We start from the raw sequence: 144,179 nt of genomic DNA, 5'->3' as shown, positions 1-144,179 counted from the left end.
TTCTTGTTAATTATTCCAGTTCAGGCCCATTCCTGATCATCTCCAATCTGCAGCCCTTAGCACAAAGCACAGAACTAGGTGAACAGTCTTTATATACCTACTAAATGCAATCACATTCTGAATGTCTAATTCTCAGGAATTGGGAATAACTACTCCCTGTGGTTATTAAGCTGTTTTAACTATTATCCAGATAGAATTGTGGGACAATTTTATTTGAGAACTTTAAACTGATTAAATAAGCAAGAAGTTTCAAAGTCTGCCTTGAAATATTTCGTATAGAGTGACCAACTTGTCCCCATTTGTCCAGGACACTCTCTTTTAAAACTGAAAATCCCATGTCCCAGGAACTGACTTCTTCTTGGGCAGATCTGTACATCTGATCACACATCTCTTGGTACACTATATTTTTAAAAGAATTTAAGATAAATTTATGCTCTGTATAGGAATTTCATGTAACTATTTTATCCACTATGGTGGTTGTTGTCATTTATTATAAAACCATTCAGTAAAACCAAATACAACGTAACATAGTCTTAAAAATTGGTCCCTTGTTGCTGGTGCCTTAAATTTCCCTAATTGGAATATTTGCAGTGATCTCAGGATTATCAATGGGACTGTCATGTCAGTATCTTTGCTGTGGTGAAATACTAGCTGCTTGCTTTTGAGAGCCAGGAAGACATATGGCTTGATCATAATGATGTCACTAACTTACATCTGTTCCATATTCTTACTAACCTTTATTTTTCTAAACGCATTTGTGTTCACATCAGTGCCTATCAAGTGAATTTGTGCCAACAAATGCAAGTTTACTTGTACATTTTCTTAAAAGAAGAATAAACCCCTTAACCTTGCTACCTATCTGACTCTTTTAAATCTATTGTTATTTTTAGTACATTAGACAATGTGCTGCATAAAGTCGTGTTTCTTAAAGTACAATACTCTTATCACCTGCTATAATATCAGCCAGCCTGTGTCTTGTTAATTCAGGTGCTTCCTGTAACAAATTCCAGTTAATTCCAATATTCCAGAAACATTTGCAAACTGAGAAATACAAGTGCAATGGTATTTGTAGCTAAATGAACCAGTTCTGAAATCAATCTTCTTAATATACTAACAATGTAATTTCGAGAAAACTGCCTAATTTCTCTGAAATTTAATTTTCTCCTCCCCTCCTCTTCCTTCGTCTTTTCCATTCCATCTTTAGTTTTGCTTTTCTTTTTTTTTTCAGTACTCATTTGAATCCAAGACCTTCACCTTGATTTACACACCTTAATCTTTTCTCTATTTCTTTGTTTTGTGGATTTTTCTCTGTAAATCTTTGAGCTACACAGGCCAGCCAATCTTTCGATCCTTCTGCATCAGCCTCCACAGGTACTGCTGCAGTTGTGTGTCTAGCTTGAATTTTAATTTTTATGGAAAAATATAATAGAAATCATAAAGCTGGTGGGAGTTCAAGTAAATGAGAAAGATATATATTTCATACTCTATGGATTTGAGAGCAATTGTTGACTGATGTCTTAACCACTATACTTGTCAAATTTCCTGGAAATAACAAAGAAAGTTACGGTGTTTGAATGTTGGTTACTTTAACTGCTTTTATTAAAATTTATAGATTTTAAAGTAAAATTGATCTGCTAATTCAAATCACTTTCATCTGTATTTTGTCTGAGTCCATCAGTCTTTTTGGTCAAATTGGTTGAACTAGTGTGTAAAAGTACAGGCAGCTTTGACTAAAAGAATTAGTGTTACCTGCAAACAAATTGAGCATAACTAAAATAATGGGCATCTTGGATTCCATAATGCTAATTAAAGCCATGCCATAAGATTGGCCAGGTACTGTCAGATCCCAGCTGCTCTAACAGATGCCTGCTACAAACTGGAACCAGGGCTTATAATTGCTTTTGAATCACTGTGTCCGCGAGCTTTTTTTGGAGTATTTTTAAGAAACAGCACATTTCCCCAAGACCTCAAGAGAGCTGCTACTCATAGCACTGTTAAAACTTTTATCTTTGGGAGATTTTCCATAATTAATCCAATTTTATGCTAAATTCTTTATTTCTTCAGTTTTAGAATCAAATCATTCTGTTCACATGAATTTGATAGTCAAATTTATGTATCTTTCCCCCTTTCACTTTCTTTCCCTGCTATAAATTATCACACTTAGTTTGAATGATATCAGAATATTGTTACAAGTATTCAGTAGATGCAAAAACAATGTTGAATTTCAAACAGTTGGATATCTTTGTTGTTGTCTATCAGCTTATAATCTACCTGAAGAAACAAAATACTCACCTTAATAAAAGCACACCAAAGGAGTGTTATTGTGGGCAAAATCCAAATTCAGATAATTATGTTTCAGCCTAACTCATTTACTTAACCGCATAACATTAGGAAAGCTTTTGGTCTAGTTGGATTCTTGCAAACAGAGCAGATCTGGAAACCGTAAACTAGAACAAACTGATGTGTCAGTTAGAGTTCTAGGGTAAGAACAACAACATGCACAAATTATTCCAAGAAGAGTATGATGAAAAATTTATGAAAAGGGTAAAAGGAAAAGACAAGGAAAGAATGCAACCAGCATGTACTACAGGCTATATTAAACTGAGATCTTCACATGTTTTATCCCACTTTATTATTGCAATAATTATGAGTTTTGTATTACCCTACACATAAGTGTAGGTTACTAGGTATCAAAATGGGCAGTTATGTGCGGCCCAAATACATTCTTCTCCTTATTGAGTACAACTTAGTCTCAGAGTTGTTAAAACAACTTGTTCAGAGTCACATAATTATATCTGACTGCCAATCTCCTACTGAATAATTGCTTGACATTTTCTTCATGCTCAATCCACCAGCCAGGTCTGGTAGAATGAGCCAGGTGCACTGACCTCTGGAGCCTCACTGCTGTCACCTTAGTATGCCCCACAACAGTCATTGCCAAACATTCAAATAGTCACCTTTGCTTCCTGAGAATCCATTCTCCATGCAGCTCCTGACTGAGCCTTTAAATATTCAAAGTCTGATTATCTCAGGCTTTGTTTTAAAAAGCAAAATTGGGTGTGGTGCTGTCCCTCATAATCCCAGAACTCTGAGAGGACGAGGTTGGAGGATTACAAATTCAAGCTCAGTCTGGAAAAACTGGGTCTTATCTCAAAATTTAGAAAATAAAAATTCAAAAGAGGTGGGAATGTAGCTCATAGTGAAAGTACAACATGCAACCCCTAATACTTCAGTGAAAGAGAAAAGGAAAGAAGGAATGAAAAAATAAAATTAAAATAAACACAATTAAAATTTAGAAAACCAAACATGTCTGATATCTTCTTACCACACATTGGAACAAACCCAGTTAGTTTTATCAAGGCTCCTACCTACAATTTAAACAGTGCCTGAGGGACAGTAGGTATCCAAAGATTATTGAATGAATGAAAACTGAGGTGTCTACTAAAACAGGTCTGGAAAATAAACACCAATAATAGTGCTTTTCCATCATCAAGTGAAAGATTTTTTGTGAACCAAGGAAAAAAATCACCACACTTTTGAGTGATCAAGGTATTTAGATGTAAGAATCAACAGCCAACAACAATGGTTTCTGAGCAGAAAGCATTTAACTTTATCTTCATGGTGACTGGAATCATCATGGCTATAGTAGGGAGGCATATCAGACTAAGATCAGTTTGAAAGTAGAGCATAAAATGGGAGAAAAATATGAGAAAGTGCAAGAAACAGTAGAAAATGATTTCAGTATGTTACCATGGTTAGAATGACTTAAGCAAAAGAGAGGTCAGCCTTGAAAAGAACAAGAAAAATACAGTTTTGAAGAATAATAGGAAGGGCAAAGGAAAGTGTAGACTAAAGATGACTGTATTTTTCTTTGAGTGACTAGGTAATAGTGATTATTGAAAAATGCAAAGCAGATTTTTTTCTTAAAAGATTTAGTTTCAAACACCTTGAGTATGTGGAAAAAGGAAAACAGGACACATTCATTGGAGGTGGTGAACAAATCTTGTATCTCTTAAAAGTCTTAAATACAGCTCATTCTCCTCTCAGTCCTTAACTGCTGGCATTGTAGGTCACAGTTTCATTATTTTGATTATTTTGCCTGGCCTAAGGAAATGATCTCTTCAATTGTGTCTGAATCTCTATTTGACATTCAGAGTACTTCCTTGAATGCAAAAACATCTCTGCCTTCTTAATTGAACTTCTGAAGTCCTTTCTTTGTGACTCTCTCCTCTGTAATCCTATTTTACAAAGCACAGCTTCCATAATCTTTAGTATGGCATACATGGCACTTTGTCTGTGGCTTCATTTTGTATCCTTCTCCTTCTTTCACTGCTCAATTCCTCCAGCCCAGCACATGGGAGCTGCTAGTGACAGGTCTACCCTGCCTGCTACTTCAGTCCTTTCTTCTCACGAGGTGGAGAACAGCATGATACTAACAAGGGCAGAGAGACCAAGACAAGTGTTTTTATATTAACCACGTGGAAGAAAATTCAGAAACGTTACACTCCTCAAATTTAAAAATATTACAATAGATCCTTCAGGCAAAAGCAAAAGTTCAAGGGTCAAGAGGTATAAAGGAAGTTAGACTATTTCATAAAACAAATGCTTTCTTCCCATCACAGGATCCATTTCTATCCACAAAGCAAATGATGCCAGAAATTTTTTTTGTTCACAGTACAGGGTAAGAGTGAGACAGTAAGACTTCAGCTATGCCAGAGTATTGACTTTCATAGTTGTTTTTATTTTTCTTTTTGTTGTTGTTGTTTACATTGACTAAGAGTAGAAAGGTTTTAGTCAGTTCTTCTGTTGCTGAAACATGATATCTAAAATTCACGACTTGAAAGGCGAGAGGTTTACTTTGGCTCCCAGTTTCAAAGGATTCCATCCATTGTGGGTTCGTTCCATGCAGGAGCATCATGGCAAAGGGTATGTACAGCAAAGTGGCTTAGTTCACAGTGGCAGGGAAACAGAACAGAGGAAAAGAGACAGAAAAGTAAGGGGGTAGGAACCAGATATACACCCAAAGTCCGCTTTCCATGACCCACCCAGGGGTCATGGAAACTTGGGAGCTACCTGGGGTTTAGTAAAGCATACACAGAAGTATGCTAAAGCATAGACAGAAGTATGCTTTACTAATCCCCAGGTAGCTCCCAAGTTAACCACATTGACACAGTTAAGCTTAGTGACCACAATGACCTCTCTTAATTACAATAACCAAACATTGTGTATGTACTATATACACACTTATGTATTTATAAATGCCTGTTATATACACACATGATGTAGTATGCAAAAGTAAAGTTTTACAAAATAACACTTCTTACTCTTTTGATATAATTTATTTTCTATTCACTTCTATTAGTTTCTTTTCTGTTTTAGTCACTTCTATTTAAAAAATTGCTATTGAATGGGTTGAGACCTGCATGCTAATAACGACTGGCTGACCAACAAATGACAAAGTCATTTGCTCCCTTTGGGCTGTGGAAACTGAATTAGCAATCTGCTTTCTTTTCAGCATCAATTTTATAAACACGTTTTCCTTAGGCAGCTGAAACAAAGAGTAAACACGAAGAAATTCTCTTGTCAGTTTGAGATTGCTTGTACTCACTTCACATGGTGGCATGTTATTTTATTTATAACAGGCCATTTTGCTTTGACAGTGTAGATGTGTAGCTTACTATGATGAACAGCCCAAGGTGGGTGATTTTTAACCTCGATGCCTCCCCTTACCCAGTTCTCTTTCTATTTTGGACCACATCCTCATTTCCTGTCATGCTGTAAGTGCAGTAGGACACCTAGAGGGTATTTCATCCAATCTATTATCCATCTTTTACAGATGTGGGAAAACAAGCATGAAAGATTTGGTAAGTTTTCTCAAAGTACAGATTCTTGGCATTAGGGACACTTCTGGAATCTAGGTCTTTGCTGCTTGGTACGCTGCATTTCCTGTGCGACGAGACTGCATGTCCCACAAGAGAGAGAGGAAAGAACAGTAAGAAATAATTCCACTCTCATTTATCATGTGTTTTGCTCTAAGGTTCCTGATGTACTCAATGAATGGGAGATTTTGCTTAAAATAGTCACCATTTTTATGACCAGAAGACATTTACCTTTTAAGTCTGCAGTGAAGATTTGATGTTCTGTTAGTTTCTCTGATTGCATCTTAGAGCACTCTACAACTGCTACACCTCATTTAAAGCTTAGGTTCCTGATTTTTTCCTGCTAGATTTTCACAATTCAGACCCCACAAACTGGCATCAAAAAGATCTGTGCAGGGCAAGGGTGTCATAAAAGATATGAGACATTTGCTGAACATTAGTGACTAATGTTCTTCCCAATATTCTCATGTGGATAAAATGGATCTTGCCCTTGGCACTCCGCCCCTACACCGTTGAACATAAACTCTGGGGAAAGAATATAAGCAATCATGATTTGCATTTCCTCCCCAGGCTTAGGACATGGTCACCCACCTGGGGCTACAAAAATGAATGAATCTGAGGAGACGGTTAACTGGTAGGAGGATAAGAGTGTCTATGATCAGCTTATCTAGGACACAGTGCTGAGTAGCAGAACTCCTGGTCACTTTTCTTCCATCGAAGAGCGAATTACTGGAACAAAGCAATGGGCCACTGAGACAGCTGCGGGTTGTCTCTTGGAAGCAATGGGCACAGTAAAGGAAAAGGTCACTGTGTCAGTCAAAAATGTGAGTCCAAGTGTCCATAGAGGACCATCAAAGTCACCCTAATGGTTGCAGAGCCACCGCTGGGATTTCAAGACTCCACAAAGAGCCCTTGCCTTTTCAGAGGGCTGGCCCAGATAAAGGGAAGGAAAATTTGTCACCACTGAGTTGTTACTTAGGGAAAGAAAAAATTTTCCAACATGGCCCTAGTACAAATATGGAGGGAGGGAGGAAAGTGAAGAGAGAGAGAGAGACAGACAGAGAGAGAGAGAGAGAGAGAGAGAGAGAGAAAGAGACAGAGAGAGACAGAGAGAACTAGTGAATGTAGCCATCATATCACTCAATTACATACGGGTTCTCACATACTTAGTGTAGTTATCGGCATGGCGTATGCCCCATCATTCCTATGTTGAAGTGCCTTACCCCTTATTCTATCCCCAATACTTCAAAATGTGACTGACTTTGAATGCAGAGCCTTTAGAGAGCTATGTTAAAGAGGCCATTAGGGTTATCCTAATGCAATATACCTGGTAACCTTGTAGGAAGGAAACATAAAGGAGAATATAATGGGAAATATGGCTGTGTACAAGCCAAAAGAGAAAGCAGCTATGCTGGCATCTTGATTTTGGACTTCCAGTTCCAGAATTGTGGGAAATTAAAGCTACCCATCCTTTGGTCCTATGTTACTACAGCCTGAGCAAACTAATAGGGGTGGAGCAATTGAAATGGGAGGTGATGGTTAATTGAAGTCAATATGGCCAGGCATTGTGTTTTATAGACATGAGGGAGAGCTCAGATGAGAGTACCTATGGTATTTTAGGGAGAAGCACTGGGTTTCATTAGCATATCCTTACCACAAGGTACAGGCAAGTGACCCTCAGGCCAACTCTCACTTGCTTCAAAGACCCAGCAGTAGAGCCGAAGAGCCTTGTAACCTTTCTTTGTGCCTCTCTCTGTCTCCAGAAACTCACTGCTCTTTCGCAGGGAGTCACCCAGGCAGACAGTGTGCTGGACACAGAGTCCTATTTGCCTAAAGGACACATCAGCCAGGCAGAACCCTTTGAATGCAGTCTATTTGTAAGTCAAACTCCATTTCCAGGAAGTGTAGTGAGAGGCTCATACAGTGTTACACTCTCTCACACAGACTCCATAAGACTACACTGTTTAGGCAAGATATTTACAGTACTAATTTCTCCAGCGGCCATATGTTGCTAAAAATAAAATAAATGAAAACTAAAAGAAATTTTCTCATGGGTCCACATTTACTGTATTCTCTCTGTGAACATCAGCCTTCCATTAGAAAATTCTGACTGCTTATAATGGGGGTTCTTATGCCATCACTGATTGAAAAATATCCTTGTACAACCACAGACATATTGCAGTGATGAATTTAGAACTGAGAAAGTAAGAGCAATTAGAATACGACAGTGATTTCTTTCTGTTTTGTCACCTGCACGCTTGCTTTAACACACTGATTTTCAATGTAATTTTGCAGGCTACCAATATGGAGGAATTTTACCAAAACTAATTTATTTTTTCTGATTGAGTCAATTCCAATTATATAATTGCTAATGTAACATGTGTAAATCATCATGTTGACTTGTTACTGTTTTTCCTTTTAATGTATTTTTAGATGAAAGCCTTCCTCATAACTTTTAATTATGTTATACTGGGTAATAGTGTGACAGGGGAAATAAATGGAACTCCCAATATGCTAAATATCAGATACGCAGAGTTCATGTTACCCAAAACTGAAGAATGAATTCTAAGGAAAAATGGAGGTTAGGAATGCGACATATTTCTTGAGAGAGATTGGAAGGGACCTGCAAAATGGATTGCTATGGACCCCACTTTACAGAGGAGTTTTATACAGCAGAATCATGAGATGGGTACGAAGTCACAGGGTGGTAGTGTGGGACAAAACTACCATCAGTCAATGAGATTACAAAGGTGGTGCTTAAGTAGTATTGATTCAATGGGGAAGCAAGTCACATAGCAACTGTATATGGAAAGAACCAGGACCTGTTTAGGAACAGGTGATTCGAGGAGTCTGGGTCACCCACTAGGATGACTGATGCTAATTTATTGTTTATCTCCCAGGAAGCCATGTAGGCCTGGTCATTTTGTCTTTATCATCAGGCTTTCTGCAAATGGATGTGCTTCTAACCACAGCTGTAATGTGTTTTTAGCCTTTGTACTGACTCCCCTGAGGGCCCAGCCCTATCCCATTGCCTATCACACTTTTACCTAGTGTGGCCGCAGGTCTGTAATAACAGCAAGAAGTAAATGATCCTTTAAGGTGAAGGTTTATGTTAATTTGGCTGGGAGTTGGAGTACACTCATTAATTGCCTTAGTTCTAGGGGCCAGCGGCTTTGAATTCCTCTGGTTTCCTTGCATTTATTTTTGCTTTTAGCTTTGGGCTCCCTAAGTAAGTGCCCTTCCTTAGGAAGTCTCAGCTTTGCAGATCTTTAGCTGAACTCCATTGAGGAGGAAGAGGAAGAGGAGGAGGAAGACGGCAAAGAGGAGGAGGGGGGGAGGAGAACTCTAATATGGCAATTCAATCTCAGTATTTTAGTAGACATGTATCCTTGCTCTGTGAGTTTCACAAATTTTTTTCAGTTGTATATTTTACTCTTGCCTCTTAAATCTTCATTTCCTGCTGCAGTATTTCCTTGGGGTCCTGACACTTGATGAATCTGTTTTTCTTCCCTGAGGTATGGCATGAAACAGTAAATGCTGGGTGGTGCAAATTTCCTCCTCTTAGTTGGGATTAGGTTTCAGAATTGAGTTCACACCTTTTGGAGAGGAGGCCTTTGTTATGGAGGATATTCTCAAAGAATTTCACTTTGGTTAATCTTGCCCTCCCTGCCACAGTGTCTTGGATCCTCACTGTGAAAACCTGATGAAATTCTTAACACAAAGCATAAATTGTGTGAGAACTCTGCTACTTAAGACAGGCTCCAGGAATTTCTTACTCCTGTGCTAGTTTATCCACTTTCAGTTTCCAAAAATTCATCAAACTGAGAACTTTCTAGCAGTTGGTCATTCCCATTCTTTCTGTGCCAACCTGCATGGGCATCTTCTGTATCTTTCTGGGTGCCTTTGTCTTTACAAATTTGGGGCTTGATAGTCGGCGCTGCATATTGTGTTCTTTGATGTGTCTAAGAAACGTCTTGGCTTTTCAGATTGCCTAAGTCTTTCTCATTGTTGGGATGGGAGTAAAATCTCTAAACTCTTTATGAGTGAGAGCTAAAACAAGTTCATGAGACTGGCCTTCAAGTAAGTTGGGGAAACTTGGGTAGAAATGTGAAACTGGTCAGGATGAAGACATCTAGCTATCATGTCACCATCTGACCTGAGATGTGGATAGCCATCCTCTACTACCCGATCAAGAATGTTCTCAAAGGAAAGAAGGGCTCTCTTTGTAAATATGTTTTGCATATAAATAGATATTAGTCACTGAAGAAAATTCCATAAAGAGGTCTGTAAACCTCTTAAACCTGGTTATTTTGTCCAAAGCCCACAGTGATGTGGTTTTAGTAAACAGTGATAAGCCATGGGAGTTAAAAATGCCACTTCATTAGTAGCTCTGTAAATACTGAGAACAAAGAATAGCCCTACTTTGAGTCGTTCTTATAACTGAAATGAAGTTTGGGCTTGGATACAAAAGGGCCTTGAAAACAGATGGCATAATTTAGATACAATGAAAGGGCAAAAACCAAGCATGCCGCTGGAGACTATTAAGAGGATGATGTAATATTGCTGCTGGGTTGGTAACAACTGAGACTGGGTGCATGGCAGGTTATATTGATGTCTTTGTTTGTAGGCTATGCAGCATAAAGGAGACCATGACTTTGAAGCCAGGCATTAAAGAGATTCAATTTTGGCTCTATTACTTCTTACCTGATCCATCTGGAAAATTTCTGTGCAAGCCATTTTCTAAATTACTTCTCTGGCCCATATTTTCCCATGTAAAATGAGGATAATATCTATTCAAAGAGTTTTGAAGATCATATTAGACAACAGTACAAAGACAGAGAAGGTGTATAATGACCGATAAGAACTTTCTTAATGTTAAAGTATTTTAGGTTTATTTTAACTTAAATGGTATTGGATAACAAGGAGCAGCTCTCTTGTCTTATGGAGTTGATAAAATAAACCTTAATCTGTTCAAATGATTTGAAAATAAGCCTCCATACTGGTGTGGGGAATGAAGGAGTGATAGAAGCTAAAGGGGCATGCACCTAAGGAAGGGAGGGGCTCCACTGCTGCATAATCAGGAGCGTAACAGTGAACTCAGCCTGGAGGGTGCAGGGGCTCTGGAGCTGAAAGTCAGAGCTTCCCGGAGTGATGGAATATTCTCTAACTGTGACTTGGGTTCAGCAAACAGAGACCCCAGGCAGGATTAACCACAAGAGGAGCAGAGCCTTTGCTAAGTAGGAAAGAGCCCTTGCACAGAACTGAATAAAGTAATTTATCATCTAATCAAAGTTGTATTTCTTTAAAGATGAAATTACACTATTGAGAGAACTTTATTCTTACATGTTAGGGTCACTATCAAGATGGAGAGGAAAACTCAGAGTGAGCAAGACAAGGCATAGAGAGGTGATATGGCTAAACAAGCATGGATTTCCTTTGCTAAGAGCATGGGAGACCTAGGGTAAGGCAACTCCTAAAGACAGAACCAGCACATTATAATGTATAGCTAAATTATTCCACATACAGACAAACAAACATTTCATCATGCTGGTAAACCATAATGAACAGAATTATCCTGTCAGATTCTGGAACTTAATAAAATCTTGAATTTTTAGACACTAACCAAAATTAGCATTATTCTTGATTTTTGCTGTGTTGATAATTCATATGAGATCAAGATCTTTAAAAACATGATAAGTATGAAAATATTTTTGTACTGTTAATATATTAGTGTAAGGTTTGTTATAATATGTTGCATTATTTTCGCAACTAGATACAACTAGATTGAGATGTAATTGATATATAATATATATATATATATATATATATATATATATATATTATTATGTTAGGACGAATCCTCCAAGCTATCATTCACTTAGAAGTTGAGCTTTTGGAAAGTGGTTGGATTATGGTAGTGCTATCCTCATGGGTGATGTTTGAAGATGAGGTTTGGTCACTGTGAGCATGACATGGATGAGTGTAGACCTGCTCCCTGTCTCTTCTCTTTCTTCTTCCTGGAAGCTTTGATGTGAGCAGCTTTTCCATATCCCTCTCTGCCCCCTGTTTCTGCCTTGCAGCCAGCCAACCATGCATTATCACAAAATAAACCCCTCCTCTAAGTTGTGTGTGTTGGGTATTGTGTCCAGAGAAAGTGACTAAGACAGATTTTGGTACCACGAGAGGAATCACTGCTATGAATATACCTGACCGTGTGGTTTAGAAGTCTTTGAAACTGATTCACAGGAGGACTTTAGAAAATGTGAAGCTGGCTAGAGAATCCTTAGAGTTTGGTGGAATATTCTGGTCAAATCTCGTGAGACCAGAATGTTGGTAAAAATGCAAATAGTGAAAGACAGGTCAAAAAAGTTTCAAGAAGGACTCCACTGGAATTTGTGCTAGAAACTGCATGCTATGCTCTAGCATAAAATTGTCTTTATTTTGCTCATATCTTGATTCTTTATGGGAGATTAAGGGTGGTAAACTAATTAATGTGACAGAGAAAATGTCACCATTAAGTAGGAAAGACATCAAATATATATTGGTGATTATTTACAGTTTTTAAAATTCACATAAAGCACTCTTGTGTGAGTTGATCCAGCAAGAAAAATAGCTTCCATCTTCCATCTTCTATTTCTAAAGAGCTTCCTGAATCCTCAGTTCTCAGTCTTTATGTAAAAATGTTTTATTTTAAAGAGAGTGAAAAAAAGCACAGAAAAGAAAAACAAAGAAAGAAAGAAACAATAACCACAGCAACAAGAAACCCAGAACAATAACAATTTAGGGTTTCTAAACAAGATGATAGAAATTTAACAATGGTTGTTAAATTGTATGCTGTTATCTTCCAAAGAGTTGCTTAGATGACCAGACATAGACGTGAAAAATTGATCAAACTGTACATCGATTTTAAGAGTTACTGCTTTAGAGACAGAGGGATAAATATAACATGGCTTCTTTTGTATGAGAAATTCATAGTATAAATAATTTAAAGAGCAAAAAAGATGATAAAAAACATGATAGAGTTTATGGGGATGGGAAGAGAATGTGGAATGGGGGGAGAGAGAAAGTCAGGGAGGGGAAGGAGTATCCAAGATGAATATAATTATTACATACTGCAAATACAAAGTTACACGTATGTGGCTTTTTTATGAGTCTGAAGTAGATAGAACAAATAAAGATAGGTAAGATAAGAGAGAAAGAGAGAGACAGAGAGGAGAGAAAAAGAGAGGGTGTGCCAGAGAGTGCTCCTTTGATCTTTAGTGTCTGGTAATGGTACCTGAAACCCTTGTTCTACTTTCTTAAATCCTTTTCATGAGGCTACTGAATGAAAACTGTTAGTCTAGTCTGATACTGAGGTGCTTTCAACTGCAGGAAATCCCAAGAATCTATATTTAGACTTCAAGAAACTGGATCCATGAAGTACTACTGTGCAAGCCGAACTGCTTATCTTAGTTTTCTCCTCCTAAACTAGCAACACTGGAGTTACAGTGAGGAATATTACTTTGATGAGATTTCCTTAATCAACGAGAGCACTGATTTGGAATTTCTCATAATGCGATGCCTTAAGCTGAAGTTAATTCTCCATCTCTCAAACACCTATACTCACGGTTCTGCCTGCATACCTACCTCTGTCATCACTGTCTCTAGGTACCTGAGAGGTATCATCATTGTACACTTTTTTGTATACAGGTCTGTACAATTAGTTCTTCATGTTATTTACAATTCTGGTGTTTGGAGACTGTGAGACTGTGACTGTGATCTGTCTTTTTATACTACAACATTTATAATTTCTGTTTTCCTGTAACAGTGGGAAGAGAAGAAGAAACAACTTGCTTTGAAGGTCTTAAGTATGCATAGCTGAGAGTGTATGTAAGGGATACAGGAACAGAGAGATAAAGGTTGCTTGGTGTCCTAATAAGGACTCCAAATACTTGAATTATGTTTATCTGCACATACAATCTGTGTACCTCTTGCAGTCACAAAGAGACTATGTGTCGAATATCCAAGGATCATGGAAACTGGTAAGTCTCTCAGTCACCAGTGGAGAGAATTCCTTGTTTCCATAACTCTGTTAACTCTATCTCAGACCCTCTCCAATGTCATTGTCATTGTCATTATTGGGCCAAGTGTGACAGCTTCCTAACTGCCCTCTCTGCTTTTACTTGAATCCACTAATTACAGCATCTAGAGATATTTTTAAAAACCATGAATCAGATATGTTATTTCTTTATGTGAAACTACTTTGGTTTGAAGTTGGAAAATGTTCAGATTCCAGATATATGAATATTCTTAGTTTCCTTTTAAAAAGTAGTATATGTATGCGACATGTAGTAATTACATTCATCCTGGGAGAACTGGGACATAGCTATTGCTCTTTAAGTATTTTTACTTTTGCGTCCCCTTCCCGCTCTTGTTGCCCCTCTTACCAGGTCCCCACAGTGACCTCCCTGTTTTCTATATCCATCGTTTATTTTGCCTTTTAAATTATTAATACTTAACGTTTTCTTATATAAGAGAAATCACGCAATGTTTAACATCCTGTGTTTGATTTATTCCCCTTAGCATTGTGGTCTCAAGATGCATCTATTTTTCAACAAATGACTCAAATTTATGCTTCTTTATGGCTGATTTTTTTTTTCTGTTGGAAGCTCTTAGGATTTTTCTTTTCTCTGAACCATGTTTTAACTCAGTGGTCCTTTTAAGAGCTTCTCTTCAGGAACTGTTTTAACATGCATACCCTTACAATTCAGTGATGAGCTATGTTTTAAGTTTTGATTTGTTTTTCTTTATCTCTTCTGTAGTTTCATAGGTCTCATCTTGAACTGATGGACTCACTAACAGTTTAAGTTAAAAATCACCCAGATATATGTTCACATCAATTTTTTCCCTCTTCAGAGTAGTGAAATAAATTTGACTGTTAGAAGTGAGGGTAAAGAGCAATGTAACATAAATTTAGAAAGTAGGTCAGGTCCTACTTCTGTGTCAGGAACAAAAAAATGAAAGGAATATTCAGTAATTGACACAAGGGAGAAGTCCCTGAAGTTAAAGTCATTTATCATTTGGGTATGGAATTTGGAAACTAATCAACAACATGAACCCCAGAGAAGTCTACTCATTGTAAAATTGCTAAGGTATAATAAGAATTTTGAAGTGTAGTCAGCAAGAGGTAAAAAAAAGAGGCAGACAGAGAGTCCGGATTGCATGAAATAATGGGGAAATCACTGGCTTACAAACTACATTTATCTCAAGCTCAGTACTGTGACCAAGGGCAAAGCAGAGACTGTGGGTGGCTCAGAATCTGTCATTAAATGTGAAACTATAATAAAATAGGCTCAGATATGTGACTTTCTTTGAGGAGTATACCTTGCCATAAACATTTACCAGTGATGGGTGATAAATTATTCCCATTTGTGATAATACCCCTGAAATAAAAATATAGTTACATTGTTTTCTTTATCTTTTTAAAGTTAGAAAATTGTCACTAAGTGAAAGTGAAAGATCTAGAAGCAGATAAAACAAAAGCTTGTGAATACTGGCTCGTTAAACACAACAACTGTCTCTATGAGAGTTTATGATGACCACATGCACAGAGATTGATGCCTGTCAGGGTTGCAGTGAAAGAATAGTTGGTAAAGTATCAATGGGTTCAACAAATCGAAGCATTTTCACATTGTCCTTTGTGTCTTCACTTGTGTGTGAAGAGACTGTGAAGTTTTATTCAACTGACTAATGACCCACTTGGCTGATATCATTAAAATACTACAAGCCAGATAACAGGTAGGTTGGCTTTACAGACTCTGGAGGAATCCTTCCTGCTCTAGGAATCACTAATAGAATATAGGTTAATGATTGCTTTCTAAATCATTCCCCAAGTACATTATGCCTCGAAAATTCAAACATTTGAGACCCACACCCCTTGCTCTCCCCACATGCTATTGCCTCTGAACAGGTGCTCTTTCTCCACTCACCCCACAATCTTTGCACATCCAAAGCTCAGATAAAACTTGGCCTGATAGTTTTTTTTTTTTTAATGCAGATCCTTTTCATTCGTACATCATCATCTGCACAGCACAGTACTAACCACATTGTGTGGAAATAATGACTCATGAGTCTGCTTCTTCCTTTTGACTACACGGCCATAAGAGCAGGACTTTATATGATCTGGTTTACTAACACTGTATCAGATATGCTAGTCATGTAGACTAAACCATTAGGCATACTGAAGAAAGCCGAGAATTTGTAATTGGGAGAACTGGGGTTAAGCGCTGGTCCAGTTACTTCTACCTGTCAAATTTGGGGAAATTGGTTATTCTCTCAGGCCATCGGTTTTCAAGTGACGGTAGTGATGATGACTTTGCTGAGACAAGAGGATCATCTGAGCATCTTAGTGAGATCCTGCCATACACAGAAAAGTATATACATTCAGAAGATCTGGAGATGTAGGGGCTGGGGATACGGCTCAGTGGCACAGCACCTGCCTGACAAGTGCAAGGTTTAAGTTTGATTCTTGGTAAAAAAAAAAAAAAAAAAAAAAAAAGAAAAAAAAAAAAGAAAAGAAAAGAAAAGAAAAGAAAAACAGAGCTGGAGATTTAGCTTAGTGGTACAGAATTTCTGGTTTTGATTGATCTCCATTACTGTAAAGTAAATAAGCAATAAAGTAAAATAATAATGATAACTTTGTTACATATATATTGAGATGCAAAATGTAAAACTACTGTGTAAACAGAAAATGTTGCATTATTTATTATTGTTTTTCTGTAGAAAAAGTTGGCAAATTTCTAAATTTATGTTTCATTAGGGGACACAAACGTTTCAAAGTTCCTTATGAATGACAAGGAGAAGAGAGTGTGGGATGTTTGGATTCAGATTTGGGGCAAGAGTATAGTTAACCAGTAATCACCAGTACTCTAGAGGTGGCAGGGGACAGAGACAGTATGTAAGATAGCTCGATTTTATCAATTATTTGGTGGATAATTAGAAAACACTTTCATAAATCATCAGTAAAGCATCTCCTATTCAGAAGTCCTAAATGTAGCTATCATGTTGAATTAAACTAAGACTTCCCCACCCCCGTAAGCAACCAGCTGATTCAAAGCCCAGGCTGAGTTGATCCAACTAAGGTACATAAAGCAACAAAATGCTTGCATTGTTTGGTTGATTCTACAGGTCTGAAGCCAGCAGTATGAGCATGTCTTGGAAGGATGACCATATGCAGTATAGAAAATATGGGGATTTCCTTCTATCTTGTCTTTGAAGTCCAATATTGTTCTCCTTGTTTTGCTTTGTTCTGATTAATTGTTTTGCTTTATTCAATATTCTGTTTTGGTTGGTTTTATTCTGCTTTTTTTTGTTTTGTTTTGTTATGCCTGATGAAATGGACAGCCATTGTGAAGATAACAAAATGTACTATGGTATCTATTGTTTTCTTAGTATCCAGCTCTGAAATTCTGTATCAATTTTGTTGCATTGTTTTGATTGGCTTGATCCTGTTTTGTTTCATTGGATTTTACTATCTTTAAAATAAAAAAAAGACTAAAATTTATAGAAAAATTGTTTTGATGGCTTCTCTTCCCTTTGGTTATAGACTAAAAATACCTAGAATCTTCTGGGAAAGAAAAATAAATCATGGGACACGGAAATAAAATTTTCTTTCCTTTGAAATAAAATATTTTTGTTAGTTTTTTTACTCAGGCAGCTATCATTTCAACTAATTTTTCCCTGCATAAGTTACATTCCACCTCTGTTTATTTGTTTTACATCAACTGTTTTTTGAAACTGTATATTTAGAATGTTGTATGGGACTTTGATATTTGTTTTTAATGTAATCTAATAAGCCATAATTACATTCTTTTACAAATCTGAGTTTATTTTATTTGTGAAAATGACCTATAGTTTTGTGCTACAATCTATAAAAATACTTATCATAAGTATATTAGATATAAGTTTTATATATCTCCAGAGCTCAGTGATTTTCCTTTACTATATAAAAAAGACTTGTATGAGGCACTGAGACTGACGAGGAAGGAAGTGGTAGAAGATCTGCCACAGAGAAACCTGAAAAGGGAGTAATGTTAGCCTATCACAGGGGAAAGGTCTGTGTTATGGAATGGAAAGACAAAAGAGACATCATCATATTGCCGACTATCAACATCTTCACTACTACGTGTAGTAGGCAGACATTTTATTTAAATTATACCATCCATGGGGGAAAAGAAGGTCAGCACAACAGTGTAAAGTGTGTTATTCAAACAAAGACAAAGATGCAAAAGGAATGCAGAGGGTAGATGAGGCTGCCCATTGTTATGTTGTGTATTGAATGTTTTAAAAATTATTGAATAAATGTGATAAAATTGTCATTTTATATTTCCTGTCATATTAGTCTAAAAATTAATGAAAATATGCATGCTTTGGTCATCCAGTATTTAAATAATTGAACTAGTAAGTGGTTAATAGCTTAACTGAAAACTTTTCAAAGTCAGAGCAGAAATTCCTGTGGTTTCTCATATTTTAGGAGACAAAGAGTTGAAATTATCTCAACAGAAATCTAAAACGGACATCCCCTAGGATCAGGTGTCAAAGAGAATTGAATTTTAACAAAAGTCCCGCGGTGTTGCACCAGAGAGACTGGATTAAAATGACCACCCTCTATATACACCATTTAGTAGAAGACAGCATAAATGACACCATCGTGATATATTTATTATCTTTAACACAGCATGATATTAAATAAAAATCTACTAGATGCATGGAAAGGATTATAATAACAAAACTGATGACATATAATATTGACACTATGCACAAATCAATAAATCATCCAGATATCAAAGTTAGGAGACAAGTTCTTTAAAACACTGTGATGAGGATGTCTACAAAAGTAGGGGAATAAAGAAGAAAAATAGAAAATTCAGAGTTGCAACATTACATGGGAAACCATGTAGAAAATCATTTGGCTTTACTGAAGTAAAAAGTAAAATCCAAAGTTGAAGAATTTAATAGAAAATTGCACATATCAGAAAATAGAATAATAAGTGGGAAAAAAGTCAATCTGAAATAGCCCAAATGAGGCACAGAAACAAAAATAAGTTTAAAAAAATAGTGACAAGATACACACCACTCATCTCTGTAGGTACTGCTATTTGAGAGAGAGAAGAGAGACCATGAGAAATAAGCATTTTTAAAGGAAACAATAGCTGAACTTTTTCCCCCAAAACTGACACAAAAAGCATGTGGCTTGTGACAGCTCAGTGAAAGCCGTGTTGATAAATATTCAACAATATTTTGGTATATCATAGTTAAATTGTTGAAAAATACAAAAAGCAGGGATGAGAGGGAGAGGGACAGAGAGACCTGAGTCATCAGAGGAAAATAATAACAGATTTTACCTTTATACACAACTAAGGGAAGTTAGAAGAAAGTGCAATGATGTCTTCAAACTACTGAGACAGAAATACCTACCACCCTAGAAAATATGTCCTTCAGTGATGAGGCTGAAAATAAAGACATAGTCTGAATATAACTTAGTAAGTTCACCATCAGCTGTTATTTAATAAGAGAGTTGTACAGACTTAAATCCAGCTCTTATTTGGATTTAAACAAACGTGTAGAATTAAAATGCATGATAAAAACCACAAGAATGGCATGAGGGTTAAGTACATCAAAATGCTGGGAGTTTCAGCATAATGGGAAGGAGTGTAAATATTATTTATGCAACACAAACTAACCAAAAATGCCTGCCATAAAGTCATTTTGTAACTACTAAAAAGGTAGTGAAATGGTGAATAACTATCAAGTGTATAGGGGGAAATAGAAATTATTTATTTTTTTCTTTTTTTTATTTAAGGAGAAAAAGGAAAAAAAATCAGAAAAAGGGTACAAGTTACACAGAATTAGAGAAAAAAATAAACAGTAGGAAATCACCAGTTAATGGATTACATATTGTCATCTTAGAAATATTTATTGAAGTTACAAGATTAAAGCATACAAAGTGGACATTCAAACAGTGAGACTGCAAACAGTTCTGTTCAATGATCCAACAAAACTCAGTGATATCATTGTCTATCTTATACACTTAAGTTTACATGCAGTTATACCATTTAGAGCACTTTCTTTTCCTCTCTTTTGTATAATGACTATTACACATTTTGGGTTTTATTGCTCCCACAGTTCTTATTGCTTTTTTTTGGAAGAGAGTAAAACCAAATGTGACTTAACAGACAGAATCGGTTAAATCAAAAGGATGGACATAATAGCTAATGTAAAAACATAATACAAGGTGATCAACAATGGTTACCATAATACCTCCCGCTATTTCAAATAGAATTGCCTATATCATTAGATATAATAAAATTGAACAAAACAGTAAAGAACGAAACCAACAAAACCAAAACATTGGAGACATTACAGGTCTTCAAAAGTAGATAATAGTCAACCAGTATGGGTGTCATAATGAATCCCACTATCTTCACAGCTGTTGCCTAAACTTTTGAACCTGGTACTATCAAGCAAAGCAGAATAGAGGAACATCAGTCAAAACAAAATGGTGAGAGCAATACAGGGCTTCAAATCAAGTTAATAGAATATCAAAGTGGGTTACTATAATATATCCTGCTTTTTAAAATTTATTTTTCCTTTAATTAAAAGGATGAAAATAAAAAAGTAAATAATAAAATGGATATTAAGATAAAAGAGGGCATAACAACTAAACAGTGCAGATCAATACCTAACCATTTAAGCAAATTAGTGTTTCACCACAAGATAATCCTGACATAAAAGTAGTTACCATATTGTCTCTTTCCTTGAGATCTTTGAGTATAACTTTGTATACTGTAGCATCAAATATACCAACACAATGTATGTCATTCAAGAGAATGACAGTATTACAGGGTATTTAGAATCAACTACCAGATAATGAACTATGGTTTCTGTATAATCTCCTTGTCTATAAAAGTTTTTGTTTATACTATCACATATAATAAAATCCAATAAAATAGAACATTTTAAGACCTATGGAGACAGAAGAACAAAAGCTTGATGGGACTTCAAAATAAGATGATACCAAATCAGCACTACCTATTATGACGTCATTTTCTCCAAGATAGCTGTTCCTATCATCCTTCTTCTCTGCCTCATTTCTCTTGAGCTCTTTTTCTTTCATTAGTTGTCAGCTTGTCTTCTTCATTTTGTTTTCTGCTCCATTCATTGTGGCCTCTCTGACACTATTTCTGGATTCTTCGTATTTTTCTTTTTTAGAATATCCTGCAGTATTCTCTGTAGAGTTGAATTGGTGGTTGCATATTCCCCTAGTTCCTCTTTATCCTGAAAGCACCTTATTTTTCCATCAATTTCCAATAGTTGTGCAGGATATCTCAATCTTGGCTGGAGGTTATTATCTTTCAAAGCTTGAATTATTTACCCCCACGCTCTTCGTGATTTGATGGTTTGTGCCGAGAAGTCTGCTGTAATTCTGATGGGTGTTCCCTTGTAAGTGATCCTTTTCTTGTCTCTTACAGCTTTTAATATTCTGTTCTTATATTGGATTTCTGGAATTTTGATCATTATATGCCTGGGTGTAGCTCTGTTTGGGTTGTAGGTAGCTGGAGTCCTGTATGCCTCATATATCTGAGTATATTTATCATCTGCTAAATGAGGGAAATTCTCTTGGATTATTTCTGTGAATAGCTTTTGTAGGCCATTTGTTTGTGTCCCCACTCCTTCTTTTATGTTCTTAATTCTTAAGTTATAGATCCTCTTATCATCTTCTAGTTTTTGTATTGTTGCTGTTTGTTTTTTTTTTGTTATTTTTAAGAAGTTTGTCATTTCATGCTCCCATATTACAAATCTGCCCTCCAGTTCAGATAATCTGTCCTTAGTTTCTTTCAAGCTGTTATGCCAGTTTTTGATAGAGTTTTTAGTTTCCTGGTAATCTCTTTGAACCTGCTTCACGTATTCTATGTGTTCTCTATTTTCTCCATCAAATAATTCTCCCCTCTTTTTCTGTTCTTCCATTCCACCATCTGCTTTTTCTTGGGTGGTGCTTAGCATTTCTCTGACTATTCTGCTTATGTCTTGCTTCAGGTCATTAATAACTTCATTCCTGAATTTGTCTATGAGGCTCTGGAGATAGCCTTTTATGTCTATTGGTGGTGTGTCTGTTATTGCCTGTTTCTCAGGATTGGGGGCCGAGGACCCTTTCTTGTTGTTCCCTCTTCCCATATTCTTTGTTCCTTATATATGCAAGTGTATATAAGAGGCCCAGCTTCCTTCCCTGTCAGCCACAGTCTGACTGAATTGTGCCAGCTAGGTGTTCCCGCCCACCACAGCGCACCAGGGAGTTAAGGACCAGGCAGTCTATGCAGGGCCCGCCCCTCTAGGTCAACCTACCAAAAGGCTTCACCGCTAGGGTGCACCTTCAGGCACTGGGATCTGGGTTGTGCTAGCCTACTGGGTCTCAGCCAGCAGTGTCACGTAGGCTAGGCACTGCTCACCAATCCTGCTTGAGAGGGGGATGTGTGACTGAAGTCACTACAGTGCCCTGTTCTGGCAAGTCTGCCCGGTCCCAGAATGTCCTCTGTTGGAGCCTCCTAGACCGTGGGAAAGTCCCAGTTTCCCTTACTCACTGGAGATTGATGCACGGCTCCCCACCCGCCCAGCTTTTAACTCCGTTCACTGATTCCTGTTCTCAGCACTTTCGCGCGTCTCTCTCCCTGCCAAGCTGATTCAGATGAAGCTGTGGCGGCAGGAAACCCAAATCGCGGCTTTCAATGGCGCAGGCTCCAGCTTCTACACTCAGGCTTTATCTGTTCCTGTTATAGCACCAGGATTGCATTCCCAGTTGCTATCTCTCAGTCCAGTTCATTCTTGGGTCAGCAGGGTATATCTCCTCTTGGTTAGGATTCCTCCCTCCGCACCATTCCTGGATTCTAAGCTGGGTCTCGGAGAGAGCCTTCATAGCTGCTGCTATCTGTCCGCCATGTTCCTAAATCGGAAAATAGAATTTAAAACTCATCTTAGATCAGCATAGTAGAAAATAATAAATGGGAAATTAAATATTAAGCCAAAAATAGACACACTTGCAGCAGAAATGAGTGAGGTAGACATATATACAACTGAAAAAAAAATCCAAAGATGTCCCTTAAAAAAAAACACTTGGAAAAATAACTAGAAAGGGTGATTGAAGAGGAAAAAATGAAGAATGGAAGGGAAAAAATGAAAGAAGTAAGAAGATACATAAAGTACCAATAAAAAACCAATGTTACCAAATAGCTGATACCCACTAGTGTGAGAAGAGAATAGTGAGAATATGTTTTTCTGGTAAATTTGATAATTTAGATGAAATAGGTAAATTCCTTTAGTATGCGAACTGAAAGTAGTAGAAAAATTGTATTTAAGTGTTTAGTACAGGGGTTGAATCAGTTTTTATATATCCTCCATGTGTATTTAAAAATAACAAAAGGTAGAACAGGCACATAAAATATTCCTTCTAAATTCTTCTAAAACTTAAAGGAAAAGAAGTCTCCCAGATTTAAAAAGTGACTCCAATACCTTCTTTCAAAGGATTGGAATAGAGGAGACAGTTCCCCATTTTGATATCCTTTCTTCCAAAAGTTCATAGAAACATTACAGGCCAGGATTTCTCTTAGACATAGATTTAAAAATTCAAATAAAACTTTAGCAGAGTGAATTTACAAAGTACATGAGAAGAGAGAATATATCTTGGCTACACTAGCCTTCTTCTAAGAATGCAAGAGTAAGCTAACATTTCAAAGTTAACACTGTCTCTTTCTCCATTTTAGCAAGAAGACAGAGAGGTGGGGATCACATTATCCAAATACACAGAAAATGAGAATCTTCAACTCCATTCAAGCTAAAACAAATAAAAGGCAGAAAAACAAAATACAAGAAAAAATGTTTTAGCCAGGTAGAAGTAGAAAGAGTACTACTAGAAAGTCAGCAATACACAATATATGGACTATTGCCACTGCTCTAACCTGTTTTGAAACTGGGCTTCACTGTTACACCAATTTTTTTTTTTTGCTCTTTTTCTTTATCTTAAAATAAAAGAAATCAGAACAGTGGATACATTTGCTGTAGTCTTCTTGGGAAATTTTAACAAAATCTAAATAGGGTGGCCTCAGAAGCAGGAATTTATTTGTCTTCATTTTGAAGACTGAAGACTGAGACTGAGAAGTCAAAGATCAAGGTGTCAGAGGGTGGGTTTCACTCTGAGTCCCCTCCTCTTGTCTTGGAGGTGGTTACCAGTTTGTTTTGCATTAACAAGGTTCTTTGTGGTGTGCGCGAGGGTAAGGGGGCTGGCTATTTTGTGCCTCATCATATAAAGGCACTAATCCCATCATGTGGACTTGTGACCCAGATTAATTCTCGAAAACCTCCTCCCAAATACCATTTTCTTGCTTGTGAAAGGCTTCAACATATGAACTTAGAAGTGCAGCAAAAACATTTATCCCATGGCATGTTCAGGAGAAAATACTAGCTTGAAGTGGTCCATTGAAGCTTCTGGAATGCTGCTGTATAAGTTTCGTTTCTCAAGTTGGTCACTGCTTCATGGATATCAACACTTTGTGAAAAATGCTTTGATTTGTACTCATAAGATGTGTGCACATATTGATGTGTATATGAAAATCAAATTACTCCAAAATCTCCACATGACCTCATCTGTACATGTATGTAGGTATCTATCTCTATCATTTATGTGTGTGTGTGTGTGTGTGTGTGTGTGTGTGTGTGTGTGTGTGGCTGGGCCTGTGGTCACCTATACGTCTGTATGTGTATGAGTATGTATCCATGTGTAAAATTATCCTGGAGTCAGGCAAACTACTCCCTTTTGCCTTGGAAAATTGTAAATAACTATATACTGCTTTTGTTTTCCTTTTGGGAGGAAATCCATGATTTTAATAAGCAGTCTTTGACTAATTTTCACAGGCATGTCAGATAGAAATTAAAAACAGCTCATTCTGAATCCACTAAAAAATGCAGTTTCAAATTGAAGTGCGTATCATCAGTTGGTAACCTTTTTCTCCTCCCTTGAAGTCATGAGGCATATTTTTAAAGCTTCCTCTATGGAAGCTCTGGGTACTGCTTTGGGCTGTAGAAATTTGTGGGTGCTGTTGTGTGAACTCATGCAGTGTGAGAGCAACACCGTGTTTATGTGACCCCATTTTTCAAACTGTGTTGATAAGCTTGGTAACAAAGGCTGTTAAATAAATCTTCCCATTTGAAGTTGAAATATAATGCATGACAAGAGGCAATTTTCTTCTTTCCTAATGACCCTGGCCCACAGGTTCAAGATAAGTTGGTCTATTAATCACTAATGAGATTTTCTACATCACAAAGTAAATATTTACAAAGCATAAATCCTGAGTAATCAAGATTCTCATCATATCTTAGGGGAATATAACAAAACAGAATGTCTTTAATATCTGCCTGAGTTCATTACTTTAACTCTTGGATTGCCTAAGATGGGCCACTAGAAATTCCCTTACATTTCTTCTAACTAACCAATTCCATTCTCTTCAGATGCCCTTGTCCTCTACCTCCAGAAACCCGCTAAAGTTTTCTAACTGGTTCTATTTTGCTTCCCTTTGCTAATACTTTCCTCCTTTCCTCTATTTGTATTTAGTCCGTTTCTTGGCAAAACTAGGATAGTGAGTTCTCAACCTCAGAAGTCTACTGTGAAGTTTGAATTAGGTTGTCAGAGAGCAGCTTTAGGCTAGTGTTCAGCGTGCAGCAAGTGGACACACGATGCTGACTCTGTTATTACTGAGGCTCGGGTCCCCTAGTGCTGAATTTCACAGGGTGGATTAACAGTGTCTCTTTCTCCCACGGCTGAATCCTGATATTCTATTTACCTGGTTAACTCCTCTGACCTTTACCTGACAGATGATCTCTAAAGAGTATGACGACCCTCTGTGCCTTTCCTTTGTCTTCCCTGTCTTTTTCTGCACCATTCCTGGTGTCTGCTGATTCTTCAGTGTGACAATTGAAGGGCACTGCCGTAAATGGGAGACAGACTCTTGCTTTAAATATCTGTGGATTCTGTGGTGGAAAGTTGGTATCAGGATTCTTCATTGTGTGGTTAGAAGCTTACTGTATTATTTTGCTTGAAGTCTATATTTTGTATTCTTCTTTGCACTTGACACTATTTTCTCCACAGCTCCGCAGTGATCAGCTCCCCTTTTGTTGCTCTGGGGAGCAGACACTGACAAGCACCCCAGAGAGGGGGTCGTGGTTCTGTCTGGATACTAATAGAGAGGAGAGGTGAGAGTGTTAACAGACTCTGGTTCTCATAAATGGCATGGCTGTGAATGGTGCCTCTGTATGGGAAGAAGGAGCTCTTTTCCCTCAAGTTTGCAGGTGAAAATTTGAAATGACCACAGCGGGGGGTTAAGCACATCTGAAAGTGTCCCCAGGCAACCTAACAGTGACAAGAAAAAACACCTTCAGTGAGGCCCAGAGAGCTTGGCATTTTTAAGTCACTGCTGCAAAGGAAAGCAAGTTTAATTACTGCGGATGGCATAAATCAGGAGGATCTCATCTCAAATGCAGGCATCGCAGACAGCTTAACTGCCGCAGTCTCCGCCGTCTGCCAATAAGAGCAGTTCATTTTAGCTCTGCAAGAACAGGCCATACAGTCTAAGGGGAGTCGCAACTTAAAGGTAGAGGTTCCAAATTTCCTTTAAGAAGGCCACCAAAGAAATGTCAGCGAGGTTAGAGAAAACGTAAAGTAACTGCATGACCCAAGTACCACTCTGACCCTCCTCATTTCCACGCACAGCCTAGTTTCCAGCTCCTGGATGTCTAAATCTTCACTGTCTCTTTAGCAGTGCTCATGGTAACTTTACACAAATGGTGGCGGACTCTATTTGTGGAATTGTGGAATATTTCTCCCCAACACGCAGGTACCACTCGTAGACTCCACCAGTGGGATTAGTAGTTCTGCCTATGCTGCACTGCTAGGACTGGCTTCCTTGCTAACCCAGAAGCTCCTTAACACACACTTATTTTTATATAGTCACATTTAGCCATGTCTTAAAATATGTTAAATTCTAGTCTCACACTTGGCACACAGCCTGACAGAAACATGTGGTGCATATTCAAAACTAATATTAACAAAAACAACTATTATTTTTGAGGTGTCTACTACCAAGGACGATTCTATCATCATGAGTTTTCTCAATGAAGTCTCCCAATATCCAAATAACACAGGTACTTTCATCAGCAAAATTGTGTAAAGTAGCTGAGTAACGTTCAGAAACATAAATGATCATGCATTAGAGTTTATAGTGACAGTTGAGGTCATTGACCCTAAATTGCATGTTTTCAGGATCCTAAAACATAACCATTGTGATACTGTTTTGTAAGTATGGAATCTTGGCTTATAATTTGTTATAGAACAATATGACTTTAAATAGCACAGTCATAAACATGTTATTATCCTTTAGTGCTATAACTTCATCTTTGGTAATATATCCTACGGGAATAACTATAAAAAAATTAGTGGCAATGTGAATACATAAGGACAAATCCTAAAGGTGAATATTCAAAACAAAGACAGTTAAGGAAACCTGGTAGCAGAAGGATTTATATCTCTATTATAATATTTTTGATGACTATGCCTTCCATTTTTCTATATTTATTTTAAAATGTTGCTTTAATGTATTCAAAGTATGTTGCAAGACTAAGCTAGCTTTATTAGTCACTGAGGAAATTTTCTTTTATAAATGTGTTAAATAGCTTCATCAATTCTGTGAAATTTTCCTTGGGCTTTTAGCCGTGGATCAATGTAATTCAGGTAATAATAATGACATGCATTTGATCAGCTAGTATCTCACGCTGTCTTGCTCTTACACATGCTAAGAGAACACTCACATGTCTCAGTGTGGTCTGCATGTTACAGGAGAGAGCACTAACGCTACTCAGAGGTGTTACTCTGCCCACGTGCAGAGAGTGAAGAGGCAAAAGGAGCAAATCTAATTATCTAGTTTGGAGCCGAACCTCACTTGAATCCCTGAACTCTACACCAGGCCTCCCTGGACTTTCCTGAGTTACCCATAGCTAGAGGAGATCTGTCTATCCTGTGGGTACAGTAGCTCTGGCACTCAGCTCCTATTGAGCAACAGACATAAAATCTAGGACTTGAGCGATTACTTTAGCTACATACCAGACTTTCTCAGTAGCCGCTTCCAAAGTGTCAGTAATTCCCTTAACATTAGCCGAGAATTTGCTGAAAGTTTTCAGAGTTTTCAGTTACCTTCAGCGAGCTCAAGCCCACCTTCAGGTTTGATGATTTACTACTAGAAAAACTCATAGAATTCAGAAAAACCATGATCTTCAGAGTTCATATTTATTACAATGAATGTTACAGGTGAAAATAAGCAAAGCAAAGAAGTACTACACAGGCTGTGGCCAAGGGTGTCAGGGTTTGGACCTTACATGTCTTCCAAAGGCCGCGTGCTAATAGCTTGGTCCCTAGCAGGGAGCATATTAGGAGGGAATGGGAAGAGATGGGGCCTAGGAAAGGGAAGTAGGCCACTGGGGGCATGGCCTTGAAGGGCATATTGACTCCCCAGGCCCATCTGTGTGTGTGTGTTGAGTAGTTTGTCCTACTGCAAGCTTTCTACCATAGTGTTTTACCTCCCCAAAGTGATACAACCAGACAACCATGGACTGAAACCTGTGCACCAAAATAAATGTTTCCTGCATGTAAGTTGTTTATCTCAGGAATTTTGTCACAGTGATGGAAAGATAACAGAAAATTTGTCCCCAGGAGTGGGGACTTTGCTTTGACTATCTCAAACAACATGAAACCTTTGGACCTGATTAATGGAAGTTTGGAAAAGTTAAGAGGGCAAACTAGAGAAGCCTCACAATGTTGTAAACAGAGTTTAATGGGAAGTTCTGGTGGGAGATCAAAAACCAGAATGCTGACAGGAATGCAGACTGTATGCACTGTGCTTGGGAGGTTTCAGAGAGGAAAGAAGGCTCTATTGGGAACTGGACTAAATACCACTCATGGTGCATTCTGGCAAAGAGCTTACTTACATTCTGTCCATTTCCTGAGATCTTGTGTAGAGATGATTTTAAAGATACTAGACTAATTAATTTGGTAGTGGAAATTGTAAGACAGACAACATTTAGGCTGTTGGAGGAGTGTTGACAGATGCTGCCAGACACTAACCTATGAGATTTCATGTTTGCCCTGCTGGATTTCAGTCTGCTTTGGTCCAATTCATGCTTTTAATGTCTGTGTATCTCCCTTTTGGGATGAGAATGATTTCTCTGTTCTAATGATTCTTAAAAGAATTTGTTTTTTAAATTTTCTTTTTTTTTATTTTCAAAGGAGGACTTAGCTGAGTTTTCTTTGATTCTTTGAGAAGACTTTGGACTTGAACTTTGAACCATGTTGGAACCAGTGAGAATTTGTGGCTATTGAAGATAGACTGGATTTTGCATTATAAGATGGAATGAATTTTTGAGGGCCAGACTGGAATGTTATGGTTTGGATTTTAAATGTCCTCCAAAGGCCATGTGCAAAAGATTTGATCCTCAGCTAGCGGTAGCCTTGGGAGTAGTGAAAACTTTAAGAGTGGAGCTCAGTGGGAGGAAGCTAGATCATTGGGAGGATGTCTGTCAAGTGAATGTTGGCACTCAAATTCCTGATCCCTCTCCCTCTTTGGTTCCCAGGCACTGTGTAGTGAGTAGCTTTGCTCCCTGCACATTCTTTGCCATGATGCCTTCCCAAAGCAAGGAAGCCAAGGAGCCATGAATTAAACATTCTGAAATTGTGAGCCAAAGTAAATATTTTTTCTTTTTAAAGTGTTTATCTCAGGTACTTTGTGACAGTGATAGGAAACCAACATAAGGAAAAACCAAACATCTCTAGTTATATTAGGTCAATGGTGTTCTACAGACGATACTTAATTGTCTCAACCGTGATAAGAGTGTGAAGTATTGGTAACAAGCAAGCTCACCTTTGTCTTAGCTACTTTCTCATTGCTAAAACAAATTCCTGATACACATAAGTTAAAGGAGGAAAAATTTATTTTTAACTAACAGTTCGTAGAAGTTTCAGTCCATAGTCAACTGTTTCCAAGGAAGGGTAACATGACATAGAAGCATGGCAGAGGAGAAACAGTCCACGGGAGGGTAGGCAGAGAGCAGCTTGTGGTGTGGCAAACACAGGCAGCAAGATTTCCGTGTTTCCCCTTTCATTCCATCCAGGCTACAAATCTTGTTGCTGGCATCAGTGCTTAGGGAGGGTCATCTCGTCAGTAAATTTATCATTCATATCCAGAACTCTGTCAAATCAATGAATCGACTATTCCAGTATCACACACCATGATCCAGTATCTTACACTCATGATCTAGTCACTCCCAAGAGCTCCACCTATGATAACATGAGGCTTAGGGCCATGCAGATATAAGCCATAGTATAGGAGTCCAGGAATTTTATCTGAGTCCTGACACATAGGAACACAGTTAACACATGACTGACCTTACCTATGCGGTCTCTAGCCTTCCTCCTCCCACACAGAGGCATCACTCAGAGACCCAAGTGAACAAAAACAGGAGCTCCTCATGAGTCATTAGCACAAATTACCTCTTCACATGTGGGGCTCCCAGTTATATAAGGGACCCTTGGCAAGTGGAATGGTTCAGGAACTTAAAAGTTTCTCCTCACAAGTTAATCAGTCTTTTCCCTGGGCTATGTAGGGAATGAACTTCTAGAGCCCACTGAGTTTACTCTTCGCTGCACAGCAGTAGAGATGACTCTATCTCAAAAATACACGGAATTCATTGTCAGTCATCTTCTAATGTACTTCCAGAGGCATATGGACACTAAAACAATGCATTCATATGAATTTTATTTGAATTAGCTTACAGAGATAATTGTAAAGTATTTGATTGCCTGTCACTTTAAATTGAATGTTATATTGAATATTGTTTATGTTTAGCTCATCACTAATGACACAGGAATCAAATTTTATAACATGTTAAAGTGAGTAGAATTATTTCTTCCTGTATTAAATGGTCTTAAATACGGTCTTCCTTATATCTCATCCCTGTATTTTGTTCCACATTTGTCTTTTCTGTTAGTGTCAAAGTTTTTGTGTCATTTCTTCTTGCTCTCACAAAGCCTTGTAGATTTATATTCCTTCCAATTTTTATTTTTAATTGATACACAGTAAGCACACATATTTATGGTGTACATAAATATGGATGCATACAATACATAATGGATGTATACAATACATAATGATCAGATCAGAATCACTGGCTTATCTATCACATCTAATACATCTTTTTGTTTCTTTCTCACTTCTAATCTCAGTGACACAGGAATTCTAGGACTAAGGTGGCTTGAGTAGAATCTCAACTGATAGTATGTAAGTTTAAAATTGGAGGCTGAGGTTAAGTAAACGTTCTCTGTCATGCATAGAAAGTAAATCATTAGATGATTTATTTCCTCCAATAGGTTATGGGATGCATTTCAGAAAGTGGAGATTATTGAGTAGATACCTTTAAGGAATCCATGGGGGAAGACAAAATTATCTACCTATAATCTTATTTGTTTTTTTCTAATGTGTAAAAGACATACATGCACTGTAAAACTAATTTAAAATTAAAATTAAATTTATAAAATTTATGATTCTAGCCATATCTTGAGCAAGTATATTTGGAATGGCATTCCCAAATTAGTAAATGAAGGATTGATTAATCAATAACTGATATTTGGGCAAGTGACTAGATATTTAGTCAAAATATATGTGATTCTTTCATTATCAATGTGTCAGAAAATAAAAGCAAGTATAATTAAAATGCAATTAAAAAAAGAATAAAGTGGCAGCAAAAATCAAGTGAACTGGTAATTCTAAGTGAGTCACTAAGAAAAACCTCTAAAGAAATGTGATGATAAGTTTACAGACAAAAAGTGTTTATTTTAGCAAATAAAAATTATAATGTTAAAGTTAAATGTCAAAGTAATGAAAAAGCATAAGCTGGAGAAATAATTCTTGGAACATATGACAGCCAACAAGTCAGTGACTAAGATTAAGGGAAAATAGTTAGAACTTGCAATATTTACTCTAAAAATTATTCTGTAACGGGAAATACATCCACAACGCTAGACAACCTCACCAGCCGTCTTTTATCAGGAGCAATTGAAATCTGTGGCAAGGACAGCTGATGAGGGACACATCTCTGTACCCTTCCCAACAAACACAAATCAGCCTTGTTTCAAAGCAAGAGCGTCACGGAGTGGTTGAGTTCACAAAGTGTCTGTAAGTGGAAAGACACAGGATGGCTGAAGTTTTCATCACTCTTCAAGAACACAGAGAAGACCTTGTATCCTTGGTGTCCCCAGTTTGGAGGTATATCAGTGGATTCTGCTTCACATGCTTGAACCTAAAGAATTAAAATGCAGTATCTTAACCCTTCATGATACCAGAGTGTGGGTCCAGGTCAGCATCATCAGTGACATCTGTGAGCTCCTGGGAGCTGCAGAATCCAAGGCTCTACCACTCAGTCTGAATCTGCCTTTTTATAAGGTTCCTTGGCAATTAGTATGCCTGTTAAACATTGAGAATCACGGGACTAGAAGGTTTTAAGTTAAAGAATAGAATGAGTTAAATTGTATGCAGGTAAGCTGAGAAGAACTCTTTCTCATACCTTAATATTCAAAACATATTTGAAAAGGCCTTCACTCATTCAGGCATAAGCAAAAATAAATAAAAACCGATCAAAGCCCCAAATTTAATGATCCTATTATAGGTCTTGGGTCTTAAAAAATGAATATGTATTTAAAAATGAAAGGCCACAGAAAACAAGAGATAATAAAACAAAATAAAGTAGAAATAACTCAGTAAAACTGACATAAAATTCTTTTAAAAAGTTAAACAAAAAGAATAGAAAGACATCTTAATTAAAATCCACATCAGACTCAAGAGAATATACTGTAATGGCAGAAATTTAAAACACTAAGATAGGATAATGGTGTACAAAATCTCAATTTAAAAATGTGAAAGTTTTCATACAAAGACAGGAATTTATAGACAGTTTGCATTTCAAACAAAGAAAAAATTGTAACATCCACAAATTAAGCAGTAATAGTAGAAAATATAGTAGATAAACAGGTTAAAAAATAAGATTATAGTGTTTTGATCAAAAAAGATCTTAATAACAAAGTTTAAAGTAAACTAATAACTCCTTGAAAAATAAAAGCCAAACAAAAGCCTAACAGCATACTTCAAATACATGTTAAAAATACCAATCTCCAGACTAATTCCAATAGAGTATGATTTAGCTGACTTGGATAGAACACAAAAACTTGGAAGCAGTCATCCAGTGAACAAAGAGAAAGCCCAACAACAACTAATTAAACCATGTAATAAACTAAAATCCAGGAGAATAGCACTAAAAGTAGAAAAGTTTAGGAAAAATTAAAAAAACTCTCCCTTTAGATAGGGAACAGTTAATATTTTCCACTCTTGACACCAATAATTGGAGCAATACAGTGCTGGTATAATTTTAAAAGCTTGGTTTAATCATACAAACAATTCCAAATGAGTAGTGGTTCTCCAATTACTGGAAAAAACCAAACTGAATTAAAAGTGTTAGTTTATAGAGAAAAAAGAAAAGAGATGAAATAAAATGAAAATAAAAAACTAAACATGAATTAAGGTAAAACATTTAATCAAGATGTTTAATCCCATATTGTCCCTACATGCTGAAGAACACAAGTAAGGGGCGTTCTTACTCAACAAACACTCTTAGGAAATACAGTAAAATGGAATTATTGTCAGTAACATGATGTAGAGAACATTTTAGGCCAAGTATGATTTATGAAATACTGAAGCAAAGTACACAAAAAGTTAGTTATAGAATAAAGGTCTAAAGCAAAATTTTTACATGAGACAAGAAAGACCATTTGTAAATTAATCATATTCTCCCAGAAAATGAAATATTAGTTCTTGAAAGACTATTAATTAGAGTAAACTTTTATTATCTGTTTTAAAGAGCTAGAGAAAAACCTTACAAATTGTGGATGAGTACGTAAGTAGTGAAACCAACGGCATTTTAATAATATAATATACATGGTTCCTGGGGCACCTCGGCCCGTACCCAGCCGCGCCTGGCCGTCGGTGTGCGGAGGAGGAGCTGTGCGGATCCGGAGCCGACTGCAGAGGCCCCTTCCTTTGTCTGGAGGAGGAGGGGTCCCGGGTTCCTGAGGCACCTCGGCCTGAGCCCAGCCACGCATAGCCATCTGCGTGCAGAGGAGGAGCGGGGTAGATCCGGAGTGCCCGCAGGAGGCCCTTCCTTTGTCTGGAGGTTTGTGGATATCTCTGCAAGCAGGGAGGGATCACAGGCTCCTGAGGCACTGCGGTCTATGGTGAGTACCCTAACCCGGCTGCGATCCAAGAGCTGTGGATCTACCAAGGGGCAGGTGGGCGCACAGTGTCCCTGAGGCCCAGCTGGTCTGGAACCGCGGAGTTCTGAACAAGCAGAGAAGGGCCATTGGTTCTGCAGGCCCAATGGCCTGGGGTAGAGTGGTGCCAGAGTCTCAGTAGCTGCAAACATAGAAGGGGATTTTCAACAGATCCTGAGGAGGCTTTCAAATAACACTTGAAACACAGAAATATAGGAAAATGACAAAACGAAAGACCAAATTACAACCTCAAACCTCCAGCCCATCTCAGGAAACCCTAGGAGAAGTGTATTTAGAAGAAAATATATCCCATCCTCCTCATATATTAGACACAATAGCTACTGAAGTTGACAAGCAACTCCAGGAAGCTTTAAAGAAATTCAAACTCGAAATAATTTCCCAGATAAAAGAAGAAATGATAAAAGAAATGAAAGAGATTCTAAATATATCTAAAGAAAACACAGATAAAAAATTGGAGGAATTAAACAAAAAGATAGAATCCCTAGACGAGCAATATAAGAAACAAACAGAATACATAATGCAGATGCACAGAGATATACAGGAAATAAAAAACTCCACTGAAAGTTGTAAAAACCGCCTTAATGAAAGTGAAGATAGAATTTCAGACCTTGAAGACAGGATTGCAGCAAGTGAACAGGAAAGGAAAGATCTTTTAAAAATAACAAGGAATCAGGAAACAACAATTCAACAACTGCAAGATGATGCAAAGAAGAATAACATAAGAATGATAGGGATTAATGAAAAAGAAGGAGACAACATAAAGGATATCAAGAGGATATTTAGAGAAGCAATAGCTGAAAACTTCCCAAGCATGAGATCAGAAACTGACATCAGGATCAGTGAAGCATATAGAACTCCAAATAGTCATAACCAAAATAAAACTACACCCAGACATATAATAATCACCATCCCAGAAATCCAACACAAGAATAGATTATTAAAAGCTGTCAGAGAGAAAAGACAGATCACTTATAAAGGAAAACCTATCAGAATCACATCACAGCAGACTTCTCATCACAAACAATAAAGTCAAGAAGAGCATGGAGTGAAGTATTCCAGATCCTAAAGCAAAATGATTTCCAGCCTAGACTGATATATCCTGCAAAACTATCATTTAAAATAGATGGTGAAATACGATACTTCCATGACAAAGAACAGCTGAAAAACTTCATGAACACCAAACCAACCCTGCAAAAAATATTGAAAGACAGTTTAGATACACAAAGGAAAAAACCACTAAGCAAAGCAAATAATTAAACAGAACAGAAAGATAAAGATGCAACAGCAGAGAGATAAGAATCCTACAATTAAACAACATTTAACAGTAATAACCATTAATGTAAATGGTCTCAATGCACCAATCAAAAGAAACAGACTAGCAGAATGGATCAAGAAACAAAATCCAACCATATGCTGTTTACAGGAAACCCATCTAACCCAGAAGGATACTCACAGACTGAAAGTCAAAGGATGGAAAACAATTCTTCATGCAGCAGGAATCCAAAAAAAGGCAGGAGTAGCCATTCTGTTTGCAGACAACGTGAACTTTAAACCAACAATGACCATAAAGGACAAAGAAGGTCACTACATACTCGTAAGGGGAAAACTCCAAGAGGAAGAGATAACTATCTTAAATATATACGCACCAAACTCCAGAGTGCCCAGTTATATAAAACAATTATTAACAGAAATGAAAACTCAAATTATCAGTAACACAATTGTAACGGGAGACCTTAATACGCCATTGACACCAAGGGACAGATCGACCAGACAGAAAATGAGTAAAGAAATAACAGAACTGAATCATACCTGTGAACAAATGGGTTTGATAGACATATACAGAATGTTCCACCCAACAACATCAGAATACACATTCTTCTCAGCAGTACATGGATCATTTTCTAAAATAGACCATATATTAGCTCATAGAACATATTTAAACAAGTGCAAAAGAGCTGAAATCATCCCTTGCATGTTATCGGATCACAGCGCTCTGAAATTAGAAATTAATGATAAAAGATACTGCAAAAATCCCACAAACACATGGAAACTGAATAACACACTCTTGAGTAATCAGTGGGTCACAGAAGAAATTAAAGAAGAAATCAAACAATACCTAAAAGAAAATGAAAATGCAGATACAACTTACCGGAATCTGTGGGATACAATGAAAGCCGTTCTGAGAGGAAAATTTATTGCACTGAGTTCCCACATCAGGAAAACAGAACGAATACAAATAAATAACTTGATGCTACACCTCAAACAGCTAGAAAAGGAAGAGCAAGTCAAGCCCAAAGCCAAAAGAAGAGAGGAAATTATAAAAATCAGAGCAGAAATCAATGCAATAGAGACTAAGAAAACAATCCAAAGGATCAACAAATCAAAGAGTTGGTTCTTTGAAAGAATAAATAAAATCGATAAGCCCCTAGCCAACCTTATTAAAAAAAGGGAAGAAAAAGCTCAAATTCATGCAATAAGAAATGAAAAAGGAGAAGTCACTACAGACCCAATAGAAATACAGAAGATCATCAACACCTATTTTGAAAACCTCTACTCTCAAAAGTTTGATAACACAGAAGAAATAGACAGTTTCTTAGAAGCATATGAAGTGCCAAAGCTAGATCGAGAGGATGTAAAACTGTTGAATAACCCAATCTCGGTTACTGAAATTGAAAATGTAATTAAGTCCTTACCCACCAAGAAGAGCCCAGGCCCAGATGGATTCACTGCAGAATTCTACAAGAAATATAAAGAAGACCTAATGCCGACACTCCTCAAACTATTCAATGAAATTGAAAGGGAAGCAATCCTGCCTAAGTCATTCCTGGAAGCAAATATCACTCTAGTACCAAAACCTGAGAAAGACCCAACTAAAAAAGAGAACTATAGACCGATCTCCCTAATGAACACAGATGCAAAAATCCTCAATAAAATATTGGCAAATAGGATCCAGCAAATCATCAAGAAGATTATACACCATGACCAAGTGGGATTCATCCCAGGAATGCAAGGATGGTTCAATATACGCAAATCAATAAATGTAATTCACCATATCAATAAAGCCAAAAATAAGAATCACATGATCATTTCTATAGATGCAGAAAAAGCCTTCGATAAGGTCCAACATTTATTCATGATAAAAACTCTACAGAAAATTGGAATAGATGGTCTTTACCTCAATATAATAAAGGCCATTTATGACAAACCAACAGCCAGCATCATACTAAATGGCCAAAAATTGAAAGCCTTTACTTTAAAATCAGGCACAAGACAAGGATGTCCTTTATCACCACTCCTATTTAATATAGTACTGGAAGTACTAGCCAGAGCAATTAGGCAAGAAAGAGAAATAAAAGGGGTAAAGATAGGAAAAGAAGAAGTTAAGTTGTCATTGTTTGCAGATGACATGATACTCTACATAGAAGACCCCCTAAGCTCCATTGAAAGACTCTTAGATACAATAAATAAATTCAGTAATGTGGCTGGATACAAAATCAATACTCAGAAATCAATAGCATTCCTATACACAAACAACAAAACCACAGAGAGGGAAATAAGGGAAACTGGACTATTCACATTAGCAAGCAAAAAAATGAAATATTTAGGAATTACTCTTACGAAAGAAGTGAAAGACTTATACAGTGAAAACTATATTACACTGAAAAAGGAAATTGAAGATGATCTCAGAAAATGGAAAGACATCCCTTGCTCATGGATAGGAAGAACAAACATTGTGAAAATGGCCATTCTCCCAAAACTCTTATACAGATTCAATGCAATCCCAATAGAAATACCATCAACATACCTTATAGATCTAGAGAAATCACTCCTAAATTTCATCTGGAACCAGAAGAGACCTAGAATCGCAAAAGCAATTCTAAGCAGCAAAGACAAAGCAGGAGGCATCACAATCCCTGACTTGAAATTATACTACAAAGCAACAGTAGTAAAATCAACATGGTATTGGAATCAAAACAGAGCTGAAGATCAATGGAATAGATTAGAAGATACAACCACAACTACAAACACACTCAACCACCTTATCTTCGATAAAGGAGCCAAGCAGGTTCACTGGAAGAACGACAGTCTCTTTAATAAATGGTGCTGGAAAAACTGGCTCTCCATTTGCCAAAAACTAAAGCTAGACCCATGTCTATCACCATGTACTAAATTAAAATCTAAATGGGTCAAAGATCTGAATATTAAAACAGAAACGCTAAATCTATTGGAAGACAAATTGGGTAGAAACCTTGGAGACATAGGAGTAGGTAGAGAATTCATGAATAGGACTCAAACTGCACGGGAAATACTTCCCAGAATCAATAACTGGGACCACTTCTTATTAAAAAGTTTTTGCATGTCAAAAGAAATCTCCAGCATAGTGAAAAGAAAACCCACAAACTGGGAAAAGATTTTAGTGAACTCTCTCTCAGACAAGGGACTCTTGTCTAAAACATATAAAGAATTAAAAAAACTCAGACCTTCAAAATTCAAAGATCCAATCCAAAAATGGGCATCTGAGATGAATACGCAATTCTCAGATGAAGAAATGCAAATGGCAAATAAATACATGAAAAAATGCTCATCATCATTGGTCATTAGAGAAATGCAAATTAAAACCACACTGAGATACCATCTCACTCCTGAAAGAATGGCCAGGATCAAGAAAACCAACAACAACAAATGCTGGAGAGGCTGTGGGGAAAAAGGAACTCTCCTGCACTGTTGGTGGGAGTGTAGACTGGTACAGCCTTTGTAGAGATCTGTCTGGAGGTTTCTCAAAAAGTTGGGATTGGAAATCCCATTTATTCCAGCTATTCCACTTCTAGGCATATTCCCAGAAGAACTGAAAGCATCATACCACAGGGATATATGTGCACCTATGTTTATAGCAGCACAATTTGTAATCGCCAGATCTTGGAAACAACCCAAGTGTCCATCAACTGAGGAATGGATAAAAAAGTTGTGGTATTTCTATACAATGGAGTATTATTCAGCTATAAAGAAGGATCACATTGAGATATTTATCAATAAATGGGCGCAGCTTGAGACCATACTCATAAGTTAAATAAATCAATCTCGCATGTATGAATACCGAATAGTTTCCCTAATGTAAGTAATGATTCAAATATATAAAAATATGTGATAATCATGATTCCCCATTATGTGGCCTTGAAGCCTTATAAAATTTTCACTTATTAATTAGAAAGGCTTTACTCTGGGCTTTTTGATATGGAAATATTTGAAGCTATAGTATATGAAGTTTTATCCAAATATTTTAAGGAAAAAGACAGACACTATGGTAACTACTATTCTTTAAAAAAATTTATTTAGCTATTTCTTATGTTTATTTTAATTAAGGGAAAAACTTAAAAAATTAGGATATATAGTAGTAACTCTTTTTGATCTCCTATTAACTTGTTTTGAAGTCCTGTAATACTCCCAAGATCTTGTTTTGACTGATTAGACTCTGTTCCATTCTGTGCGATAGTAGCAAGTTTGAAGGTATAGGCAACTAATTTGAAGGCAATAAGATTCACAAAGATGCCCATTCTGGTTTGACTATTGTCTCCTTTGGAAGTCCTGTAATGTTCACAATGCCTAAGTTTTATTGGTCTTGTTCTCCACTGTTTTGTCCGGCTTTATAATATCTAATGAGATGGACAATTCCTTTTAAGGAAACAAGAGACAATGTTGATAACCATTGTTGATGACCTTGTACTCTGTTCTACATCATGTGCTATGTCTATCCTTGGTTTGGACTTACAGCTTTGTTTTGCCATATTTGACTTTATTCTCTCCCCCCCAAGAGAGTAATGAGAACTGAGGAGTAATAAAATCCAAAATGTATAAATTTTGTTATAAAAAAGAGAGGGAGGGGAAAAAAAAAGAGCTCTAACGGATATAACAACAAGTGTGTTTAGGGATGTTAAATAGCTGACTATATTAATGTTTTTGGATCATTGAACACAGCTGTTTGCAGTCTCTCCGTTTGAATGTCTACTTTGTATTCTTTGATACTGTGATTTGAGCAACTATTTCCAAGATGATATTATGTAATCTATTAACAGGTGATTTCTTACTGTTATGTTTTTTTTTTGTAGTTATGTATTATGTGTAACCTTACACTGCTTTGTTCTGTTTTGTGTTTTTCTCTTTTTCCTCTTAAATAAAAAAAATAATAATATAATATACATGAAAATAAACTTACTTTCACTTGAAATTTTGACAGAAAATAGGCACCATTTCCTCAGAAAATTTTATGACTTCATTTGCCTCCAAAATTTGGAGATGTCAGTTGACTACGAACATGCAGAAATTGAAAATTTTACAAAATATTGTGTCTGAATATTGCTGTCTCAACTGGTAATTCCATGTCAGTTTTAATTTGAATTTCCAATAGGATTCAATATCTGTAGCAATCAGATTATGCTAGGTGAAAACAAAAAATGGTGAAAAGTTTTCCTATTCATTTAACAAAATTTACATATGACAGATTATAAATTAGATACTGTTGACATTTATACCTGATGGTAAAATCCACACATTCAAACTAAATATGATAAAATAAATATTATAAAATCTGAGTTGAGCACTGAGGACAGAATAGGACCTCAGTCATATTCTAAAGAAACTTGGAAAAATAAAGAAAAAAGAGAACAATCATTAAAAAGTTTGGCTTTCTTTGCAATCAAAAAATGGTAGCTAGAATTTTTGGTTTATTAGTGGTGGTATATATTTAAAGAAATAATAAATATTCACTATTAAGCAGAAGTTTCCATGAGTTTCCCAAATTTTTATAAAGCTTTTCCTGAATAATTTTAGTGAAGCAATTTGTTCATAAAAAAATCAGAGAGAAAATCACCAAAGATGCCCTTTATTGTACAAAGATGTACAGTAATATTTACTATATTGTTATTTATGGTAGTAAATCTGAAAGTTTTATATATTTAGCAATAAGAGGTTATTTGGATATATAACAGTATATTCATAAGGCAATGTTTTGACATCTTTCATAATTTGGTAAAATGATCTGTAATGAAAGAGAGATCAAATATATAGTTAATTTATAAAATATTTTAATAATCTATGAAAGTTTTTATTTATTAAAATATATATGTAAAAAATTCCTTGAATGTATACATGTATTTGTAGAGATTATATATATATAAATTTGTATAAAGATTTTTTTATAGATACATATCTTTTATAACAGTGCTTTTAATTTTGGATTTGGGAATTGTGTATTGAATTTGTTCAATACTGTATTTTTCACATGTGCAAAGATCAGTTCATGGTTAGGAGAAAAAACTGACATCATTTAGAGCATCACTTTGTGAAAATAAATACTTTTCAGGAAAAGTTTGAGACTGAGTTTTGAAACTCTTCCTGGAGTTCCATAAACACTTAGTTACTGACATTGTTTTAAGAATGTGGGGCCACAATCTCCCAGTCCCTCCCTGACAGTAGGCCCACGTCCTCCTGGTTTCCAGCCCAATGGCTGTCAAGAATGAAGTCTTTGACAATGCAGTGGAAGGATGTGTGATCAATAAAGAATATGAAATATGGATAAATAATATCAATTTTCTTTATGATTTGGTGATGATCCATGCTCTGGAATAGTCCTACCTAACTTCCCAAATGCAACTGGACAAGAAGGAAGGATTTTAGCATTCATGAACTTGTATAGGGAACACACACATGGGATGAACAAAACCACCTTGTGATAGCCAGTGTACAGATCTCTAATGGTGATGCTCAGTGTAAGGCATTACTGTGACACTGAGAAAGAATTGGAAATGTTGGCTCTGTTAGTGGGAAGAGTGAAATAGAAATCAAGATCAGCCAATAAGGAGAACTAAGCAGGACCTATTTTATGCCCTGAAGTTCTTGCCTTATTGCAACAAACACTCTAGCCAGTGATGTTGTTTTTGACTATGCAAAATATCATTAAAACCCACAGTCTTCTGGAGAGTGCCAGCCAGTCTTGTGTTTCCATGGACAACAGAAGAAAGGTGTGTTAATAACTTTTTCTCATTGCTGAGACAAAATATCCAACTCCTAAATTTAAAGGAGGAAAGGTTTATTTTGGCTCACAGTTTGTAAAAGTTTCACTTCATAATTTGTAAGCTCCAATGCAGGGTGGTATGGCAGAGGGGCATGGAAGAGCAGGCAGGGGACACAAGAAGACCACCACCACCATCACCATCACTATCACCATCATCAACAGCAGCAGCAGCAGCAGCAAGCAATGACAGCACACCTCTTTCTGTCCCTTATATTCTATCCATGGAAGGGTAAGCCTTCCCATTATCCACACCTAGAACCATGCCAAAAAAATCAGTGAATGAATTTAGTAACCACACACCTTTAATTCCAGCATCACACACTCTATGTAGATTGGACCCCCATTGGAAAGCCCTGCCTATGACTGCTTGCACCTTTAGGGGGACCCCTAGACATAATCCATAACAGAAAGCTTTCTTGGAACCCAAGTCTCAGTGGTTGCTTACTTAATGCTTCAGGTAACCACACTATCTGCCAATGGAACATCAGTACTATTACAAAGGAAGGGACAGTCATGGGAAACCCATGGGAAACCCATCTTTATAGGGTGTACAGAAGTGATAGAGAAGATGTTTTCTGGCATCTGATCCAAGAGGATCTAGGTCAATTGCTGATGATCATAAACTTACAATTTGGGATACTCGTTCAAAAGATGTTTCCAAACCAAGCGATTTGTGAGAAGGAAACACAGTGCCCACCTTTCAAGGCAGATAAGCTGCATCATTTCTGAGGGGCAAAAGTTTAATTCAGGAAAGTAGAATTTAACTCCACCTTGACCAAGTAAAACTATTTCAGAAAATCTGAAGCTTAAGTTAGGAAAATGAAACTTAGCTCAAGCCATCAGGTAACCCTGCTTTGTCCCTTTCTGACCTGTCAGCCTCACTCACATTTCCTAAACCCAGAGCCATGTATATAACCCCAAACCCCGCTAGCCAGAGGTGACTCTTGGATTCATAACCCAGGTACATGGTCACTGGAGGCAACAAAGCTTTCATTTCACACTTTCTTGTGGGTGCTTAACATGGGCCTGCTTTGACCTGGTGCTCACAGTGCTGAAGAGAGCTGCCTCTTTTTCAATGCTTATAGTGAGTTCTTTCTGAACTCAAGATCAGCTGATAAGACCGTTGCTTTGGGCAACCTAAGAAATTTGAAACTTAAGTTGCATTCCTTTGAACCAACTAAGGATATTTCAGGTTCCAGGCTACCTCACACTCACACTCTTCTGACTCGCAGTGGTGCTGATCACAGACTGAGTGTCTGGAATTTAAGCAGAACTGGAGAAGAACAATCCCAAAGTGATGCAGACTACGGCCTGCCTGAGTTGTTATTTACTTATGACGGTCACACTGTCAGAGCTGATTTTTCCTGGAATCCCAGTGAATCTTGCTGATTTGTTTTGTATCTGAAGACGGTAGTGTGCACACGTGGCAGAGAACATACATAATAATGAAGACACTGAAGGAAGCTTGGGTTGAGAAGGACAGGGATCTTAGATCTATCTCTACCTATCTATCTATCTATCTATCTATCTATCTATCTATCTATCTATTTATCTATGTATCTACGTATGTATGTATCTATCTACCTATCTTCTATCTATCAATCATCTACCTATCATCTATCTGTCATCTATCTATCTATCTAGATATTTGTTATTTTACACTACCTTTTCCCTTCCAAATCCTGGGATTGATTTTAACATTGAGATTGATTTACCGACATACAGACTTTGTCCAGCAGTCCTTCCACAATGAATACCACCAGCCATACTATTAGCCCCAAAAGTGAGTAGGGGTAAGTTGATAGCTTCTATTCATTAAATAATGGGGGTCCTGGACTCAGCAAAGCTACAGACATATTTAAATTTTCTTCAGGAATTTTCTAGTAACAAACTAGACCTAAAGTAGCTACAGAAAGGGTAACATAAAGTGTGATTATTTTTCTTCTTAAACTATAATCCCAAGGTTTTGAAATGTGTTTAAATAAAGTCTAAGGAACACAGCCAAGTGAGGTAGGTGCTGACTCACAAAGTCTAAGTATGGCGAGCCGTCATTTTTTTTGCAGGAATTAGGGGGAATTGAGTCACATGTTGCTACTCTAAACCTTCACACTTGACTTTCAAGCTGTGCATTTTCCTGAATAGACCAGACTCCTCTCAGTTCCTCGGTTTAGTCAAAACTACATGTTCCTCCTCCCCCATGTATGTTTTTCTTGGTCATTTCTTGGTTATTTCTCAAGCTATTTTTATATTAGTCCTTTCCTTTTCGTGAAATGATTTTTGTTCTCTCTCTCTCTCTCTGTCTCTCTTTCTGTCTCTTTCTCTTTGTGAGTGTGTGTGTGTGTGTGTGTGTGTGTGTGTGTGTGAGTGTGTGTGTGTCTTTAACTTCGGAACATCAAATTGTAAAGATATATGTCTTTACCTGACAGCTATACCTCATGTAGACTGTCAAGTTGAGAAGGGTAAGTTGATAGCTTCTATTCATTTTAAAAATTAACTTAATCCTTGATATGAGTTGCTTTTTATTTTGAATCAGTGTTTCAGTACTAGTTTGACGTCCTCTCTATTAGTGGGACCAGCAGGCTTCTTATTCCCCGTGGTTAACTCTGTAAGTGCTTGAAATAGAACAGACTCTTTCTCTACATAAAAATGTGATTCTATTATTTTGTAGCTGTCCATGAATTGTGCTTCTTATTTCTTACCAGTTTATTTCAGGTATCTGGTCTTTTAATTCAGAAGACTGATTCAGAGGTGACTTGCTTTGTGATAAAAGATTTGGAAGTGAAGTGCTCTATATGTTTATTTTAAAAGGATTCAGCATCCTTCCTTAACTACTTTTATCTGGTTAGCACACAATTTATAGTCACTGTTTTAACAATTCCAAGAAAACTATTAGCAGGTTTTATCTAGAGTGTGTCTATGCATATTCATAGACAGCTTGCTTCTGTATTAGACACCACACCCACATCTCTGCAGTATCTGCAGCATAAATAAGGGCGTCCTTTGGGATGCACAGGGCAACATGAACAGTTGATGCCAGCTGCCTGCAGAATGCACATAAGATCTGCTTTGCTGCCTTGATTTTTAAAGATAAGCCTTTTGATATTTTTTTTGGTTAATGGAAATAATTTTCAGCTTCTTTTATCTATTTTGCATGATTTGGTTATTGTGAAACCTTTACAAAACCAAAATTGTCATTTTCTAAAACCAGATATTGATAGATAGCTTTAAAAATGCGTCTACTCCTGATGTATAGTTTTTGAAATGCACGGTGCACTGTAGCAACACTTTCCAAATACACATGGCACTGAACGCAGAAAGGTGGTGAAATACCTAACCAGACATAATGGTTCATGCTAAGCAGCTCACTAAGACTGTCGTTTTGATTTTGAATTTGACATATGAACACAGAGGCACGTGAGTCAATATATGGATAGACACTGGCAACTTGCCAAAGATCACACAGTAGGCTGGTGGGATTCATTATGCAAATATGTCATTTGTGTGTATCATTTATGCAAAGCTATACCATCTGGCACAGGGTGAACTGGACCTTGCTGTCCCCAGGCCTTCTGTCCCAAACCTTCCACACAATTTTTTTTGTATCAGTTCTTGAGGTCTTGTCTCTCACAGTCTCTTCCACTATATAAACAAATGTTTTTGTTAAATAGCCAAAAATGACAATCACTTGTTTTTCAAAAACTGACCCATCCTCCTCCTCCCCCCATGCAAGTGAATCGATTGATAAAATGTCAGTGAACTGTGAGTTCACTGGCTTTTCATTTGGTGAGAGAAACTTAAATTGCAACATAGAACTTCAAATTTCCGGAATTTTTACTCCTGCAATTCCTACCATCAGTGTTTTCTACTGTCTTTCCTAAGCATCTTGGCTCCTTTTATGCTTTCTTCTTCCCTATTTTAATTGAAACATTCCAAATCTTCTTCCTCAAATTTGCAGAGCAAATTTGCATAGCCTAAATGGCTTATCCAAACCTCTCAATGCGTTTTTTAAACAAGGCTTTTCTCATTAAATTGACACATCCTCCTTAGGAACAGTTGGGGTTGTATAACATAAAATGTGAGGTTTTTTCTATTGGTCACACAGTGCTATTTTTGGAGCACAAATGCTTCTAGGGTTCCGTTTTTATTGTCTTTTCGTACAGTATTCTTCCTGTGTTCCTGCCCTTCCTCTGTGACCCAAAATTGTATTTATATTTCAGTAATTGCAATTCTTATCACCAACTTCTACCTCTTTCTATGCTAGACACCCACACAGATTTACATTCAGCTGGGCGTCTAGATTTGGGAGTCCCTCAAGCACCTTAGGTTCAGTACATTCTAAGTGAATCACTATAGACGTTACAGCCAGCCTGCTTCTATTTGTTTTCTATTTTTCCTTATATTTTTTAGTAACACTACTGTCTTACAAATACTTCAATATCTGAGAGCCATTATTAAATTCAGCTGTACCTTTATCTTTTTATAAATCTATAGTTTCCATTCTAATAATACTAATCTAACTTAAAGCACTCTTTTTTCTCTCTTAGACATTAGAAATTGCCAAATTAATGTTTGCCTTTGATCAGTTTCTTCTCCAATCCACTGTCCCACTCATGCTCTAGAAATCTTTCTAAACTGAAAGATTGACTCTGTCTTCGGTTTCTTCTGCAAGGACAGCCCCAAGTGCTGTGTTTCAGAATACAATGTTCTTCCTATTCTAGTTCCAGGTGACCACTAAATTTGTCCTTTTGCAGGTCCCCACAGGTACCCAATGCTGGGTGTAGCCTTTTCCCGCACTTCTCAGTGAACTGTCATGTTGTTATCTTACATTTCTGTTTCTGTGTTAGTGTTGTCACTTTTGCCTTGAATGATCTTACCCAATCTTTTCTTCTAACCTGAAAATCTTTACCATTAATCTCAAAACCCAAACAAACCATCCTCCTCTGGAAAGGCTTTTCTGAGCACTAGGGTCTTCTTTACCCTGTGTTCCATAGTGGATTATTCTTCCTGCTGTTAAACCTTGTGCTTATTACATGGTCATTATTAACTCTTCTTCGATTTCCCCATGAGTCGAATTTCCAATCAGAATAATATCACGTTTGAATTTATTTCCTCTATATTTAACACAGTGCCTAGAAAAAAAGTCCTTAGAATGTTCTATTGTTGAATTAAGTAACATCTTATTCTTATTTAATTATTGATATTTGGAGACAAATTAGACCTTAGATGACTTTTTATGTACCGAAGGTTTTCTACTTCATGGACCTTTAGTCAGGCTCCTCTGAGCTATCTTTTATGAAGTTATCCAGTTCAGGTTTAGCAAAGGTCCTGCTGAGTCAGTCCAGCAAGAATCCCCCACCCTGTAAGTATCCTCTTGGAGATTTTCTGTCCACAAACTCCCTTACTTTCCCCCTTGGACATTGACCCTCCACTGTCTGTTTTATATTTGAATTTCATCTCTTTCTGTTCCATTGCAATAGTCTTAGTGCCTCTTGCAGTAGCCATGAATATAATCTTTCTTATCATTTTAACAAGTATCAAAATATCTTTCTCTTTAATATATGCTACATGGTTCCTTATGAAGATCCTGGGGTAAGCTGATTCTTCCAGACCATTTCTCTTAATTCTATACATGTGAACTTAATGAAATAATTATTCTCAACCTATGAGTTAACTTGTTAATCTGTTCCCAAGATTAACTTACTCATTTGCCAGAATTTGATTTTCTATAGTCAGAGTAACAGAGGAATGGGGAGAAACAGAAGAAATAACAAGGACTGAAGGTATTTGTGTAAACATAAAAGAATGGGATTGCCACTGGCTAACATGGGCTGGATAATAATTTATAAGGTGGAAACTGGATAGTAAGAGTATCAAAAGTTTTGCTTTTAAATATGTTAAGATCTATAATTAGCTCAATCCCTAGAAAAGGAATCTGTGGATTTTTTTTCTTGCCAAGATGGTAACAAACTCAGAGCTGTTATACGCCTTGCAGTGCTCTGTGTAGTAAGATACTTGGACAATCACAGGGTGACATGGGCTACTCACCACAAAGCTGGGGGCTGGAAGATGGTCATTAAATCTTCCAGTATGAAGGACAGCCTATTTCTATTTTGCCCAGACAAGCTCAATATTATAACTAGATAATTAAGCTTCAAAGCAGTTTGGCTTGGATAGAAGTCTACCTAAAGATTAAAGTCTGTATTTTTCTCCATAGCTTTCAAGCACAGACTGCCTCCTCAGCTCCTGGGGATTTTTTAACATATGGAAGTATCACTTCTAGCTAAGAGTCTTTCCATGCTTGGTTATAAAGGGTGCTAACACTGCCTCCAAAATAAGATGTTATTAATGTCATCTTTCCTTAAAATTGTGGGTAACCCTGGAAGTTGAGGTAGACATTTATATCTTCCAGAACTCTGGAACATTCAGGATTTAACTAGATGCCCTTCATGCAAAAACTTTTTGAAGTGGGGCTTATATAATTATTATCATTGTCAGCTAAGAAATTTAAAGACTTAAAAAAGAGAGAAGGAACTAAATGGTACCAAACTCTAGAAGTAGTAAGTAGTGGTGTGTGGTTGCGGATGTGAGTGTATGTGAGCTGGGACACAGAAAGGGGTGTGTTAACTAGTAGTTCAACATTATTCCCACTATTGTGCATAAATGCAATTACTGCAAATTCAACTCTGCACTTTTTAATTTCTTATGTAGATTTCCTTTTGAAAGAAAGAGAAACCCCTGCAGTCTACTTTATATTTGAGTGTCTTTGGGAAACAATTCAGGAGGGCCGTTGGCAAGTTGAGAAGTGACTTGCTTTTATTGAGTGATCATAAAATATCTTATATAAGTAATTGGAGACTATCCAGTTCTTTCTGGTTGCAGAGAAACTTGTCCTCCAACTCCTAGAAACAGGAAGCTTAGACTCAACCAATGAAGCATAAGCAAAGAGCATGACTTCACCAAAAGAGATTTTCATTGGCTGCTAACTTTCCAAGTAGTTTTAAGACACTTTCTAATACTTTAACCCTTGCCTGTGTGAATCTATGTACTGCAGCACTGGAGCTAATTCTTGATATTAAAGACACAGCATATGGTTACATTACAGAACCAAATGACATATATTTCCATTCAAAATATATAAGTACTATTAATGATCATTTTGACTTAACAATAACTTGATTTTCTTATTTTGCTGACTCATAATACCTCAGTTTGTATGCTAGAATGCCAGAGATGCTAGAGAAATATCAATCCACGAATCAGAAAGGGAACGATGACAGTGCAGTGATACCTTGCTGTGTGTACCGAACCCTGGGTTTCTGAAATAGCTGATATTCTGCATGGACTGTATTTTCTTACCTATGTGTCTTCAGTAACTGGGGTATTAATGCTGGGGTGATGTGCTGGAGAGGGAAGTAGAAATGAATGCACATGGGAAGAAGTGGTGAACCCAGCTAAGGGATCAGAGCAGCCCTGGAGGCACTAGAGATAACAGTCCTAGAGGAAATCATTTGTTCTTCGCTGGTATAGACCTTTTTTTTGACTCAGATGTTAACTCCTCACATTTGTTCTTTTGTACAGTTTCATGATGATTTTGTACTAAATCTAAACTAAAGTTGTGGCTAATTCTGTTGTTGTGAAACAATTTTTATCCTATTTGGCCAATTAGATTGGAGATCAGGTAAGGTCAGGATATCAGAGTTACCATTGTCTGCATCACTGAGAACCTGAGACAATAAACATCTGAATATTGGTTATCATTGAGCTGTTTTGAATCAGACTTGGGAAAAAGACTTTAAAAGGATTGTATTTCTTAGTAATAAAAAAATGAGCACAATCAAGCCTGGCAAAAAAGAGCAGGGTCTTTTATGTCTTTTGCAATAGCTCACAGACTGGCTTTCTCAGTCTTAGCATGGTGGAAGGTCCTGCAAGGTTGGAAAAGTGCTAGATTTGACATGTATCCTGGGCACTGTCTCCAAGCAAATTCAGTTTCTTCAACTCTACAAACTGGGAGAAATGGAACCTCATCTGCAGAATAATCATAGAGATTACAAGCAGGTGTGCAGATTTAAACTTCCTGGTGCCTGCTTCACTGTCTAGCTTTTACTTGGGTAACATTTCTTTATCCTGGATAGGGAGAAAAACATGCATATTTAGAACTTTTATGATGCTGACCCCTACTTTGTTTTTTCTTGCTACTACACTTAAAAACCTCTTACTTCTGGCGTGACTTCTTTCCCAGTGCTTATCCAATCCTTATCAAAACAGAAAGAAATACCAACTTCTAAGGTAAAGGGTCATCAGTTACATTTGTTGTCAGTGATTTACTTCTGCTGTGATGAAGCATGAATCGCTTGAATACACAAGGTTACAGCCTTGACCCTTATCTCTGAGGGGCATCCTCTTGTCCCCCGATGTCCCTGACTTCTCTTCTTGCTTAACTTTTTATTCCATGATGAGGTAAGAGCCCTAAACTCTACTCTAGTGCACATTATTAGGATGTAAATTCTCCTACCACCTGCCTTTCTTCATCACAAAGCTGTGCACACTTTCCTACCATGGGAATGCATTTCCTGAACCACAGGTTTGACCTGATTCTTGTTATCACTATCAAAATTGAGCCATTGGCCTTGACCCCTTTGGGTATCACTACACCATGCTGCAAAAAACAACACATCCTTCAGCATTAGTCATTCATTTGCTCTTTCCCTTTTCTTCTGTTCTTTCATTCAATTTCTCAGCACATATCCTAGTTTGAACCTTTCCCTAAACCCTTGGATACAGAGTTAAATATACTAGAGTTAGTTCCATTGGGTTTCATCTGGCCATGTATCAGCTTCACCTCATACTGTACTTATCCCAGCATGACTCATAACTGAGCCTGAGTTATCCTTAAATGCTACTCTATACTGTTTATAGAAAAATGTCTTGAAGTGGGAGATGGAGAAAATGTTAGCAATCCCAATGCATATTGATTAATTTGAATATTCCGGAAGTCTTTAATTCACTACTAATAGTCTTTTTATAAGTAGAATTATGTGTGAGAAAAGTAAAAAGATTAGATAGGTTAGGCTGTGAAAATGTTTTAAAACTACAGATAAGTAGGAAATTGTGCTTGGTGCAAGGCAAAGTTGGGACAAAATAAAATTTAATGTATGATTCTTTTCTTCTTTATAAATGCTCCAAACTTAATAGATAGCTGATTTGTTATAGTCCTAATAAAGCTAATGGAAATGATCAAAACCTTTCCAAGTATTTTCTTGCTTTTACTTTAAAAATCAATACCCTACTTTCCATCAAATTACAATAAAACATGAAGCCAATATGTGGTCTTTACAGAATCTGCCAGAAGTGTCTACTTTAAATGAACTAATAGGACAAATATCCCGATCCCTTTGTGACAACCCAGATTGATCCATTGGCCGTCATACTTGTCCTCTGAACTGATCCTACCAAGAACAGGGATGCCAATGGTAGTTTCTTCTCTCTGATTATACTTGGAGTTAAGTCCTATGCCCTGGCCTGAGTTTCAGAGGTCCTGGTGAAGCTCTTTCCCTACCATGCTGATCTTGAACCTGATTCATGCAGTGAATCTACATGAGGGCCAGGATTTCAGCCTGGTATGGAAGATTCCACCTTGTCTTCCATAATGAGAATTTTCTGCCTAATTCATTAGCTCTTTTATGAACATTTGAAAGAATATCTCATTGAACTTCTCATGCAGATCAGTGTACAAGGCTGCAAACATCCCTGTAAACCTTAACCTGGAATTTTATTTTCCCTGTAGCTAAATGAAGTCAGTGCCTGCTTCAAGATACAATGTGGTATTTAAGGAAGTTGGAAACTCTCACCAAGTCCCTAATACATGGGGAGATCATGGATATGAGGATCAGAAAATCAGTGTTTGAGAAACTTTCTTTTGTTTTTTTTTTGGTATCGGGAATTGAACTCATGACCTCACGCTTGCCAGAGAAGGCGCTTATGCTGCTGAGCTAAATCCCCAGCGAGAAGTCTTCTTACTGTATTGCACCATATGAATGCAAAATATTTTTATAATTGCTCAACAGGAAGGACTCTAATATTATAAAGAAGCATTGGCACACTGAAGAGGATGTGCTTATGTCTAAGAGAGAAAGATTCGTTTTTCCTGGCATGTCATTTTATCATCTATTAAATGAAAAGCTTTAGGCTGGAAGACTTTCTAGCATTGACACTGAATCCATGGTGCTATTGTATTGTACTGATGCTTAAATATTTCAGTATAATCAATTAATGGGCAGATCCACTATAAATATGTGCAACTATAAGGGCATATTGAATATTTTGGGGCATGGAGTGATTTAACATCTGATATGACGGCTGACAGATTTATCTAATTTGTAAGAAAAGTAGTGTGAATGGAAAAACACAACTGTGAGCATGCATTTAAGTGTTTAATAAATGGTAGTAGAAATGAAGAATGGAGAGAACTTTTATGTGGTGTCAATCCGAGAACACCATATTAATCCTCATATTAAATGTCCGTGATTTCCATTGGTTTCACCAATTTGCAGATGAAAGATACAAAACTGAGATAATTTTAATAATGTAATCCAAGTAAAAAAAAAAAACTAGTAATTGAAATCAATACTCTGATTATACTGCAACATGTAGGTTTTTTTTACTTAAAGACACTGATATCTCAGAAATTATATCTCTTGCCACATAATCCACTATTCATGCAAAGGAAATTTTTGAAGTCTAAAAGGAGTTACCATTAATTGCTCTAAAACAAAAGACATAAAACAGAAGTGATCTAACAAATACCTTTTTCATACCTATTATGTTTTATTTCAGTGTCATCACTGGGTAAGAAAGGAAGATGTAGAAGTAATTTGAGGCCAACTGCTAGTAGCTGCCCATTCTCAGATTCTCAGTGCTTAACTGTAAGATTCTTCTGCTGCATAGTCCTGACAGTTTTCAATAATTCTTTCTTTATGAACTGAAATTCACTGGAACTTGTAGCAAGTTGTTTTCCTAAATGAATCTGGGTATTCTTCATGACTACTGTAACGTCGGTACTCAGCATCCTTCTCTTGGGCATAGGTGTGTTCAGGAATTATCAATAGGTCTAGGATTATACCTTCACTCCACGTCTTAAGTGTGGCAAGTCATCTAACTTGTCTTTGGCTGAGTTTCTTCTTAAGTGAGAAAAGAGCCGGTGGCACCTAAGGAAATGCACAAATTTTGTGTATGTAGTGCTGTCAGGAAAGGACCGAAAGTGACATGAACAACAATACAAGAAAGCCCACATGGGCACAGCCCAAAGGCCAATGGGGTCTGGTTTTCCAGTAAGGTGTAGAACTAAGCAGCCAAATTCTGGTATCAGGAAGTTGTCAGTGTCTGACAAGGAAGTCAAAGTTTTTGCTTGAACTTTGCCGAGAACAATGAAGTAAAGGTTGCTGGATTTGGTGGAAGCTGTATTATTGGTGACCTCTTGTAGTCCACTTTGAGGTTGTTAAAGTAGCTGGTATCAGCTTAGGGTGCTCAAGGCCCTGAGTTTCAACCCTAGCACTGCAAAGAAAATAAAGTCCAGAGGACTATATGGTTGGGACTTTTACCACCAGAGCAGCAAAGACAACAAGGAGTGGGCAAGCTGCAGACAGCTTGCTTACCATGAGTGCTGGAGGTTCTGGGCCTCTGCCTCACTTCCTTCCTGGTCCTCCGATTCTTCTGCCTGCAGAGAACAACACAGAGGTGCACAATGAACACCAGGGACCTCCCTGAACTCCTATCTTCTAAGCAGAGAGGCAACTGGCACCAGGAAAAAAGAGATAGAGTCAGAGATAGAGTTGAGAAAAGAGAGAATCAGTCTCCCTTTTAGCCCTTTTGAAAGACAAGAAGGAAAGACCAAGATAAAAATGGTGATAATGACAACAGAGTAGTGATAAATTTTTGTATTAAAAATACAGTGCATGAAGGTCCCTGCTCCTCCACAGAACCCTCCTGGCAGATCACTTGGAGTCGGAGACTTCCTCTGCTTTAGTTAGAGTTAATATCTGCATTCATGTGACAGTGTCAACCTTATAGGGGCACTGCAAAATTTAAAATAAAATATTTTACATTTTATTAAAATATTTTACATTTCATTAAAATATTTACATGAAAGGAAATCATTGTAAGTAATGATGTTAACATGTTTTATTACAAATGATTTAATAAACTCTATGGTTCTTGTCAATTTTCAAGTATTTTCAAGTAGTAACTGATAGTTGTTATATCATCTATAAAATAACTAATTTTCATTGCAAATTTGGATTAAATGCTAAAGATAAAATTAGAGATGTTCACTTCTGCTGAAGTAAACTGTCTTTAGAGTTTGGCTTCAGTGCAAAAAAAAAAAAATTATCAGGCTCTCAATTAGTTGCAAACTGCCCATCATCTCCAAGCACATATGAAACAGTGCATTTCACCCTCCTAAATATCTGATCCAATTCCTGATATAAACTGTATTATAAATTATGAAAATCCTGCACAATGAAAGCTAGCTCTGCTCGGAGGAGACTGCTGTGGTGCATTGCAGAGAAATGTGAACAATAGTGCTGAACCTATCTGTAGAAATCAGTTTCACCTCTCCTTTGCTTCTCCCTGAAGGAGCCAAACACCCCCAGAGTGCAGCATCCAGCAGTTGGCCAGAGGACTTCCAGGGCCATTTTCCCTGGGAAAATTGATAAATCAGATGAGAGCAAAAGGCCTTTAGCCTGCTTTTCATTGTCATAAAAATCATATTAAGTGTAAACATTGCCATGTAAAAATTCCATTAAAGCAAGGGATCAAAACTGTAACTTTTGTGAGAAATCTGTTATTCTAAAAGGGCAGAGTAGGGCCGGGGATTTAGCTCAGCGGTGTAAGCGCCTGCCTGGCAAGCTCAAGGTCGTGAGTTCGATCCCCAGTACCAAAATAAATAAATAAATAAATAAATAAATAAATAAATAGGCATAGTGAGACTCAGAGACATTCGTGAGCATTCCCAGGGTCTGCATGGATTCTGGGGGCTTGGTGTAACAATACCTTACCTTGCTCATTATTCCCATTGGACAGGACAAGCCCATTTCCAACTGGAGAAACTGATTAAGTGTCCCAAGCTTACAAGCTGGCCATTTCTAGCCTTGTTCTTTGTCGTTAGCAAGCCCCACCATCATTTAAGCATGTTGGGCAGAGAAATTTCATAAAATACACTTAAAATTTAAGTGGTTGAAAGAGCTCATGGTTGCCTAGCAACCGAGCTTTCAGAGGTAAGCAATGTGATACGTTGGAGAAATCTCTAGAGAGGAAAAAACCTGGCCTCTTGCTCAACTTGTCTGTTGCAGTAAGTGGGAAACACATTTCGGCACTTGGGGGAACTCACCTACAAAGTGACATGCTTGAACTGCATGATCACAAGTGTTCCTTTCACAGTTTTATCTATGATCCAGTGAATCATCCAGTTATTAGAGTCTGAAACATAGCACCTGGTTATAGATACTGAATTTTATCATGGAATACCATATCTTTCACCGTTCCTTGCTTACCTCCTATAGAATACCACCTGGCCAATACATGGTTTTTTCGTGTGATGTGCTTAAAGCGTTTTTAGTGTGTATATAGTGCTGGGTACATACTTGCTGAGAAAGTAAGCATACACGAGTTATAGAATCCCACTTTTACAGGCTTGCTACCCTAAAGAGGACAGAAAATGTACACAAGCACCTTTAAAATGGAGAGAGGTTTATAAAATCAAGAGTAGCCTTAGAGGTCACCAAGGAAGCAGTCTTTCACTGGACTCCTAAGGCTTCCTAGAGGTCTGAAAGGCCTTTATTTTAAGATAGGGGGCCAGGATTTAGCTCAGTGGCATAAGTGTCGCCTGGCAAGTGCAAGGTTGTGAGTTAAAATCCCAGGTACCAAAGGGGAAAAAAAAGGCTGATATCATAGTGGGTCTTGGAAATTCTTATCCATCTCCCATATCTTGACAAAAAAGGAAATTGAGGCTTAAATTAAGTGACTTACCCTAGTAAGCAGCAAAGATAGGATTCATTTTCATGCTTTCTGTTTACACATTTATTATTTTTGTGTAAGTTAGACCCTTGATTGAAGGAGAAAATCATTAGGCCTGTATAACAGAAAAAAAAATAATAGTCCTTGTAAAAGAGGGGGGAATTGCAGCTAAAGGGGTAGCATTTAAACTGCACATGGTGATACAGAGAATTATGTCTGTGATGCTAGAAGGATATCAGTCCTCCTTAAAGAAGAACTATTATGAACAAAGAAAAAAATTAGAACATTGAGACTCTATGGTAAGAAAATGGTAAGATCAGTCTAGAGCACAGAGTACCAAAACTAGAGTCACAAAAGTCTAAAGTGAGACAGCTGGGAACAACTGTGAAGGCCCAGAGACATTAGTCTCATTCAAGAAGCAACTGGGAGATAGTAACAGTTCTGATCCAAAGGTGGTATCACCACACCTATAGGTTTGAGTAAGTTGTATTTATTTAAAATATGGTCTTGAAGACAAATTTTCTAGGAGGCAGGAAGTGGCAGACAGAATGAGGACTGTCAGGAGGCAGAAAGGGAATGGAGTCAAGAGAAGTTAGAGGTCAAAAGAACGGTACCGAGGCTGTGGAACGTGAGGCTTTGCTCAAGCCATCAGCTGCACCGAGGCTCCTTGACAGAAGCATGGTGACATGGGATGCAGCTATGGATTTTCGTATCATTTGGACACTGGAGGACATTTCTAGTATGAAGACAGATAATATCCAAGGGGAATATTGTGAATTATTTCTAAATCCGTAGTCCTCAAATTAAGTAACAGGGAGCTTAATTCCTGAAGCTCTGTTTTTATTTCAACAATGTTTTAATTGACATATACATTCAGAAAAATGCAAAGACATTATATGTTGAAGTGACATTTTTGCAGAATGGATGCAATATAACATCATCTTCCATGCATCCTGAAGGACACTTTTATGTTCCCTCTTGGTCTCCTAACCTTTCCTCAGAGAAAAACCACTATTCACAGTTAGTTTGGCCTGACTTTCCCTTTCAACACATACCTATTATACATTCTCTAGTACTTGGCTTCTTTTCTTAAAAGATATGCCTGAAAAATTCATCTGCAATGCCACATATATCAATCAATCATATACTTTTTTCTTTTTTGTGTGGTATTTTATTATATGGCTCCACCACAATTTATGCATTCTGTTGTTCAGTGATTTGAAATTTAAACTAATACTGGTAGGATGTGCTTGTATGTGTCTGTAATGCATATATACATGAATTTGTATTGGGAATCACACTAGGAATGATATTTCTGGTTGTAAATATGTGTGTGATTATCCATGGATATACATATCTATGTATATGTGTGATTCTAATTTCTAATGAAGCAATAGAGTCTGCAGTGGGGCATAAAAAACCGTGATGCTCCACCCATGGCTGCTCAGTGAAAAGCTGAATAAGTGACCTACACCAGGCCAGAATTAACGAAGTCAAATTAAGTGGTAGTATCTGAGAGCATAAACAAATTTATTTATTTATTTATTTATTTATTTATTGGTCTTTTTCGTTTTTTATTGGTACCAGGGATCGAACTCACAACTGCCTGCTTGCAAGGCAGGCGCTTATGCCCAGCCCCCAATAAACAAATTTAAATGGGAGTAACTAAAAGTGATGTTAATTCTTTCTTGATCTAGGCTGTCATTTACACAGGAGGAACTCTGATTCCATGGTGGTATAAAATTGAAAAAAAATTTCCACATGGTGGAGCTGTGCCTTTTCAAGTAAAACCAACATCTTGGTTCCAGGAGGCCCATTTGGTTTAGAACAAAACAGAAACCAACATGAAATGCAGAAAAAAAGGGGACCAGTTCCCAAAGCAAATGCCAGTGGAGCAATGCTGAAATAGGCATGTTCCTAGGTAATTTTCATGGGCATTAACTCTAGTTTCCAGTGCTCTCAGGAAACTGGAGATAGAGGCAGAAGACCCGTGTTTGAAAACCTAAGATAGAGGTCAGTGGATAATAGAAGGTCATTTGGCAAACTGATGACCATGAGTCACTGTGAGACAGTGACAGTGACTGTCCGAAGGTGGCAGAAGTTCCCTTATTGGTTTAATCTAAATTGTTTCAGAGCTAAGTCTTCAAGTCACAGGCTCTAGAGCTATGCCAAACCTCCATGGCTAAGGTAGAAGTTGGCTCTGCCTTCATTCGAAAAGTGCTCCAGCCTCTATGTATTCCAAGAGATCTAAATTGCCTATGTGTTTTAAAGACCAAATTAGAAATTTTATTGCTTTATTTCTTTGGAAACAATTTTCTTTTCTTAGTGGAATGTGAAATTGAGATAATAGTGGGAGGAAACTTACAACAATGATGTTATGCCTAGGGTGTGCTCATGAAAAACAATGCCAGCCACTGTACGACTGAATTCAAATGAGAATTTGATGGCATGCTTGCTCCCAGGTTCACTTTGGGAGTGATGAGAAAACATCTTTCACTTTCACATACCTGAGTTATGATGCCATGTCTTGTGTTTTACAAAGGAGCTACCTTAAATGCTTTCATAGTTTGCCGTCTAGAGCCAGAGAACGTCTTGGGCGATCCATCTGCGGTGTGTCAGATAGAGAATCTGACAGTTAGAGAATCATCTGACACACTGCAGTGTGTCAGATAGAGAATCAAAGATAGAGAGCCATAGAGTTATTGAAACTCCCTTTAACATGGCAGTGTTTGCTGATGTGTACTAATGTGGTTTTTTTGTGCCAAGTTCTGTCCTCATTTCTGTACATATATTCACTCAATCATTGTAATGAATTTAAGAGGTGAGTGCTATTACCGCAGTTTACCCTTACTGAATATGAGTTTCCATATTCATGTAAAAAGTCATTCACAAGCTTTCTGGGCCCAAACTCTTCACCATGTTATGTTGCTTCTTAATGAGGTGTGAGCAATACAAGTAATTAATTAAACAAATCCTACTTTATTTAATAACCTAGCTTTGGTCAGCTCTGAATTAAATATTGCTATGCTCTAGTTGTGATGCATGTGACTAAAGATGTGTTGTCAGTAAGATAAATAAATATCTACAATACAGGAGTAGAGCTAGGTAAGCAAATTCAAATTTTGTGTCTGAGATTTTTCAAAGAGTCAGTGCAAATCTACAACCAATTTCAGTTCTTCTAGCACCTGATCAGGCTTGAGCTTTAATTGCATCTCCACAGATTTTAGCTACAGTATTCCACAAAGAATCCATCCCTGAAGCTTTTTTGTACCTGCTGGTCCCAATCCTTTGTCACAATTCCATTTCTTGATTTTATTCTGCTCATGATCTAAATAGGATTTTCCACAGCCTACCTATTTCTGTAGCTGGAGGTGGATGAGAGGACTCACGCCCACACTTCAGATCAACCTTGCAGTACCTCAGTTTTGCCTCAGGATGCCATTTCCAGCTATTCAATTCTAAGAGCTTTGAGGCTAGAGCTGCCGCAAACTGGTGGTACTAACTAGAGGTCATTACAGTGTTTGCCAGTTTATCATTCATGCTATGCTTGAATCATGCAGCAAAATCAATGAGGCTGCAGAAAGTGCAAAAGCCGCCAGGGGGCTGGCCACCATGGAGAGGTGGCCACGCATCATCTCTGCTCCCCTGCACCCAGGGTGTTTGCACTGTATTACACAATATCAGGTGGCCATGGCTGATGGCTCATTAGGTGGCACGGAGGCACTGACATTTCAGTGATGGTAATGAGATGGCCACAAATCACAAATATTACCTTCTGTGATTCTCATATCTATCTCTGTAATATTTTTTCATTGTACTTTTTAACACACAGATCTGCTACTTTAGAAAATAGTTCTCAAGGGCCCTCATAATTCTGCGGCAATTCTGGAATTAAGCACATGGACTTGTTAATCTAGGACATTATTGCCACCCAGGAAACTTCAAAAGTTGTGACCTATTCCTGCTTCAGAGACCACTAAATGCTTGACCCACTGCTGCTCAGGCTTCTATTCTTTAATGTCTCCCTCTTTTTAAGTTTAAACTGCTATGACTTGCAAAAATCACTTACAGAGATTTCTTCATTGAGCAAACAATGAAAAAGAAATGCAAACCGCTTGGTAAATCTAAAATGCCATTTCAATTTAAAGATAGGTCTGTTAATTCTAAACCCAGAAGTATGCACACGTGATTACCTGGGGTGTGAATAAATATTACCTTTGCTTAGTGAGGGGCAAAGTTGAAGTTGTTGGCTAACCACAGCACAATGAAGAATAGTGTGGATTTGGGTTCAGAGAGACCTGAGTTTATTTTCATCTGTACCAGTCACAAGGTAAGTGATCTGGAGAGATGTCTTCAAGGAGCCTTTTTAGTCTACCAAATAAAAATAACCATACACACACACAAGAGGGATGAATGAGATTACCTAAGTGACACACACAGTGGAATAACTGTCATCAGTTATTGTAAAGGAGAAGACAGTGTCCACTGTAAAAGGCAAACAACTGCTCCATTCCAGAAAAAGCCATCAGGAGCAAATCCGTGGTGCATTCTTTATCACCCTAGTCCTCTGTGGGGAACAAATGCCCATGTGAGTATGGAATAGTGTTGAATGAACATATGAAAACTGTCTTAAAATATGCTCCACAGTGGGACACTAGGAGCTGACAGATAAGGAGAATTAAAGTGGAGAAGGCATAAAGGGAACTTGTTCTAATGGAAGTGACAGACAGGGCCAGCTGTCTGGGCTCTGGTTTCATCTGACTGCTGTCTGGTGAGTACAAGAGTTTCTCCAGGTTCCTTTTCCTTCACCTGTACCACTCTGAGTCTAGGGACTAAAATGTCTCATGGATGAGTGATTTCTGAGCTCAGTGAAAGGCCAGCTGCTGTGAAAGATGCATAAGTTTCTAGAGGAGATGACAGGCCTCTCTTTATCCATTCCCAGGTGGAAATTCAGCTTTGGCAGTTTCTAGAGCACTGGCTGATGACAAATTTGAACTTCTCTTGCTGGGGAGGACACAAAGGAGCTGATTCCAAATGGCTGTGTGGTCTACAGAGGCCAGAGCTCTTTTCTAACCAAATCATTATTGGCATTATTCAAGGTCTTCAGGATTTAGTAACAAGGTTTTGTGTATTAAATGGGCATTTCAACTGAAATGTTTTTAATGGAGAATTCGTGCTTTTTGATAAGCCTGTTATGTATCATAAGGCTACCGTAGATTTTTATTTTCTCTTAACACCCTGTGAATCTGAATAATAATGAGTGTATTGCTTTGTATCTCAGCCTCTGCCACATTAATGAAATGCTTCTACGCCAGGGAACGTAGGTTGCTTTTATCATAACCAGCACATAAGATGGACACCCAAGCTACTGTTTGTGTAGTCAATACGATAATGAATCAGTAGTACCAAAGAGCTTATGAAGAATTAGTTAGTAGACATTCAATCCAGTGACAATTTAACAGGGAATTTAAATTTTGTCCTGTCCCGGGCCTGTCAGATCCAGATAAGTAAATTTTACCCTATGGACATGATCATCCTCCCCATCAGATAAGAGGATAGAAAAAGACACTTTACCAGAGTCTTTCAATTCCAGATTCTATAATTTTATTCTGCTTATAAATCGAGAGTGTAGATGACCTCTGCATTGTACTTGGAAGCTGCACAGATTTAGGAGATACTAAAATGACTCTTGTCCCAAAAAATACATACAAGCTTAAATACCACATGAGTTCTCTTATGTGAGAAACCCAAACATGAATAACTAAAGAGCAAAATAAGAGATAGATAATAAAACATAGGGATATACATCTTTTTATGGAATGTGGGGAGTTATGAATGAAAAGTTGATGTGTTGTATACATGCAAGTAACACAATTATTGTGTACTGAAAACATTAACCAACAGAAATAAAAATTCTGAAATAAAAAACACAAACTGACTCTCCATTGCCTAAGTACATATCAAGTTTCTTAAGCCTGATGCTCAAATCCTTCACAGCTTGTAATGATCACTTTCAACCTGGAACATTTTTCAGGATCACTTCTGAAATGCACTATTAAATATACAACTTACACCATCAGAGGGACAATAGCATTTTTTATCATGATTGTACAGTCTCTTACTTTACTGTAAATCCCTTAAATAAAACATCATAGTTTTCTTTTCTCTTTTGGTCTTTATTAATATCCTACAGATAAGAGATGCTAAAATTTATGAAAACATAAATGAATAAATTACATAAAATCATATTTTCTTTCAAATATGTGCACTGAAAGAATCATGATAAGGAAACAGTGAAAGAAGCAGGGAGTGATATAATGTGGATCTCTCTTATCTAGAGGTGTGAATGAGATCAGAGAGACGCAGTAGCAATTACAAGAAGATAGGAGCTTGGGCTTGCAGTACACCTGCTGAACACTGCTAGAAAACTTCTCAGATCTGTTGGTGTGAGCACATGCCATGTTGTATATTCTGAGTGTATGTCCTGTAGATTAATGCACTGAAATCTTGGTTTCCAAAGTGGCTGTGCTGAGGTGGTGGAATCTGCAAGAGGTGGGACCTGGTGGAAGGTGAATAGGTCACTGAGGATGTGCTGCAGTGAAGGGTTACAAAGAGAATAATCACATATAGGACACAGAATCTATAAGACTACTTTATGATGGTCACCCAGAGTTAAATACAAGAAAGTGCAAGAAATCTGTCCACAACAATAAAGACCTAGAAAATTCAGCCAAGGTCCTGGATCCCATAGCAATGTCCTGTATGAGTCCAGCTGAACATTTAGGACCCATGACAATGCCTTCCACAAGTCCAACTAGAGGTCTAGAGCCCATGACATGATCCATGAAAGTCTGTTTTATGGATCTGAGCTGAGAAGGCCCACAAGTCAGTGTTGGAAGCTAGAAAGGCTGTGCCAGCAGGGTGAAGGAGCTGTGCCAGTATGCTGAGGGTTCTGCAGTGGAGCCAAGAAGTAACACTCAAAATAAAGATCAAGGCTGCCCTGCAAAGTACCACAGCCATCTTCAGGCACAAGGAGATCTGAGCTCTTCTGACATGAGAACAGTCGAATACACGCCAGGAAGCCAGCATGACAAACTTCTCTTGGAGATTAAATAGCATACATCTTCCCCTGTGGAGCCAGGGAGCAATGCTCGGTTTAAGGAGCAGAGCTCCCCCAAAGCGAACCATAGCCACTCTCAGCGACAAGGTCCTGAGCTTCTCTAATGATAATGGCCAGGTTCATATTGGGGAAGTAGCCATGACAAACTCTTCCAGGAGAACCAATGGCTCCAAACAATGACACTTAAAAGAACCCAGAATGCCTCACTTTTCTACTCTGTGTCTCTATTTATGCTGGCAATTTTCCTCAGGTGAGACATCTACATTCAGCATCATACTGATTTAATTCAGCTGATGTTAAATTGACCACTAGTTTTTAATCCATAGAAGGTGTCGCCCTTCAAGGGAATTAATGAAGTTTTTATGGACTCCAGTTAGTTTCCTTGAGAGTAAGGAGTTAAAAAACAGAGTAAGCCACGTGAGTGTCTAAGGTTGTCTTTCTCAACCTATGATCTTTCTTTCTTACCTTTGCTCCTGCCATGATATAACTACTGTGCTGTAGTGATGTAGCTAGAAGATCCTCACCAGAGTGAGCACACACGGGCTTCATGCTCTGAGTTTTTAGAGCTCTGAGTTAAATAAACTTCCTTTTTTTAAAAAAATAAATCCAGCCTTAGGTATTTTATTATAGCAATAGAAGACAGACTAGTAAGAGGACATATGTATGTGGTTATATCAAATGAATAGCACATTAAAGTCATCAATGGTTCGACTGAATGTCTTCATTTAAAATTTATTCTGTGTGATTCTGGGAAGACTATGTAAGATTCCTGGTCTTAATAAACTTGGTTTAAATGAAATGCAAAGAACATAGCCCATAATTTTATCCTTTCTAAAAATTCAAAACTTGTTAGATTTTTTGGCTCTAAAGATTTTTTTACCCTTATCTATGGAGATAAAAATAAAAGGTCACATGTAAACAATTTAATATTGGAAGGTATAGACCACTTTACAGCCTCTAAGCCTATTGGCACCTGTGGCAGGGAAACTTTTGCAGTCATTTGTGATCATTTTTAAATTTTTGACCTTTTGCTATATGATGCCTCTTTTAGATTACAAATCAAACAATATCACATTACACGTGTGGCATGGGTCTAAAGAATTACTGTCTACTGATTTCTTAAGAAATGTAAATTAGCAACCACTTCTTTGACAGTTTTGAAGGGTCCAAGTGCAAAACTGGGTCAAAGGGCTAATTATCTTTCTCTCTTCCACTGAGCAAAATTTTAGCAAAAGGCCATCATGTAAAAGTTCCCTAACTACAGATTTAAGGATTTCCACATGCGTGATTATGGAGAAATTGGTTTATCTTCTATTTATTTCCACATTGTTTCGAATGCCTAATAATGTCATGAGCAATAATATGAGCAGATTTCCATTTTCTTCTAGTGGCCCATAACTCATCTTGTGGGCTGATTTTATAACTTCAGTGTTTTTAAATTTTCTGACTGTATTGTCTTAATATTCTATGAGACATTTAAGACCTTGCACCAAGTGACATTCTCTACCCATTGCCCCTCATCTTCTATTGTTTCCTAAACATTTACACCTCACTATGTCCTTCCTCAGTATTTTTGTACAAGTGTGTATAGAAATATTTCTGTGTCCAGAATTTCTGTAGTTGAGGAAGGGGTTTCCCTGGCATTTGCGGTGGGCCTGGCAATTTTTAACCCAAAACCCCATGAAGGAGGGTTGGGGACAGTAAGAAAGCCCACTATACTCCCACATTTTTGCCTATTGCTTCCTTCTGGACAAACGCAAAAGGCAGGCAGAAGAGGAAAGTGCTCACTGTTGAACTCCTTAACAGTCAGCCTCTTGCGGGATGGGAAGAGGTGAGAAGTGGATTTTAGACCCACCGGAAGTGCACCCAGTGGAAGCAGCCTGAGGACCGGAGTTTGTGAATAGTCCTGGTCTAGCGAGGAATGGAGAGTGCCAGCCAAAGGGAGGAGGTGGCAAACTGGAGAGAGCAGGCATCCGAGCTATAAGCAGCATGTGAGCATCCTTCTGTCCAACCTGCAGCCCTGTAGGCACATGAGAACCACTGTGGTCTCCCTAGAACAAAAGGAGGAGAACGAGAGGAGAAAATGAGATCCTTCTAAGGCCTGGGGAAGTCCCAAGTGGAGACATAGTAGCTAGGAATGCCCACCCATACCTGTCACAGCCTGGAGGTCTAACTGGGGTGGTTTTGCTGCAGAAACTGCAGTTTTGATCACCATTTTTCTGCTTAGATTTTGAAGTCACAGTACATAAAGACTTGGAATCTCTGAATTATATTATAGTTTATACGTATTCCCTGCCCTAACTTCCAGCTTTGAAGGATATACTCTTTCATATCATATATTGGTGGAGCTTATTTTCACAATCTAAATAGAAGACTGACAGCTATTTCTGTAGTTATCATGCATATTTAATATTGTCTATGAGTGGTGTATACCAGGTGAGAATATCTCATTGGTAAGAAGACTAAGAATATCCAGTGGGTAAGAGGGCCACAAACAGGATTGAAAATATTTCCCTAGTTATGTGTAAAATGAATTAAATAGAATCTTGCACTTTAAAATGAGTGTTTACTGTATAATACAGCATTATAACATTGGAAGTAGTTTTTCTCATTCAGAACAGGCTGACGAAGAGCTGAAAAACTAAAAAAAGCAGAACTTGCACTCTAAGCGGGTATAGCACTCTCCCTACTTAGTATGCTTAGTGCTTTTCCAAGTTTTGAAAATCAAATCTTTCTGCTTCACTTGATATTCGATACGGAGACTACAGTTAAGGCAACAAGTGTCTCTTCTCAAGCCAACCCAATCTCAGCACCCACACACGCTGCTAGTGCTGGCCTGATCTTCCCAACCATGCCTTGATGATCCTCTAGAAGCCCTGCAATTCCTCTGGCTAGCATTGCTTTATAAACATCAAAATGAAAAGCAGTAAAGCAAAATACAGATACTTTTCATTTCTAGTATCTTACTGAAATCCAAGGTGCTGAAGAACAATTTTTGCACTTCTTATAAAGAGAAGAACAATTTTTACACTTCTTATAAATATACTTAACTTCCGTGTTTTTGAGAAATGTAGCATAAAAAAGGAAACTTTTTGACCAAAAAGCTGCTACTGTTAACATCATTATCTTAGTCGATTTTTAACTTTATTTATTTTACTACATTTTTATTAGTACATATTTGTAGTACATCATGATTTCATTCAGAGTTGGGAGCTGGTACATGTGTACAATACATCTTAATTCCTTTTACCTGCCTTTCTCCCTCCTTCCAGCTTTTGGTTCCCTTCTTCTTTGCAAAAGATCTATCTTCCTGTTTCCTATTATTCATGCTTTATTTATTCCTATTATTCATCCTTTATTTGCTCTTTAAATTATTTATACTTTGGGCTTTTCATACATATATATATATATATATATATATATATATATATATTTAAGCTTTGTGTGTCTGATTTATTTCACTTAACATTATTGTTATAACAGATCAAAAGCCCTCTCTGACTTCCCTTATGCATACATAAAACTTCTGCATCCACTTAGCAAAACAACCTTATTAATGAAAATGAGAAAATTGCATTATCATTTTCAAAGTACTGTCCTGTAATGCAGGATCCTTTTACTGTGAGAGTAAATCACTTTAAAACAATCTTTAGGTACTGTACAAACCTTGCTGTTAGCAGTCCTATGTTAGCTGTGCTTCTGGAGCAGAGACACACACAAACCCTGCTAGTGAAAAGTGGGATGCAGACATTCTGTCAAATGCTGGCACCAGGGATGCTGCCTCATGGTTGCAGCAAACAATGGTTTTACCCTCATCCTCTGCAAGCTGCTCATCTCATCCATGTTTTTTTCTTTTTCTTCTCCACAATACTGGGGCTGAAACGCAGGGACTTTCCACTCAATTACAACTCAGCACTTTGTTTTATATTCTGAGACATGGTCTCTCTAAGTCATTAAGTTGCCCAGACTGATTTCTTGTGATCCTCCTGCCTCCAGCTCTTGGAGTGCTGGAACAATAGACCTGCACCACCAGGCCTGGCTTCGGCCATTTATTTTACTTGATGTCTCAGAGTGGCCGTGGATCAACTTACAAAATCAGGGTAGTTTATCCTTTGTGTGGCTGTTGCGTGTGTTGTGTACGTGTATTTGTTCAACTTTTGAGTCCTCTCTTGGTGTTGGAGATCCAAGTTCCTTTTCATCCTTATTCCTGAAAACTGGATGAACTCACACATGCAAATAAACTAAAATGGAAAAGCTAAGCAGGCCATCGGCAGCAGGGGCTGCCATGCCCATACTTAGCCCAGCCCACTTGTTACTTATTCTCTTGCTTTGGGCAGTGCTTGGCACCAGTTCCCAGGGATTTCCGCATGTGGGTATCTGATGTTTCCTCACTGCATCTTTCAAGGCACCCCGAGATCATGCTCCTCTGGTCCAGCCCCACTTTGTTCCCCAGTCACAGTTTCACGTTGGCCTCTGACACTGTGCAGCGATGATAAAGGGAACTTCTTGGTGCTTCCTGGCTTAATCTCAGGAGCAGCCTGCCTCAGCCTGCCTCTCTGAACTCTCCACTGGGGAAAAATTAAAATAATAGCAAAACTTGAGGGAACCATAAAAGTTGCATCTTTTGATGTTTCAACTAGAAAGTAAACTTTCATCAAAACCTCCTAAATTATTCCTTTATATGAAGCACAGCTCTAATTTCTTTTTTTTCCTTCCCTCCTTTCCTTACCACCTTATATATTTTCCTTCCTTCTTTCTTACCTTCCCTAACATTTTTATGTCTGTCTTTTTCTTTTTTGGTTGCTTGCTTCCTTTCTCCCGCCCTCCCTACTTTTTTCCCTCTTTTCCTTTCTTTCTGCCCTTATTTTTTTTTTCTTTCAGACTGAACCTATGGTTTTGCACATACTAAACAAGAGAGCTTCCACTCAACTATCTCCCCATAGCTAGAAATCTATTTTTTTCATTAGCTGATTAAGTCCCATGACACTGCACTGCCTCCTTTGGAAATATTTCTTAAATAAAAACTATGCATAGCTTAAAAGGTCAAAGAAACCTTAAATATTTGTAGTGTAAACCGGGGGCCTTGGTTCCTATTCTTTCATTTCTGGTTCCCTTGGTGTATATTCCATATTCAATCATATGTTGTCTCTACTGCCAGCTATCTCCATATTTCTCAGTAAGTTGCTTATATACTTTCATCTTACATTTATCAGTTTTGTTTATCTACGTCAGGAAAAGAATTATCCGTGATAGAGTTTCTTTTACTTATATTCTCCAATTGTTCCAAAACTCTTAGAGCCAATTGTTTTAAATATTTGAATTGCATAATACATGTGATTATATTTCTTTCCTTGTACATTTTCTCCTAAAGTTAACAACCTTCCTTTATAGTCTTTGTTTCCAGATCTCCGACACAGAGTTCTTCACCCTGATGCAGTGGTCACTGTAGTCTGACGATGATTCTGTAGGAAGGGGGAGGGCTGGACACTGTGCGGTGCAGTGCTGGGTGTCAGCAGCATCTCAGAACTCTTCTCACTGCTCTTCACTCCCTTCATCCCCAAAAATGCCTCCGGACACTCCCACATCAACCTGTGCAAGAACCACTACTCCGTCAGGTCTCCAAACCATTGCTCAGAAAGGTAGCAACACTTTGTTATCCTCTCTCACCGAGTTCCTTTGTGTTTATCTCTTTTTGAAGAAACTCTATGGAGGTCTTGGCCTCCCCTCCTCAGCCCACGCAGGCCCTCAGGGCTCCTCATCGGGCAGTCATCCTGAGACTGAATTTCTGCCAACCCAGGGAATTCCCTTCATTTTTCTACCACATTGGCTCGCCTGCCTCTCCTCCCAAATCTTTGATGTTCTTGTTCTATTGGCCTCTTAAACGATAGAGCAGGTCCTCTAACAAGTTTTTAAGACACAGTTTTGAAAGCATCCATTGTGGAAATGTTCTTCCTATCCTTGTAAAGGATTGTTAAGTTTGGCTAGAGCCTGGATTTTGGTTTGAAAAGCATTTTCCCTCCATACTTACAGGTTTGCTGCTGCACCTTCTCTTACTGCACTGAGAAATGTAACGTTGGCCCTGACTCTCATTCCTTCCTTAAAACCGGGATTTTGTCTGTGGAGATTTTGGGAATCATCACTCTAAGCCCAGTGACCCGATGTTGTACTATGACATTTAAGATGGGTATTTTCTACCTGGAAATTTACCTGCTTCACTTTTGGAAAAAATGTTTTTTTTCCACTTTCATATTCCACCATTTTCTTTTCTGCCGCAACAAAAACATAATTAGTTATAATTTTTTTTAAATGATGGCAACCTACCCTATCATTAGTCCAGTTCGATACAGTAGATCTCCAGATTTTCTCTTACATCTTTAAACTACTTTTTCATTTTTGTTCTCAATCTTATCTCCCTAAAGGTGCTGTGATCTAGATCATTTTCTTCAGTACTGCAATGAAAATCACTAGTTCTCTCTTTGGATATGTCTAAAATATTATTTTACACACCCATCGTATGGGAGGCCTGTGTGAAATGAACCCAGGGTTTCTCAGACACTAGTAAGCACTCTACCACCAATCTACACCCCCAGCTCAATTTAACCTTTAATTTTAAATTTTCTATATATGTTTTAAAATTCTACTGATTATTTTTGCTTATTTTTTTTCCATTGGGAGGTCATTTTCTAATTCTTTTAATAGAAAAATGTTCGTGGTTTGTATTTTGAATATGTTGATTCCAACAGTGATTATGTCTGTGGAACTTAACAGTCGTGTTTACCTCTTCCAGCGATTTCTAATCTTGATAACTTAACTCCAACTCTGTTACAATTTGCTAAAATATAGTCTCATGTTCACAGGAATCCCGCTGTGAGCACAATACAGAGGCTGTGATTAAAGTTTCTTATTTTAGCTTACAGCTCCGAGTTTGGGTTTCTTATCGTATCTTGCTTCTAGGGATTTCTTTTTCTTTTATATCAGAATAGCATGAATTTTTAAGTGAGTTAGGTATTAAAAAACAAAAAGCTTGCCAGAACTTTTTGATTTGTAACCATTTTTCCAGTGATTAATGAAATTCCAATTCCTTATTTGGACCCAATCAAACATAAGCTTGTGGGTCGGGGACTAGATTCCCCTTACTAGGACTATAGACAGAAATTTAAAGGACGTAAAGCACCAAACAAATAATTTGAAACACAAGATCACAGTAAGGGATTGTGAGCCTGAGATATTAGGATGATGTAGCTGAACCATGTATTTTTCCATTCACTGTTGTGAGAGTTTCCAGGCTGCAGCACAAATGAGGGGGATCCCTGGTTGAGCCTGGCAGATGCCCTGTCTTGAGCAGATGTTGCCCAGAGGTGGGGTGGAGGACAGCAGTTACACTGCACAGCAGGGGCTGGCAGAGAAGAGAGAGCTGCACAGAAGTGGAACCCGGAGTGGCGGGGATGTGTAGAACCCCTGAGGGTATTTAACAAGGCACTGATCAATCAGCACGCTCAGGAGGAAACCACCCAAGTTCAGGGAAAGCACCAGTCAGAGTTTATGAGCAAATGCATGTGGATCTCACATGAATGAATTATGTCCCTCCGTACCAAGAGGGGGAACTTCATAATTTTGGGGTGCCTAGTAGTCAGAAAGACCTTGCCTTAGTGGTAAGGAGTGAATATCCCTAAACTCAACACTTCTCTGGTCCTATGTAATAAATCTTAAAATCAAAAGCTGAAAAGACCAACTTGTTAGCTGAGTGCACACTGGGAATCTCAGTGCTCTAGAGGCTGAGGCAGGAGGATTTATCATGAGTTTGAGGTCAGCCTGGGCTACAGAGTGAGTTCAAAGCCAGTGTGAACTATATAAAGGTGTAAGACTCTATGTAAAAAAAAAAAAATCAAATTGCTTCCAAATTGTGTCACTGCTTCTCAGAGAAATCTTCAAAAGTATGTATGTCAACAACAACAAAAAAATCTAGTACCAGCAAGGGTGGCATTTGCAATATGTAATGATCAGGCATGTACAAGAACAAAAGTATGACCTTTAATCAAGAGAAAACTTCATTAAAATTAAACAGAAGTAACACAGATATTGAAAGAAAAAATATTACAATGGTGTTTGTAACAGTACTTAATATATTCTGAACTTTGAGCAAAAGCATGGAAAATATTAAAGATAGCTCTAGAAGGGCTCATGGGAAGGCTTTTCAGTTCTTTGTAGCTGTGGGAAATTTCCTGAGTAGTGTCACAAGCTCCTCGTTTTAACCATCCTTTTGAGAGTTACCAGGGATAATACACTGCATGAAAAGCTAGGGGAACTGAGTCCAATTTCTAGAATTATCAACATTTCAGTTATTTTCCATGTCTCATTTAACTTTATTGGATTTCATTGTGACTATCTCTAAAAAGAACAGATTTGTTTTAAATTGAAAACAGTACATGAGGAATTTGCTCTGTACCACACCTTGTGTCCTTGTTCAAGGTCTCAGATATACCGCAGAAAGCACAGTAACTAAATAAAATTGAATATATATTTTCAAATAAGTTTTGTAAGCCATGTGTGCTAATGTACTTTTATTGTCATAGAGCTTTTGTGTTCTTATTTATGTGAAAGTCAGCTTAAAACTTGACCTCCATCATTCTAATTAGTTTTTCTACTCGCATTTTGTTTCTTGGTGAAGGAAGAGATAGAGCCCCATCTTTGTCATTTAGAGATGTAGGAGACACAGGATGTCTTCTCTTCCTCTCATTCCTGCTCCTCATGGAATCAAGAAAAAGCACCTTCTTTCTGTTTAGTTTGTATTTCCTATTAGTACATGCTTACAGAGAGAGCTTCTTGAAGCCATCCTCTGTTCTTGTTTCTCCCACTGCTGATCTCTATGAGCCTTGGGAGCTTGTAGCTTGGCTTTTACAAGAGACTTTCTCTAATTCACACTCAAATTTGTGACTTTTTTTTCTCCTAAAATCCAAATGTGACCATGCTACATTCACTTAAATTATTGGCTGAGTCCATAGCTGCTGAGATAACCACCACATGAATACCAAGCCTTGGTTACTTTAATCGACAATCACACCCACTTTTCTGGGTGGCCTCCTAGCTCAGCTATACCAGGCAACTCACAACACATGTGCCCACCAAACTACATTATGCACCCATTCACTGCCTCTCCTTGAAATGCTGATTCTCTACTTGGAAAGCCTTTGGAGCTTTGTGAAGATCTTGATACAAGTCTGCTTATCTAAAGCTTTTTATTTCAATCAACCATGTATGCTTCCTTTTCTTTCCCCTGAGTAATTCACACTATTTTCTTCCTTTGTGGTCTCCATTACATTATTGTGTAACTGTCTATTTAGAAGTCCATTTCGCTTTCTCATGATGCTTAGGTGTCTTAGGGAAGAGCTCTTGAGACACTCTCGCATTTTTCATGTCAAGCATAATAGCTCAACTATGAAAAGAACAGAGTGAGTACTGCTGGATGAAGGAGTGAATGAATAACCAAAACCTAAGTGATGTCAATTCATTCATACTATTTATTCTGATATTTGTACACCATTTTTAAAATCTGAAACAGAAGTATTCCTGGCTTCTGTCTCTACTCTTGCTTAGTTTTAGGAGAGACCTCTGGAGATCCTTGTGAAGAAGATCCTCATTTGGCTGTGCTTTGATGCAGGGCAGGGTGGCATGTAACTTGTTTTATCATTTCTGCTTCTAACCCTAAGTGTCCTCTCACTTGGAGACCATTCGATGGGTGGCGCCTCACAATTTATGTCTGAGGTTGGGATATTGAATGTCACCGTGTCCAGCTGGTGATATGTTCAGCACAGGAACTGGTTACATTAACTAGATGGAATGGATTGACTCATTTTTCTTCAGAATTGCGTGGCAGTGCCTCAATACTGAGGCATCAGATTTCCTCGGTGTTCTGTTCATGACAACGCTCCTTCCTTCCCTCCTCCTGCCCCAGCCCTGCAGGAGGTGATGACATCTTGAAATTTGCCAGTGTCCTTCTTCAGAGAGAACATCAGGGACATTTCTGAGAAGATCAAATTCATCTTCCACAGACTTCCTTGGTGAAGCTGGAGAGGAATAGCCCTAATTCAGAGAAGTGTGCTACTCAAATTGTTATTCTCCACCCGAGGCTTACTGACATCCACTGTGACAGCAAGAGGCCAATGCTGAAAATGGGGGTGGGAAAATAAACCGTTCAAGAATGAATGAGAATTATTCTATATGCTGAGGGATTTGTCTCACATTATTCACACTTTTCTAAAATGTGAACAGTGATTTCCACCTTGAGTCCTATTAGAATAACAACGACCTCTGAAGTTTATATGCCCCCTAGTTATGATTTTGATGAACTGGAGATTATGTGAGAGTGAAAGTGACACTGCTGCTTTGCAAAGAAAACGTGGGTGAGGGTGGATGGCCCCCGCTAATTGGTCTCTGCTACCCTGTGTCTTTTGGGATCAAAGCTGCCCTTTCTGGTATGATCTGAGGTCATTCAATTGGCCCTTGTGACTCTGTAGTCAGCTCAGAACCAGAGTGTGTGACAAAAAAATTCATATCACAGCTTTGGTCAGAGGTTTGTTCACATTTCTGTTTTTCTATTTACCAGCTGTGTGTTTGAGGACCTCTTATTCCTGGTTCCTTCATCTGTGAAATAATTCTTTCCCGGGAATGTAAAAGGGCGTAGCAGGTGCCTGGAGTCATGGAGGTGCTATTCAGATACTGTCCTTTTGTCTGTGTTCAAAGTAACGGCTCGTCTGGTGCGTTCTGTATTTATTAAAGCAAGAAACAAAGCCGTAGCAAAGGGCTCTGTCTCTTTATTGATCACTGCCAAGCTCCGGCCCCCCCGGCCTCTGCTGTCAATAATGCTCTGCTTTCCCTTGCCTACACTGTGGTGGCAGAGGCAGCTGCAGAGTTACTGGAGCACACTGCGTGGAATTGAACACCACCTAGCGACAGTCCTGTCTGTGGGAAGCCGACTTCACTACCTGAGGCCTCTGTAAAACAAAGATGCTGGGATCACAAAGCACGTGCCTGTTAGGTGGTGGTTTCTGGGGGCTACGGGAGGAGGTGCTACAGCCTCCGTTTCCCCACAAATAAAGCTCTCCCTTCAGCAGCAGCATCCCACCAACCTCTGTCTCAGTGGGGTGACGGCTGCTTGGCCTTGCCATTTCCTTCCTTGCTGTGTAAACCCGTACAGCATTGTTAATGTTGCTGCCCAGGCTGGAAGTTTGGTGGGGGAAAAGTGAAAATGACAGTAAGATAAATTAATTTCACTTGCATGTGTGTATGTGTGTGTTGAATTTTTTTTCTGCCAAAATCGTTTTCATGCCAGCAGCATAGTAGCAATTAAAAGCATGCCGTTCTTAGTTTGCAATCCTATTTCAAAGAGACACTACTTGGTACTGTACTGTTTAATCTGCTATCTGTCAAATTATTTGACTTATTTTGATCTTAACATTCTTAATAGGGGTTAGAGTTATTTTAAATGCAAACTATGCATGCGAAGTGCTTAGACTAACACCTGGAAAAGCGAGTATGCTCCACAAATGCCACACCTGTCCACCCTGTTATTGCAGTGAATCACTAACGTCCTTGTGTTAACAGCCCTGTGTTTTAATTCTACTTCTCCTAGATGCTCTAAGATGACTCTGTACAATTTCTCTTTAGCAAGCTAATGTTCCTATGATCCTGAAGACTCCCCTTTTCTGAATCTTTTATCCCCGGAGAACCCTGATGTTTAAAGTTATATATGTTGTATATAGCAATCAATATGCATTCCATGTAGCTCAAAATTACAGCTTTTCCGGGGGAGAAAGATGTTAATGGGTTCTGCCAAGGGCCAATACAGCCACTTCCTTACACAAAGGCTCTTGAGATTTCTGAAAGCCTGACTTTCTATTAGAAAGTGATCAGGAAGCTTCCAATAAGCCCTGGAACTAATCGATATTTCTCACTCTTCGGTGATGATTAGCAGAGGGACATGGGTTGTCATCAAGGATCCACCAGTAAGTCAGATAAGACTCACAAGCTGCTGGCTTTTCTTGACATGTATTATCCATTACACATCCCTGGGGAGGGGGAAGCACCTCCGGTTTCCATGGCAGCTGTGGACCATGTTAATTTTGCAGGCTTTCAACAAAGAAAGAAAGAAAGAAAGAAAGAAAGAAAGAAAGAAAGAAAGAGAAAAGAGGACAAAAAAACCCAATAAACAAGTAATACATAGTTGAAAAACCAAAAATGAGACCCCCACAATAGTTTCCAGGAGACTCAATTATTTGGTCTATTGACTTCCCAACATCAAGGTTGTTGACTTTAGAATAAAAATAAAGAGAATTTGCCTTTCCAATCAAAAAATTCCCATCCAAAGGTTTCCAGATGTCAGTTTGTCCTCCTTTTGTTTAGGAGTGGGGCTACCTGTGTTTGCTTTAGCCTACACCCTGCAGAGTAGACTGTATCCTGGATAATTTACCTAGATTTTCACTGCTAACAATCAAGAATATAATTAAGCAAGTTTCTTAATAACTTTAATGTCAGGATTTTGAAGAGCTAGTGATGACTGGGAAAGACTAGACTCACCAAGAGGTTTTCCAGCTACTCTGAAATTTACTTTAGCTATGTGGCCACCTAGTGGTCCCATGAATGTCATTCATGAATCCTCAGCTCTGTAGACTTCCACATGGCAATAAGGATGTTATTACCTTCCTTTAGAATGTAACTTTCCCATCTTAGTACATCCAGTGTGAATTTTATACTCAATGGCAGTGGCAGAGAGGCTGCGTGGAGGTGGTTGATATCTAAAAATACTTGACCCAGTATTGGGGTTCTTGGTTATTGGCCTTGAAAGGAGGAAAGTGCTGGATCATCACTGCTTTATTTCTCAAAGAACTAATGTAGAACTTGAGGTTCCTTTGCAAATGTCATTTATGCAGCTTATGATAACAGATATGGGCTGAGGTGATTTTCTGAATGTTTTTGACAGTGACTTGCTGATTTCAGTTGCAGAATTCATTGCCAGTCACACGCTCCTGCCCTGAGCCCTTTCCTGTAGTGTGTAGCACCTGATGTCTCTGCTCAGGATTTCACCCTTGTTGATGTATTATATCCTATTTTTCTATGAATCACCCCTCAGTCTGCTTCATTTAGTGTTCAGTGAGTTGAGTACAGCTTTTACTTAAATCCCAAATCCCAAGAGCATATGGAACTCCAGCCCTTAGGCCACTGTGTGTGGGGTGCTTAGCGGAAGCTCAGCTGGTTTCCCTTCTAGTGAATTTTAATTCTTATGAAGCACTTTCTCAGGTCCCTGTCTCCATGCATACACATCCCAGGAGTATGTGGGGAAATAGCTGAAATATGCACCTCTGGCTGGTCTGCTCTTCATTTCAGCTGAGACTACAAATTTGAGCTAGTGAAAATGCATCTTTGTCCTATTTGTTTCCTGTAGGTTGCTATTTTTGCTCATAAAACATTTTTTCCCTTCTTCAACCCAAATACAGCCCAATGAGGTCATAAAAGGATAGAGGGCTTGGGGAACAGCTCAGTGGTGGACAACATGATTAGCATGAACTGGGCCTTAAGTTCTACTCTTAGCATTAAAAGTAATAAAAGAAGGAAAGAAAGAAGGGGTGAAGGAAGGAAGGATGAGTGGAAGGAAAGAAGAATGGTGGGTGGAAGGGAGGAAGAAGAGACAACAGGGGGAAAGAGGATAGATGGAAAATTGGAAGATATGAGTTATTGGAAGGGGATGGATCTATAATGAGCTCTGAAGCTCAAGCTTCTCTCACTTCTGACAAATCTGCCTGTGACCACGTCAAGGTGAGCATGACCCAGCTGCAGAGCCAGCCCAATACCCCACCCAGAATTCCAGAAGTTAGCAGACTTGTGAGTTCAGGCAGGGTCCAGCAGCAGGAGGACGAAGCACGCAGCAGAGCAGCAAGAAGCCTTAGACCATGGATCTAGCAGATCTGCCCATCCCCAGCAGTATTCCTGTCAGCAGGCATGGAAGCAATAGAAAGGATTCAGAAAGAGCCAGAAAGCATGAGACTAGAGTGACATGAGTAGAACCTGGAGACCCTGGTTCTAGGCAACAGGATGAGATACAGGAACGCAGCTGTAAAACTGGGAGAAATCCAGGATTAGAGACCAGTGGAGCTTGTGTGGAGTTTGTGGAGACATCACAACCAGAAAAACTGACTATAGCCTCTGGTTAGCAAAATGGCTTCATTTCAGTTCTTGCTACTCTCTGTCCTAGAGAATGGAGCTAGAACTCCTGACATACACACCTGCGCAACCACCCTGAACTTTGTGGGGCAAACTTCTCTTCAGTAGCTGAACCACTAGTAAGGAGGAAACACAAAGCTTGCTTCCTAATCTGTGCCTGGCTCAGGAAGGAAAGAGAGGAACTCTCAGAATGGAGAAGTGAGTGGTAGCATTTGAGAGGGACTGGACAAAACCCTAAGACCTGGTGTGAGAAGCCTGGGAAGTCAGAGAGTACTACCTGAAACCAAAGAAGTCTTAGCTGTCAGAAAGCCCAGGTTTATTTGAAAACAACTAAAGATTAGCCAGACAGCTATTAGGCAGGAGAATGTGGCTACTACCCGACATATTTATAACTGAGAAGAAGCAATTTGGGAAAATTACTAATCAGAAATTGGTAGTTAGATGGATCTCAAAGCAGAACTGGATGGTGGTGATTTAGTCTTCCTGAAAAGATATGGGAATAATAGCAACAAAAAAATTGAGATGGTGATCCTTTAAAAAAGGGAGTAAGATATTACTAAAATGAGTATTATTTGAGTTTACAGAGGTGGAATATGATCAAAACATGTTTTATGCATACATGAAATTACCATATTGAAACTGAATATTTTGTAAAAGTAAAAAGCATCAACAACAATATATTCAAAATGCGAATGTTTCATCAACATAGGTAGTAATCAAGAGAATAGGAACATATCACTGTCTCTTAATTTTAGGCATCAGAGGATTATTGTTTGCCTTAATGAAGCTACTTTGTGTCAGTCATGGAGTTTCTCATTCTTCTTCCCACAAATTTAATTAAAATATTTAAATGGCTGTCATTTGCTTCATGAATACATTTACAAGTCATTTTGTAAAGTGGTCATTTTGATGCCAACAAAGTCCTAGGAAGCCTGCAGGTGTGGAGGGCTTCGGCATGGTTGCCTTGCACTCCACTGAAGGGAAAGCAAATGGGTGGAGCCTGCAGTGTCACCAAGGGCAACAGCCTTTCTTCCTTGTCTGCAGCCTTCATTCAGTTCACTGAATCAGAACATTTTCATTTAGTACTTAAGAACTTTATATTTTGTATATGAAAAACAAAATAACAGTCATAGGCTTAACAGTTCCCAAAGAGAAAAGAAAACGCAGGAGAACCTACAGAGAGGCAGGGACAGAAGGAGACAAGTCATTCCCAAGACAGCCCCAAGCGTCATCCCCAAGTAACAGCGCTCAGGAACTACACAGGAAGTATGTAGGCCTTGTACCCTGAAGACCTCTGAAGCCCTGCATGGAGATTACAAGCTTTTGCTCCCAGCTTCTAAACTATTCACCCCTCCAGCTTCACCCTGAGCTTCTTAAGGAATTCTAGAAAGACAAAGCTAAGAATTCAGAGCAGCCAGGAGCTTTTGTGTCCTGTTGCTAGTGGGGGTGATTTCAAGGTCTATTTTGTAGTCACCTCAACTACTGCTCCGCCTCTCTCACTGCTTATTAACTCCTGAAAACTATGTCCCTCACCCTGGCACTTCCCTCCTTGGCATTTGTGCAAGAAACAGTTGCATTGAAACTAGATTTCGTGATAATGTCACATTCAAATTAAAGCGAGTACTTCATGCCCCCAAAGAAGTAACCATTTACAAATGATATTTTGCTTCCGAAACTCCCGGTTTTAAGTTATCTTCCAAGTTTTGATTTTTTAAAATTAACTAGTTTAGTATTTTGCAGCAGAACACTAGAGCAAAAAGATTGCTTATATTTATATTAAAGTGTTTGAAAAGCCACAAGACATTTGTTTTTCTGTAGCATATGTCTATGACATAGGTTGTGAATTCTATAAGTAATATTAGCAGAAAAAAATTGTTTCTCTTAAACATTTCTTGACTTCATAAAGATCATTTGCGAAATTACTGAAATCTATGTAGGAAATTTCTAGTGAAGACTGAAGATCTCACATCCAGGTTCTCAACCCAGGCTTGCAGAACCATTCTGGGTATCCACTTTCAAGTTCTAAATGGAAACAGATGGTTACAAATAAGTTGCTGTCTGTAAAGTCCATAAATATGTACTTTAGTCACTCATTTATGTCTACTAATTGGAATGACTTTCCTGGATTCTGTTCTACTATGTATGTTCACACTTCTAAAGACCTCCATAGCCATGATTTATTATGCACTTTTAAATGTAGAGGTCAATAGCAAGAAAAAGGGATAATTTTTTTCCAGTACAAGGCCCCAAGCGTTTGCTTAGATTAGGGTGTCCCCACTTTCCACACTGGGACAGGTTTGCCACTGTGCAGGGGAAGGATCAGGATGTTTTATGCATGCATGAAATTGCCATATTGAAACTGAATGTTTTGTAAAAGTAAAAAAATCAACAACAATATATTTCAAATGTGAATGTTTCATCAATGTATGTAGTAATCAAGAGAATAGGAAGAGCCAGTGCACCTGCATCAGACAGGAGCCCTTCCAAGAAGGACTTGTGCAGGAAGACTTGATACCGATCCAGACTGAGTACATCATGGAAATGCAAAGCAATGGAGGAAGGCCGGAAAACAAACACTCAGAAATGTAGCCAAACAATAGTCCTTTGTCTTTGACAAAATTCCCGACTTTTTCTCATATTTCCAAAATAGCAATTTTAAATGTGAAATCATCCTTTACCTTCAGTCATTTATTAATTTAGTAAGTAAAAATCATGGAGAACAATGTTCCTTTTCTGCAGTTACCAACACAATTATGCCCTTAATTACTTCTAGAACTCATCGGTATGTGTACTGTGGCTAACAGAAATTTGAGAGAAAAGTGTTGCTTTTCTAATTTCTAATATACATGGAGACCGTAAACACTTGAATTTTAATTTCTTCCTTCAACCATGTTCAAAACTCTTGGAATAAAACATTCTTGGCAGAATTCTCTGTTGGACGTGTCAGCATATAATGAAAATCTCAGGCATTCTATTCTCTTGATACAAGGACCCAACCTCAGTCAACACAAAAAGATGCCAGCATTTGTAACACAGAAGGGAGAAGTACTTCCTGTCACTGGGAACCTACCACATTGGCATTTGGTTTGGAATCCATAATTCCTCTTGGATCTTTACTTGCAGATTTCTGTAATAAATTAATGTATATTAGGAATTGCAACAGATATTGGAGACAAACACTATAAGAGCACACACACACAGAGATCATTTCTTGCTCTGGAAGTGGAAAATCTGAGATGTTTGTAAATTCCTCTGGGATAGTGATGGAGTGGATAGTTCTGATTAAATAAAGTTTATCAGAAATCATTAGTCCACATAAACTCATAAATCTTAGAATATATTAATTAAGAGACTTACAATCATTTTTTAAGCGTCACTCAGGTACTATTTTCCCTAGTATCCCAGTAAAACCTGTTTTCAAAGACAGATGGCACTGGTTCCATGGAGAACTGGGTCATCTGATCCTACATCTCAGCAGTACTTTCTAGTACAACCTGAAATCCTTTCATGTGATCTGCAGTTTTTGAGGGCTCACTGCCTAAAATCTACTATGATTCCCTACTATGATTACTTACTTTCTGTCATGCATTTAAAAAAAAAAAATCTTTAGCATGTTGCATGCAGTGGCACAGGCCCGTAATCCCAGCAGTCTGCAGCAGGAAGATCATACAATTGAGGTCAGCCTGGGAAAATTAGTGAGATCCTGACTCAAATATTTTTTAAAAATAAACTTGTAAGAGGGTATGGGTGCTGGGATACAGTCCAGTGGGGAAGGCATTGCTGATTTTGCAATACAAATGTGAGAATCTTGGTGCATTCGGTGCCCACTTCTGGAGGTCCTGTAATGGATGACTTCGAGGATGTGTAGGAACTAAAAATCTGGCTGATTCCAAGGGGCTCTGTAATGATGTTTTGTTTTTTTAAACACTGACTGAAAGTACTAGAGTCCTTGAGCTGTTCAACCCTCCTTAAAACTCATCGGATGTGGGACTAGGATTAGGGTGAAGGGATTTGGCATTTATCTTGGGGCAAAACATTTGGGGTGAAAATAAACTCAAAAATCTGGTGAATAACACTAATGTGTCTTGAAAATTTGCAGTTAGTTGACAAGAATCGACAACGTGTAAAATGACACCATTTTAATGATAGGGCTGCTCCAGGCTTTGCACAACTCACCTTATTCTGCTAACCCTGAGAAGTTTGTTTCTGTATCAGGAGCGTGCTACTTTTACCTCCAATCAAAGGCCTGTGTGATATTACTGAGCCTTTGTCAGGAACCAATAGGAGGATAAGTGGCATCAAAGTTACTATGAAATACACATAGACTACCCCAGGCAATGGAAAGGGGCAGGAGCATACCAGACTGATATAGTGGGGACTTGAATAGCTGGGCGGAAGGCTCTCCAAGGATTCTTCAGTATTCTGTTAGTTAAAAAAGAAAAAGCCCTCATCATTACCATGCAAATTGTGCTCAGAAAGTACAACTATTTCTCAAGCCCACAGAATATATTTCTCAGCTTGGAATGTATTCCTAGTAAATACACAGATACCAAAAGGCATGGAAACAATATTCTCTCATAGACTTGTAGCAGATGGATTTAAGGTCTAGCTATAAGGCTAACTCACACAGGAGAAGCACGGGGGCTTCTTTACATGCTGTGATTTGCATAGCACCAGGTGGGGCTTCTAGCTACTTGTCTGCATCCTGAAATTCAACAGCCTGCCACATTACTTTGGCTTTGGCAAGTCTTTGGGAACTTCCAGAACTGCCCATTAAAATACACATGGGCTTGAGTGAGACCACCCTCTTTGTGGTGCCTTCTGTTAACTCCCAGAAGATGACAAGAACACAGGAAAGCAAGGCTCAGTGACTGCAGGACCTGGGACAGGCACTGAATGCTGAGGAGAAGCACCAAACATCACTGAATGTGACAGAGAAATCACAGCAATGAACTTTCCCAGCACAGTTGTGCTGAGGATTGGCTTTTGGTAAGAAACTCACGTATCAAACAGGTGTGTTGCTAAATCACTATTATTTGTTTAATATTATGATACATATAAAACCCTAGAATGTGAGAGTAGAGGGCCCAAACTCTCCTATAAAATACATGTTCATAAGTCCTGTTATCATATAGCAGGTAACACGAGTAATAAATAGAATTTATGCTGAACTTCAATAAATATTTATCAAGCTTCTCTTCTCAGTACTCTTATTTCAGTCCCAAATCCAAACCCTCTAAAAGAGTTTACAGTCCTGAAATGTAACAATGTAGATGTTCTGAACCCATTTATTATGCTCAGACCTCTTTGCTTCACCCCCTTCTCTGGGTGTGTGGCTAATTTACATATTAATTTAAGGAAGCCTTAAGTAGAAAAGAAACTGAAACATCATGTAAGACATTGTAGGTAACCAACACATATTAAGTGCTAAATATATATCAAACATTGTGCTTAGTAGTTTGGCATATGGTTTTTATTTAAAACTCAGTGCAAATCTCTGGGATTGATATTAGCCCTGTGTGGTTTCATATCAGAGAATCTTCATCCAAGCTTAGAAAACATCACATACTATTTTGTGTTTAGAAAAATAGACAAGTAAGGTTTGTTTTTACCATCTCAGGGTTACTACTAGTATAATAAGGTGTATAAATAGATAAAAATGATTATAAACTGTCATACAACAAACTAACTTAACCATCCACCTCTGAAGAGTTCAGTGAACAGGAGTGTTTATGCTGAAACGTCCCATGTCCTGTGTGTGTTCATGGGAACGGAAGGTGACATGGTCCCCAGCATAGTGTAGGAAAGACACAGTATATTGGAGGTAGAACTTCTGGGAAAGTCTTAAAACACCCGGAACTTGTCACTTAGGCTTACAGTTTGAGCCTTTCCCCCCTCCTTTCCAGGAGTTGGGTCCTAATGGCATTTATCATTTTTAATCAGAAAAATCTTGTAAAGGTTTGCTTGCTTCTTTAATCTGCCTTTGTAAGGCTAGCTTTGTAGCTACTTAATCTGCATAGATGCTTTTTTTTTTTAGTGAGCTGAATGCTTTGGAAATCACAGCTGTCTGGGTACCGAACAAGTCACACTTTGTGGGGATTTTCGCAGGATTTTCATTTCTTTTTTTGGTGTAGTAGTTTACGAAGCTGCTATGTTAACGAACGCTCTACTTTGTCTGAATACATACAAAAATAAACACAAGTGCTGAGTATATGAGGGATTTTCACAGATGGATTTTCACAGATGAACACACCTTAGTGACCAAACCCCACTTAGAACAAAAATAAAAATTCAAAGTCGTGCGTGAAAATCCTCCCTTCTATAAAGTATCTGCTATCCTGACTTCTACTACCAGATTTGATTTTGCTACTTTTTGAGCTATGATGTAATATAATCTATAAGCTTAAACTTTGCTTTTGAACTTGGCTTCTTTTACTAACAGTGTTTTTCAGAGATTTATTTGTGTTGTAAATAACAGTAATTCAATTCTCTTCCTTTCTCTCTAGTGGCCCATCACATCAAATGCAAATTCATTTATTCTCTTTGCACCTTTAGGATGTTTTGACTTCTCAACTCTTGCAAATGATGATGTTGGAATATTATAAATATTTTGTGAGATGCACAGTTCTGTTCAATGTATTTATGCCAGAAAATTATAGATTTTGAAATATACGTTTGACTAATTTTAGTATATAATATCAATTCTTCCTATCAGTTTTACTGCTCATACTTTATTTGGGAATTCTCATTGTTTACATCCCCATTTATACATCTGATTGTTTTATTTATTTTAAATCTTTTTATAAGTAAATAAATTATAGATTAAAACCACAAATGCATAAAACAAATACAGAACTTAATAAATTGTGTAAGTCAAATGCTCTTATATTTCGTGTCTTGCTGAAGACTAGGACTTGAACCAGGCATGACAGTACAATCCTATAATCCCAGAACTCTGTAGGAGGGTTGCAGCAAGTTTGGGGCTAGCCTGGGTGACATAATACATAGTTCAAGGTCAGCCTGAACTACATAAAAACCCTGTCTCAAAAAAAATTACAAATTTTTCTCTGGACCCTATAAATTTGATATGTTGTTTAATTTTTATTTACTTTTCTGTACTTTCTAATTATCCCTTTGGTTGTTTGTTTCATGTAGGAGTTTTTCAGAATTTGTGAATCTAATTTGCATTTGGGAATCATTTTCCTTATCTTTTTGTAACTGATTTGTAATACAATTTTATTTGGAGAAGCACTTTGTATGGCTGATTGTTCTAAATTTATTAGGCTTTTTATAGCTTAGACTGTGGTTTGTGGTTGTTGGATTTTTCCATTAGAGTGCAGCACAATGTTCTATTTTGTCAGTATCTTCTGCTCTGATGTAGTGTCTTGGCTGCAGTTCCCTGTTTGAGTTAGTTCAGTTCCCCTCGCTTGCCCTATAGGCTGCTGGAGAGCTTCATGTATGTGAAATCTTGTTACATTACTTCTTAGCATGTCCTGCTTCCCTTCGTGTTAGAGCCAGCTCTGCTATAAAACATACACAGTTGTGGTTTTATCATCAATTAACTGTCACAAAGAACACTGCTTACTTGTAGGGGAGGAATCTCGGGCAAAATTGGCTCAAATCTCCTTGGCTGCTCATCCCCCAAGTATCCTTTATTCTCCACTCCATGCATGTCACCAGGTGGGCTGTCGGGAAGGAAATCGCACATGGAAACAAGACATCAGATAGGATTGTGGTTAAATGTGAAATATGAGTGTTTTGAGCTTGTGTTTGTTTTTGATTTCTGTCATACTTGTAGTTGAACTTAGAGCCCTCACAGTGTACTATATTCCTCGACTTCTGTATTTTTTGTTTTGATACAGGAACTTACTAAGTCACTTAATTGTCCATACTAGACTGTAACTTGAAATCTTCCTGCCTCATCCTCCCAGACTGCTGATATTAGAGATGCTGAGAGATGTTTTAAAATATGGACAGTCAGGTTGTACCTTATAACAACTGAATATAATTTCTTGGGGCAATAGTTTTTGAAAGACACACAGGTGATTGTAAAGTGTAGCAAAGCTTGATAACTATAAACATTTGTAAGTATGTAAAAGTTTAATTTGTCGTACTTCTCATCTGATCTTTATCAAGAGTCTCAATATTTTCCTACACTAATTATTATCCTTTATGGCTACCAAGCTTATATATTATCAGTAATTGTGACCTTCAACACAAAATGTGGACCTACCTCTGATGTTGCTTCAACTTCACACATCTTTGGTAACGAATTAATAACACAATGACTCCAATACCAACAACAATCATGAGAAGCACAAGGACCATGATGCAGATACCTGCAACATTAAAACAAGGGGTGGGCGACTGTGGCCAGGGCATCAACTTCAGGACAAAGGAATGTTGACAGTTAACGGAGATGTCCCAATGCTATTTCTTTCCTGACACTCTGTAGTGTCTCCTCCCCTTAATATCGTATATAGGATAAAAAGGCAAAACATGCAATATTTCATCTGTATTAGAAATATTTGGTTATATTTAAGGGAAACCATAATCATCAAGAAAAGTGTTTGTTACTAGTTATTAGCTATTAAGGCCTTTTTGGATTGCACATTTTTTAGAAGAGCTACACCACATCTAGCTAAAAGGGGATGTATGAATTGTAAGGACAACTTTAGCAAATTCAACTTAGGTTTCCAAACATGCAAAATAGTAAGATGATCAAATAAACCAAATATTGTGTAAAAGTATAAGACATACACAGCTAATGTGGAAAATCAGGAAAAACACTCTCAATGAGTAGGCTTTTTATATATGTGAGATAATACAGTCTAGGATGCTCACTGGTAACATTGATGGTCTCCTCCCAGTCTGTAAGTATATGTCCTTCTTCACACTGACACTCAGATTCATGACCATCCTCCTGAAGAAGCAATCAAGCACACAATTTTATCCAGTGCCCCACATAGCTATGTTTCCTAACTCATTTATGTTAATGTTAGTTCTATACCAAGCATACACATACACACACACACACACACACACACACACACACACACACTCACATATGCTGTTTGATTAAGAACTAAACTGTGCACCAAAATTAATGATGCACAAAAGGGAACAAAATACAAGAAGAAACCACTTTTGAAGGAAGCCTGAGATACTGTTGACACATTCAGACAGAGGAACAAGGTTTGTGTGACTTATCATTCCAGAAAGCATCCATGCTCTTCAATGAACAGCCTCAGCTAAAGATGGACGTAACATGGACAAAGGAGCAGACTCCAAGCTTAATAACAGTGAGATAATATTGAAGGGGAAAAGGTGGTGGGAGAATGTTTAGTTTATCACGAGAGTACTGTGTAATGCTAGGAGAAAAGATTCTAAGGTCGTCTACTTGGAGTTAAAGCTAGGCCCTTCTTCTTTCCTCCTAACACAACATCAGTGTACCTGGTTCCATTAAGATGGGCATGGGCATAGTAATTCATCCTTTGAGATTGTAATGAAGATTTAAAAACTGTACAGAAATGTGGGTATAATTATACCCTACTTGAAAGAATGGTGCATATATAAAAAAATTTTAAAGCATGACTAACTGGGATTAGGAAAGCTATCACCCATCAATATAAATTTAGTAGTGTTGAGTTTCAAAATTTAAATTATTTGTTTTTTTCTCAATAATATTAAAAGAGTATTGATGTAGACATACGTTAACTACAGGTAATTATGTGACAAATTAAAATTTAAAGTTCAAGTTTAAATTTAATAGGTCTATAAATAGTTGGATACCTAGATTATAAATTAATAAAATATTCCCTTGCAATACTGGCAATATCTGTGTGTAAGAATATGTAGGTTAGTTCTTTAAATGAATTGATGAAAGATGAAAAGAATGAATGTCAACTATAAATTTGATTAAGAAAAAGAGCTTACTTACAGGCCCAAGACTGAAGGTTTTTATAAACAAACAACTGATAAGATGCTAACTTAAAAAACAATCAGATCTTACAGAGTTTTCACTGCACTGCGAAGGACAGCTGCTTGAATTGTAGATCTGTTCAATGTTTACACATTCGCCATCCATGCACACCTAGAAGTGAGGTAAGCAGCACGAAACAGAAGAAATTATAATTTATGTGACATTGTAATCTTTTTTGTTACATGTAAAATTTACATCTTATATGATTTAAATGTAATCCATGTTTTTCTCTTTTGCAAAATTCTACATATAAAATCGGTAGATGTAGAAATCTACAGGATTATGAGTTTATGTGTGAGCATTAACACATGTAAAGCATTAATTATTAAAAGTGTCTTTATTCTTTGCATGTTAGTCTACCAAAAATTCTGCATTCATAAAATAATTTAGCCTGTGTCTACCAAGTTTCTGTTGATTTAATATGAAGACCTAGAGCTTTAAAAGCCTAATTACTGGCTAAGCCTTTTGCTGGCATCATTAATTGTCTCACTTCAGCTGGGCACTTTTGAGTCAACAGAGATTTGTAACAATGATTTTTAGTCACCACTGAACATATTTTAGTACTTTTCTAATAAATATATTGGGAAAGAATAGCTAGAATTTTTACAATTCTATAGATTTATTGCAGGCCAGCACTTCTTTAAAGTCGTATTTCCTTATTTAACTTTCTAAGTCCATCTCTCAACTGACTGAAATAGTTTAGGCACTTTTTGTAGAAAATAACTGTAGTTGTTATTTCTTTAGTCACGAGACAGGAACACGTGTCATTTTACTACTTTCCTGTCTCAGTAATAATTGAGCTGTTTGTGATTTTTGCATTGCCAGTGTTCCCCAAACTCTGTTCGTATTATTCCATTATCTTTGGGCATTTCTTGTTCTAGAGAAACATGATAGTATCTGGGGGTAATTTTTCCTGTAGACAAACAAAGACCTGCTCTCTTGGACTTGCAAATGTAGTTTTCAACCTTGACCTTAATAACATGAAGGTACCACAGCTATTTTCTTTATGTGAATTTTTCTGACACTAACTAAACTTTTTATTTCATGTATTTATTTCAGATCAGGAATTTAAAAATTATTTAATTATATTTCAGTCCTAGTCTATTTTCTTTACTTATAATTTGTATTAAATGCATAGTAGAATTCTTTGATTTTTCACAATTTTTATGCATTGTTGTTTTTCTTCCCCTTCTTCTCCTTGTCCCCCTCCCCCTTGTCCTCTTTTTTCCTCTTCTCTTCCTCTTTTTGTTCTTCTCCCCCTGCTCCATTCTTCTTCTCTTCTTTTTTTTCATTGTATTTCATGCTGTTAACAATATAGTATAAGGAAAAGAACCTCGGAGCACTACGGTGTGTTTGCCCTGTCTTTCTGTGCCAAATTAAAATTTATCCAGAAAAAATAAAATACTTAAACACAAAAGTGTTTTGTACATTTAAATTCACTGTGCTTGATCTAACATTTTGTGCAAAAGTTACGAGAATATTCTTTGAAAACTCCTCATTGTGAAAACCCCCATTGGCTCTGCATGGATTCCTTGTTTAGTTGCTGGCTGAAGAGCCCGTAGGACTGAGGCTGGTATGTCTTCCCTCATGGATGACAAGTTTCTGTGTTTGTGGTATCAGGGGCATGATGCACTAAAAGGAGTGTATTCCAGAGCATCCGCTTCCTAACAGCCCCCTTCTTCATTTTGTACTGATCATAAGCAAGGGGATGCCATGCTTTGCTTGAGGTCTCAGGCTGGTTTTCCAGATGTAAAGTAAATAAATAATTGTTTGCCATTTTCTTCAACCTAAAGCCACATACACTCCATCTTGTTGAATGTCCTAAAATAATCCTAGTTTATGGCTGCTCATCATTCTGATATCCATTTGAGGCCCGTCAGTGGGAAACTTTGTACTTAAAATATATGGACTTGAAATGGAAGTCATCATTAAATTACTAAGTTCTAACTCTCTTTTATATTCTGAGTTTTTGCCTTCCAATTCACTTCTTTTTCACATTTTACCAATGAAAGAGTTGCCGGCCCAGATGGAACACTGTAACCAGAAAAGGCTGCAGCTAAACTCCTCCCCCCCCCCTGCCCCCTATGCACTTGATTGTAACCCTATATCCCCATCCTTAAGGACCTGTGCGCCAATGAGATACCTGTGCATCTCTAATGGCATTAGGGTGCTGCCCTAAGCTTAGGCTATTTAGACTCCCCCATGCCACGTGTCCGAGAGAGTTCGCCAGAGAGAGAGAGACCTCCAGATTCCAGCGGCCAGCGCCGGCCAGCGCGCCAGTCTCCACTCCCCGTGTTCCCGGAGAGACCACAGACCGGCCCCGGGCTCGGTGCAGTGGAGGCTGCGCCCGGGGCCGGCGGCGGCGGGGGCCCCCTCCCCGCATTCCCGGAATAAAGCCACCGCTGACCACTACTTTCACGGCCGTCCACTCCGCTCCATTCCTCCCGCGGACTTCTCCTCCTCTCCCTTCTCTCAGACCTAACAACCAATGCCATCCTGAAACTTGTGGGTGGTGGCATAGAGTCAGAGGGAAAATACACCACAGTGGAAAACTTCTATTTCAAGAAGCTGATTTTTTAGAGTGCTGGAATATGTTTTCCATATCGTCTTGATTAGCTTACTATTGTTCATATCACACGCTCTAACATTTCACCTTGGTCTGATACACTTTTCCAACGTGATTCCTTGCGATCTATTCCATTTCATTATTTACCATTCCAACCAAAGCTCAAGGATCAACTAATTTCTCAGCTCTTTAAATGTGTCATTATTGTGCCTTTGCGTACCTTCATAGGTTTTTTTTCTAACAAGACTTTTGTGTTTCCTATAAAATTATTTATAATAGCCAAGACATGAAAGCCTATGTGTCCATCAGCAGATGAATGGATGAAGAAACTGTGCTACATCTCAACAATGATTATTATTCATAAGAGACAATAAAATTCTGTCATTTGTGCCTACAGGGAGGAGCTTGAGAGATACTGAAAGTATGCATGGGTTGTGTTAAGGTGCAGAGAGATGGATTCTGCATTGCACCTGTTCTCATTCCTCTGAAAGCTAAGATAGCTGTTCTCAGAGAAGTGGGAAGCAGAATCATTGCCAGAGGCTGGGAAGGGTGGAGAGAAAAGGGGATGGTGAGGTTGCTGAACAGGTTACACTTGTGTTTACATAGATGGAGTAAGTTCTAATGTATGATGGCATGGTGATCATTAACCGTAACTTTTATTTCTAACTAGAAAAGGTTTTGAATGTTCCCAGTACAGAAAAGTTATAAATATATGAGGTGATGAGCACATTCATAGCCATATTCCATCATCACATACTGAACATTGGGTTAAAATATGACACTGTCCCCGTAACTGTACAATCAACAAGTGTCAATTAAAATTAAGTTTAAAAGCTGAAAAATAAAAAGTAAGCAAGTCTTTCCCATTTTCTCTGTGTTAAAAATGTTCACCAGGTTGAAACTGAAAAGTAAGATATCACCCATCTTCCATGAGCACATAGCCACTGCTGCCTTTGGATTCCAGATGCAAACCAATCTGGAATCTAAGAAAATGGTGTGACTGAATTGTGATGATCTCTTTAGTTTACTATATGAAATTTTCAAGTATTCTCATCTTTAAATCATCTGTATCTAGCGTAATTTCTGACAACTTCATACTTGGCCAATATATATGGTTGAATAAATAAAATAAATGAGGGACCCATACTGATTTTGTAGTTATGTTAATTCAAAAAATATCACTATAAGTCTAGTAGAAATATTAATTAAGCCTATATATAACAATTACATATCATTTTATGTTACTAAATTAAGCAAAAGGAATATCACAGTGTTATTGCTACTGTTCCTCAAAAATAAAGAAGTAGTAGCCATTTTTTCCCTGATTTCCCATGTGTAACTCCCCCTGGAACCAATTATAAGACTCAGCACTCTTTCTGAGCAGTTGAACCAGTCAGTTGTAATACAACAAAGAATTTCCATCTCACCATCTCCTCTCCACATTTTGTTCCAGAATCAACCAGACCAATATCTTTAGAATTGTGATATAAAAAGATGGTTTTGCATTCGATGACGACATTCTGCTTTCGATCCTTAAGAAAAAAGGTTTTGATTTCTCTGGGGAGAGGTGAGTGGTGTCCTCCGGAACAGTAAATCTTGCCACACTTCACATCTCTGGAGGGGAAGGAGAGAATTCTCAGACTAGGGACTGTAAACAGAGCTTCAGAGACCAGCCTGCTGCAAAGAAGCCGGGTCACATTTTTTTAGATTCAAGTTAGTCAACAGGATATTCAGGCTTGACCATGACTAAGCAAAGCATTAGATGGTTAAAGTCGTGGTCCTGGAAACTCAGAAGAGGAGATTAAATATGCAAGGCAATCACTTTTAAATTTCTCTATGATTCTCACAGATCTGTATTAGTTCAAGCTTACAGAAGATTACATTTCACTAATGACTTGAAATAACATGACTTTCATCAGGATACTGGGATTCCTCTCTGCTCTTCCCTTCTGTAGAGCGTATCTGTTGATTCTGATAACAAAGCTGCAGGTCTATTCCCATAGTAACCCCCATTGCCATCTCAGGCAGCTGCTAAGAGTAAACTAAGGGAAATCACTGTCCACTTCCAGCTCGCTTGCTGAGGAGCACAGCTGAACTTGGCCATAAGTTTTTATGATGGTTGTTCTCTGTTTTGCCACATGCAAAAATTCCTACAGAATGTCATTTGGCAGACCTGGAAGTCTTAGCTCATCAAAGCCTACCATAGAGCACTTACTGCTTTTTCACTGGGCACTTACTTCTCTTCACAGGGAACGAATCTGTTTTCCTTGTTTTTGCAGTAACCAAAATTGTTTCCTTTTTTATTCAGCATGTAGCAGACAGGAGGGCTCTCTTTTGCGTCTGAAATGCACAATGATTCGAAAAAAGTAAAAGAACCAAAGACCCCAGGAAAATTGGGAATCTTAAAACACCTTATTTTCTTATGCAATTGACCTTAGTATCATCCTGTATCATGTAGTGTGAAGTAGACTGGAATAAAAAATTTAAAAACTATTCCATTGAATAGTTTTTAGGAGAGTATTGTAAGTAGGAATGGAGGTATAAAACAATAACACATGCACATTAATTAACATACTCAGACAATTAATATTGGAGGAAGGACCAACTAACAGAGGTAATACTCAAACAGATACTAAGCAATACTTTGGAAAAGTATCAAAATTTTTATCATTGTCAGTCTTGTCCCAAAATCTTAAGGAGAAGTTATTGTCTTTATATTAATCATTCACTGTGACAATCTCTCACCATCATCAAACAACTCAGTACACTGATCCTGCCGTGTGGGACATTTCCCCATGAAGCAGTAGCCTTCTCCATTATTGCAAGGAAATCCATTGACTCGGAACCTATCCTTAGGACACTCAGAGGAGTGGCCAGTGCAGACTTCGGGAAAATCACATTCATCATTTCCTGGCCTGCATATGGACCCTGCTTTCTTTATCTGTTGAAGAGAAACAGAGACTGCATTTTTGACACACTTAGATAATGTAAATTCCAGTAAATATGTAAAAAGTTGACCATGCAATCTATCTTTAAACAAACAAACAAACACACACACACAAAAAAGGCTCTAAGAGTACGTTCTAATTTTTTTCTCCATTCCACTGAGGACTGTTGTCATTTGCAAATGCTTTCACTTTTATGTAATTTTAAGCATAATAAGATCATGATTTGGGACTTTGTTACGAAAGCAGCCTTAGATAGAAGTGTAATGGATATAAAATGGTAAAATGAGCAAGAATTCTCATTTATCTTATATTTTTCTTGCTTGCTACCTGCATATAGTGGGAAACCCTATCTATAGTAAAGAATCTCCATTCCCAAGAGACCAGTATCTCCATATGAACTGGAAAAATACCCTGGAATAAAAAATTTTAAAACTTTGGAAACAATCATGTGGAGAATTCTCTTGTTCAGCTGTTCAATATGCATTTACTGGTACTGATTCTGGAGAGATTTGAAGTTGAAAAGTCATGTTTCTTTCCTTTGTGAGCTTACAGCCCAGAAGGGTGATTGAAGTGTCAATAAATCCTTGGACAGAGTCATCTAGTCTCCTCTAGGATTATTTCTCTGCTTTATTCGCCATGACTACTTTGAAATCCCAGTATAATACTTTTGTCCTTTTAGTTCAAGTTGTTGGGACATCAGTTTTTACTCCCGGATGAGGTTATGTAGGTTGGTAATAATTTACAGAAGGGCAAGAACAGTCTGGTCATGTGACATCATTCCTAAAACACCAAAAAATGCTTACTGGCTTCTCTACTCCCCAGATCACAGCATCACCTGTTCTCAGAAGTCTGAGCACCTCTGCATAGATAGTGCCAAGAATTTATGGTGATTGTCCATGGCCAACAGCTCCTTGGATTTATATAACTTAAACTGAAAGCAGAGAAACTATCTTCCAACCAAGTATCTCACCTGACAAGATTCACAGCATTCTCCTTGTGCACAAGTAGATCCTGGCTTCAGCATACATGTGTGTGCATCACAGCAAAGATTGGTGCACTCCTGGCAATAATCAAAAATTAACAGAAAACTGATGCGTGGCTTAGCTTTTATTTAAATGGAAGCACAACAAATCAACTCATTAATTTTTCAGAAGTAAAGACAACTACATGATCCCTGGCTACAATGTATGGATAAAGGTTACTGTTCAAAGTTTGAGTTTGGGATGTTAGCTGCAATTCCTTCCCTCCTGGCTCTTCAATACTGCAGAGTTTATGAGTGTTCATGGGCAGGGGTGCAGTTCCATGCAGGTCTATAGCTTCTGTCCTCTTCTGTTCTGATGGCTCTCATTCCCTGGAAGTTCCTATTGCTTCCTTATGCCAAAATTTGATGTGAGACAACACAGTTTCTAAAGATCCAAATTTGACTTTTGTTCAAGATGACAAGCAGACCAGGCTGACCTTTCTTCTAAAAGAATATATCTTTGTATAATATCAGTGAGGCGTATAATAACTACAAGTCCTACCTACTTAAATAAAATTGTCTATGTCTGATCAGGTAAGGTACTTCCTGTGTTGGAATGAAGCTGTAGAACCATTCCAAAGATGACACTTGGGCAAGAGAATCAGTTTCCAAGATGAAGAGCCCCATTATATTTACCCTAAATCATATAAAGATGAGTTCTTATATCTCTAGACACATCGTTGTCCATATTCTGATTGTGAGGTCTCATGAGAGTTGTCCTATTGGGCTATTTTTGAGATGAGCATAGATTTAAAAACATGGTTTTCAGAGAAGTGACATCAACAGAACCTTGCAGCTTGGTAGCAGTGCAGACTCATGGCCCAGGTCCAGACCTACTGAACCAGAGTCCATTCCCTTAACAACAGCCCACATATTTTTGTATGTGGCTTTCAATTTGAGCGGTAAATTGTCTAGGACACATATTTATTTAATGAGCTTATGAAAGAACTAGTTCTATGCAGGGAAAAAAACAGATTAAGAATGACTTTAAAATTTGTCAAAGCTTTGTTCCTAAATGTCCCAATGATCAAAGCTGTAATAGTGATGTGAAAATTTTGAGAATTTCTGCACTGTGAAATGTTTCCTAACAATGAGAACTGTCCAGGTGTGACAAAGAATATCCCCCTGCTGTCAGGATTAAAACTCAGTTGATTCACTATAAGGGGTTTTGTAAGATGGCTACATGTTACCGTGCATAAGAGTTCACGCATAGTGACAGCTGAGGGACCTTCTCACAGAATGAGCCAATTAATACACAAACCAAGTGAGTGCGAAGCTTCTGAGCTCTAGCAAGGTCATTATGCACAAGGTATAATTTCCTAAGAAACCAAAACGAGACTTCCCCAACATCCTGTCTTTATATGGAAAGAACCTTAGTTTTTAAAAAGCTTTTAAAAGGAACTTGATAGTTAATATGATTAATGGCTATATCCCTGCTTAGATTTCAACTGAATGTAAACTTTATAATTTAAAGACAACATGGTTCTCAAATACCTGAATGGGGCCACAGTCACATTCTTCTCCTTCATCTATTTTCTTGTTCCCACAAAAGGAGAAGTCTTTAATATTGTCAGGAAATGGAATATTGAGCAGGCAGGCTGGTTTATAATCCCTCAGGTACTGCTGGTACTGGGTGTGGCTGCATTTACTGAATTTTATTGCAGGAATGCTAGAGGCAGAATGAGATAAAAATCAGGATTTACTATATCAATGTACTATGTCACAGCAGCTGTAAAAGTCGTATGAAGAATTTAGAAAGGACAAATTCAAATGTTCACTATGAGAGCAGAACAGGATCTAGGCTCATCATTGTTGAAAACATCTTAAAACACAGCTAACACATGACATTTCAGTGAAAATACTGAGTGATCCATCTTCTAGAAAATCATTCCTGAAGCCCACATTTTGGACTAGATGTCCACACTTGCTGCTTCCATGTCTGCCTCCACAAGTCTGGGATAAAAATAGTTTTACAATATTGTTATCTGTGTTCACCAACCTTGCAGTATTAAAAGCTCCACAAAGCAATGTATCATGCTCAATTTAAAAAATAAAAAAAACATCCAAACCAGGCACAGTACTTCGAGCCTGTAATCTCAGCATTCTGAGAGGCTGAGGCAAAAGGATCCCAGTTAAGAGCTCAGCCTGGGCAACTTTTGAGACTCTGTCTCAGAAATAAAAAGCAAATGAAAAACCTACTAGTTAACACAATGCCTGGTACAGAGTGATTATCTATGTTTGCCTAAGCCAAATTGTTTAATAATGTTATAAGCATGCTTAGGAATGCAAAATACTTCTTTAAAAATAAAGTTCCCTTCTATCTTTTGTTTGTCTCCCTTAACAGTATTATTCACACTATGAGTGAACACAGAAGTACTTTAAGAATCATGATTACATTGGATGGGGATGGGAATTCTGTGAGTAAGACTAACTGTATAGATAACCAGGCAAAATTAGATACTGGTGTCTGAGCTCTCAGTTTATGCCCCAGCCACTGTGTTCGTGTATTTTAAGTCATTTATTCTATATATGGAAGAGCTGACAGTCATTCACAGACACAGTCTTAGCATGCACTAAGCATTACACACACCTACTATGAAGAGGTCTAACAATCCTCAGGGCAGGGCTCACCACCAGCTGAATCACAGTGTAGCTGGGCATCCATTCATGCTGCAACTGTTTATGGAGGGCTTAACAGGTTCTCAGGAATTTCTCAACCATAGTAATGTAGCAGTGACCAAGAAAAGACAAACCCTTCTGACTTCAAGGAGCTTATATTTTAGTGAAGGAATAATGTAATAAATAATCTACTTACATTTTACATAGGATATTTTAGATAGGGAAAAGTACAAAGGAGAAAGCCAAACCAAACAAAACAAAAACAAAAGGGAGCGGGGTTAAAAAAAAATACCAGGATACACATGTGATGAAAGAGGATTGAGAAGTTGGGTTAGGTGGCCAGGGAAAGCTTTGCTGAGAATGGATTTGGGTAAAGATGTGAGGCAGGAAATTATAGTAGAGATGGACACATAGGATCCATTTCTCACCTATTTGTGTTTCTTGAGAGTGGTGCTAATTGATCATAGCATACTTTCATAACGTGTGCTGATGGAGTGTTAAAACTTATTTTCATGAGTCACTAAAAAGGAACACTACCAGGTAATAAGGTTTAGCCCTCCAGAATTTCACTACTCATTATAACTGATTTTGTTTCTGTAGCTTCCAGAAAATTACACTTCGTATCAACACATCACTAAAATAGTTCTCTAAAGTATTTACTAGGATATATTCCCCAAATATTTAAATGTGTTCCCAGCATTTTCTGAGCCTCACCTTCCAGCACTATCCATCACGCATTTTCCCAAAGGACAAGTGCATGGGAACTCATCGTGACGCATCCCCAGGTTGTGTCCCAAGTGATGTGCCATTCTGTTTGCAATTATGTTTATGTCGGGCAAAAGATCCTGATGCAAAAAAACAAAATGTTCATTAGAAAGTTTTCAAAGGAAGAACACTGAAGTCCCTATATAGCACTTTGGCTGTGGCTGAAAGATGCAGTCTTAGCTCTTAGTTAGATCATGTACCTCAGCTCTTTTATAATATAATACGGTTGGGAAAATCACACTTTCAGTGTCTTTAGCTCTAAAGTTTTGAAGTATGTGTATGTGTGTGTGTGTATTCACCATTAGGTTTACATAGACTCAACCACAGCTACAGCTAAAACATACTAATGGTGCTATCGGCCGAATGCATGTGTCCTTCTAAAATGTATCTGTTGAAGCCTAGCCCAAAAGAATGGAGATGACAAGGCCATGGGTGCAGAGCCTTCACAAATGGGATTACTGCCCTTCTGAAGAAGGTACCCAGATATCCCTTCCCTGTCTACCTGATATGTGGTGACACAGCTAGAACATGTGAGCTCTGAGCCAGACAGTAGACTCGTCAAAGGCCAAATCTACCAGCACCTTGACCCTGGACCTCTCAGTCTCCAGAACTGTGATAAATAAGTTTCCTTCTTTTATTAGCCATGCCATTTATGGTACACTATTTTGCAAATGTTCTGTAATACATAATAAATGTTAATGATTGCCTTCTGAATACTAGCTATTCAAAGGGGACACAAAACTGTGTGATGCTCTTGCTTTTAATCTGACACTAAACAACAATGCACATAATCTTGTGAATGGAATTTCCATTATGCAGCAACCTACAGATCAGAGATATAATATCCATGGCAGCCTGGTTTTTAGTTGAAACACATATTGTAATGCTTATATGAATGATGAAATATTTCCAAAGAGGGATAGGCTATCAGGTTACTATAAAGCTAATGAAACATTTTTAACATATCCTTTTGGTTCATGTAAAGTTTAAAACGTTTCCTGGACTGATTAAAATGTAAGTGAAGTGGTAACAGCCTACATCAGAGTAGATGGACTGTATTATGCAAAACCTATGTTACTGAAATTCCAAAGGTAAATGTATAGATAGGTATAAACAGAGCTGTGTAAATGTTTTAAAATTAAAATAGTTCATGTAGTAATTTAATCAGCATTAGTTTCTAAGTTCAAGGTGGCACAGTGCAACTAAGCAAAAAAATAAAAGAAATAAATACACACATTCAGGTTATCAATAGTTTTTCTAATAGGGTTACTTTGTCAGCATTTATTAGAAACTTGAGATTTCAAAATGGATTGTGTTTTCTGAATATGAGTTGCAAGGCCGTTTTGATAACATGTGTTATGTGTTTTATACATTTTCTTTTCAGCATGAGAACAATTATCCTCACTTGCTGAATAAGTCATTACATTTTGTCCTTATAAATAATTATATTTAACAGACTAAAGAGCTTTGCTAACCATATGTTAATCCATGCATGATGTTCATTTGAATGCTTAGCTACACTGCTTTACCTTTATTATTCATCAGCAGGTTTTTGTAAGATATTTCTTTTCTCATTTAATAAAGGAAATGTAAGTTTTCATAACATGTTTGCAGGTATATATGACAAGATGCATAAGTGGTGTCTTTCAAGGGGACCCAGAACATTATAGAAATTTAAATTCAACATTTTGATTAAGCAATGTGTTATAAATAGAGCACGACTCACCTTAACAACACTGGCGGAATAAATAGGCAGGCACATCCCCCCTGGATAAGATGCTCCTTGTGTGTGGGTATAGAGCCACTTCCCACTACAGACACGATACAAATACACTCCTCAGTTTGAGTTAGTGGCTTAACACAAAGATTCAGTAGCATTGAACCACCACAGTGCTAATACCTATGCATATGAAAGTGCCTTCTTATTTCTGCAGTTCTTGAATTGAGGATGGATTAGTTAATATTTACCTCACTTTGAACCTAAGCTATAGTAGAGGTACTAAAAATGCTAACTCAAACTTGAGCTGAAATCATAAAGCAAAAACAGTTTTTAAAAACAAAAACTAAAGCCAAGTGTTTGATTTTTTCTTTAGCATATCCTAAACTCAACTCTAGATAAAAATCACTAAGTGATAAATCAGTTAATAAATTAAATTTAAAAAGGTTTAAGGAAACAAACATGAATGTACTCAGCACCATGATTAATTATATACAGTTGAAAAAACTTTAAAATTTCAATCAACGTTGAAAACTCAGAGAGGATTTGATAGCTATAATGAAATGTGTAAAATATCTGCTATATAAAAATGACTATTCCCAGATTACATAGAAAGGCAAATGAAGATTTATGTATTATAGGTATCAATGTTTGATTTGATTCAGAAACAACTTTTCCAATTGGGTCACAGTAAGGAAAGCTCTTTTGGGTGGAAGACAACATTTCAAAAATATAGTATTCAACTATAAAATGAATGATCAGGTGAGCTCACCTCTTTTAGTCTTTAACCTCTTTGATCAAGGAGGTACATTGTGTTTCTTTATTAATGATGTATTTTGGTTACTGCATCTATATGTTAGTTTTTTGCAGTGTGTCATGGAGGAGCATAGAATTCTAGTTTTCCTAAACTCAAGACTCAAGCAGAACACCATGAATAGAGGTGAATCACCAGAGTAAAGATGATCTAAAGTTTGGTTTCCCTCATGGTCACTTAAAAGAAAAAATAATTCCAAGAAAGTACCCTAGGGATCGCCTTAGTGCATAGAGACAGTCTTATTCTGTGTGAATATAGGAGAAACATACAGGAAACACAATACATAAGAAATACTAAATTTGATGTGCAGTTGGACAGTTAGTAGCAATTCACCATTCTCTCCTTCTTTGTTGATAGACATCCTGTTGATATGGGAAGCTACTGACCAGGGTAAAAGAATGTTATATAGGTAAATGATTGCCCACTATATCTATTTCAATAATTTTCAGCATACTAAATAGTTTTAAATATTTGCACAGAGGGAAAGAGTTACTCACACTCACTCTGAGGTTTACAGGGATACTTCTACTAACCCTCATCTTCCATAATTTTAGGGCATGCCAGTGCTTAAAAACCCAAGCCCAAGTCTGACATGACATCATTGCAGATATATACTATGATCCATCCAAGTATGAAAACCAAGCCTGATGCTGCTCTGGAGATCTAGTTCACACTCATTAAATACCAATGAACTAGAATTGACCTCTGATAACAGGCTTTGGAAGTTTGCTGTTACTGAGGTCAGCCTGTAAGCTAGTATCCAGCCAACAGCAGAAAGAAGATTAATAAGATGCATTTGCAGCTCATTGGAAAAATGCTAATGTTTTAAGTAGATAAAGTAAGTAACCTGATAAAGTGTACACTGCTTAGTAACTTTAGGTTCATCAAAAGAGATGCTAAAAATAATACAAGATAATGGTCTTAATAGTTTCTCTTAGTTCATTGAAAAGAAAGGTTTGTGCTAATATTGTTCACAGATTTTTATGCCTATATCTTTTACTCTAATTAACTACTTTGAAGATAACAATATGCAATGTGTTAGCTATTGTTATTCTCCTATTATTTTTTCTACAAAATTTTTAAAAGAGAGAGTAGTTTTCGTGAAATTGAACATTACCTAGAGTAAGAGGACTATGCCAAACATAAGGTTGTGTTCAGTTTATTCCTGCAGCTGCTTATCACTTCTTTCTTGACTAAGAATTATGCAAGATATTTTGAGCAACAAAAGTGGTGTAATTGGACCCAATTTAAAGAAATTAATGATTGAATAAATAAATCCAAACTTTTCTTCAGGAATCTAAAAGTTGTGGTAGGTTTAACTTATCAAATTAGTTGTCTTCTTTATTGTATAGTAAAGAAGATTGTTGTGGGAGGTGGTGACTGGTTGCATATGCTTTGATGAGAGAAAAGGTCTAGAGGGCCAGATACTTCCTGGAAATGCCTGCATGTTTTGATAGTTTATTTGTAGACTCACCGTTTGAATGTCCTCTTTGTATGCTTTAATTTTGTAACTTGAACAACTATTTCTAAGAGGATAATATATAATTTGTCAACCAGTGATTTTTTTACTGTAGATTATTTTTTTGAAATTCTGTATTATTTCTACTATTTTCGGTTTTGCTTTTTTTCTTTAAATAAAATTTTTAAAAAATGATTTTTGTTGTTCATTTGTTCTGTTATCTATTTTAATAGCCCTCTTTAGATGTGCAAGATAATAATCACATACCTCAGTAACACAGCATGATCATAATTCTTCCTTTTTTTAAGGACTGTCTCTTGCCAATTTGAAAAATGCAGTAAGGTAGTCTCTGTGTTTGAAACTTGTGCTATTTTGTCTCCGTTTGTCCATACTTCAATTCCAACCAATGTTACACGAATGTTCAAGGTACTATAAATCTGTCCAAAGAAGAAATAATTTGCACAACTCAGGCTGCTAGATGGAACCTTTACCATCATCATATTCTTTTGTATTTCTTAAAAGCATAGTAATTTTAACATGTGACATATGTGAGCAAAGAGTGTGGGTGTTATTTTACAAACACATGTCTTGCAATGGAATTCAGGGTGTATTGTACAGAATACTGCATGTTTTTCTATGATCGACAAAGAAATTGACCAAAAAACTTATTTCTCCTCAAACTATCATATGCCTTTTGAGCACTGATCTCAGAATATGTTCAGAAGAAAGCATTTATTAAAGTGCTGGGGTTATGAATTAGCTCAAAATGAATTTAGTAAAGGTGGCAGATGGTGGAATGAATACACCTTGATTTTCTCTCTAATTTAGGCCAGGAATCAGTTCTATAGAAAGTTAGAAACCTGTTATCAGTATTTAAATTGAACATCATGACTGAATTTTGTAACTACCTTTTCTGTTTCAGCACCTTTACTGGGGATTACTCAAACCATGAAGAAATGGTGGCAGCTTATGAATCCTTTCACTTCTTTTCTAAACTGCTTTATAAATACTTAGCTAGTAGATTCTTTTGTGCTAGAATAAGAGAAGACAAAGTTTAGCAATGATCGTGGATATTTTGAGACAAAGGAATATGCATTATATCCTTTTTATATTTCACAACAGCTAGTTTAAAGCACCAGTTAAAGAAGGGTGAACGACTAAAGAACAAACACTGAATTTAAGAACAGACTTGGAAAAGTCACTCATGCATTACTAAAGAATAAAACTCCCTTTCAAGAAATTTCTTAGAGGTATAATTCCTGTTACAATAGCCTTCTGTAACTTTCTACTTAACCTGCAGAGTGTGAATATACTGAATTTCATGTGTCTTTACAATTCCTCTAAAAGATCACTTCATGACCGTGAGAAATAGATTCTTTTAAACCGTTTTGCATGTCGACATTTAATCAAGCAATGATTTCAAAATCTACCAGTGGCACCAGTCATTACCATCACTGTTCCTCTTGGCCTTGATCTTATTGTTGGATAAACATAAGTCAGGCCCTACAGAGCAAGAATTTTTTTTAACATGAACTATGTCAAGCCTTTCTCTTCATAGATGATTTTGACATTCACAAAATGGATTGGAAGTGAAAATAGAAAGAATGTTTGTCATCCTAGGATATATTCTGCTTCAGGGAAAAAGATAACATCTGAAATAAAAGCCATGCTTCATCTGTTCAACTTTTGGATTAGTTTGACATATTTATTTGGATGTTTATATAGAAATGATCTAAGCCCTAGAGAAAGAACTTTGACTTCTAAGATAAAAGAAGACATAATGAAATTAAAAATGAGAGATATCCTAGTGAAATAACATGAATGTTGGCCCTAATGAGTGGAGGTCTCCCAACAGTGAGGAAGGAGAGTGAATCCTGAGAACTACTTGTGCAAGTATTTCCCATGCCTGCAAACAGAAAGGACCACAGAGGCTTCCCTGTGACCTATGACCAGGCTAGCAGGCAATAAGCAGCCAGCAGCAGAAGAGGAGCACTTAAGAAGGGATGCGAGTGTAAGGAAAATCTTCTCTGAGATACAGGCTTTGAGTGAAGGCACAAACTGGAACGAGAACATGGTTCTGAACCAGGACCCACTTGAAGCATAAGAAAGACCGGTGCATTTCAAAGCGATGATGCTCTGTATATAACCACAGCAACAACAAAGCCCTAACCCAGCTCAGTTTCTGACAAAATTGATGATCTGGCTAATGACCTAGCAAAAGAAGAAGCATATCACATTTAGGCATAAAGACTGTTTCATGGTTTCTACCATTCCACACATAATGTCTACTATCTAATAAAACACGGAACATACAAAATATCATGGAAAAACAACCTATTGTTCAAGAGAAAAAAGTTGGTGAAACTAGACTCATGAATAATTCACGTGTTGAAATTGGCTGACAGGATATTTAAATTGATTATTAGTATTAAAGGCTCTTGTGGAAAAGAAGAACATGGTTTGTAGAATTTTAAGATCGATTCTGGTCTTTTGATACAAAAATCCTGTACAGTTACCACCTCTTCAGTAAGGGCAGGACTGTGTATATTTTGCTATTGTAATTAGATTATGCTATGTGGTAAAGGTAGTAATCAGTAAAGTTAAACAAAAGGTAATTTGCTGTGGATAAACCCAACCTAAACCTTCATAAGAAAGATGGCAACTGGAAGTAGCACAGATTCTTCTGCTAGACTAGAAAAACTGCCAGGATGTGAAAGGATCCATGGTGTGTGTGTGTGTGGGGGGGGGGGGGGGGTTGAGTGAAGGGATTATCAGGGCCTCTGGAAACCTAGATGGCCCCAGTTCCTGAGCCCTCCAGGTGCACAGGCTGACTTCGATCAACACATAAATAAACAGAGACCCCATCCTTTGGCATTAGGAGGTCCTGAACAGAGCAACCAGTGGTGCTGTACTCGGACTGGTTCTGCAGAGATGAGAGGTGAACACAGCTTCCTAATGCTAGGTTTGTGGTAATTTGTTATTCAGAAACAAACAAACAATAGAGTGAAAAATGTCCTTGAGAAGAGTTGAATTCTAGTTTTGAGGTCAAAACTGTAAGCAGAACTGAATGAAATGTTAGAAACACGTACATTAGCAGAGATTAAGAATGCTTTTGGTGAGTGTTTTAGAAGGCTCATATCAAATAGGAAAAGGATTCTATTAGCTCAATAGAAATTATGCAAATTGTAACATAGAGTTAAAAGAGTGAAACAAACACAAGAGGAGGTCTGATTCTGTGGAAAAAGCAGAGCTTTCTAAATACACACTTACATACATATATACATATGTATGTAAATATGCACATATGTATATATACATACATATACATGTAAATGTCGTATGTATATACATATGTATACATGTACAATATCATATGTATATATACATATGTATATATGTGCAATATAAATATCTTGCATATACATAATGCATTATATATATCCAGAAAAGAGAATAATAAGGTAAACAAAAGCACTTTAAAAACATGTTAAAGTAGTAGAAAACATTAAATCACAGATCCAAGAAACTCAGAGAATCTAAGTAATGTGAAAACCATGCACACACACTTTGATAAAGGTACACCAAATGGAAACACAGACTAACCAAAATATTATTCAATGGTCAAATCTGGAGGAATTTGATTAACAAAATAGAGTAGTAACTTAAAGTATTAAACAAATATTCACAACTCTATACCAATATAAATAATCAAATAAATACAATAATGAGGGGCAAGAGATACATCTCCTGTGCAGAAGAATTCAAAGTAATACATGTTATGTATATACTCCACTTCAAAGAGCAGAAGCCTGACTCCTCACCCTTAAAGGGTAAGCTGTATACACTAACATTCTCCCAAAGAATAGAGAAGGTTAAGGAGTGAAAAATGAGTGATTCTACCAGGGGCTATCACTTAAGCCAGTAGACCCAGGTTAAAACCATTAGTGATAAATGATATTGACCATGATGAAAACGGGCCATTGTCTTTGTGGTTTTCCTCCAGAAAACCATAATCTTTTCATCACAAGAAAGTATCCCAGAGATTGCAGTATAGCGTATTCTAGACCATGCCTGACATGTACTTTTAAAAGCTCTCAAGGCCATTAAGTTAAAAGAAAGGCCAAAACCTATCACAGTCAAGAGAAGTCTGGAGGACGTAGAGGACTTGGAGGTTAGATGCACCGTGGTATACGGGGCAGCATCCTGGGGTAGAAAAAGAGTGTTAGTTTAAAACCAAGAAAATTTTAATTACTTAAATTTTCTCAATAGAAATGTATTGATGGCATTTTATTGTTACAAATGTATCCAGTAAATCTAAGATGATAAAAATAGGAAAAACTGGGGTTGAGTCATATGGGAGCAATTTATTCTATCTTCGAATTTAGAAAATATATAAAATTCCTCAAAACAGAAAAAATTTTAAATAATGCATGAAAATATTATCATGAAAGAAAACTTGGATAATTTAAAGTATGCTATAAGTATGATACACTTCTGTAATGCAACACTATTTAAAGTTAGACTTTTATTAAATGTATATTGTAAACCCATAATTAAATACAAAATATTTTAAAAGACCTAATAGCAGGAATAAGAACAGAATGATCAAAAAATTTTCAATTCACTATGAGATAAGATTAATACTATTAATTAGAATAAACAATGGCAGAAGAAAACTTGGAGGAGGGAAACTTAAAGGAAGGAGTAAAACTAGAAGGAAGGAATTAAAAGAATCAAGCTGCATTTTGCACATGTGCCCTCTCCCTAAGATAACTGTAAACTGCAGGTACTGCAAAATATACTTTTCAAAAGCTGACAGGACAAGGAAATAGGCAACAAAAAATGTACCAATAACTACAGCAAATGTAAATCATGTAAGTATATCAATTAAAATACAGGAATGATCAGATTTAAAAAAGAAAATCTGCCATCTTTAAGAACACGACTTTAAACATAAAAACAAAGGTAAGTTAAAAATAAAAATAGTAAAACATCCTATTATGTAAACACAAATCAAATGAAAGCTGAAATGGCTCTATTAGTGTCGAAGTAGGCTTAGTAGCAAAGAACAATTACAGCAGTCACAAAGGGCATTGCAGGACCGTAAAGGGATCCAGCCAGAAAGAAGACATGTAGATGGAATTCCTCTGCATCTAATAGCAAAACTTCATAGACATGGAACAAAATCTGGTAACAGAGAGCAAAGAGACTTTCCCACTATCAGAGTTGGAATTGAATATTTTCACTTCAGTAATAAGTAGTCATAAAATTAATTAATAAAAGGAAAAAGATCAAGAAAATGCTATTAGTTAACTTGACATAACTGACATTTACAGAAAACTCTATTCACCTGTATTAAAATACTCTTTTATTTGCTCATTTGTTTTATCAAGTGCACATAAACCAAATTTTGGACTGTAAACTAAACCTTGAAAAAAATCAAAAGAAAATCAAGCAAAATAAATTCTTTAATTCTAATGGAATAAAAATTAGAAATCAATAATAAAAATATAAAGAATCTTTATTTGAAAATTAAACAACACTGTCTATAACTACCAATTAAAGAAAAGGTCATAGGGACATTTAAAATATTTTTAACAGAATGAAAATTTTAAAATAAAATATATGAATATTTCTCAAAAATACCCCCCGAATAGTATATATATTCCATATGACTCCAGCATTTGTTATTTATAGAAAATAAATGAAAACTTGTTCACATGTAAGGCTGTATTTAAAGTAGTTGCATTCAGAGTAGCAACAACTACAAATAGGTTAAACACCCCTCAAGTGTTGAATGAAAACCTCTACCTAGAGGACCATTCTTTCTAGCATCTCCCTATGGACCTCTTCATTCAGGTAATAAGTAGGGCAGAGGTATCCATGATGTCTTAGCAATCAGCAAAGAAAGATCTATGCAATTTGAAATTTGTTTTAAATGATTATACTTCGTTAAAATGTAAGTGTATTAACAATTTTAAGAGATTTTACTGAAATTGTTGCCCTCATTTTAAAACCAAATCATGGGTAATAAGTTATAACTTGAAGGACTTTACACAAGGCCACAGACCACTGATTTAGAACAGAGATTTAGCCTGAATGTAATTGGATTTCAAACTCTTTGCACGTTGCTTCATAAATTTTGTAACTAGAGAGAAACACCTGAAACTTACTTAAAGAGTAAGTGGAATTTACATAGAACATGAAAACCTCAAACCTGTGGCTTGTTGCTAGGATTTTTCACTAGCATTTTCTTTATTAGTTTGCTTGGAGAAGCTCTGGAATTTGAACCACTCAGTATCAAGGTTACTTCTAAGGGCAGCAGAGAGCTAACATAAACATTTTTTTTGCATTTGTATTTTCATTTCATTCAAATTACATCAATCCTTACCATATTGATAAAATTGACCATTCCCCAAATTCTTCTCCTTAGATTAGACTGAGGATTATTATTCCTGCGATACTAGAAATTAAAAAAAAGCATTAATGATATGAACTGAGTAAAAGTTCAACAAAATACGTCCACCATATGAGACACTGCAAGGAAAAAATGCACTGGAAAACTGAAGAAAGCAAAACAAAGAACTGTCTAAGACCCTGGCAACACACGGAGGGATTTTTATTCTCAGTACTGGGGAACATGCCTCCTACTCTAAGCAACACCCCGGACCCTTAGACAGGACCTCACTAAGTTTCCCAGGCCAGCCTCAAACTTGCGATCCTCCTGCTCTTGCCTCCTAAGGAGCTGGGATTGTACACATGCACCACCACGCCCTGCTGAGGGGAATGTTTTAATACTGAATACCTAGCTGCAGCTGTCTATGACGACATATTTTAGCTCAGCACTGCATTAGGGTTTTCTTTCCAACTTTTTCCTCTTTTATATTTCTTCATACTTCATTGCAGTAGTAAAGTTGGTATTCTTTAGAGGCCACTGTTACCGTAACTCAGCACCTATTAAAGTTCTGTAATAATCATGATGTTGAAAACAGACAGACTTCACCTCTCTTCCTGAATCTTCAGTGTCACAAATGATGGAACACAAAATCCAAAATGCCTTGGAGCCAGAGGGATAGAAAACTGGATTTCCCTATTCTCCAGGGCAAAAGCTCAAAAGACACAGCTGCTTTTCTGCTCCATTTTGACTTTAGTTCTTTTCTTTCATAAAAATTCACTTTTGGTACTACTAGGATCTTGCTGCTAATGAGAAACTAAATACATATAATAACAAAAAAATGCTCTTAGGGTATATTCATATAGTCAAGCTTCTATGATATAAATAAAACATAAGCGTGTTTTCCTGAGTCCTGTAGGAATCCTCTAGTTACAACTCCATTGCTCTCTTATTATTTTAAATATCTACATGACTCCAAATATGGCCTTAGAAGTTTTGTAGTTTCCATCTCCCAATCTGATCATCATAGTTTGATTTCAACTATAACTATTCTCTTGAAACCACTCTCGACAGCTCACAAATGTCCTCTTAAATGCACTTATCCTTTTCAGTCACCTTTCTGGTCATCTTCTCCACATTTAATACTGATTATTTTCTCTTTAAGAAACTGTTTACTAGTTTTGTTCCTCTGACCTCACACACTCTTGGTGATCTATTGTGGGGTCCTGTTTTCCCACCAGGAAAATACGTCACATACCAGGATTCCTGCTGTCTACCTGGTAGGGATTGTATAATGTGCATCCCAGGGAAAGATGCTAAACATATCTCAGGGATCACAGGAGTAAGATCATTTATCAGCCAGCTATTTCCAACCAGAAGGACTTGGGGAGGATGGAGTGTGAGCTGTGTACTCTTATTGTTAAACCTATTTTAAGTGATTGGTATTCAGGCTGTACACATTTGTGTTCAACTTTTCCCTTTCAATTTACACACATATTTTAGGTATGATTTCTTTCTTTCAACCCATCTGTTATTCTTGCCTGATAGTTCCAGATTTTAGAATTAATTTTTTATTTTTTAAATGTACAGTCTAGGAACTTACAATATCTCTTACTAGTTTTGTGTATAATTCATGTGTAGGTAACATTTTTCTTTGTTCCAGTTGAATTTGGTTGAATTTTTTTCCCTTTGTCTTTATTATTCTGAAATCCTTCCATGTGGTTAACTAGTTTATCAATCATCATTTTATTTTTTTAAAACTCTCAAGAATGGTCACTAAAATACTACCTGTCATCCAGTGACTCATCTTCACTCTTTTATTCAGCAGTTCCTGTTTTCTCTTTCATAGTTTCTAACTTTTTACTGCTCTGTGCCCTTTAGGTGACAGATTTCCATCTCCTCTATCCTCCAAGTCACTGATCCCCCCTTCTCATGTGTCTAACTTCCTTTTCAGTTCAAAGATGTATACTGTTTCCTTTGGCAGAAGTTAAAATTTTTCAAGTATGTTCGTTATTTTTTGTAGTCTCATTTATTTTAAAATGCTATTTATTTTTATAACTTCAATAGCTTTAAGCCTATACCTCAATTGTATAGAATAATTTTGATAACACTAGATGTCTTATAGCTCCTAGTAAGATATTTTTCCTTCTCATTACATTGCTTTATGCTTCCTTGTGTGATTCACTCTACTTTGGTTTATTTTGTGGTCGTTATGAAGCATTTTTGATTGAGGGTCTAGTTGTTTACAGATCATTAAGCAGTTTTTATGTTGAAAGCTCTCCTTGACATCTCTGCACCTGAAAAAATGCACACCGTCATGCCCTGCATCAGTGCAGGGCACAGTCACAGGGCTTCCCCCCTCCCCTGTATGTGACATTTTCCCTGTCTGTGCCTATAGGCAGGTAGACACATCCTTTATCTATTGCAGTTTCCGTGGATTTTTTATGGTTTCCCTTTCAGGCATAAGGCAGTACTTTATAGCTCTGGAAATACACAGAGAACTGGCAAATGTCAGTTTTTCACTCTGTGCAATAACTAATTCCTCAGAACTCTATATGTGCATTCTATACATCACTTGTCACCAAACCTTTTGAATTTGACTTCCTGTACTGATAGAGACTTTCCTTTGAATTTTTAGCATTTGAAGATTTTCAGGTATTTTTTGAGATCAACTATGAACTGCTGACATATTTTCCATTTCTCATATAATGTGCAACATTTCCAGCAGTTTGTAATGGAGTAGACGGCTCCAGTTCAGGCTATTCTGCTTCACTGTTCAAAGACCCAACAGTCTCTTATATTCTTCTAGTTAGAGGGTGGTGGTGGTGGATAAAAGCATGACTGTGAGTCCAGCAGAAAACTCTGATTAGGATACTTTTTTGGGTCTATTTTAGAGTCACGTAGGGTTTTATAAATATGAAAATAAATCAAAATGTTTTTCTGAAAACTTACCACATACTCATCAGCAACAATGAACAGTTCAATATATTTTTCCTTATAATTTCCCTGGGAATTTATGAAAAATTTAATGCAATATGTTAATATTTTTCTCTTTAACATTTACATTGAAAACAATCTAGCAATTTCAGGGTAAGAAATGTTAGTGTTCTTAGTATAGGCAGGTGAATGCCTATCTAAAGATTCTAGAATCTTTATAAAAAAGACAATGCATTAAACATGTGGCCCAGATATCCCATATTAATCTCAAAGAAACATTAAATTTTTGACTACATTTTCTTTTTTGTGTGGACTTTAGGGTCAAATAAAATGTACAAATAATAATGAATTCTGTTTCAATATATTGGGCATTTTATGCATTTAACAAAGTAAATGTTTTATGACCAAGCTCAGGTAAAAAGCACACATCCATAGCTGAAAATTAAAGTTGAACTGATGGATAGTACTAATTATAACTACTGCTTCTGCCTCTCAACCTCATAGTCTCAATTCCAAAAAACACCAAGTAAATATTGCTAATTATAGGTCATTTATTTTTAGAAAAAAGACATAACCGGATATTATTCTAAGTTTTCAGCATTCAGTAAACACATAGGAGGTGCGTGTGTATTCCCTGAGGACAAACCAGGGAGAAGATTTTCCACAACCGACACATTCTTTTGCAGACTAACTTACTGTTTACTTAGTGAATTATTCAATCAAGAAACACTTGTTAGATATTAATTATGTGCCAGATACTATCTAGACTATGAACAGGATAACAAGATATGCAAACATGTAGTTTACAAGCTAACTTGGCTGAAATTTAAGGGAACAAGAACTACATGTCCAGGAAGACCAAACATATACAGGACTATGAACACTATTCACCAAAAATGGAGCTTGTTATTTTTCTTAGCTGTCTTCAACTATTAGAACAACTCAACAGCTCTCACAAAAGCACAAGAAAAGATGTCTAGGATAGACTTCAAGATACTGCAAATTCCATCCTTCAAATCACACAGTCCTGATGCTGCTCATCTACATGCAGGTGTGTTGGAAGCTTCCCTTACATTGATGGACCACTTTGAGGTGCTAGAGTCAGAGAGCACTTTCTACACAGGTATCAAACAAAAGTTTCAGCTTAAAGTTTCAAACGATGCAATGTCAGATTCAGAGTAACACGTACATTTCACTAACTGAGCTGACTGTGTCTCTTAAGATCATAAAACAAATGAGAGCTATTTTACCTGAAGTGAAGGGGCCTTAAAAATAGAGTACTCACTTCCACTTTGTGGTTTTCTTTATATTGAGTATCATCTGGAACAGGCTTCATGGTTAAGTTGAGTTCTGCGCAAGAATAATTGACACTGTACTGCACCCTTGGGTTATATTTGAATACCAGATGCTCTCCCGGTGAGAATTTCACTGGTTCAATAAGATACCTTTGATCATTTACTCTGAAGAATCCCCTGGGGAAATAAGAACACAATGTATATTCAAGATATATAACAACTTTTTCAGTTTTTAAAACTTTACCTTTTCGAGAAAGGGAAACTACAAGATCAAGACCACATAAGCTGGTGGTTAGGTGTTTTGAGTGATAAAGGAGATGATACGTGATCTTTAATTGAATTAGTAGCTTTTTCTAAGAGTCAGATTATATAAATTTTTCAGAGCAATTCTGACAGTCTGATTTTGGCTCTGAGCTGAAGTACAATAGCAATCCCCACCTGTGTTTGCCTCAGAGTATTTGCACTCTGTGTAATTGTCATTAATGTATTAGTTGTAAATTTATAAAAGTAAAAGTATTACTATGGGTAATTTTGTCATGAATGGGGTTCCCATTTCTTTTTAAAGACTTTTATTTCAAAGAAAAGCAATAAAGTCAATGATATAGAATTACAAAAACAAGGTAAGAGGAGACTAGCAGTGGTTAATATATTGCATATTGTAATTACTAAATTAGTTGCTCACATCAAAAGATATAAGCATGAAAAATTGATCAAACAATATAAGCACAAGCCATTTCTTTTCAATGTAAAGGGATTCTACTTCTGAAAATGGCATGAACTACTCAAGGGAAGGCCTCATGAGACAGAGCTTCCTCATCTTACCATCTGTCTTTGAAATGCTCTTCCTTCATCCTTGGATTCTAGATCTACAGAGAACTAATAACTGCAATGCAACTTTTTACCATCTGAAGACCAAAAATTCAAACTAATTTATGAAAAGCTAAATTACTAAAACATTCTGGTGTAGAGGAAATTCACAGAACTGTCTGTCAAGAAACCTAGATTTTGGATTCAGCTCTAGCACTAGAAGGTTGAATACTCAGGAATAAGTCTCAGGTTTCAGTATTTTGACTTCTACCTTTGGAGCACAGGTTAGATGATGGCCAGCACCCCTCCAGCTCTGAGACTCTTGATTATATATTGCAAAATGCATCTTTCCAAGGGCTGTATATTAGGCATTTTTGTGAAACATAAGCATGAATCATAAGCTAGAATTCATACTTAATGCTAAAAATAAATAGCCACCCTTTCTTCATTATTTTTTCTATTTACAAGCTGAGTAAAAGAAACAAATCATCTAAATGTTTTTCAAATTCATACCACAATAAGGAAATGGGGAAACACTCTGCTTACCTCAGACCATTACATGTGCTGATGCTAACAGAAGAATCAAGTTCATGCATAATGGATCCTTGATAAAAACAGTGATCCTAAAATACCAGAAGAGGCTCTTAATGTAGGAGTAAGTGCTTATTAGGTAGATATTACTAGTTCATTATTTTTTCTTAGAATATGCCACTATTCATTCTGCTAAGTTAAGCACTCTTCTATGCATGCAATCATAGCTTTATTTTTGGATACTTGAGCCTGTTTCAGAAATCTTTCACTTTAATTATTGATTACTTTGTGTAAAACCACATATGGATTCTTTCTTCACAGATTTAAGGGTGCTGACGCTAGTTTCAGATATGTGACCCCTTGGCTTATGTTACTTTTTAAATCCATCCCAAGATCTTTGCCAAATTATCGTCTTGAACTAACATTATGATTTCCCCAGTTGCCTATAAACTTAAGGCAAGTTTTTGATGATTCCTAAAATTAGCTATTCCTCTGCAGCCTGTGCTCCTCATGCCTTTCATTCCTGACTTTACTTCAGTCGAGTTGGATCCTTACTATTTTTACTTGGTGCTTTGTATGCAGGAGTAACACTGCTTTTGATTAAAAGGCTTCAGAGGGTATGTCTGGAAAGGAGAGTGAGGGGTAATAATAATAATGATAATGATAGGCACAAAAAGCTTGTTTGGAAAATGAAGAACCCTTAATCTGGTGCATCAGAAGCACTGGTCAAAGGATTGCAAAGCCATGTACGGATCAATTGGATGGAGATTAAACAGTGGTTTCCTACGTTTAGAGTTTTATCCCTAAACCTCACGAACCCATGAGGATGCCTTATACATGATTCACTGGAGTCCTGCTCGAGCCTTATTCTAATTAACACTATGGAGTGTAGCAGGAATAAGAGTAATAAAAGAAGACACATTGCAGTCTTCAGTTTATTGTGGTCACTCCCTGTAATATTCAAACAATGGTATTTCCTACTCTAACAGCATTCATTAAGAGTAAGCAATTCTAGGGGCTGGAGATTTAGCTCAGTGGCATAAGCGCCTGCCTTGTAAGCAGGCAGTCGTGAGTTCGATCCCCGGTACCGGTAAAAACAAAAAAGACAAAAAAAAAAAAAAAAAAAAAAAAAAAAGAGTAAGCGATTCTAGATTCACTTGTGTTATAGCACTTTTTGGAGCAATTTGTAAGGCTAGAATAGAGATTCAAAGTCCCATCAGGAAATAATAGTTTCGAAGAAGCTGTGCAGGAAGGTTCTGCTAAATACCTTAATGGGAGGATTCCTGATGAACATTTCTCCTTGTGTGGTGTAGAATGTTTCACTGTAATTTGAACCTAGGAACTCTCTGAAAAAGGAGGCAGAGAAGTGGTGACATTTACTCGGTCTACAAATCTACAAGATAAAATCAAGCATGTGGTAAAAAGACCACATTGCCTTGAATCTCCACAAGATATCTCCTGCTAAAAATAGAAAATATTTAAAATTTTTTATTAGTACATGTTTGTAGTACACAATAATTACATTTATTGTGGGTAGTCTGTACCTGTACACAACACATTTTAATCTATTTTTGTCCATGTTTCCACCCCTCCTTCCCTGGTCTCACCAGCTCTTGTTCCCCTCACCATTTGCAAAAACACTATTTTCATCAACTTTTTTTTAAAAAACTTTTTTCTTTCCCTTCTTTCCCTCTTCCCTCCCTCCATCTCTAAATTTAATGATATAAAGCTGATAGAAAAGTCATGAAAAGATTTTGACAATTTTAGCAAAGTGGTACTTTATGAACAGTTCAGAGTAAATGTCAAAATCTGGGAGCCAAAATTAATGCAAAAACATATGCTATATATGAAATATATACAATCTTATAGTAAACAAATATCTACATATTTAAATAAAGGCAGTATATATCATTATAATAAATTTAGAAAACAGAAAAGTATAGAGTAATCATCCTGATTTTTACCACTGCCATGTCTATTACTGCTAATATTTGCATGTGATATTGTATGGTCCTTTTTTGCATAAAGGTATGAGTTTCTGAATAATCAGTAGAATTATCCTGCTTCTGTTCAGCCATTTGCATCATTAAAAGTATCTACTGCTATGCATCCAAATTCAGGAGATTCTTGCCAAAGCTGAATTGAAGAATAGGAAATAAAGTCATTGGCTTTCAATTTACTCTGGAAAACAGAATTTTGAAACTTAAGGCAGAGACACTAATCCTGCAAGTTAAGGCTTTTGAAATAAAAGAGCTGAGCTTTGTAAGTTTCCAGCATTTATTTATGATGACAGTTTTCTATAAATAAATTACCTGAAAAAATGAAAGAGAAGTCAGGCTAGCCATCGTTGGGATTGACTTCCTCTCTGATGGTGGGGACATTTCCCCCACACTGTCAACCTCCTGTTCAGTGCCACATTGGTAGTGAATTGCAAGAAACAGTGGTCTGTTTTTATTCTTGCTGTGATTTCTCAAATACCCAAATCTCTAACAGCTCTACCTTCTTTCTCCATCTTTTAGTCTTATATTTGCTTCATTCTTTCCAAAAGTTTTAGCTGCATGTAGTGCAAAGAGTAGCGAAAGGTAGAGCAAATTACATTCTCGGGAATTTTTTTAAATTTTATTTTTAAAAAATAAATCATAATACTTAAATTTTAAGAAATTGCATACTATGTTACACCAGCTGAAGTTCTACTCTTTAGTGTTATTAGATACAACAGCAATATACTGGGCCAGTAGACAATCACGACTTATGCTTATTTTTACTCTAAATCTCAAAATACATGAATAGCACCTAATCACACTTATGCAAATTTCAATGCCATTGTTAAGGTCAATTCTGCCCCCACAATAACCAAGATAGCAATCAGACACTATTGTTTCCCTCCAATTGAGCTTTATGTTGGGTACCAGGAATGGAACTCGGGATCTCGCTCTTGCTAGGAACATTTTTTAAAGTATTGAAATATAGAATATATATTGAAAAAGGCTTACATAGTCATTATAGTTACTTGAAAACAAAAATCATAGGAATTGTGTGGAAGTAAAAGAATTGTTTCAGTTCTATAAGTGGCTTAAGTTCAATGCTTGCAGTCTGATGACAACAGCTAAGAAAATATGTTGTTAATGAGAATTGCTAACCAAGTAGATTTTAAGTGTGCTATCTACAAAAGAATGATAAGTGTGTGAGACAGAAATCATGAGTTTTCCATCTCACAATCAATACATATTTCAAAACATTATGATGTAGTCCATAAATGAGTACTTTTGGTCAATCGAAAATAAAATAAGTGAACATAGAAATATATGTGTATACATGTATGTATGTACTGTTTCCTGATTTAAGAGTGAAGTAAGCATTATAGAGACTGTGTAGATAGTGTTGGGATAAGTACACCAATGACTTTTTAATGAATTCTGAGAAAATGATCGCTCCAATCCACAGAGTTCATGATTTCTCATAGTAAATAAATAACAAGATATTTCATTCAGAGTCTTTAAATTCGTCCATATTTCTCCTGACCTTAACACCAATTCTTTGCTTGACCAAACTTTAATCAGGTACCTAACTTTCTTCTAGGCCCTTCTGAGTGTTTGTAAAGAATCACACTAAGTCAGTTTAGCCAGAACTCCCCAACCCCGGTGAATTATCAGGTTTCTCATACACCATCATCCTCCTGGTGACAACGAATCAGCCTGCTCTCAGCAAGAGCCCAGCCAGGTTGGCTTAGCAAGACTCAACCTGCTGTTTCCTCTCAGGAGTCTGTCCACTAACCTCACCCTAACCCCACTCTGTGTCCACTTCCTCATCCACTATCCAGTTTCTACTCCTTACTGACAGACCCTACCCTGAACCAGTAGCCCTTGGTTCTATCATGATGATTCTGAATAAAGTCTGCCTGGGAAGGCAATAAGAAGCCAATAAGAAGCATCACTGAGTAATTCTTTTGTAAGATCTCTCTGGACACCCCTGGTCACTGTGTGACCTCACCTCAACATAATAAATTTCAAGAATTTTTTTTTTTGTTTGGTACAAGGAATTGAACTGATGACATCATGCTTACCAAGCAGGTGCTGTGCCCCTGAGCTATATCCTGGGCCTTAGAAGTATTTTAAAGTTCTGCTCAAACAGGCTTCCAAATTCTGTTGAGCATATTTTGACCTGCTGTTTTCTATGTGTGTTTTATACTTCCACTGCTCTCTCTTTTGATGTCTAGCCAGGAGGTGGAAAAACTACATAAAAACTTCAAATAACCCAAAGATCTAAAGGAAGTCAGTAAAGGAAGAATAGAGGAGTAAATAAAAGAGGAGAAAAACAAAAATGAAATATCCAGTCTAGCCATATCAAGTGTAATGTTAGTGGATTAAGCATCTGAATTCCAAATCCAAGATTATTAGAATTTATTAAACATCAAAACGCAACCAACTGCCATCTTATCAGAGACATATTCCAAATATAGTCATGCAGATATCTTGAAAAAAGTAAATGAAAGTTGAACTTGGTATTTTGATCTCAAGTAACAAAATATAAAATGCACAAAAATTAGCAGAAATATTTGTAAGAAAATTCCATGTATTGGAAATTATATCATGCAATCTAAAACAATCCATGAGTCAAAGAAGAAATTCCAAAGGAAAAGAGGAAATATTTTTAGATAAATGATAATAAAAATGCAACATATCATTTGCATTATGTTGGGTAGGAAGATGCTATAGCTTTAAATACTTTAAATACTTGTAATAGAAAATAGTAAAGATCGCCATAGGAAAAGTAAATACAAAATAAGTAATGAAGAAAATAAATTAATAAAAGGAATGTTACAAGAATAGAAAATATGGAAACAATTAAAAGAACAAGTTTTAGCTTTTTGTTCGTGGTACCGAGAATTGGAACTAGGACCTTTAAACTGATCTACCACCCAGAAATTTTTCATTTTTTATTTTGAAGCAAGATTTTTTAAATTGATAATTTGCCCAGGATAGGCCTAAACTTGTGATCATCCTTCTTCTGTCTCCCCAAGTGCTGAGACCACAGGTGTGTGCTACCATACCCAGCTAGCACAATATATTTTAAAATAATGCATAATGAAAATTAAGTTTTACCTCAAGGACACAAAATCAGTCAATGTAAATTATATTATGAAAATTTCAATAGGTACAAAAATTTTTTTCAACCAACTTCTCATAGAACTTTCTCAATCTAATAAACTACATTAATGACAAGTCTATAGGTAAAGTCTCATTTAATTATTTAACACCTACGACCCTTCCTGGGTAAGACCAGGAACAGTGTTAAGTTTGCCAACTCTCAATATTTCTAATGAAAGTTCACTGGAGACCCTAGCCATTGCTACAAAACACAGAAATGAGGAATAATTATTATCAAAAAACCTGTTGATATCTTCAAATGACAAGATGAATAATGATCTAGAAAATTTATAATTAATCCACAAAATAAGGAATAAATTAGCAACTCCCAAAGCAAAGTTAATATTAAAAAACAATATATTTCTACATAGTAATTTCAAATAATAGAAAAATGAAGTAACAAAACATTCTACTTTCACCTGAGGATTTAGCTTAATGGCATAAGCGCCTGCCTTGCAAGCAAGTGCTTGTGAGTCCGATCCCCGGTACCAAAGAAACAAAAACAAAAACATTCCACTTCCAAGAGCACCACAAATAATACATATTTAGAAATATGTTGAAAATCTTAATGCTTTATGGTGTAAACTACAAGACCCATTTGATAGGAATTAAAGAAGACATACACATAGTTACAACTTCAATGCTGCAAGATTAAGATGTCAAGTGAAGAGCTCCAAATTGAATAAAGCCATCAAAAAATTTCAGCAAGTTTTTTTTTCTGGAATTAATAGGTAGTGCAAATTTTACATGGAAATGCAGAAGCACTGACATTCTGACCTTTACAAATTACTGTTTTCAATATGGGTATTTCATGTGTATATTGTAGAAACTGAGTCTTAAGGAAAGATGCACAGAAATTGCTTAATAAATATTATCTTCCTTCATGAAGAAAAAACCAAAATGTGCAGACTATGAAAATACTGTCAATTTGATCATGGTAGATAGGCTTGCATTCCTACCAGTTACCAAAGGAAAAATTCAGAATGGATGGAATTGTAAATTCTGTATTTTTATTGCTTTTTCGTTTGAGTTAGTAGAGCAGAATCTTAACTCTGAAAATGTCACCCTTCCATTTTAATTTGCATTTGATAACTTTACATGCTTTTAATGTTTGGGACTCGGACAGTACTATGATGTGTGTCTATAAGTAGACAGCGGAAATGAGCGGAGATGAAGGTCCGAAGGCATTCACATGACCTGGCTACCTAAGACGTGACCGCGAAGCAGGTTCTTCCCAGTTCTTATCTTGTTCTCTAAAAAGAACTCGGTTTGATATTTACTTGCTAGAACTACAAGTCAGTTTAAAAACCACGCTTAAAATTTTTCTTTTTTTCAGTTAATTTAAAACAGCAACAGATCAGCCTTCATTTTAGAGTGACTACACAGAGAACTCAAAGTACCCAAAATAGGTATTAACTCAACAAGCAGAACCATGTGTATAGTTTTAAGATATTATTAGATATAGCGAGTTTGCACTTGAAGAGGAAGAATCCACATACTATACAAATGCCAATGATTTTAGAAATTCACTTTACAAAAAATAGGACACTATAAGCTAAATCTATAAGGTGTGGAGTCAGAATAGAACCTACCTTGATTTCAGAAGGCGAAGGATTAAAGTTTTCCTACTTAGTCTTAATTCATACAGCACTTCTTCTTCATATGTTTCCTGTAAAACAAAGTAGCGCACGTGACCTCCATACATGCTTGTTTAGCGTAAGCTGAGCATTGCCAGTGAAATAAAAGTAAGGGTATGGTGGCCAACACCACAGTGACCCAGCCCAGCAGCCCTTTCAAGGGATAAACCCCAGAAAGCTGAATTTCAAGAGAGCTAGATTTACAAGGGAGATTTTACTCATTATTTTTTAATTAAAAATTTCAGAGGACTTTTTTCTAGTTATGAAATAATAAAATAAAATAGGAAGTGCATATTTGCCCTTCATATAGGAATATGCAAATGATTGAATGTATATGCACAACTCCCCACAACATGGATGTTTGGTGTATGAATTTTTTAACAGTTTCATGTGTAATGTTTTATAAGCTCCCATTTCATGCACTAGATCATGCCCATCTCCTATTTTTGTAAATGTTCTTTCATAGAGTTTATTTTAGGATTACAAAGCACAGTGTGAACAAAACTTTATTTATTCAGCTTTATTTATTAGAAATTTAGACTGGGTTAACTGAAGTCAGAGGTGAATTGTCAACAGCATGGGAAAATACATAAAGCCTTTAATGAATACTGACAAGGTACCCCGTGGAAAGAAAATACAAGCTTAGAACTTCAGCAGTTTATAGCAGCTCCAGTTTGTACGTGACTAGCTGTAATATCTACTGTTGGACAGCTACATATCCTTACCAATCACAGGTACTGCCATTAACAGCAGTCTTTTAAACAATGAAATGATGGCTTACTGTGATATATTTTATGAATCCCTAGCATTCATATTTTTCACTTGTGCAGTTCATTATGAATGGTTTATATACAAAACTCTGATTCATGTGCTCTCACTGATTTCTTACTATATTATGATCCCTAAGAAATCTTTAAATTTAAGGTTCATAGTTGTTGGTCATGCATATTACATATTCTTGTGTTCACTAATTTAACAGGTACTATCTCAAGCATAGTAAAAACAAAAATTTAACAGTGCACTAGATGGAGGCCCTTGTTCAAAAAAAGCTCCAAGCTGGCAAAGAAGAAAAATAAACAACCAAGTAATTGGGGATGATAAGTATCATAATGAGAGAAACGCAGGTATTCTGCCAGCAGTACAGAGAATCAGACTCAGGCAGGTAACAGCACATGTAAAGGCTCTGAGGCAGAAAGCCACTCAGCTGGAGAAACCAAATTCAGTACTGCTGGAAATTCTGGCATAAATTGAATACAAATAAGAAGAAAAGTTGTAGGAAAGAGTTAAAGAGTACACAGCTTCATTAGTAAAGAATTTAGGCCTTCTCCTAAGATCAAAGAAAGCAAAGGTTTTAGGCAGAAGCACACAGAAAGCATCATGGTTCACAGCCTCACTTGTTTACCCAATGCTTCTGCAAACATCATACTATAGACAGGCAAGCCAACTAAAGGCTGTTGGGAGACTACAGATGATTCCAGCAGGAGAGTAAACAGGACGAGGTAGTTACAGAAGGTATTTACAAGCCGGACTCTGTAATCTTTGTGATTGTTTGATGCCAAAGATAACTCAGAGGAGTCGAGAATGAGATCAGGTTTCTGACTCGTTTGTTTAACTGTGTCACCACTGTAATGTTCACTTTGTATTCTTTGATACTGTGATTTGAGCAACTATTTTCAAGATGATAATATGTAATCTATTAACAGGTGATTTCTTACTGTTATGTTTTTTTTTGGTAGTTCTGTATTACGTGTACCCTTACACCGCTTTGTTTTGTTTTGTGTTTTTCTCTTTTTCCTCTTAAATAAAATGAAAAAAAAAAAAGAAAGATGTGAGGAGAAGCAGCTGTGAAGTGGAGAGAATGTGAGTTGACTATGTACAGTTCGGGCTTTTTAAATTGCTAGTTTAACAAAAAGAACTAGAACTCTATTAGAAAGACCCAAAACTCACAAGCGGGCAGACAAAAACTAAATGGCCAAATAAGAAGAGCTGACTTACACACTATATTTTAATCAGTTGTGTGTGTGTGTGTGTGTGTGTGTGTGTGTGTGTGTGTGTGCATGTGTACCTGTATGTGTGTGTGTATAAGAGTGCAACAATGGGCTTTCTATGAATGTGGGTTTTATCTAAACTACTGTTAGGCAAACTATTGTATGATATTCTTTTTAGTCTTGTCACTACTTTTTAATAAACTTAATTTCATTTGATTGCAGAATTGTTCTTGATTTATAGAACACCTGGAAGTTCACACACATTGCCCCTGGTTTCTTTACTGTCAATGTCTACACAACTATGGTAATTTGGTCACAACTAAAAAATCAAGATGGATACACTATTAGAGACCGTACTGATTCAGATTACATGTGGTTTTTTTTTTTTTTTTTTTTTTTTTTTGCCTGATGACCGATTATTCTCCCAGGATCTCATTCCAAACAGCACATTATACTTATCTGCCATTTTTCCTTGGTCTGTATAAACCTTCAATTCCCTTAATTTTGGTGACCTTGACTTTTTTAAGTGTACCCATTTTTTAAGCATGCTTCGGGAAGCCATTCCAAGTTTTACATGTTTTCTTTATGGTTAGATTACAGGTGTGAATTTTTATGATGAGAACCACAAAGCAAAGTGCCATTTTCTGACTTCAAATGCAGTACATCCTAAAACTATGACCCCACTGATGACACTGGCCTTGATCACCAGAAAGAGGTGGCATTTGCCAGTGATGTGCTCTGTAAAGTTACTCATTTCTCTCCCACTTCATACTCTTTGAAAGCGAGTCGCACCACACAGCCCACACAATGCTGAGGATTGTACTCTGCTCCCTGAAGACGGGAGTATCTATCTAAATTATTTGAGTCTTCTGTAGGAAAATTGTGTCTACACTGTCACACTTACTTAGGTACTCAATCATTTATTTATATCAGAATGGGCTCATGAATTTTAATCTATACTTCATGTTCCAGTATAAAGCCACATTATTTATTTTGCTACTTAAACTCTCCCAGCTCTGGCCTTTGGGAGTTCCTTTATTTGGCTCTTGAGATCTTTTGTCATTCTCTATCTATGTGATTTCGGAGTTTTGTTTGCTTGGGTCTTTTCAGCAGCACAAGATGCTCAAGGCTCATCCTGTGCATTTTCTGCCCCCTTCCAGGCTCATCGTGCGGATCTGTAAGAAAACTGTTAATACCAGGCCTGAAGAAGTCCTAACAACGGCCGTTGGAAAAGCCCATTGGTTTCTGCACAGTGTGTGATACAAAGCTGGTCTTGTCCCACGCTGGGGACCAATTTCAACCAATACAAAAGTTTGAGAAGGTGAGAAAAGAGCTGGATATTAAGAGAAAAAAATTTTATAAAGAAAAATTACTGGAGAAAAAGTAGACATGATCTCCAAATAGGAGTTGGAGGGAGTTGCCTTGAGATGGTCTCAGCGACCAGGAGAAAGCCATCTCAAAGGGACCACCTGGCAAGGTGAAGTGCATCTTAAATATGGCTGACACTGTAGAGAAGTGCAGGGAAGGAGGTGTGTGGGGAAGATTCGTTCTTCCATAGTTGATGGCAAAATGCCTGGCAGTACTTTCTATGGGTTAAATTTAAAACCTCAGATCTAGATACAAATGCCTAATGATAAACATTTTGTTTTTCCTTTTGGGGGGAAACTGGGAGGGTTACTGGGAATTGAACTCAGGATTTTGTGCTTGGCATGAGGTGCGGCATCACTGAGTTATCTTCCTGGACCCCCATATCTAAAAACATTCACATAAGATCTTTTATGACAGTTGGGATGCAAAGTAATTTTGAAACTTGCTTCTCCTTGCATCTTTTATTGTTGACTATAATAAATATCCAATGACTTTTGGAAACAATGTTAAATACTTTAAGATTTTTAACACCTGGAAAAGACACTCTTGCAAGTGACAGGCCAAGCAGGATCTTGTGTTGCTGTGAAAGTTTTTTAATTTTGCAATACTCTGTCCAACAAATGAACCTACATGCCAGCTCTCTGGGAAAATGAATTAAATGTGGAGATTACATTCCAGGGCAACAGCTCAGAAGAAATGTGGTTGCTTTAAATCAACCTGGGAATCTGTTAGTGATATTTCTCCTGAGCCAAGAAACAGAAAGTGGTGCCGCCTAAAAGCTGAGCTTTGCCTCCCAACCCCAGAGGGGCGTTTTCCTCCTGCACACATGCTATGCAAGGGTAGCACTTCTCTGAAAACAGTGAATCCTCTCTCCTATTTGGGTGTGTTTGAGGCCAGAAGCAGCTTTGTATATACGTGTGAACCCAGAAATCTTATCTAGTAAAAGCAAAGTTATACCGGTATGTCCGAGTCATGGGTGTCTTCGACATCCCGCTTGTGAACCAGAGGAAGCTTTTTAGGAAGAACCAGCTCCGGACCATCTGCTCCGAAGGCTGCATTTTCTGAAAGGAAACACAGGGGAACCCGGGTTGTGTTAAAATTCTTCTGTGGTGACTGAAGAACAGAGCTGTCAGCATGCTCCCTGGCTTCCCTTCACAGCCTAGTCTTCCAGGCAAGGAGACTGAGGTGGATATTTACAGATCGGGAAAATACAAGCCACACTGGAAAAGAGGTAACGACGTGCACATCCCTTCTCGGCTTCCATGTTGTCACCTTGTTCTAAAGTTGGATTCTTCCTCCTGTCAAAGCCTGTGCTGGCATGGCCCATTTCAACATAAATTACTGAATTTTATCTTCCAGGAACATTTGCGTTTGAAGTATTTCATCCCACAATGAAACATATGGCTGTCATTTGTCAGAGAATTCGAGATAGGACCATGCTTTGCTAAACATGATCTTCAGGTCCTATCCTGCAAGACAATCTGTGAAGCGATAGTGATCCCCAACCTTAAAACGCAATAAAGAGGGGAGGAGAGGCTAAGTGCCTTTGGGAGTAGTCTCCAACTTGAGTCAAGGTTTTACGGATTTATTACTTGTGTGACCGAGAGAAGCATAGGCCATGTCTGATCTATGCTACTACTCTCATTTTTGTATCTGTAAAGTGCAGACAATAATACTGAATTTTAAACATTCCAAAATACAGCATGGCTAGTGGTCACCGCATTGCCTGCGATAATGTAGGCATCCAGGACGCATTCGCTTCCTCTTCCTCCTCCTCATTGTGAGCCACCAGATGGTATTTCGCAGAATCATTCCATCTCCTGATTAGCCATAACCTAGACAAGCACTACACCACATCCTCAACAAAAATCACCAAACCATACATAGTTCACTGTTTTATCATTTAAAGTTAAGATTTGTGGCTAAGAAGGCATCAGCTCATATTCCAATAAGAAAATCCTGATATAAAGAGTAAGACATACCTTTAATCTGAGAAATGAGTAAAAACATCAAAAATATACACATGCTGAATGGCTCTGGCAGAAGAGGAGTACATAGACCTGAGGACAGAGGTGCCCTGTTCTCTGTCCTTGCTGCCCAGAATGTAAGTGGAGCCTGGCAGCCAAAAGGGTAGTTTTGATTCAGCTCAAGGAAGTAAGTGTTCCTTAATCCGGTTACACAACTTGTTAGAAGCCTGCGGCTAAACCTTATGGTTTGGACAAACTGTGCTAATTAAAGAAAGCCACAGATGCAGTGGTGGTGGTAGAGGTGGATTTGGCACAGTTTCCTGCTTCTTGTCTAATATCCATTTGATTGTTGATGTGGTAAAACTGCAAAATTGAAAAAGAAAATAAAAAGGAGAATGTTTCTTGAAAAACCAATCAGGAATGTCTTAGAAAAAAAAATTAGCAAAGTGTGTTTATACATACATTTTCGGTGAAGTAGGCGAACTCTTTGCTGGGTAAAGCACTTTATATCCAGTGGAAGACTCCTTCTGGCATCTAAACAGATTCCAGAGGATCCCTTCAGAAAACCCTGCCTACACTCCTGTTTCCCATGTGTCCCCCGTCCCTTTCTGTGCCAGTCCTTTGTCAGCTTGACATCTCACCTGGACTGCCTGTGGCAACTTTCTTATATCTGAGTCATGCTGAGACACACACGGTGACATCTGCCTTTATCATTTTACCAAAATAGCTTGCCAGTTTCTCCACTGATTTAGCCATTTCTGTATTCAGTGGATACTTTGACTCCTTATCTTCTTGCCCTCTCAACATTTGACAGTTTTGCCCACACACAACTCTTTGTGATAGTCTACTACTTCATGACAGGATAGTCATCTTTCTAGCTCTGTGGCAACTTACAAGTATATACCCTCTACACAGCCTCTAAATTTTACAGTTCCTCAAAGAACTATTTCCCTGCTCCCCAGGAATTCTTTGTGGAAATGAGGAAGGGACCTGAGATGGGGAGAGACAGGTGGGAAGTGGCAGGAAGGTGATGTGAAGATGATTAAGCTGTGATTTGCATATGCACCAGCTCCCAAGATGAGCACAGTTGTCACATATTGCAAACTTATACTAATGAAAAGAGGGAAAGTTGTTTGCCTCCTCTTTATGTGTAGGTACTGTCCACACTTGTAAGTTCTCTCCAGCACTGGACACTGAAAACTATTCTGTTCTCTGTCAGTGTCAATCCTAATCCTTCAGTGATCATTTCCTTTCTCTGTTGTATCATCTTGGTTAATATATGTATATGGAAACAAGGGATCACTTTTGCCATTCTTTTAAAAAGTACTTCAGTATCACTCTCTCCCTCTATTCAGTTACTATTTAGTCTCAGTTCAACAGTAAAACTTTTGTAGCTTGCCTCCCTTTCTGTCCAACTCTTAGTCCTTCACCTAACCATGGAATTCTTGTCATTGTTACCAATGATCTCCACTATGTTGAATTCAGTGGTTGACTGTCATTCCTCAGCTACTGCATCTGTCAGTAGTATCCAGCAGTTGATCACTTCCACTTTGGAAAAAAAAATCATTCCCTGTAGATCATGCTTATCATTCCCTCTTCCATGCTTATTCTTGGTCTCCAAAGGATCATCCTTCCCTCCACATTATCTACATGCTTCAGATCCCCACGGCTCAGTTCTTAAATTGTTTCCCTTCTAGTCTCTAAAGAGTTTGTTGCCTTCCAATCATTTGGCTTTAGGTATCTAGAAAGTGATCTCTTACTAACCTGACCTCTGATTTCCAGAATCATAAAAGCAGCTGTTTCCAGTATCTTCACTGGTATATCTAATAGATAGATATCTCAAACACAAGTAGAAAGTTAGATTTCTGGTCTTGCTCTTCAAACTTATTTTTGCAGATTTCCTGTATCAGATATTAAGACTCCATTTTTTCATTGCTCAGGAGTCATTCTTCATCCCTCTCTTTTCTCTGGCAGCTTGCATCGTATCCATCAGCAAATCCAGTTTTTGTATCCCGAAAAGACACTGAAGACATGGCCACTTCTCACATTTATTTCTGTGCTAACCAAAGACATCATCATTCGCAGCCTAGAGAAATAGCCTCTGAGTTTACCTCACTGTTGTGTACTATGCTCATGTCATCCCAAATTATCGTATCACATGATGCCTTTGTGCAAGCATTTTCAATGGCCTCTCGTCTTGGAGAGTTAAAGTCCTAGGATAACCCCTACCGTCTGTGTGCTCTATCTTGATATTCTCCGCCTTGGTGCTCATCTTACTGCTACTCCCCACTCCGCTCACTCTGCGGACTGTGGTATCTCTTAAGCATTTAAAGAGCACACCAAGCTCACTCTGCCTTCAGGGTTTTGCCTGGTGTTCCATCTGCATGGAGTGTTCTGGTTCATCGGAGGTGGTGGGTCACAGGTCCTGCCTCGTCTTCCCTTCAGGTTTCTTCAACATAAACTCATGACTGGGGTCTTCTCTAAGCACTTCTGCAAAGTAGACTTCTCCATTTCCATCTTGCTAACTCTGAGCCCTTGGTGGCTTTGCAATAGTCACGATCTGAAATGCTATCATTTTCCTGTTTGTGTTTTAGTTTCTTGGATCTCTTCTTAAAATGTACCTTCTGTAAGGGCAAAGATTTTGTCTGTTTGCTACTTTATCTTCAATTCCTGGACTGTTAGGTTGTCAATAGATTTTTACTGAACCTATACATGTATATATTTACAAACTGGATGTACTAAGTATAACTATTATGCTACCGTCTAGTTATAAAGGAGTTTTATACAGGAAAGGACTCCTTAAGAGTCAGATCACCTGAGTTCAGTTCCCACTGTTTAACTTTCTTACCTGTGGATTTTAGATAATATCTTGGTTTTTTTTAGTGCTTCAGTTTTTATTTGTCTTCCAAAATGAAGACAGGAGTAGTATCTAATTTGGAGTAGACAATGTGAAGAATAAGACAGTTTATGTGAATCATTTAAAAGCAATGCCTCTTCCATATTAAACCTAAATAAGGATTGATTTCTTAAAAAAGCAATAATGGTATTCATCTTTAATGCTAATATTTATATTGCTTTTGCTTTACCTGTTTCTCTTCTTTTCCCCTCTCCTCCGCCAACTCTTCTCTCTCCCTATCCCCCTACCTCTCCTCCTCCTCCTTCTTTTTCTTCTCCTTTTCCTCCTCCTTCTTCTTCTTCCTCTTCTTTTCCTTCTCCTTGAGAAATACAAAGAAAGTCTCAGTAAGTTTTTTTAAAGTTATTCAAGCCACACAATGCGTGAGAATTAGATTAAATAAAAATTCCTGCTTGGCTCTGTGTTCTTTTTTTAAAATTATATACCAGGGCATCTCTTTTTTGAATAAGACAGAAAATTTTATTGTTCCTTTCAATCACTGTATAAACAATTTTTCAAAAATCGAACACTATCACTCTATGAGCTCTATCATGACATAGGTATGTGACAGTGAGAAATGAAGATTTTATGACTCATCTGTTATAAAGAGCACAGATTTCTGTATTTAAATTAATGAGATTAATAAAGTATATGAAAGTTCTATTGTTTTAGGAACAGTGAAAAGTATTTCCATATCAAATAACTCTATAGATTCCTAATATTAGACTAAAATAGATTTTAGAGACAATTAAGCAAGTATGAAGTTATTTAGTTTTCTGTTTATTTTTCTGCTGCAAATTAGTGAAGCAGCCTCTCCCAGAGACTGGTATGATTGGAGAGTTTTATGTTGTAGCTTCTTATGAGCTCTTTACAAAGTTGTCAGTTAGTGGTATTTGTCCTGGCAGTCTTCCAACTTCGTTCAGCACCATCCCCTTCCCCCTTCGGTCTCCTTGCTCTCCTAAACTTCCTTCTCCTTTCCCCTCACTCCCTCTCCCTCCACCCTAGCTGGTGATGTGAGGGACCCTTCAACCTTCCTAAGAGTTAAAGTAGTGGGGCCACAATGGTGGAGGCCCAGGAAGACTGATGGAGGATAAAGAATACAGTCCAACCGAGTAATACACCATCACATTTAAATACCACATTTTCTTACTTTGTTCATCTGTGAATGGACATATTGGTATCTTCCAAGATTCAGCTATTGTGAATTGTGCTGCCATAAACATGAGTATTCACGGATCACCATACTATGATGTCTTTAACTCTTTCAGGAAGACACTTTGTGGAGGAACAGCTGAGTTTCTGGTTTTCATTGTCTGAGAAATGTTCATACTGATTTCTATAGTGGTTCATTAGTTTACACTCTCACCAAAAAATGTGAAAGTGTTCCAGTTTTTCTGTAACCTCACCAGATTTCTTATTATCTGATTTCTTGATGACTGCCATTATTTCTGGAGTGAGGTGAAATCTCAGTGTTGTTTTAATTTGCATACCTCTAGTGGTCAGAGATGTTGAACATTCGTGTAGCTATTGGTCACTCTGCCAAAAAGAAGGATAAGCTTGAGTCATTTGCAGGAAACTGGGTTTACCTGGAAACCGTAATGTTAAGTGAAGTAAATCATACACACAAGCTTTATGACTATATCTCTTATATGAAAGAAGCAAAACATAAAGAGCAAAATAAAAGATAGTTAATAGGAAGTAGGGAGATAGATCTCTTGCAAAAAGATGAGGCTCAGCAGATGGAGAGGGGGAAGGCAAGAGAGAGGAACGTACTGGACAGCGTGAACATGTGCTGTGCACTGAACCAACACCCCGTGAGGAAGGTAATCATTATATACTGCAAACACATACGAATAAAATAAAAGAAATTAAAGGAATATGTTGGAAGTCATAAATGGAAAACAACCTTCTCTCTAGACCTTCATAGGACCTCTGTGAAGAGAACTAGGAACGTTGCAATGTGTTAAAATGAAGGAAGGGAGTGTGTTGAAAACAGAATGAAGAAAATATCCCATTCAAATTCTAATAGCAGTGGCAAAATCTACCTACAGAAACACTGGAGTAAAAATTAAATCAGGAAAGTCATCCAATGCAACGGCTACAAAAAGAAAAGTTGCGCCAGAATAAATATAACCAAAGAACCGAAAGATACCTGCAATGAAAACTGTAGGTCTTGTTTAATTCTGATTGGTCATGAATTGGTGAAGGAACTTAAGACAGACAGACCAGTGTAACTGAACAGAGAACCTAGAAGTAAACTCATGAACGTACAGCAAACTGATGTTTGCCAAAGGCACTAGGACCGCACACTGAACAAAGGGCATTAGATGTTCTGGGAAAATAGGCTATCTACATACAAAAACTAAGTAAATAAATAAAGCTAGACTGCCCCTCTCTCAGTGAAACAAAATGAAAATCAGCCCAAATAAATCAGAATTAAACAAGACCTTCAAACTATGACACTACCAAACGAAAACCAGGAAGATGCTCCAGAACACTGATATGAGAAACAATTTCTTTTCTTTTCTTTCATAAAACCATAGAAAACAAATGCAGTCATGCCACAATGAAAAGTTCTGAACAGAAAAGGAAATACTCAAAAGAATAAAGAGACAAAATACCAAAGTGCAGAAAATATGTGGGAACAATACACCTAACATGGGTTAAAAGTTTGAATTGTTTGATATAAGAAGAAATATCACTGTAAAATACCAGAAAACCACATTAAAGCCAATTCGTAGTTCTCTCTGTAGACTCAGAACCCAATCTCAGAAGCTGATCTCAGCCTATGAATTATGTTTAACTGCCTTGAATAGAACATCACATACCAAATCAGGAGCTTGGTGTTCTCCTGTCACTAATTCAAGCAATTCTTGGCAGGTCGCTTATTTTTCTGGGACCCAATGTCTTATTTACAAATTGTAATTGTTACAAATGTTTGATCTCTAAGTTCTTTTTAAAATCAAGATGGTTTTTCCATGTGCTAACAATTTCCCCCTCTCAGGAGGATTTTCTCCATTCTAAGCAGAAACTTTCAGTTGAAAAATGAAAACAAAATACAGTAATGAATAATTTGAGGCTAAAAGAACCACAAATTTATCAACAGACATGCATGGTAAATACAAAGGAGTAAATGCCAAAAGGCTGATGCTGTTGCTAATACAAGGATTTTTCCTGGGAATGACAGATTCAGTGTATAATATCATTTTTTAACATTAAAATTGAAGAAATTACTTAATATCTCAAGTAATTAGGGTGAGTAGTAATTTTCAGAGAGGACCACCATCTAAGTTCAAACAGACAAATAATAATGAATTAATAATACCATAAAAGCTTGTTTTGTGTAAGGGTTGACACTATTTCTCACCTTCAGCTTCATTTTACTTCAGTACAACTTTAAGAAATACACTAAATTCAGAGAGACCAGAACACTTTCAGCAATGTAGACTAAAAGCCAAATGATTTCAGGGTCTGAAATGCGGTACACCTAGATTTTCCCTTATTGGTTCAGCAAGCTCAAAGTTTGTGTTTCTATTCGTAAGCCTCACATTTCTACAGAATTATGTCATATCTTTGCTTCACTCCTCAGCCCTCCAACACCCTATCTCCAATCACTAATCTCGGCTCATACCCTTTTTCCTATTTACTAAGTAAAAATACAGGCTTCCATAAACTCCGACAACATTTCCAACCTTCCTATATCCATTCCCATATCCCCTGATTATTTCATGTATTTTTACATACACACGCATCTGACAACTTCTTATTCCCCCACTGTTTCGTTTTTAAGTACAGCATCTCTTAGCATTTGGCCAATGAAGACTCTTATTTATATACAGTCACATTCCACAATAGCTTTTGTTAAAGGAATGCAAATTTGATGGTGGTAGATCACAACAGAATTGAAATATAGCCGTGGTAATGTCACAGAAAATCACACTACTCATGCATTTGTGGTAATGTTGATATAAAGAGGCCTAATGCACTGCTATTCATACCAAAGTGTTGCACATGTAATTATATATGGTAATAATGCTTAACAATAATGCTAAGCAGCTATGCTACTGGCTTATGGATTTGCTGTACAATGAAACCAGGGAAATATGCCTGGGTTTTATGAATTTGGCAAGACTTATACTTTTACCATTATTTTAGGGTGTCCTCCCTCTACTTATAAAAAAGGAAATTTACTACAGTATGTCATCTTATGCCAGGAGCAACCTCACCTACATTGTTTCTATAAGTCCGTTTTATGTTGTTCACACAATGACAAAATTGCCTGACAATGTATTTCTCAGATTTCCTATTGCTAAATGATGCATGACACTATTTTTCTTCTATTTCCTTGCAGATTTTTTTCTCTCTCTGGCCCCCATCTCTCAGTACTGACACACAAGGAATTAGGGATCCAGCACAGCAACTTTTGAGGGACACATTTAAACCATAGAGTCTCCCTACCCCTACTGAAGAAGTCATTTTCTATTATGATGTTCAGAGGTACATCACCAATGTCCAGAATAGATCCTCATTTGGTGGACCACCAATAACTACCGTTAGTATAAATTTGTTTAAGGGTGTTTACACTGCAGTTTACATTTTATTTTCAAGAAACAGACTGTTATAAATGAGTTCATGACACTTTAAATCCTTCTGCCTCTCTGGAGAGGATTTCTTAGTAGCACAGATGGCCAGATATAAAGATATGAAGGTATCATGTCCAGCTACTATTTGCAAAATATTTTCTAATCATCAACTAAAGAGCAATGAGGAATTTATTTTTAGCCGGCTGATCATTTGACGGTTTGGTGTGTTCTTGGTGCTTTGGCCCTTTTCCTGGCACACCTGTGTGAGTCTCCTACATCTTTGTACCTCCTTTCATCCTCCTACAGCTTCAGCTGAAACAGCGTTTTCAAGGTTGACAAAACAGAACTCGGAGAGCACATGTTAGTCTTTTGTGGTTTGATCCGCCTCTTTACTCTGTGCCTCCCTTCTGCTTCCATTTGCCAATACATTAAATGACTCTCCAGGATGAGGGTCCCTCTGCCCACCTTTCCCAGACTCATACATCTGGTACCACATTCTTCATACAGGTTTTACCTAATCCAACTCACATCCTAAAATGATGCCCAACTCTGCTGAACAGTCTGTGTGTGAGTGAGGACAGATCGCCTTTGACTGGACTTGGGCTCATCTGTTTGCTTGTTATGTGGGCTAGGTACAGTCAGCCCGGAGGGATTTACAAACTTTGTCAGTTTTGATCTCAACAACATGATAGATCTGAAACCATATATCTTGTACAATGCCAGCACTTCTTAATAAAACTTTTGTTTTATCCTTGAAATAAGTTCAGGTTCTTCGGAGACAGACAAAGTTAAGTAGTTTAAATTTTTTCTTCATCATAGCTTCTTCTTGTGAGGATTATTTTCATTTTCCCTAATAGCTAAGAAGTCACCAAAGATTAACTCATCCAGTTAACTCCCTGGAAAAATCAGGAAGCAGGCTTTTGTTGTTGGTCCCCTTCTTTGGTTATGCTTACTTTGTTGTCTGTAAGGCATTCCAGCATTTACTTTATCATATATTTTGCTGGACTGTCTTTGTGGCTTTGCTTTAGTCAAATATTTGTAGCGATTATAATATTTTACAAGGCAAGGAACAAAGAGTGAACTATTAACGGGAAGCTAAGATTTGCCCACAAGTATGAAACATTTATGAAGTGAAACGAAGTTGCTCAAAAAAGAGTTTAGGTGAAATCACGGCCCATTTGAAGTGCTGGTAGGCTCCTGAAGCAGGTCTGCTCTGTGGAGGTGTGTTTGACAATGGGACAGGTGAGGCGGGTGGTGAGAGGGGAGGGAGTGCCGTGGATGAGGTACCCAGGTAGGGTAGAAATGATGGTGAACAAGTCAGTTGACAAGAGTCAAAAGGTCATCCAGAAGGGAGTAGTGACAAAGGATTTTAATCACAAAAATAGCAATGCCAGAACAGAATAACAATCTTTGAAATGGCAGAGTTGAGTGGAGAAAGGAGAAAATTATGTCACAGATTCTAACCAGGAAGAATAATATAATCTTCATTTAGTTTTGACTCATGTTGCTGTTTTAGGTTCATCTGTCAGTCTTAGATATTTCATTCCTAGGGCCTTTTGTTTTCTGCAGAAAGAGTATTCCAACCGTACTTAGCATGAGGTAGTAAATGTAGTGATTTCTAACCTGTTCTCTCTCTCTCTCTCTCTCTCTCTCTCTCTCTCTCTCTCTCTCTCTCTCTCTGTCTGTCTCTCTGTCTCTCTCTCCCTCCTTCCCTCTTTCCCTCCTTCTCTCTCTCGTGTTTATTTGGAAGATTTTCCTGTAACTTTTTCCCAAATTTACAGAATGAAATGACATCCATTGCATTTCATAAGAAAGGACACTGTGGTTCATTGGCCACAAGCTTTATAAAGAATATTTCTGATTTATTGGGACATTGCCATGTCCAGGCATTTCTCGTGCCCAAGAGGAAGACATGAACCCACTCCTAAGGGCAGTGCCCTCATGACCCAAATCCCTCTCGCTGGCCCCCACCTCTCAGTACTGACACACCGAGGAATTAGGGATGCAACACAGCAACTTTTGAGGGACACATTCAAACCACAGTCTCCCTAACCCTACTGAAGAAGTCATTTTCTCTTATGATCCTATAATATAACCATAAAAATGTGTTTGTTTAAATCTTCCTGTACCTTTCATCAAACTGAAACCAAAAGTAAGTGTTTTGCCTTGGTACTCAAGGCCCTGTTTATGTGGCCCAATACTTTCCTAGAGGTAATGATTACCTAGAGATAATTATGCCTGCTTGATATTGCATTATTTCTAGTGTCTGGTACATGGTCTGACAGAGTTGTCCAAGATGTGCTGGGTAAATGGAAATTAGAGATGACCAGACAGAGCCATGAGATTGAATATCAGAGTTTAAGGGCTGGGAGTACGCACGAATTCTACTGTCAGGGTAGATGCTCAGTGCTGTCTGGACCTTGAAGTGAATATTTTGGCTCTGCAGCTGGAGTGTGCTCTTATGGTCCCTGAAAATCCAAACTCCAAGGAGGACAAATTTACAAGATACTTTATACTAAATGTGGATTGCAGAAAATGTATTAAAACATCTGCTCTTGGTTATTTCTAAGGACAATGGCCCACCCACATGAAAAATTACTGCTGGTCAGATTAAACTCCATAGAAATAAACATCAAGCTTGAATAAATAGCCATAAAACACTTTGCTTCAGGTTATTCCTTCTAAAGTAGATCTTCTATAGTTATATCATTTCAGCTGTGACTCATTATTTTATTAGTTGAGAGGCATTGTGAAGAAAAGAAGGAATTATTTTATTCAATTTATTTATTTTTTTCTGTATTTATGGTCCCTAGAAGGTCTCTGCATTACATTTAACATAAGACAGTGTGAAGTGAGAAACCTGGTGGAGAGAAATGAATACAAGATATCTCACTCAGGCACAAAGAACACACACACACCCCCATGAGAGCACACAGACCAAAGAATAAAAGAAGTCAAAATACAAAAAGGGACAATTTATATTGCCCATTGCCTAACTTCTGGGGAGGGGGAATCGAATTTACCTCTTTGAATGTGAAACTTCATAATAATGTTTCTAGAGGTATTTGCTCATCTGTACATCAGAGTAACAGTTTGTTGAAAGTTTGTAAATAGTGGCTATGATTTATGCGACACAGAAGAACGTAGCTCTCAAAAGATGCACTGAAAGAAATTCTCCAAGAATGTCCTGAGATGTCTGCTTCTTGATCAGAGAGATAATGGCCCCGTGGAAAAACACAGAAAATTTAGACTTTACATCTGAGATTGGATAAAGAGAAGAACAATTCCTGTTACTGATAATTATTATTTACTTACACTGTTATTGGTTTTGTTGCATGCTTACTGTATTATACATGCAGAGAGAAGGCTAAGCAATAATCTCTACTAAATGTCTCAAAAGTTAGAAAATGTGACTATAATTCATCCAGACCTGCTCTCTCTGAATTCTCATCACATGTACAGTGATGTGGGTGACTTTCTCTTTGATGAGCAAACTAAGTTCACTTTTTAAATTTCACACAGATAGTAATTGGAGGCTTAAGGATTTGCTTTAATTCTATCTCCAAAAAGTCAATGTTTCTTCAGGATATGACCTTGATTCTATTACTATTTTTGGGTTTTTTTGGTTCAAGGGATCCAACTCACGACCTCACATTTGCCAGGCAGGTGCTTGCGCCACTGAGCTAAATCCCCAGCCCTTCTATTATTATTAAATAAATACTTTTTACCTAGATATGGTGGCTCACTACTTATAATCTTAGCACTTAGGAGGCTGAAGCAGGAGGATCACCATGAGTTTGAGGACAGCCTGGGCTACATAACAAGTTCATGTTCAACCTGAACTGCACTGTGAGACTCTGTCTCAAAAAACAAAACACAAAACACTGAAATAAAAACCAAAAAAATATGATTTTTAAAATTTTCAACTGTTTTTTTCCTGCCAAAATTTATGATTCAAAGCAAAGAAAATTTTATTGGAATAATAATAAAAGAGAAAGCTAGTTGAAAATACCTACATCTGAAGAAACATAAACGTCCTCGGTAGTAGGAATCAATGTGTCCTAGACATGACTTTTGCTAAAATTAGTTCCAAACCCATTAAGCCTTTTGGATATTGAAGACTTTTCTGAGCTCTAAAATGTTCTGTTCCTAATAAAGAAATCTGACTTCAGCCTCCTGCTTTGGGAAAAAGCACTTTACCTAAAGGAGTAGAATTATTGAAAGAACATTTTATGTCAACCTAATGAGTTTTTATCCCTCTAAATTTACAACAAAATCTTTTGTTTGTCTAATTTTAATTTCCTAAATGTCAGCAAAACAGAAGCAAAACAAAACAAAAGCATGGAAACTTTCTTTTGACTGAAAATAGATGTGAATCATCAAACCGAGAGACTGTTAGGCTTACCTGCCCTTCATAGTGTATATTTAGATTCCAAAACACTAGAGTGAAAAATCTAGGGTATTTTTCTCTCCTATCTTCTGGAGCAGAAGGTTTTTCCCTTCTCTTTGGGAGAAGTAACACAACCAATTGTGATATTTTCTTTTCCATGAGCAGAGAAAACCCATTTCCCCCCATTTCTTGCCTAGGGAACCGGGGTCCTCTCACAAGCAGCTTTTCCCTTCTGGTATTCATTGTGTCATCACAGTGTAAGGAACGGAGAAAAGGAGACAATGATTACTATGAAAATACTGATAATGAATCTTCTTCTAACCCAGGACAACTCTTAGTCACACTGAGGATAAAACTAATAATAACAAATATTTTAAAAAGAACTGAAGGTTCATTTTTTTCTTATCTATTTTAAATTTACATTTTATGATTGTACATTCCACATCATTGTGAATTGCCTTATTATCCTGAAAACTTCTTAACTATACAGCACAGGAGCTCGTAGGTTGATGTAGATAATACACTAGGTAAAAGATGAAAACGGAAAGAGGGAGACAGCAAAACAGGTCTGACTGGAAGTTCTGCTATTTATATTTACTAAATCTTCATTGGGGGTTATTATTTCAGGGAGGTATAAAATAAAGAAAGCTAATTTAAATGGAATACATTATTAATTTGAATATCTTACTCTATTATTTAGAGATTGCAACAATTTTTTAAATGAAATACCTACAAAGGTCCCAAATCTTCTTAGCATTAATATAAAAATGTTTCCAAGGAGAAGTGTTGAGAGTGTACATTAACAAAATAGTTTCTTACTACAACAAAGTATTCACACACATGTTATAATCATTCAGGTCAAGGACATTGAAACTGTAAAAATACATTTATAACTCTTTCCATTCTGCTTGTGAGTAGGAAATCTTTTTTCTCTTGTAAAATAAGATTTCCTATAGACTGGACTCCTCACAAAGAATGTAAACATGTACTGCAAACACATACTAATAAACTAAAATTTAAAAAAGATAATTGTACCCAAAAAAGATGTCATAGATAAATCATTTTGTTCACTGTTTTGAAATCATGAGATTCAAGATGGAATAAATTAAAAATTCACAGAAACCTGACCGAAGAAACAGACAGGCACTTATGCCACTGAGCTAAACCCTCAGCCAAGACCAAACAAACAAAAAGTACAATTTTTCAGTTCTTGCATAAAGAGATATCAGGATCTGGAGATGGACATATGCTGACAACTAAAAAGAAGACACATAATATCAAGTTATCAGTTTTAGAAATAAGAAAGCAGTGCTCTCTATAATAAGTTATTCTTCGCAAGGTGAGCTCTACAGCCACCCTGATTTAAACTTTGACCCAATTTCCATAAGGAGAGAATAAGCAAAAGGAGAGAAAATACAGACCTATCCGGGTCATCCTACAGAACTGAGGAGACAGAGCTGGGAGGGCACCTTTAGGAAGAGAGGAGCTGGAGATCAAAGCAACAGGGAAAGCGTCTCAGGAAACTTGCATCTCAGGGTCTCTGAATATCTGATTGAATGACAGTCTGTGCATGTGTACAACAGAACTACAAACCAGGAAGGAAGAAGGAACAATTACTGGAGATGTCTAAGCCAAATAATTCTAAAACCTGACCCAGAACAAGAATTCAAAGGCCACTATAAACCAGCGTGGAAAGATTTTGTAAATTATACTGCTTAAAAGGGAATCTAGAGGATTGCATAGGAAGGTTAAGCTAGTGTTAGAGCAAAAGAAAATAGCTTCACACTACAAGATGGGACAACTTCATTTGCTAAAAACCTAACTGGCTGCCAGAGGAAAGCCTCGCATTCTTGAAACAAATTAACCTAAGTCCAGTACCTGGAAGCATGACTCCAAAATATCTGACATTCAATAAGATTTGCTAGTCACAAGACAAACGTTTTTCACAGCAAGGAGAGTATCAGCGAATAGAAACAAAACTACAAATCTCAAGAATAATAAATTAATATGCTATGGCAATAAAACTATGATTTTAAACATACACAAGGACGTAACAAAAATATGAAGTTAACAAGAAGATATAGAGGACACAAAAGGAATTATTAAATAAAAGAAATATTAATAAAATACATAATCTGAAATTGAAAAAAGTTTGCTTATGATTTATAGTAAATTAGATAAAGCAAAAGGAAAGATCAGAGAAAAGTAGAAATTGTAACATTTTAAAATGTTCATTGTGAAACCCAGTATATAAAATACTGTAAAAAACTGTACATATATATATATATATATATATATATATATAGAGAGAGAGAGAGAGAGAGAGAATATGAATAAGATACAAATACTTTTTACCAAGCAAAAAAGCTTCAGCTGATAAGAACAATGATTAAATCAAGAAACTGAACAACTCAAAGCAGTCTCAAGTTGTCAGAACCGAGAATCAACAGACTTAAAGACAGAGCATTTGAAATTACTAGGTCTCAGGAGGAAAATAACAAAGCAATAAGAGAATAAATGAACAGAACTAAAAAGATTTGTGAGACACCAAGAAGCATGCCAGCATATACATAATGGGATTCCAGAAGAAAAGAGATAAAAAGTTGCAGAGAGCTTAATTGAAGAAATACTATCCGAGGAACTTCCAAACTTGAGGAAAGTCATAGGTATACAACAGCAAAAATCACCATAAACTCAGAGCAACATAAGTCCAAAGAAACACGAATTTAGACACAATATACTAAAGCTATCAAAAGACAAAGACATAATCTTGAAATTGGAAACAAAAAAACAAGATACCACATACAAGTGATTCCCATGAAGATTATCAGTAAATTCTTACTGAGAACTTTGCTGGTCAGAAGAGAAACAATATATATTTAAAGTCCTGAAAGAAACAATAAACCTGATGACTTACAAGACCGCATCGGGAAAGTCTGGCCTACAAAAATGAGGGAGAATATAAAATAGCTTCATATTTTAAAAGACAATACAATTCATTGCCACTGTGAAAAATCTTCTTGCAGCAAATACTAAGTGGAGTCCTTGAAATTGCACTTGAAGAATAGGAGAGAAAGTAACTTGATGCCATACAAAAATAAATTTCCCCAGTAAAGATAAGGCATTGACAAATATGAAATGAGGATTATTAAAATTTTAATTCACCACAACACTGGTTTACAGGATTTAAAAGAAAACTATAAACCATTACTGTACACGATGTATAATCATTTATTTTTCAACATCAACTACACTTAATGGAGAAAGGCAAAAATGTAAAATTGTCATCATTTTAAATCAAAATATTATGACTTTAGAATAATTTCCACTGGGGATTTAGCTCAGTGATTTAAGTGCCTGCCTGGCAAGCACAAGGTAATGAGTTCAATCCCCAGTACCAAAAAAGAAAACAAAAAAAAGAGAATAATTTCCACAGTGCCACAAAAAGCTGGCATAGAATGTACAGATAATAAAATAAAGAAATTAAAATAAGTACAGAGAGAGGACCAATATTCTTAAAACAAACTCAACAAAGCCCAGTACCTTCCCATGAAAATTAACATGAAGTGGCAATTTTAATAGTGGATAGAATAACTGAGAAATCCAAAACTTGAACACCATTATAGACCAATAGTGTCTAATAGGTCTATGCAGAAAATGACACCCAGCTTCAACACAATAGTTATCTTATTGCACGTTGAACAGTCCCAGAATGGACCACACACAGAGCCACAAAACACACTTTAATCACCTTAAAAATGTGAAAATCATTCCAAGTGTCTCCTTTGCACTATACTATGAAACCAGAAAATGATAGCAGAAGGAAAACTATGGAATCTACAATTATGTAGAATTAAATAATAAACCTTAAGCATAAGGAGAGAAAATACAGACATATTCTGTTCAACCTACACAACTGAGGAGACGCAGCCAGAGTTGGGAAGGGAATCAAGTAAGAAATCACAAAGGAAATAAAAAAAAAATATCTGGAAAGAAAGGAAAAAGAAGATATAATAAAACTTGGTGGATTTCTGGAAATCAAGAAATCAAGAAGAAATCTAAGGACATTTATAGTGCTGAACACATTTAGAAAGCAGAAAAATTCAAAATCAACAACCTAAATTTACACTTTAACAACTAAGAAAGAAGAATACACTGATTGCAAGCTAGCGGAAGAACAGGGATTGCAGTGTACTGGGTGCTTCTTTTTCAAGTGAGGTGAGCAGCTTTTCTCAATGGTGTCATCTCTCTATGCTGGGCCCCTTAAGGCCCAAAAGCAATGAAGGCAATCCATTCACCAAGGGCTGGAGACTCAGTAACTCTAAAGTCCTTTCCTTACCTGTTGATTGCCTCAGGTATTGATTACGCTGATGGAAAGCTGAACAAACTCAGTGTCGCTCACTGTCACTGAGTTTAGAAGTAATTAGTTATGCAGCAAGGTTAACTGGAGCAACAGAGGAATTTTTAGGAAAAGATGCTGGATACAGAGCACGTGTGCTGCGTGATTCCCATTGCTTGAACCTGAAATGTATAAACTTGACTTACTGGATAGAGAGCAGATCCGTGATTGCCTGAGACACATGCTGAGCTTAACATTGAAGGAAAGGAGACATAAAGGAATAGTTAATGGGAATGCTCCATTGTGAGCCAGGTTACATTTGGTCAAAATATATTAAACCACATCTTTAAATGAACTACATTGTAATGTATGTAATTTACAGCTCTATAAAATTGTATTTCAAATATGTATATAGACAAACATGTTCAAATATAGAGGAAGCTAGAAGTTAAGGAGAGAATGCTATCTGTGAGCCCAAAGTCTTGATAGATGTCTGTAAACATTTGTGTACCTAGTGGGTAATCAAATTATTTTTCTATTCATCCTCAAGAAAAATAAAGTTAGGAAGCCGAAACTTATTCTGGAGCTGCTCACTGTATATCAACACAAAATGCTGTCTCCATAAAAATCTTTAAATGATCAGGGAAAAACATTCATCTTCTCTGAGAAGTTTTTGTGTCTTAGCAACAGCTTTGTCTGACATCTTTGTCTTTTGAAGGGGAAAAACCTGCTTTGGACAAAAGAGTAAGTTCTTTAGTTTTGACAGCAGGTGTCACAATTGCCTAACACAAAGAAGCACGCAGTCTTTTCTTATTGCAAAAGAGAAAGGGACTGATTATCTCTAAATACAGCTACAAATACATTCTGTTAGCCTCATTGGCACGTTAGGGTCACTGTGGTAATGGGTGCAACTCCTGCATTCACAGGTAACAGACTAGGCAGCGATGGCTTTACTTTAATAATAGTCCTTCCAGGGAGGAAAAGGGAAACACCCTGCCTCATAAAGTGCGCATCTATTTGTACAGAAAAAAATATGTATTTATGCGTACCAGAGTCAGTGTCCCAGAATGATAAATGTTAAAATGGGAGGTTGTTCTAGCAAGCAAATATGACAAGTAACCACCTGTTGTTAGGGTTCTCGGAGAGTTTCACAGCCCTTTGCTGCACCTTCCCAGTCTGCCAGCAGCTGGTGCCCAGATCTTCATTCTCTGTACCCAGGCTGACTCAGAACAATGCCAGCGGCTCTGTGGTGGCCACTGGCTCCAGCAGAGGACTCTGAGGCAGGAGGACCCACAGCAGCACAGGAGGTGGTAGACACTGCACCATTTGCTGATGTGCAGATATGCCGCTCTTCCTTTTGGCCCTGTACTTCTGGGGTGAGGGAAAACAAGAAATTTTCTCTGCCCCTGTTCTCACTTACTCTGGCTGTGGTACTGATTCACAGTAGGAACTCATTCAATTCAGAGAAGACAACCCAGCTTACAATCTCTGGAAATAATCACTGGCAAATGGGCCATGAGTCCCTTCCCCTGCCAGCTGTCTGAGTAGAGAGCTTTTCCTATTAGAGGCTGTTAGGCTCTTCCCTTTAAAAAATGTGAGTTAGTGCTCGTTTGCATAGGAGATATTTCAATGGCAGCAAAACCTTTTTGGTCAGTGTTCTTTGGTAACATGGGCACTTTGTGTCTGCTGTCAAAAAAGGTAGGGTAACCAAGTTGGGGGAAATGTGGTGGCATAGTCCCGACACAAGTGTATCTTCTTCAAATCTATTTATTCTTTCATACTTCTATTTAACTCATGAAGGGAAGAAATATTGCCTTGAACAAATACATAAACGGTAATAAAATAAAGCAAAGGTGTATGATTCTTTGTCAATCACCAATGCATGTGGGGTTTATTTCCCCTGTGAAGGAAGCCACCTCCTGCACAGTAGCAGAATGATCCATTCTGAATTGACATATTACATTTTGCCACTGACTCAGGAGGTGGAGAGGATACTGCTGTTGCTGTTAATGTGACCCTTGGTGGGAGGTATCCTGCAGATCCAGAGGGTCTCATGCAGCGTGTTTAGGAAAGAGCAAGATGAGGGCATTGAGGTAAGAGACAGGGCTCACATCCAGGTACGCCCCGAGTCAGGCTTGGTGCTAATGATCTGCTGCAAAGCTGGTTTATGAATAGTAACTGGTGTCTTAATTGTGTGCAAGTCAATGGAACTCAAACACTAGCAGAACTAATAATGTTTAAAGGTTACAGGCAATATGC

At 37.3% G+C, this 144,179-nt stretch overlaps 1 protein-coding gene and 1 pseudogene across 1 annotated transcript; one reads left to right on the top strand and one right to left on the bottom strand.

Moving 5' to 3' along the window:
• Window positions 1–41,838: 41,838 nt before the first annotated feature.
• Window positions 41,839–43,901, top strand: LOC100732173 (histone-binding protein RBBP4-A-like; annotated as a pseudogene).
• Window positions 43,902–78,901: 35,000 nt separating this feature from the next.
• Window positions 78,902–125,075, bottom strand: Adam7 (ADAM metallopeptidase domain 7). Its single transcript, XM_063234547.1, has 23 exons — window positions 124,970–125,075; window positions 124,706–124,809; window positions 120,348–120,424; window positions 114,876–114,954; window positions 113,624–113,700; window positions 112,261–112,447; window positions 110,991–111,044; window positions 108,036–108,107; window positions 101,912–102,081; window positions 99,381–99,465; window positions 97,604–97,734; window positions 95,765–95,939; window positions 94,220–94,309; window positions 93,047–93,242; window positions 92,539–92,641; window positions 91,729–91,915; window positions 87,766–87,846; window positions 86,598–86,676; window positions 85,987–86,092; window positions 85,339–85,438; window positions 82,113–82,175; window positions 80,824–80,880; window positions 78,902–79,775 (listed from the first exon to the last, which is right to left on the bottom strand). The coding sequence occupies exons 1-23, from the start codon at window positions 125,073–125,075 to the stop codon at window positions 79,731–79,733; spliced, it is 2,424 nt and encodes an 807-aa protein (XP_063090617.1). The 3' UTR covers window positions 78,902–79,730.
• Window positions 125,076–144,179: the final 19,104 nt, after the last annotated feature.

The sequence above is a fragment of the Cavia porcellus genome, unplaced genomic scaffold, assembly GCF_034190915.1.
Source record: "Cavia porcellus strain 051 isolate PalLab524CR breed Dunkin Hartley unplaced genomic scaffold, mCavPor4.1 scaffold_24, whole genome shotgun sequence".
NCBI lineage: Eukaryota > Metazoa > Chordata > Mammalia > Rodentia > Caviidae > Cavia > Cavia porcellus.
Note: the sequence above shows the minus strand (reverse complement) of the source record. Positions and strands in the feature narration are given on the sequence as shown.

Bases quoted from the DNA above. Each gene is read 5' to 3' on its own strand.
- Adam7 (XM_063234547.1), bottom strand. From the start codon at position 125,075: ATGGGCCATGCCAGCACAGGCTTTGACAGGAGGAAGAATCCAACTTTA. The intron at 99,466-101,911 runs GTATGTGATTAT...TCGTGTCTGTAG, and splicing joins GATCATGCTGTGTTACTGAG to TGGGAAGTGGCTCTATACCC. The intron at 93,243-94,219 runs GTGAGATACTTG...TCTCTTCAACAG, and splicing joins AATGCTGTGAATCTTGTCAG to ATAAAGAAAGCAGGGTCCAT.